The sequence below is a fragment of the Scleropages formosus genome, chromosome 24 (assembly GCF_900964775.1).
Source record: "Scleropages formosus chromosome 24, fSclFor1.1, whole genome shotgun sequence".
Classification (NCBI taxonomy): Eukaryota; Metazoa; Chordata; class Actinopteri; order Osteoglossiformes; family Osteoglossidae; genus Scleropages; species Scleropages formosus.
Window position 1 is genome coordinate 18,835,146 of NC_041829.1, and position 141,990 is coordinate 18,977,135.

At 42.5% G+C, this 141,990-nt stretch overlaps 6 protein-coding genes across 13 annotated transcripts in view; 3 read left to right on the forward strand and 3 right to left on the reverse strand.

The window, feature by feature from the left end:
• Positions 1 to 550: 550 nt before the first annotated feature.
• Positions 551 to 11,014, reverse strand: pde6c (phosphodiesterase 6C, cGMP-specific, cone, alpha prime). 2 transcript variants are annotated; one of them, XM_029248884.1, is made up of 22 exons: positions 10,547 to 11,014; positions 8,051 to 8,203; positions 7,295 to 7,384; positions 6,366 to 6,506; positions 6,137 to 6,211; positions 5,964 to 6,028; positions 5,635 to 5,701; positions 5,450 to 5,497; positions 5,148 to 5,297; positions 4,831 to 4,974; positions 4,669 to 4,734; positions 4,198 to 4,344; positions 3,843 to 3,950; positions 3,532 to 3,641; positions 3,330 to 3,417; positions 3,121 to 3,221; positions 2,500 to 2,607; positions 2,317 to 2,380; positions 2,133 to 2,207; positions 1,847 to 1,930; positions 952 to 1,105; positions 551 to 600 (listed from the first exon to the last, which is right to left on the reverse strand). In XM_029248884.1, the coding sequence occupies exons 1-22, from the start codon at positions 11,012 to 11,014 to the stop codon at positions 551 to 553; spliced, it is 2,556 nt and encodes an 851-aa protein (XP_029104717.1). The 2 variants fall into 2 exon arrangements, with proteins under 2 accessions (XP_029104717.1, XP_018616545.1); XM_018761029.2 differs by having other exon boundaries at positions 551 to 609.
• A 4,016-nt stretch (positions 11,015 to 15,030) lies between these two features.
• On the forward strand, positions 15,031 to 16,690 carry rbp4 (retinol binding protein 4, plasma). The gene is made up of 6 exons (XM_018760948.2): positions 15,031 to 15,131; positions 15,295 to 15,420; positions 15,519 to 15,655; positions 15,745 to 15,851; positions 15,986 to 16,198; positions 16,459 to 16,690. Exons 2-6 carry the CDS (start codon positions 15,319 to 15,321, stop codon positions 16,473 to 16,475), a joined length of 576 nt encoding a protein of 191 aa, XP_018616464.2. The 5' UTR covers positions 15,031 to 15,131; positions 15,295 to 15,318; the 3' UTR covers positions 16,476 to 16,690.
• Positions 16,691 to 17,576: 886 nt separating this feature from the next.
• On the reverse strand, positions 17,577 to 22,562 carry cep55l (centrosomal protein 55 like). The gene is made up of 9 exons (XM_018761028.2): positions 22,488 to 22,562; positions 21,753 to 21,974; positions 21,185 to 21,469; positions 20,278 to 20,343; positions 19,987 to 20,137; positions 19,258 to 19,550; positions 19,062 to 19,133; positions 18,641 to 18,766; positions 17,577 to 18,517 (listed from the first exon to the last, which is right to left on the reverse strand). The coding sequence occupies exons 2-9, from the start codon at positions 21,933 to 21,935 to the stop codon at positions 18,299 to 18,301; spliced, it is 1,395 nt and encodes a 464-aa protein (XP_018616544.1). The 5' UTR covers positions 21,936 to 21,974; positions 22,488 to 22,562; the 3' UTR covers positions 17,577 to 18,298.
• A 1,371-nt stretch (positions 22,563 to 23,933) lies between these two features.
• myofl (myoferlin like) lies at positions 23,934 to 56,318 on the forward strand. 3 transcript variants are annotated; one of them, XM_018761155.2, is made up of 55 exons: positions 23,935 to 24,221; positions 25,004 to 25,059; positions 25,429 to 25,520; positions 32,743 to 32,851; positions 34,472 to 34,562; positions 36,998 to 37,152; positions 37,295 to 37,423; positions 37,619 to 37,681; positions 37,954 to 38,004; positions 38,201 to 38,231; positions 38,322 to 38,437; positions 38,544 to 38,670; positions 38,853 to 38,956; positions 39,061 to 39,129; positions 39,269 to 39,312; positions 40,315 to 40,397; positions 40,718 to 40,756; positions 41,808 to 41,932; positions 42,232 to 42,345; positions 42,516 to 42,693; positions 42,904 to 43,028; positions 43,152 to 43,261; positions 43,339 to 43,531; positions 43,627 to 43,782; positions 43,883 to 44,014; positions 44,159 to 44,322; positions 44,714 to 44,828; positions 45,039 to 45,141; positions 45,237 to 45,376; positions 45,496 to 45,666; positions 46,644 to 46,731; positions 46,966 to 47,043; positions 47,253 to 47,434; positions 47,708 to 47,866; positions 48,002 to 48,103; positions 48,253 to 48,414; positions 48,805 to 48,970; positions 49,112 to 49,185; positions 49,565 to 49,594; positions 50,847 to 50,858; positions 50,951 to 51,049; positions 51,390 to 51,518; positions 52,579 to 52,734; positions 52,822 to 52,913; positions 52,991 to 53,161; positions 53,290 to 53,438; positions 53,530 to 53,669; positions 53,984 to 54,072; positions 54,169 to 54,264; positions 54,411 to 54,552; positions 54,688 to 54,787; positions 54,924 to 55,117; positions 55,349 to 55,458; positions 55,554 to 55,701; positions 55,914 to 56,318. In XM_018761155.2, the coding sequence occupies exons 1-55, from the start codon at positions 24,134 to 24,136 to the stop codon at positions 55,944 to 55,946; spliced, it is 6,174 nt and encodes a 2,057-aa protein (XP_018616671.1). In that variant the 5' UTR covers positions 23,935 to 24,133; the 3' UTR covers positions 55,947 to 56,318. The 3 variants fall into 3 exon arrangements, with proteins under 3 accessions (XP_018616672.1, XP_018616671.1, XP_018616674.1); XM_018761156.2 differs by lacking the exon at positions 49,565 to 49,594 and having other exon boundaries at positions 23,934 to 24,221; XM_018761158.2 differs by lacking the exon at positions 40,718 to 40,756.
• Positions 56,319 to 61,332: 5,014 nt separating this feature from the next.
• Positions 61,333 to 111,828, forward strand: parga (poly (ADP-ribose) glycohydrolase a). 5 transcript variants are annotated; one of them, XM_018761219.2, is made up of 20 exons: positions 61,333 to 61,465; positions 61,662 to 61,802; positions 62,015 to 62,175; positions 63,262 to 63,325; positions 64,538 to 65,101; positions 66,352 to 66,511; positions 68,159 to 68,281; positions 68,601 to 68,681; positions 69,252 to 69,326; positions 80,840 to 80,932; positions 82,554 to 82,708; positions 89,924 to 90,003; positions 90,144 to 90,204; positions 90,431 to 90,506; positions 94,266 to 94,413; positions 101,875 to 101,953; positions 103,618 to 103,726; positions 108,107 to 108,212; positions 110,181 to 110,309; positions 110,710 to 111,108. In XM_018761219.2, exons 2-20 carry the CDS (start codon positions 61,669 to 61,671, stop codon positions 110,883 to 110,885), a joined length of 2,574 nt encoding a protein of 857 aa, XP_018616735.2. In that variant the 5' UTR covers positions 61,333 to 61,465; positions 61,662 to 61,668; the 3' UTR covers positions 110,886 to 111,108. The 5 variants fall into 5 exon arrangements, with proteins under 5 accessions (XP_018616735.2, XP_018616736.2, XP_018616737.2 ...); XM_018761220.2 differs by having other exon boundaries at positions 61,333 to 61,802; positions 110,710 to 111,828; XM_018761221.2 differs by having other exon boundaries at positions 61,333 to 61,802; positions 62,015 to 62,163; positions 63,259 to 63,325.
• Positions 111,829 to 137,499: 25,671 nt separating this feature from the next.
• chata (choline O-acetyltransferase a) overlaps positions 137,500 to 141,990 on the reverse strand; it is an 11,905-nt gene continuing 7,414 nt past the window's right edge. Inside the window, exons 7-15 of the mRNA XM_018761020.1 lie at positions 141,564 to 141,741; positions 140,443 to 140,612; positions 140,232 to 140,332; positions 139,904 to 140,032; positions 139,327 to 139,449; positions 138,789 to 138,930; positions 138,458 to 138,520; positions 138,210 to 138,347; positions 137,500 to 138,091 (exon numbers count right to left, since the gene is read on the reverse strand). Coding sequence (XP_018616536.1) covers positions 137,831 to 138,091; positions 138,210 to 138,347; positions 138,458 to 138,520; positions 138,789 to 138,930; positions 139,327 to 139,449; positions 139,904 to 140,032; positions 140,232 to 140,332; positions 140,443 to 140,612; positions 141,564 to 141,741 — 1,305 coding nt within the window. The 3' untranslated portion in view covers positions 137,500 to 137,830. The remainder of the gene's footprint in view (positions 138,092 to 138,209; positions 138,348 to 138,457; positions 138,521 to 138,788; positions 138,931 to 139,326; positions 139,450 to 139,903; positions 140,033 to 140,231; positions 140,333 to 140,442; positions 140,613 to 141,563; positions 141,742 to 141,990) is intronic.

The following is a 141,990-nucleotide window of genomic DNA, read 5'->3' on the forward strand; positions in this document are numbered from 1 at the left end:
ATTAGAAATCCTTTAATGTTTCGAATACCGTAGAATAAACTTATCTATTGTCAAAAACTGCTGCTTGAGGTTTCAAGTACTGGCAGTTGTCCAAAGCGAGGGACTGTGAGCGTTGTCTTGTCAGGTGATGCCCGAGAGCCCAAAGCTAATAGCAAAGATTGTGGAAGACTCTTTTTTTAAAAAAAAAAAAAAAAAAAAAAAAAATCAGGCCTATTTACAGGACTGAATTGCTTTGTTTGCGGCAACAGAACTGTTTACGGGCCTAACTGGCTCTGTTTGGGTGGCAGAGCTGTTTACAGGACTAGTGGACTATTCCCAAAAGGTATTGCACCTGGTGCTGATGCTGCAGAGCCTCATGCCGTACTTGGGTCCTTTGGCAGTCCTCCCAGACCATCTCCCACAGCCTCGGGGGCCGTGAAGATTGAGAAAGGAGAAGAGGTCTGGTCCAGACAGTTTTGCCGCTCACCCTTCCTCATCTGGCCACCAGCTAGAAATGCGTCTCCCTGTATCGGGGGCGGGCAGGTGGGGGGTGGGGACCTCAGGCTGGGGCCTAGAATATGGTGCAAGTTTTGGACTTCCCTCCTTCCCCTCCTCCGTCACCTCCACCAGCTTCACACGGAGAGAAAAGAGGTGAGATCAGGGTGCGAGTCACCAAAATGACCATTTTACTCAGTTTTTAACTACATGATTGCACTTCATACAGTGAATTTGATGATGCAGCTTTGAGCCACACTGGTTTTCTCCATAGTTATGGTCTGTTTTTCGAATACACAGCCGATCTGGCGACACCGTATGACTTCTTCACGCACGGCTCAACCGGAAACAGCACGACGCTATGAGTGCATGAATCCATCAATGGAAAGGAAATACTCTTTTATTCATTCAAAATCTGTGACATTTTCATGCACTGGTACAGTAGCTATAAGGACCTCGGCAGTTGTTTATATTCACCTTTTTTGGCCTCCGCCTCTTCCAGCTTCTTCTTCTCCGCCTCAATTGCGTCCACTTTGGCCTGATAAATGTCAGCCAGTTCCTTCCAGTGCGTCCTGTTGTTGTTGAGGCCATCAAACATTGGCGTGATTTCTTTGTGGAACCGGGAGAACTCCTGTACAGCATCGACATGGAGACAATCGCACAGTGTCGCGTAAAACTTATCTGAAAAATATGTACAACCGTATGTCGCCTAAGGGGGTATGGTGGCGTAGCGGGATTAGCCCGTGCCCTCTCTCTGGTGGGTCTGGGGTTTAAGGCCCTCTTGGGGCGCCTTGCGATGGACTGCCATCCCGTCCTGGGTGCGTCCCCTCCCCCTCCAGCCTTGCGCCCTGTGTTGCCGGGTTAAACTCCAACTTGCCGCAACCCCCCTTGGGATAAATGGTTTCAGACTGTGTGTGTGCGTCACCTATGTTATTTTGACTGAATTTCAATTGGGGGACTGCTGGTAGCGCACTGGTTACAGCTGTTGCCCTTGGACCCAAAGGTCACAGGTTCAATCTCCAGCTATATACCCTTGAGCAAGGCACTTACCCTAAGTTGCTCCATTAACATTACCCAGCTGTATAAACGGGTAAATAATTGTAGGTGGACTGGACTAACACTGTAAGTCACTTTGGAGAAAGGCGTCAGCTAAATGAATAAATGTACGTGAAACAGGCCAATCTCTTTTCTTTCCGTGTGTGCCTGTTCTACAAAATCCATGTTATTGCCTTAGGTTCTCCTTAGTTATCAACAGTTTTTTTTTTTGGAAGTTGAACCATGTGTTCAGAGCTCTCTAAGAAGATTCATGCCCCGTTAAACGTAAAGACATGTCGAGGCAGCTCTGAATTGCTTTACCTTAGTGTGAACTTACCTTGTACACAAAGGAACACACAAAGTCAATGAATCCGCACTGCATTTTCGGGAGCTCATCTGCCTTGTTTCTGTCCATCATGGGCTACAGTTTGGTAAGAAGACATAGGAAAAGAATGAGAAGCGGCACGGGGAGAACTGCTCCTTTCTCAGCCTTCTGGGGATGTTCATCACCAACATAGAGAATAAATAAATGCAATTTAATATGTTCTGCGAAGAGGAGTCTGCAAGAAATGTGCTTTTTGAAAGCGTCCATGAAGTGCTTTGGTTTAAACCACGTGGCTTACAATGGGCTGCTGGTCCAGCACGGTCCTCTCCAGGTCACCTTGCTCCCAGAATTCAGCTGCCACCATGAGGGCCACCTAAAGAGGGACGTCAAGGCCGACCTCAGTTCCCAGGCATGAACCGGTAAAAATAAGGACGTTCAGTTCAGTCTTCACGGAAAGGACCGTAAAGGACCGCTGTACCTACTTTGCTCTGGACCTCCCATGGTTTTGTGATGGCAGAGAGATCACAACCGGTCATCATCATTGCCCTGTTTGGAAAAGGAGAACACAGAAGCTTGGAACGAAAACGAAGGAGATTTTGGTTCACACTTCTGCTATGCCTTCCGGACAATACCGTTTATTACAGCATGCGGATGTTCATACACACATAATAACTTCCTTCCTGACGGGGTTGCTCACGACGTAGTTGATGGCTTCTTGCTCCTCCGCCATCGGCTCTGTGGCATCAACAATCTTCTGGAACATCGTTCTCTTTCTGTTGGATGGAGGAACAGCCATGTCAGCGCTTGTGGTGCACAAAGCGTCCTACACAGTCCTGCCCCCAGCTGGTCCAAGTACAATGTCCAACGAACAGCAGACCGAGCTGCACATCTGAGTGAGTCGGGAGCAGCTTTTTAACTCTTGAACTGAGCTGCGGAAAAGGAACAAACCAGAACATCTACATTTATTCAGCAGACACTTTTCATCCAAAGCAACTTCCAATGAACTCTATGTAGTGTTGTCAGCCACACACATTATTCACTGCAGTGATTTACACTGCTAGATATACTACTTACACTGGGTCACTCATCCATACATCAGTGGAACACACACACACTCTGGGGAACAGCATGTCTTTAGACTGTGGGAGGAAACCAGAGCACCTGGAGGAAACATGCAAACTCCACACAGACTGAGCAGGAATTGAACCCACATCCTCTTGCACCACCCAGGCACTGTAAGACAGCAGCGCTACTGGCTGTGCCACCGTGTTGCCCATAGAACTCACTTGAAGTACAATGCCAAGTCCGTGGCAATGATACAGACGTCAAACAGGTGCTGCACCGTCTCAAACTGACGCTTCTGAAGGTTCTGAAAGATGTTGAGGCTCTGGAAGAAGACATTAAAATTTGTCAGCAGTTGGGGAAACGCTGAGGGCTCGTGATACATTTCTTTGGTGAATTACATTTCTACATAATTACAAGTAAGGCTGAGCACCTCGTCTGCCATGAGCGTCTTGCTGTACTCAAGGTGATGCCTCTCCATAATGGAAGATCCATGCAGTTTGGCCAGCGGTGATGCGCTCCTGTGAACGAAAGTAACGTGTCAGCCTACGCTTGGAGCGAAAGCAAAAGTTACCGTGATCTGTTAGCGTTTACGTGATGAAAGGCAGTTTTAATCGGCCAGGATGCTCACTTACTTTGTCTGGTATAGATTGTTGGTTCCCCTGTGATCGATGTCGTGGCAAAATGCAGCTGCTACCATAGCAAATGCATCCAGGTCAGAGTAATATTTCCTCAGTCGTCCGGTCTGCGGTAGGAGGGGAAAATCGCAGGAATATCCGTGAATCACCGCAGCACAACTCAAACGGTCCTTAAAGACCACTGTAGCCGTTCTGTCGTGTACGAAACTGCTGAATTCCTATTTTCGTCATGTGTTAAACCGCGGCAAATCGGCGATCGAGAAGAAGCCGTGCGTGAGGTGTCACGGGGCCGAAATCCAAGCCCTTACTTGTAACAGGCAGAACATGGTCTGGCCCACATTGAACCCGTGTCTCCAGTTGTGGTAGGTGATGTCGCGGTATCCTTTGCGCACAGTGTACATCCATCGAGTCAAAACCTGCAAAAGAAATGCATCCCGAGAGCGGATCCGTGAAACGCAGTTCGGACACGTTAGATGCACGCCTCGCGCAAGATGCAAAAGCCACGTCCTTCTGCAGAAGAGCGGCGAGTGAGAAGGTGAACCCATTTTCTGGACGTGAGGCCACTTGGTCCACACGTTCTCTCCAGTCACGCATTTGCTGGGATCTTTCGGGAGTTCCTGCCTAAAGAGCCTGGTGCTCACGGGAACGAACTTGACCGCTCACCTCTGCGGGGACTTTGAACTTCTCCACAACGTTGAGCTCGAAGAAGCACCGAATGCCGCATTTGATGAGGTCATGCTCAGTCACGGGGAAGTCGCTGAAGGAGAACTCCAGCAAGTCCACGTCTTTACACTCGGGAATAGTTGCTCTCTAAACGCACCGCAAGGCAAACGATTAAGACATTTAAGCATAGTAAGTCAGATGAGTCAGATCATACAAAGAAAAAAAAATACCAGCTACCCTATCTTTATGGGACCATGGTACACGGCCTGTCTGAGGCCATGTCCGTGGTAAAATACTAGTCGAGGTCCATTTTCCACCCCATTCGCATAACTAATAATAATACATTATAAGCTCTTTGTTGCGAGAATAACGGGACCGATGAGGTCCAGACCTCAGCCGTCACACTGAGATACACACATGCTGTAGATACAAACACACAGCTCTGCAGCGCCTTGCCAGGAGAAGCCATACCAAGAGCTTGTACATTTGCTTCTGATCGCAGTCCTCGGGCTCCATGTCAAACTTCTCTTTAGTGTTCTGCAAGAGAAAGCAGAGCGAACAAAGGTTTCATGCTTCACGAGCTCACTTGCGCTTCCAACGTCACCTCAGGAGTCCCGTAGAATCGAGTCCCACCAAAATGGACTGGAGCTCCTGCTTTGTGCACTTGGTCTGGTACATGAGCATCTCCTGGGCGATGTCCTTGCGGTGCTCCATGCGGTTCAGCTTGTCGTAGGTGTCGCAGTTCAAGACGGACCATCCCAAGAACTGCGTGAGCGCCTGGAAGATCCGACATTTGAATTGGGTAATTTTACTGGAGCAATTTAGGGTAAGTACCAGATTGGAATGCTCACAAAAATGTGAAACTACATGAGATGATGTAATTTTATGGTAAATTAAAATGAAGCAATTGGAAAAGTGCTCTCAGGTGAAGAAACCTCTCCTTGACTGACCTCCGTAATCTGTTCATCGTACTCATCGAATGGTTTTCCATCCTTTCTGTTGTAGAACGTGGCTATGCCCACAATTTCCTCCTTTTTGTTGACGATCGGAAGGGACAGGACATTCCTTATCTTCCAACCGGACTCATCCACAGCATCTTTCTGAAGGAAAAAAGCAAAAAAAAAAAAAAAAACTAAGCAGTGCAAGATGGTTTAGTTGAGAACTTGTCTTGATGGATTATGGGTGCTCGTCCAGCCACTTTTGAGTAGATAGACTGTAGATAGTTGGCTGAAGTTGTCCAAAACGCTCTTACCTGGAAAGTGAAGTACTCATCTGCAGGGGCATTCATCATGTTGCAGATCTGAAGGAGAACATCCACAGAACAGTAACTTATCCGTTTATCAGGAGAGCCAGTACCATTGATTAACAAGTGTGTCCCTTAAAATGAAGCGCGACGTCAATATTTCTGGAAAAATGGCTAATAAAGAAATTTCTCACAAATCCATTTTCTGAGACGTAGGTTGGAAGACCGCTGACTAGGGCCCAGTGATCCACAGGGGGGGTCCTTCAAATACAGAAAAAAAAAAGTGCAGTCGATGAAGTTGTGGAACGAGACACAGAAGAAGACGTGAAGGAAAGAGAGAAACGGACTTTGGATCTGCTACGTCAACGCGTTCGGTGAAAAGATACTGCACTGCAGAGCATGGAAAACACTGAGATGGTGCTAGGTCTTTTTTGTTTGGGGCTTGGTGTGTTCATGAAGGTTTGTTAGAAGGAACGATGGGATGGGAAAGACTGAACCATACCCGGGGATTCCGTATACTCACGGAATGACTTTAATTTCTTCCTTTCCTTCCAAAAGATAATCAATGATCTTGTAGAAGTTCACTTCCTGCGCAGGACAAAAGCAACAGGCAGAGCTTTACTTTTACCGTAGAAGAATTATTCGGGCGCCGAGCGAAATCTCACAGCACGAGCAGTAAGGTACATGGGCACATACTCTGCCGTCCGGCGTCTTTGGGCCCTTGTAAGGTTCAACTTCGCCAAGTTTGACGGGCCATTCGTCGTAGAATTCCTGGATAGACACAGCAAAGGTGAGTGATGGCGCTGGCGAAGGAGACTACCTGAGATCTTCACTTCTACCGGAAAAGATGGCTGCGCATCACCGACGTCTCGGAAGAAACATCGATCCAGGAATACGAATATACATTCTTGATCGCGATACAAACCTTTTCCTTGGTCATATCCAGGAGGCCAACAGAGTATCGTTCACACTGGAGGTACGTTCTCACGGTGTATAAAGCTTTGTGAAACTGTCGCTCGATGTCTGTCAGCTCTTCGAATACTTTGCTTGCCGACCACAGCAGCACCTGTAAGAAATACGTAAATTTATGCATAAATAAATTACGGATGTGCATGTCGGACCGTTGGAAAGGATCTGAAATGAACCGTTTCGGACATTCTGAATGATTTATATTCTCATAGAAACGACTCGTTTCGAAATAACCAGCTTTGACTTGACATTTATACATTTTCTGTACTGAATTTCAACATTTAAGTGATAGCTAACCTTTAAGAATATTGATTTCACAAAATCTAATCAATAAAACAGGTTCTTTTATTATTGTTACAATAACATGTACAGGTAGTCCCCGATTTATGATGGGGTTATGTTTCTCAAAACCCATCAAAAGTCAAAAATATCGTAAGTCGAAAATGCATTCGATACACCTGATACACGCCTCTACGCGACAGACTGGGGGATGCGGATCGCTGCCGCTGGCCAGCATCGCGAGAGGGTATCGCACCGCATACCGGTTGCCCGGGAAAAAAAAAATCAAAATTCAAAATTCGAAGTACGGTTTCTACGGAACGTCTATCGCCAGCTCACCATCGTAAAGTCGAAAAAATCGTAAATCGGGGACCACCTGTATTCGTTTAACAGACGCTTTTCTCCAAACAATATCAGCCGATATACATCACACAAGTAGCTGCATAAAACTTTATCAGAATATCGGAAATTCTCATCACCTTCCTAAGTTATATATGTATATGATTTTATTTATTTATTTTTTTAAACATCTACATTGTGTTGCACGAGTAATCTATTATTGTTTATATATGGTCCTAAAGCCGTCGAGGCTGCGGTGGGTCTCACCTGACTCCTTCGGGACTCGACGTTCCACATGTAGGCCGTGTAATGCTGGATCACGACAACCGATGCAAAATTTAAGTATTTTGTGAAGAGCTACAAAATGAAGGGAGATGTGCACAAAAAGCCCATTGAGATGCAGACAAACACAGCAAACACAACTGCATATGCGGCTCCGGCACGGCGCGAGGGCAGCTCCGAACACACATACGGGACCGGCGGTAGGCTGATTGAAGCGGTTCTCTCGGACGTTATTGCGGACTCGCTGGAGCGGCTGCCGTACGGGAAAGATTTCATCGTGGACCTTCCGAGATGCTCGTATTTCCCGTAGCTAGCACTTACGTCATAGATCTCTGCACTCCTGGCAGGGCGGGTACAGTCGCTGAGGCCACAGTTGCTTGGTTGGACACCTCAACTCCACTTTCAGGTGGAAATAAGGTGTAGATCAGACTTCTACACATCGGTGCTGTAGACTCTTGAGGACTGAACTCGCTCTTTCGTACATTTATTCATTTATCTGACCCTTTTCTCCAAAGTGACTTACGGTGTTAGTCTACCTACAGTTATTTACCCATTTGCACAGCAGGGTAATTTTACTGGAGCAATTTAGAGTAAGTACCTTGCTCAAGGGTACTACAGTTGGAGGTGGGATTCGAACCAGCAGCCCTAACCACTACACTGCAACCTACCCCGTTCTGGACCCAAAACAGTATATTTCTAAAGTTTTGGAAGTTTCGCTTCTTTCTCTCTTTCCCTCCTTACCTCCTCATCTTCTTTGGAGAACTGGTTTGCACCCACTTTGTTCAAAGCCATGATGACAGCGAGGGGGTCTTTATCACTCATGAGCGGGCACACCAGCATGTTCTTGGTCGTGTATCCCGTCTGCTTGTCCACGAAGTCGCTGAAGTGCGAGTTCTGAAAAGCAAGCAGGAGGGTCGTCGGCACGGCCCGTTTTCGAGACGCCGGCGACATAAATGCGGGGGGCGATGACGGTAAAGAAAAATTCTGCGGGCAGCAGTTTCATAGCAGCTTTTTCACAGAAATATTCAGAGATGGGAAACTAAACCAGGTAAATCGAAAGTAATTGAGAAGAAGATCCGGAAGGTTTTCCGATTAGGAATCGAAGAACCGTATCATAGGTCCTGCTAAAGCGACTGTCTGCATGTATATAAAGTAATTGTGATGACATTTTACATTTACATGTATTTATTTATCAGACACTTTTCTCCAAAGCGACTTCCAATGAACTCTATGTAGTGTTATCAGCCCACACACCTTATTCACCGCAGTGACTTACACTGCTAGATACACTACTTACACTGGGTCACTTATCCATACATCAGTGGAACACACACACACTCTGTCTCTCACTCACACACTATGGGGGAATCTGAACAGCATGTCTCTGGAGTGTGGGAGGAAACCAGAGCACCCCGAGAACATGCAAACTCCACACAGACTGAGTGGGAATTGAATTGTATTACAATTTGACTCATGCACATGGTGTTATGAAAGATTTTTATCATGTTGCCAGAAATGTTCACTCTGACGGAAACTCAGACTGTAGTTGTTTTGCTCCTGATGATGAACCAGTGGCTACATAAGATGCTCTACCTGAAATTTATAAACAAGATTCCATTATAAACAAGATCCCTGAGGAAAACACAAAACTAAATCATATATTCAGGATATATATTCATACTGCAGGAACAAAACATCCTGTTAATGCTAGAAAACGTACGGCAATACTTTCCTACAGTATAAACATAATTTTTTTTAAACATTTTTGAAAATATTTTGATGCAAGTTTCCTGCGCTGTCCTCAGAGGCACAAATCAGTATCTCACATATATTATTATTATTATTATTATTATTAACATTTTTTACCAGTTGAAAATAATGAAGAATGAATTATACCTTTCTTTAATTATATGCTCAGGATATTGGACACTCCTCAGTGACTCATTTTCCAAGTTCTGACAATGATAAAAGACTGAAATAACCGAGAACTGCCCATGTCAAATATTATAGTGGACTGGCCTGCATATAAAATGAGCAAATATGAACGATTGAAATAAGTGAAACATGACAGTAAAGGTACGTGAGAACTATGGCCGACACCACCGTGGAGAATAACGTGTGGATTTCAAAGCTCGTTCATTTTAATGGCTTACAGGTGAAGTCAAACAGGTACGTACAAGTACAGAGGTACCACAAGTTTTAGTGTAAATCAATATAATTACTGTATTGATTCTACAGCATACAGGTGTGTTTCTCCACTATGTTGTGTGTGTGTGTGGGGGTGAGGGTGGGGGTGGCGGGGGGCTGCTGGTCAAAAAGCACATTTTCTTTCTTTTAATATTAGGAAAATATTCTTTGACATTGTGCCGCAGTTGTGAAACATATTGACATGTTTATTTCCGGAATGTTACTATATATTGGTATCCCCAGCCAGCTGCTCTTTCACACTTAAGCCTCAGATTGTTACTGGCTCCACTTGCCTCTGCCGTCTGTCCTCGGCTTGACGGAAATTACGTGGAAATTTATTATTATTTTTGATTTCAGATTTACCTTCTTTACAGTATTTAAGTAACGGTTCACGTATTTTCCCTTTTTTCCTCCTTTTCTGTTTCGGTGTGCTCAATACAAGTGTTTCTCCATGAGTTCACTTTGACTTTTGTGCAAAACGCCACTTTTTAAGAACATTTGTTAAAATATTTTGACTCGCGTCTCTTGCGCCGTCCTCAGAGGCACAAATCAGCTTCATGTGACTCTTAATAATTTCATATTCGCATGCAAACATCATTTGCACAACGTCCTTTTCGGTACATTTGCTGCCAACATCTACCGCACCGTTTCGACGGATTTGAACATCTATGGCTGTAAGAAGAATTTCAAGGCGACTCATAACTTTCCAGCTGTCAGATCAATCTATAGAGAAATGATCATGATCAGCAAATGACTGGGTTAAACACGGAGGGGGTAAATATCTAAGCGTTTTACTGTGCTGGCAGCTAATACAGTATATTGTCACTTTGGTTCCATTTGGGTGATTACTCTGTTTTTAACTGCTTTTCGGCTGTCGGCCCCAGAAATTGATTCCGTGATGAAAACTGAAATGTCGAAATGTGGAAAAGTACCGGAAAGCCTGAACGCTGTCAGCAACGTGAACGTTAACGCGTCCGGACCTCCGTCAGCTGGCAGCGAGGTGACGGCGGGGGACGTGTTTGTGACCCTGACTTTGGGGACCAGACCCACCTGCTTGACGTCGGGGACGTTGTGCATCTTCTTGGACTGCGCCGTGAAGCCCACTATGCCGATCTCCAAGGGGAACACTATCTCGGCGTTCGGATTCACGAGGTTCTGCTCGAAGGTCGAGGTCGGCGTCACGTCGAAGAGCACCGTGGAAAGCTCCGGTATTCCGTTCCTCGACCTGCACACGAACATGCTGCACCTGTCCGCGCTCAGGACCAGGCAGATCCTCTGCAGGATCTTGTGCATCGACTTCTCCATGCACGTGGGCGTCTGCAGCTCTTTGACGATGTCGAATATGAGCTCGGCCTCCTGGATCAGGCTGAGGTCCTTGTACGAGGCAGGATCCTTGATTTCCAGGTTGCCGGAGAAGGCCGCCGTGAGCACCTCGGGCCGTAGCTTCCGTTCGAAGTACTCTTTGGCGAACTGCGGGTTGTTCTCCAGGTACTTCTCCACGCTCTCCTTGTCTGCCATGGCTGCTCGCTGTTCCCCCCCGTCGCTCACAAGCACATCACCCTAGAAGAGAGCGAAGGGAAGCGCAGTGCTCAGCGGTCCCCCGTGCCTCCGAGTGGCATCTCCTGGCAGCGCGCAGATCGCCGAGCTCCCCTCGTCTCCCGTAAGACGACAGAACGCAGTGGCTTAATGGCTAAGGGGATCCAAGAGGCGACCAATTAATCTGACGTCACGGCATTAGAAACCCTAAGCTTCCTTAACCTGTAAATCCCGGCGCTGATCGTTTTCGTTTGGACAATCCAATCAAAGGCAATGGCTGCCTAACTGCCCCATGCAAGGTTTTCGTGGGAACGGTGCGAAAATTTTCATCCTTCTCCCATTGATCATCACAAAGCATTAGTACCCTACCCTCGACGCCTTAACCGTTTTCGACGTACCTCACCCACCCGGCGCTCGGGCAGCTTACACGCATACGGCTTTCAAGCACATGTTGGTGTGTGACGGCGCAGATCGAGGCCCTGGAAAGATGTGGAGCCCCTCCCGTTCACATACCGCGTTGTTTTACATTTTCTCTATGAGACGCACATGTCATATTTGCAATATTAGAATTTTCAGGATTTTAACAAAGATTTAATCTAATTTTACATCCGCTCAGAATACAAATTATCGATTCCCGGTGGTGCGAGAGGACGTGGGTTCGATCGCCGCTCAGTCCGTGTGGAGTTTGCGTGTTCTTGGGGTGCTCTGGTTTCCTCCCACACTGCAAAGACATGCTGTTAAAGTTCCCCTATAGAGTGCGAGTTACAGAGAGTGTGTTCCACTGACGTATGGATGAGTGACCCAATGTAAGTAGTGTATCTAGCAGCGTAAGTCACCACGGTGAATAAGGTGTGTGGGCTGGTAACGCTACATAGAGTTCGTCGGAAGTCGCTTTGGAGAAAAGTGTCTGATCGCTAAATAAATGTTATTCCCTGGGATATAAGAATAAAGGGAGCAGAGGTGCTCTCTGCAGAAGTCATTTCGCACTTTTGACAAAGAGGATTTCTGAGAACTGCGGCCCAGAATAACATGTGCTATTATTGTCCCCGTTACACCGTCTGGAGACGAAAAGGACCCTAGATCTATTTTCACGGGCTGGATTACGCAGGTGACATTAGTTCTATCACCATTTAGACGTCAAACTTTTTTTTTTAAAAGGGACGAGGGACCAAACTAAGGGAAAGCGGAATGGGAAAAAGGCTCCGTTATTTGTTCCGAGGGCCTTAAATGCGGGATAAATGGGGATCGATGAGCCGGAGCTCCCGAACGGCGCAGTTATCCGTCGCTTGGGCCGGGACATCGAGCGCCGCTGCGGGGAAAGTGATTCGCGATTCAAGGTTGCGCCCGGTGTTTGTTTTCACTGCGCTAACAGAAGCATGAATGTTCGCTGAACAGGGTTTATAGGTCACTTTTATCTGGGGAATCTTCCCGTGTACATAATGCTGGTGTGTACACAGCAATTACATAACTGAAAACCTGCAGCGTCACCAGTCCGCGGAACATTATTGTGGCGTCAGTCATCAGTGGACACAAATGTATCGTAACTAATAGGATATTTAGAGCTAAATAATAATAATAATTATTATGACAATATGGGGGGGGTGCGGTGGCGCAGTGGGTTGGACCACAGTCCTTCTCTCCTGTGGGTCTGGGGTTCGAGTCCCGCTTGGGGTGCCTTGCGACGGACTGGTGTCCTGTCTGGGGTGTGTCCCCTCCCCCTCCGGCCTTACGCCCTGTGTTGCTGGGTTAGGCTCTGGTTCCCTGTGACCCTGTATGGGACAAGCGGTTCAGAAAATGTGTGTGTGTGTGTGTATTATGACAATAGCTTTTTTAAATCTGAGCAATTTTAAGCAAATAAGATATAAACCCAGATGGGTGAGTGAAGATATCAGAGATGCAGTCAGCTTGCCCCGGACTGTGTGTGTGTGTGTGTACAGGGCACAGTGAGAAAGAGGAAAGGTTAAATGACAAAGACAACACTCTGTCCCGACTGATACAGAAGAGACGCCGAGAGGGTTGCGGTCGTTCTGTGGAAGTTTGGGAGGAGGTCAACGTGACTCCTGGCCTCGGGCTCGGCCCACCAAGCCGGAAGCCCTAAATAAAGGGAGGGATGAACCCGCCGTCCGCTTTCTTTTTTTTGAGCTCCTCGTCAAATGTTTCCGAGTCCGAAATGCCACAGGTCGCGTCTGTGTGTTTGGCGAGGATCCCCGAAGCGCGACATCACTAATCGCTGCTGACAGCGATCGCTCCGGCATTAGGATCGCTTCCCCCGTGTCCCGCGGACCACCTGTGCCAGGTCATGTGGTCGGTACAGCTGATCCTGTGCGAGCCCCGCCCAAAGGAGCCGAGCCACTCGACACAAAGGCGTCCCCGAGGAACGCGCCCCCGGGGGTCAAGTGACCCCCTCCGGCCGAAGCCTCGGCGCCTCGGCGCTTTAGCGTCTTGCAAGATTCCCACGCAATATCACTTCTGCTGAATTTATAGAGTCTTTGCTTGTGGGATTAACACTTAACAGGTGACACGTGAATCCCGGGAGATCTTAATTAACTTTTAACCTTATTGGCCGTGACACGAATGTGAAAACAGAGTATATTCTGTGCGGAACGCGGTGAGGTCACAGTGCCGCTCTCATTCCCGCTCCACTTCAAATAGCTTTTGAAGAACTTCCGCTCTGAGAAAAGTTCACTTACGCGTATTCCAACGCAGCAGTCGGAACGAAGGTCAGTTTGCAGCTTTTTTTTCCTCGGTCCTTAAACAGACCTATTGCTCGACTTGGTGGCAGCCATCACCTCACCGTCACCTCACGTCAAGAAACCACGTTCCTTCACCGATGAGGCTTCCAAAGGTGTACGAACCCACACGCATTGCCCCGAAGACTTAAATAAACGGGTGGCGCAGCAGGTAGCGCCGGCGCCTCAAGGCTCCCGGGATGTGGGTTCAGACATCAGTCCGTGTGGAGTTTGCTCGTCGTCTCTGCGCTCCGGTTTCCTCCCGCAGTTCAGAGACGCGTGTTTCAAACAAATCGGTGACTCTAAATTGACCACAGTACGTATGTGCGTGCGTGACTGCCCGGCCATAGGACTGGTGTCCCATCCGGGGTGTACCCTGCTTCACGCCCTCCGCTCCAGGTCTGCGTTGTCAGTCGCCAAAACCCTGCTTTGGCCAAGTCTTTATCGATTATTGAGTGATGGGCGGATGGGCAGATAAATGGATGGATGGAATGATAGATGGAGGATTGGAGAGAGCGATGAACGGGGGGATAGATGGATTGATGGCGGACGGATGGACTGACGAACGGAGGGACTGACGGATGGAGGGGTGGATTGCTGGATGGTTGATGGTGATCGGAAGGATGGGCGGCTGCATAGGTGGTCGAACGGAGAGATGGACGGATAGACTGACGGATGGATAACAACTCAGGCTTACGTTTACCAAATGAAAGCTTGCCCAGAATCCTCGCTCTAAGCGAGTCGCTCGGAGGAAAGAGAGGGGAGACCAAGAGGAAGCCGAGATGTGCGCCGAGCGAACGAAAGATCCAACGGATGGACGAGCGTCGACAAGCGGATGAGCGCCAAGAAGGCCCAGACTTGTTGACGAGGGGGACAAGTCTCTGCGTCGAGCCGATGCTTGCTGGGCCTCGTGTTTTCGTAGCCTCGATTCCGGCATTCCTTCCTTCTCGCTCTCCAAGGAAAACATGTCAAGGGCGGTGATTTAGGGGAGCGCTCCAGCGGCTGACGCCAAACAGATGTGCTTCTCGGCGCGCTCTTGAATAGTCAACCTCGAAAGGTCCGCGGAGGGGTCCGCAGGCAGGGTTCGACCCCGCCGAGCAGGCCGGCACGCGCACAAACACACACAAACACACACACACACACACACACACACACAGGACCCCGGTGTTACGAAACTGTTTGTTCGGCAGCTGGGGCAGCAGAGGTTACTCCAGGTGTGGTTACGAAACGCCGGCCCCCACCGAGACTCTATATAAAGTCGGACCCCTGGCAGCAGCTGCAGAGCTCAACGGCAAAACTCGGCCCGTCACCACGTTTTACCTTCTCCTTTACATTTATTCGTTTAGGAGACGCTTTTCTCCAGTCTTGAGGTAACTCGGCATTCTGCAGAAAGACCGGCGCTTTACGACGTAAAGCAGTTTTCACCTCGAGCTGAACTGCGTTCTTCTGGTCCGTTCCGGAATGAGCTGGAGGAACTAAGGTGAAACGGAGACGCTGTGAACAAACCGTGTTTTTTACACCTTGTTTTTCCAGATCCGGAGTCGAGGCCGCAGCAACATGTTCAGGGTTCTGGCAATCGTGTGCCTCGCGGCAGGCGCTCTGGCGCAGGACTGCTCCATCCAAAGCTTCCAAGTGATGCAAAACTTTGACAGACACAGGGTAAGTAAACACGCCTTCCCAGGAAAAGAGAGGTAAGAAGGAGGCGTTTGCGAAGGCACCTGAAGCGCGGTCCTCAATGTGTGTCGTGCACCTTTCAGTATGCCGGGACATGGTACGCGGTGGCCAAGAAGGACCCGGTTGGGCTCTTCTTGCTGGACAACATAATAGCTCAGTTCAATGTGGAAGCCGACGGTACGATGACGGCCACGGCCAAGGGCAGAGTGAAGCTCTTCAAGTAAGCGCGTCCGCCGATTCGACCGCTGCTCTCGTACCTCATCTCCGCACCGCGTTCACCCTAACGCTCGCGTCCTTTCTACGCCGCAGCAACTTCGAGCTTTGCGCCAACATGTTCGCCACCTTCGAGGAAACGGACAACCCCGCGAAGCTCAAGATGAAGTACTGGGGAGCCGCTTCCTACCTTGAGAACGGATGTAAGTAAAATGCTGCCGCTTGAGGGTTATTTCTCGTTCTACGCGCAGCACGTTGGTGACCAGCGAAGGCCGTAAAGGAGGACGTCAAGCATGAGCTGGTTGCTCAAAGTTTTGTTGGCATGTTCCTCTCGCAGATGACGACCACTGGGTCATTGACACCGACTATGACAACTACGCCATCCACTTCGCCTGCCGTGTGATGGACCTGGACGGCACCTGCCTGGACAGCTACTCCTTCATCTTCTCCCGGCACCCCGGTGGCCTCCGGCCCGAGGACCAGAAGATCGTCACGCAGAAGAAGCAGGAGCTCTGCTTGCTCGGCAAATACAGGCGTGTCAGCCACACAGGTGAGAGCTCCAAATCTGTCACAGGAAGTACCGTGTAGAGAAGCAGAAGATCACCATCATCATTTCAATTACTACATTTACACTATGTACGTTCTGAAATAAAGAAAACAAGAGCATCTATCTGGCAGTTCCAAAAATATAATTAGCAGTCCTGTCAAAAGTGGACACGTTCACGTTAATCATCTCGAATGTTTGTCCCTTGTTCCACTGGTATTATACTGTACAAAAGGTTCAAAAATCCTTTTCCTCTTCATTTACAGGATTCTGCGACAGCTGATTTGGAACAGATACCACAAATCGAATACTTTAACAATGTAAAGAAAACTCCAAGTGGGTTTCCACCAGCCTTATGATCCCTGGGACACGCGAGGCCCAATGTATTATATAATTCAAAACTAATAATGTATATCCTACTTCTCAAAGCCTTACTTATGAAGCATTTTGCCCCCCCCCCGCTCCAAGGAGGGGGGGAGAAAAAAAAAAAAAAAAAAAGGTATGGTGGGTCAGGAGCTTTTAACAAGCTATTTGTTAAATTTACAGGACAACACCATGTTGCAATTTTATTTTTGAATTACTTTGTAATTACTGTTATCTTATTTTTTCCCCCTTTTTCCTGTGTATCATTTTTGATTTCCCATTGAGATGATTCTTGTGCATTTGTATTATTTGTATATCCAAAACCTTTGGGTTTTTTCACTCTGCCAATAAAGGTGCACAATCACTGGTTGAGCTGCTTGTGTCGAGTTTGTTGAAGCTGATGGTTAAAGGAGCCAGAAAAGGCCTCACTGTTGCTCAACAAAGTAAGGTAGTTAGATTTTTTCATTGCGGGGCCACTTCAGGTTAAGTAAACAATGAACACACACACCAAAAAAACACTAATAAAAGGGCATGAATGCAAGAGCTTAGAGGAACTAGGGCTGCCACTTGTGATCTGGGCATCGGTGGGACCCGACCTAGACAGGGTGGACAGAGGGGAGCCTTGCAGTAAAGTTGCCAGCATGAATACAGACCCTTTAATTGACACCATATTAAACATCCTATTCCACACAGTGTGTATGAGACGCACAGCACAAAACAGTCAAATACAGTATGTAAACTGGGTTTGTTGAGAATTTCGCTCCGACAATAGACAGCTCCAGCACGTAAAGAAACTTGGCTTAAATATTTCTTAAAGAACAAACTGCCACAAGGGAATGTACCCCGTTTCATGGAAAAAGCACAGAGTAGCCAATGTTTTCTAATGCAGTTACCTTACATTAAACCCTGTTGGTCACCTTAATAATGGAGGGTGGCGAGAGGCAAGACTTCTGCAATCGTCACTCTCCTTCCTGCAGCAGGTATGTAAAGCCTTTGCCTTATATAATCTAATACGGGGATGTAGTCGGAGAGTCTAAATTGAGCTGCAGAGCTGGTTTGCAAAGCTGGGACTGCTGCAAGGTACAGGGACACCTTAGGCGGCCACTACACTTGAGGACACACTAGCAGAACACGGCGTCAGTGCTTGTCTGTGTATCAAGTTGAACAGAAGATGCAGGAACCGGAGTGCATGAAATAACACAAAAAATTAAAATCAAAAGACCCTGAAATCTGTTTGCCAATGAGAATATCTTTAATGGCTGACATCTGCACACAGATTTAATTCAGCTGAATGCAGGGAGTTTTATATCAAAGCATGTTATCCTCTGGTAAAATATAAATAAATGGCCCTAATGTTCTTCCACAAATTAAAAAAATATATAGCATTGATTAAAAAAGAAAAAACACAAACTCAAACACTTCCCACTTACAAAAAAAAAAAATTGATGGCTTTCACATGAAAAATATTTTAAAATGCCTGACATCACAAGGCTGTTGGTAAGATTTGCACTTACAATAAATAAATTATAAAAAGGGAAACAAAGCCAGATGTCGAAAGCCACAGGACACTACAGCTGTGCAAAACAGCAGAACAACAAACCTGTTGCTGAGAAAAACCTCAAACCCATTAAAGAGACAAGCAGAGGAAGTCAGTAGATAAAATCCTGGATTAAAAACCCCAAAACATAAAATGCCTCATATAAAAACCTGTAGACAAACACCCCCAGATTCCAGTGAGAGAGATTAAGTGAGACAGTAGTCGATGTGTGCAAGCAGCTCGCGGTGTTGGCTCGTCGGGTACTGCGCCCGACACCTCGGGCACTCGAGGAAGCTCTCATCTAGGAGGCCGGGGATCCTCGCGGGAGACCTGTGGGCCGCTGCCAGGTCCTCGATGGAGAGCTTCTCCATCCCCAGTCCGCTGTAGGGGTTTGGCTCCGAGGAGAACGGCTGTTGTTTCTGTGACTGAAACAGATCAGGGCAAAAGCAACATATCCATTCATATTTTGCCAAAACCTGAAAAGCACAAGCACTTTGAAATTAAATTTAATTAGTTGCTTGCACTTGGCTAATGGCCACGGTACTTACAACCGACTCCAATCTTGTTATCTGGTCCCTTGCTTTGCGAAGTTCCTTCAACACTTTGTGCAACTGTTGCTGCAAAGTCTGACGATCCAGCTTTTCGTTTTCAAAATCTCTGGCCGACATCTGGATCTAGAAACCAAACATGACTTTTTTTCTTTTTTTTAAATTTCAATATTACAATAAATTATAGGCCAGTGAGCACTTAAGCGTTCATCGTCATAAGATAGAAGCGAAATATGACTGCGACTTAAGCACTGCACTCATTAACGGGATATAAAACTCATGACACCAAGAGCTCAGCCCCTCCTCTCTGCATTCAGAGGAATTTAAGACCCCATTAGAAAAATAAATATCCACGTTTTACTTCATACTGACCCAATGCACACTTAAAGGGGTGAAGGAGAAACATTCTATGAAACGGTACCTGATGCTCCAACACCGCGATCCTTTTTTGCTCCTCGTGTTCATGGAGAAGAGACTTCTGAAGCATATTCACCTTCCAAAATAATATACTTGAATATCGTGCATCATACAACACAAAGTCATCCTCAAAGAGGAATGAACGAAAGGGAGAACAGTGCATATATATAAAGAACTTGTGCCAACGCTTCCTGTCATACCTGCATCAGCAGTTCAGCAGACCTCCTTTTCTCCTCGTCCAGCTGGGCCTTGAGCTGCTCCAGGTCCTCGCTCCTGCGGACCCCCTCCTTGGTCGAGCGATGGCTCCTCAGGCGCTCTGCCTGCAGCTGCTCGGCCACTTCCTCCGCCTCCCCACACTTGTCTTCGTATCTCTTCCTAAGCTCCGCCAGCTCCCCCTGCACTTGGGCCACCTGTTCCTTCTGGGCCTCCAAGTCCTTTCTTGCTGTCAGCAGAAGCTTGTCGTAGTACTGCTGCATCTGGGCGCACTTCTCTTCTGCAAAATTAGAGCAACATATGCAAGTGAAGCTTTAGGTGATGCATTTAGAACATTGGACCACTAATTCCTTAGAAGCCTTTTTAGAGTGGTAGTTTATTTCAGTGTATTTATATACATTAATACTAGAAAGGACTGAAGAAAAACTGATCAAGTTACATATTCATTCATCATCTGTAAAGTGCTCGTCCATGCAGGGTTGTGGATGTCTGAAGTCTATCCTGAAGAAGAGGGTGTGAAGCAGGGTACACCCTCCATGGGTGTACAAACAGAGTATTATATGACTCCAGTGTTGTTATGCGTTTTTCACGATACTCTACACTGAGACAGACATAGATGGCTAAAGAAATGGAAAAATAAACAGATCTAATTTAAGGGAGCTATAGCCAAGTCCCAGAATGCTGTTAAAACTCTCAGCAGGTCTCTTTTTTTGTACCTTCTGAATTGCCTTCTTTGTTCTGCTGCTGAAGAGCCTGGTTGGCTTGGTTTAGTTGCTGCTCAAGCTCAAAAGTTCTTGCCAGGACAGCCTTCACATAGGCCTCTCGCTGCTGGTCATAAACCAACCACTGCTGGTTCTTTTCCAAAGCCTTTCCATGACAAAGGAAGGAATGCAGGGTTTATTAAAAAAAAAGATTTATGAATGCTTCAGATATGTTGTTAATTGAAACACAGACACAGCTTTAAGATGTAAAAATTCACAATAAGTAGGAGGGAAAAAAAAACCTACATCTCGCAATTGTTCCTGTACAGCTGATGGGTTGCCAGAAACAGTCTGCCCATCTCTATTTGGACTCTGAAACATAAAATATGTAATTAGGATCAAGGAGAGAACTGTAAACAAATTCAGATTATTACTTCAGCTTGAAAAAAACCATGTTAGAGTTTTAACCTAAAAATAACCACGTATGGTGAGGTTCCTAAAATGATCCCTGATATGTTCAACACCAAAAACTCAAACATTAATCCATGAAGAGCTATAATAATTTTTTCCTCTCTGATTCAAATAAACTGACTCATAAAACATAACCTCAGAAGTTTGTGATAATAAGGCTGTGCACTGGAGACATAATTACATAACACCAGTGTGTGGGTATACTGGAAGTGTGTATGTATGCAAGAACGTCTGTCTTGCACTTGAAAAACCCAGGTTTGAATCCTGCCTCCTGCTGTTGTGCCCTTGAAGTAGGTAGTTACCGTAAACTGCTCCAGCAAAAAGTACGCAGAAGTATAAAAAGGTGAATCATTGTAAGGAGCTCAAAAACAAAGTTTGAAGATGTTTGCAGAAAAGCATCAGCAAAAAAAAAAGCATATGTAAGAATAAATTTGTATAATTAAAAACACACTTAAGCAATATTTCTTAGAACTATAAAGGAATATGGCTTCTTTCCTTGAAGGAAGAGACAACTTCAGAAGTAAAAAGTAAATCACAACACACCAAATGGAAATAATGACCCACAGAAACAGATCCTTCTCATTTGCTGCCATCTAACGAAAAATTTAATGTACTGCAACGGTGTCTGAGCAGCAATTCACTCTCTCTCTCTCACACACACACACACACACACACACACACACACACACACACACACACACACACACACACACACACACACACACACACACACTCCTTGTACCTGTGAATCTGGGTTCCCTTTCACACTCCTTTTCTCAAGGTCCTGGCACCGAGCAGAAACCTCAGCAAACTTATTTTTAACACTTCTCATCTCCTCCAAAAGGGTCTGAAGCTGTTTCTCTCGTTCCTGTGCTTCCAGGTTCTTCTGATCCAGTTGGGACTGTAGGGAGGCCACGATCCCACCACTCGCAGCGGTCATCTGCTGCCTGAGGGAGGACAACTCCTGGTCTTTGGCCGAGAGCTGCTGGGTGTTTTTCTCCTTCAGCGTCTCAAGTGAGACAATCCTCTGGGGGAAGGGAGAGCAAAAAAAAAAAAACCACACAGAAGTCATGTTCATACTAGGTTTACTAGGCCACATTCAGACATACAGGAACCTAGTATTTCAGGAACATATAAGCCTAAAATGCACTAGTGTTGAAATTAACAACTGTCAAAGTATAGAAACACTATCATTGACGAAAGACAGCTCTATTAATTAATTCAGCATTGACAAGTTAGTGTCCATTTAAAATGATCCCGAAAAAGAACACAAATTGCGAGTTTCAACAAACATTCCCACAAGCGTTTACCTCCAAAAGTTTGCTTTTCTCCGTATGCGTCAGTTTTCCCTGTCGATGAGACAGTTCATCCAGCTTCTTTCTCAGATGTGCATTTTCCTTTCGGAGTTTGTCCAGCTCCATGTCAGTTTTGGACACCCCTAGTTTCATCCCCATCTTACTGACGATGGATTCCTTCTGGGGCTTCGATGTCATTTCTGGAGTGTTTCCCGCAGCAGTTTGTCAAACAGATTTCTGTCAGTCAAAAAAGGTCAGCCCACAAGAAATAAAGACACTTTTTAAATCCAACTTTGAATATGATCATGGGCCAAAAACTGCAAGTCCTTTAGTTAAGCTAACACTACGACTCATAATTATAAAACTAAAAACCACAATATAATGTGTGTCTGTGTGGCATAATGCAATGTGACTGATTTCAGTAACTTACTGTTGTTGCAAAAATATTTTACCTTCATTCATTCATGTATATTAGGAGTAAGCAAACCTGTATTTCACATTTATATTTTAATTTATACCTTATATTAAATGTTTATTTATACAACGTAGGTGAAGAAGTTCAAGAAGTTAAGTTAGTAACTTCTGAACATTGATTGAATTGATAAAATTTATTTAGTTGACAATCAATTGCAGCTCAGTCAAACTGACTATTCAACTATTAAAGTCTTTCTAGAATTAGACTGTCATCAAATATACAGGGAGCTGTATATTGTTATATTTTTTTAAAAAAAAAAAAAAAATTAAACTCACCTCATACAGTGCTAATAATATTCTACACAAGCAGTGTAAAACACCAACAGCAAACGGCTCTTTCACACTTCCGGGTTCATCATAGTTTGAATATAGCGCCCCTTCCGTCACTTCCGCTGGCTTTTTCCGGAGACTTTGCTTTTCGTGTCGAGCATGCGCAGCAGTCCAAACGGGCTGTCCAATTGGACAAGAGCGACTTTTAAAACATGAAATTGTACTAAATTATTTCTTCTTATTGTCAAACTTTATTGCTAGCTATTGCTATTTAATTGCTAGCGTCATTACCGCAGAAATGCTTTACCACCAGACGTTTAAATATTCCGATCTGGAACTTCTGGCACGAGCGCCTCGCAGTGACGTCACTTTCATATACTATTACCAACTCGTACCTGTAGTTAGTTTCACTCGTTCGTATCAAGACAAGTAAACGTGAAACGTACTTTTAATTGACAGTGTTTCATCTCGTGTAAGCATATTATAGGCTAAATATATAGAAAGTGAACAGAAATGGAGTGAGTGGGCTGTGCCTGTTGTTGCGACGTAGCCCAAAATCCAGGACTCCAAAGTAGCAGGTAGTGGAAGTTACCACACTAGTTTTTTGAAGAAGTTTGTCTCAACTTGGAAGGCCGAATGCCGGGCCGGCACTAAGCCTTAGGCAGTGGAAAATTCAAAAACGTAACCCCCCCATCGTGCTCTTTAAGTTTTTAGGAGAAAATTCATACTGAATTTTTTTCTTAAATACTAAAAACTTAAAAGGCCCTGCACGGTGATGCTCACGTTTTTGAAATGTGTTTTTTTTTTTGTTTTTTGTTTTTTTCTCTCACAACACTACAAACAGTATCCTCTGAGATGCTACATTGCATTGTTGTAAAAGATGTCCTTATATGGAGTTGGCTGGACAACTGGTGCAACGCCCTCCATCACCACTATGGGGCAGCACAGCGCCTTCAGCGCGCAAACGTGCGTCTGTACGCTTTTCTCTAAAGCGACTTGCAGTGAACGCTATGCAGTGTTATCAGCGTTATTACACCTTATTCACCAGGGTGACTTACACTACTTACAATGAGTTACTCAACCATACATTTGGACTGTGGGAGGTAACCCACGCGGAGACAGGGAGAACATGCAAACTCCACGCAGACTGACAGAGTGAGTGAGTGAGGATCGAACCCACGTCCTCTCGCACTACCCAGGTGATGTAAGACAGCAGTGCTGCTCGCGCTCAGTAACCATATAAACTAACGTTTTATGGATTAATGGAAATGAAACATATATATTTAATTTTGTCAAGTGGGAGTCTAAAATGTTCTTCAACCTTTATAAACAATTATGACGTTCACTTTGTTTGTATATAAGCCCTTCAGGAGAAACACCGGTGCTGTAGTGCAGGTGCGGAGGAAGGCGGATCCCAGATGAGTGACCCCGCCCCTCCACGCCCCCAGCGCCCCGCCCCCTCTCGTGCTGTCCCGACATTGGCAGGAGAGCGCGGCCCCGCGGGGTTTATTCTCGGCCCCCACACAGAACTGCAGGCTGCCGGCGATGAAACCGAGTGGGGAACCCAAACGCTGAAAGTGTAGATCGAGGCGACCCTTTCTGCACTTTACACTCTTTTTTTTTTTTTTTTTTTTTCCCCCCTTCCCACCACAATGCTGCGCGTGCGCGTGGAGTCCGCGAAGGGGCTTCCGAAGAAGAAGATTGGAAGTCCGGACCCCATCACTTCAATCGTTTTTAAAGGTGAGCTCATCGTTACTTTTTCAAAAAATAAATAAAGCCAGTTCTGCACAAAATCTTTTGTGTTTATTGTTTCCAAATACTTTTCTTTAGTGGAAAATGATAATTGAAAGTTAAAAAAAAATGGATGTTTCTAACAAATCACTGTTCGGTGCTTCAGACAGTGCATAAACTCTTTCAATCAATCTTCTGCTGTACATACATTGTTTTAATAGATAATAATGTCAATATGTTTTAATTTGTAGCTTTTTCAAATCTATCTGTTTACGGTGTGTCAAAAACTGTTCTTTTCTGTTGATTTTTGTTGGTCTCTGCATGGTTTTAACTTGTTACTGAACTTTTAATGCTCATTTCTTACCCTAATAAGTAAGTAACTTCGAAAATGCTGAAAGTGACAGTATTTTTTTCACAAGTATTGCTGTGTATCTGGGATGTGTAATGCCGAACATTAGAGGACTTTTCTCATGTTTGCATGTAGGTGTGGGCTGTGGTTCGTTTACAGTTGTACTATGGGTGTGGGTTCAGGAAACAGGAATTCGCAACTTAGCCAGAATGTTTGGCATAGCACTGGAGTGTCATTAATCTTTCCTAAATTCATTTAATCATCCACAAATTGTTTAATCCTTAATTTCCTTCAATTCAGTGTAACATGTGTGGAGTTCACATGTTTCTCTCAAATAGGTAATAACAGAACACTCATTAATGATGGGCTGTATAAATGCATGAAAAGTCTGTTTGCTGGAGTATAAATGGATCCTTTTCCATAACTGCTGTTGTATTTCCAGATGAAAAGAAGAAAACTAAAGCGATCAACAATGAAGTAAATCCAGTGTGGAATGAAGTAAGTGTACTTTATGAAGAAGATACGAAGATGGCGTGTTACGTAATGACTTTCGATGGAATATTAAACTCTGTCAATAAGAGTAGCTTAATAATGTAAACTCGTATATGTGGAAAGGAGTCATAGCAGCTACATAAATACTGCTTGACTTTGTTTGTCAAAGGTGGAAAGACTCGCTTCCAGTGGCTCATTATTTTATTAGAGATCAAACGCTCACGCGATTTTCATTCGTGCTGCATTACTAAATATTTATCCAAGAAACATGCTTCATTTTCAGGATACAGTATCATACTCTTTTGTGAACCATTTATTTACTGAATGAAACTATTGCTGATGTACTGTATGTCCAAAAACTTCCTTTCTTTGCAGACCCTTGAGTTTGATCTGAAAGGCTCCCCACTGGATTCGTCCTCCACTATTGACGTGATTGTGAAGGACTATGAAACCATTGGAAAAGACAAGTATGTACTGTATCAGTATTTGTGCCTTGTATGTTCCTTGTGGTGGTGAATTATGACTTGGGAACAAGGTTAAAAGGATCCAGTTGTGCATTATACATACCTATGGGTATCAAATTTGTTTGGGTTGGTCCTTTCTGTGAGCAGATTTGTGAGATGGGCTGAGACATTTCGGTAAGATAAGGGCGGTGTGAGCTTCTCCACACTCCTCCAGTGCTGTGTCACGTCTGTGGAGGAGGACTACTGTGTCTCTCCATCATTTGCTTTTGAGTCAAACCAAAAAAGGAAACGCTGTACCCTCAGGGACCTTTAAACCTGAATTTTTGGAATCGCTGACCACTTTAACAGGGTGGTGTCTCTTATCACTGTGATTAAAAAATCACTTCCTTGTAGTACTTACTCTTTTTTTGCTGAGAAGTTATTCTTGCTTCTCTGATTTTTGTGCCAGCAACTCTGATTGTTGTTCAGAAGCTGTTGTTATAATGACCTGATACCATCAGTGCTGGAAAAGAAATTAAACTATTATTACTATGGTCATTACTTTGCTGCTTAAGCAGTTTTTATTCAAAGCAAATAATTGCACTCAAGAAGTTTGTGTCAAGGGTGTTGCAGGAGGAGAGATTTCCCTCTGGTTAGAAACTCAACATAAAAATCTTTTTTTCCACACCGGATGTGGATGTTGAGATAAATGTAGGAATAGTCAGTGCCCAGATACAGTGCTACTTGAAAGTATGTCTGTATCCCCTATAGGGATGGTTATCGTTTCTCTATAAAAACTTATAGAATTTAAATCTTAAAATGAATAAATGACTGTGATTTGCACCCCTGACTTTACTTAGCTACTCGATTTAACCAGTTCAACTTGGATCTCACTTAAATAACCATTTCGTGGTAAAACTAAGGGACACAGGGGCTGCACACACTTTCCAGCAACACAAATGTAGCACATGGTGATGGACCACCTTACAAAATGGGGTAACATTAATGGAATGTTGGCAAAAAATAGCTCATGCCTTAGATGTGCCTCCTCTAGGAAATGACTAAGGATACATTTTGGAGTCCTTTTCTGGAGCCCTACAGCAGGAACCCCCGTGCAAGTGTGAGCGATGCAGCCATGCGGTCGTCACGCCCTGCCGCTGTGTCGGAACATGCTTAGCTATCTGTCTACAGCCTTGTAACCTGAGTGTCTCCAGCATTCTTCATTTTTTCCAGAAAGCAACCAAAGGAAAATGGTCCGAAGTTAAATTATTACATTAACTTGCTCAAAATGTTCCTTTCTGTAAGCAAATCATAGCTACCGTATTCATGTTATGGGCAGCATTGTTGATATGAGTGTTTTGTAGCGTACGGCATTGTAATCCTTTTCTTTTATTCTACTTGTAACCCGACACTGAAAAATCTGCCAGTCTTCCGGATAAATACGAGTAAAATCCTTGTATGACTGCAAAACTGAATTGTTAGCACTGCTGTGTTTTTGTAAATTGTTGATACACGTAACAGCAAACACTATAATAAAAAGTCATACGTAGGAAGTTATACGTTTTTAGAGAAACGTCAGCTCGGCCCAGCTCATGTGGCGATCACTTTTTTGGGTTATTTATGGGTCTGAGCATTTTCCACATGATGAAAGGAAGACACACATATGGTTTCAATCTGGAAATTGTGACAGACCCAGGTTTTCCAAGGCTTCACAACTACCACAGCCCACGGCATTCTGGTTCCTTTTTTCCCCTTTTGGTTAAAACAAAGCAGTTGGGTATTTTTAGACATACTTGGGGAATATCACTTAAAATGCTTTTCACGGTGGAAATGAAACATTGCTATGTCCTGTACATTGTTGCAATGTACAATGGCAGCTTCTGAAATGCCCCGTCCCTTTGCGTCTCTCGGTAGACGGAGTGAGGGAGGCGGTCCGCAGCATCAACGAGTAATTCTTGGGCACTTTAACATTGGTGCGAATGGAGGGGGCCACTGACTCACACACTGCCCGAAATCTCTTGGTATTTCGTAACCTAGCAACAAAAAAAACTTCTGGTTTGCTTATGTTACCGCTGCTCACAGCAGCGCTAGAATTAACTTTTTCATTGATAATATCGCAATAAAAGGGAGGATTGTCATTCTAAATAATAGGATACATCTTATGGCGTATCAGAAGAATATCTTGTGTAATTATAAAGGGAAAAGGCGTAAAAGGGAAAAAAGGGTCTATCTGTAGTGATTATAGCAGTCAGTTGGAATTTAGGAATAGTTACATTAGATGTGTGTGAAAGTGCCATCAACAGTATCACTACAATTGCTGTTAAAAATGTGACAATGACCAGTGACTGTTATTTCCACAGCGGTGTGTCTCCCTAGAAAACATAGGTGAGACAAGTCCCTGTTGTAACTTGCTCGGCCAAACTATTTTGACAGAAGTGTCTTTACTGAAAAGACCAGTGTAACCTGCTGAGGGTGAAGCAGCTGGGTTGGAAACACACCCGTTTGCAGGGTTTCCCTGCTGCACATCTCTCTGTGGCTTCTCATTTTCCAGACACTTTTCTCCAAAGCAACTTATAATGTTAAACTATTTTAGTATTATTTACCTGTTCATACAGCTGGGTCATTTTACCGGAACGATTTAGGGTAAGTACCTTGCTCAAGGGTACTACAGCTGGAGGTGGGATTCAAACCGAGAGCCTTCGGATTCAAAGACAACAGCTCTAACCACTGAGCTGCCCCCTCATCTCTGTACTGGATGCCCATTGCTCCTCCTCCCGCTCAGCTTCCTCACTGAAAACAACTTTTTTTTTTATTTTTATTTTTAAAAATCTCAGTTCTGCTTTTCCTCCTGCTGCCTTTGCACCTGAAGGATCAACTTTTGAATCCAGCCTCCTGCTGCAGTACTTACCCTAAATTGCTCCAGTAAAATTACCCAGCTGTATAAATGAGTAAAGCATTCTATTTTATATAACTCAGCATTGTAAGTTGCTTTTGGGAAAAGCATCAGCTAAACAAATTGAAGTCCAGGAGTTGTACTTGATCTTGGATCTTTGGAGCTGTTTCTGAGCTATTGGTCTTAATTTTTAAAAATAAATAAAACTTTCTTCTTGGCAATTTTGATTTATATGTGATTGTTGCTATTAATCCTTATTTTAAGCACTCTAACTGCTTTTTGGCAGGACTCTATACAGAAATAAACTGGATGTACTTATTTGGAATAGCTCATGAGTGTGTGCATAGGATGTTATGATTTCTTGAAGTCAACTGAAGAAGAGGAAGTGACCATTTAGTGTATCACTGGATCACTGTGTTGACAAGTGTGATATGAAATGTGTTTATAAAAATAAAACTATAACCCATAGGAATGTTAAGCACAGGGACACATTACTGCAGAGATGGGGAACCTTATTTCTACTGAAAAGAGCATAAAAAACATCCCTGGTTTTTCACAGGGTGGCAATGAACACAGTTGTACTGCAGTGAAAACAGGAAAAAAGAAACAAAGCAGGAGCAGAGCCACTTGTGGGTGCGTGACTCATAAAATCCTTGCCCGGATCTTGCAGTCGAGTTTCTCAGGGACTTGTTCCTTGAGAAGACTCGCCTCCCAGTCGTCATAGTTGCCAGTTACTAGCTGTGAATGAGGGTTCAAAGCAAGAAGTAAAGTCCATAAAAAGTTCACCAGAGGGATTTTCCTCACGGTTTCTAGAGCATGAGTATGAGAGTATGTCCAAGCATTTATGTCTCTTGATGTTTACTGGGCCGCATTTCAGGCTGATGCTGTAATGTACACAGCGATGTCTACTTTATTATTGTATTCACATTTAGCTCATGCTTTTCTCCTGTTATGTTACAATTATTTACCCTTTATTTACTGGAACAATTTAGGGTTAGTACCTTATTTAAGGGTACTACAGCCAGAGGTAGGGATCGAGCCTGCAACCTTTAGATCCAAAAGGAGTAGCTCTAACCCCTATACTACTGGCTCTCTATTATTATTTATTTATTTATTTTTTTTTGGCCTTTCTGCAGGGAGGTACACAGCTGTGCATGCTGCATTTGCACACTAAAAAAACCACTGCATTGCACTGGTAACAATGGATGTACCAATATTACAGAGCTGCCTGGAAGTATGAGAAGACAGAGAAGTGCACGATGATTGTGACCTCTGCACAAATTTTGGGATCAAAATACTTTTATAATGTAAATGACATGCTCCGTGTCGCTTGCTTAGAATTGTATACATTTAACATTTGAGAAAGAAGCTGCAGTGGGTTGTTACGGTGTACAGCGTGTTCAGATATCGCTGTTTGGTTTTGTTCACGCAGAATGAGTTGCAGTGGTGTAGAGTTTCCCGTAGACCAGGAGTACGCTGGGCTATTCTGCCTAGAAGTTGTTAAACTTGTCTGATCCACCCACAGGTCCTCAGCGTGGCCTAGGCTCTTGGTACACGCTGGGAGTGCCATGCCTGGATTGGGCTTTACACTCTCCGAGTACAGCGAATACACACTGTGCGAATACGAAACCATACACAAAAAATGTGTCAAATTGAAATGTCTTGTCTTGGAAATAAGTTTCTCCCCTTTTATCAGCCACTACTCCGGCATTGTATTTGCTTGCTTGTGTATCTTAATATTTTTTTAAAAAAATGGTAGGAGGGTATCAGGATTTGTCTATCCTGTGTCTTATGCACCTACTTGAACCTCGCTGCAGCAGGTGGTGGGTAACAAACTAGATTTACCCGAGTCACATGTCTGCAGCTATGTCTCTTTCTCTTAATGTAATGCATAAATTGTACTTTTGCTGAGATGTACGTCGCCTTGGACAAAAGCGTCTGCTAAATGAATAAGTGTAAATGTAAATGCTCAGGCCATTCTGACCAACAAAGTGTTTTGAAGTGAAAAGCTCCCGTGAAACATGCTTGTAAGTACAGTTCTCAGTGGGTTATTCTACTTTCCAACATTAAAAATGAACCTGCTGCAGAAATGGGTCAAGTACTATAAACCACTTTGGGTAAAGACGTCTAATAACAATAATAATTATTAATAATTTGCTCCAGTTTTGGACTTATTAAAAAGTCCTATTGAACCTGTTTCGGAGGCTTTTTACTTTATGTTTTGAATATGTTTCCATGCAAACTTTGTATAGGGGTTGTGGTTGCGCCGACACAATAGCGTGTTTGTGTCAGTAACAACTCACTGTCTCATTTTCACTCCTGCTATCATAGTATCCCAAAAGCAGACATACATTGTCACAGTTCAATGGTAAAATTAGGCGACGCTGCTTTGACTATAGTCCTAGATACACATTGCTGGGCTGCACACTTTGACGTAAATGCTTTGTTTTCTATTCCCTCGTCTACATATTTAAATGTCTGAGAAATATATTGGGGGAAGTGGCTACGAGCTGCAAAGTATCTCATTACGGTGAGTCAGCCTGAAGGTGTGGTTCTTGGATCTCCGGCAGGTGTTTGCAATGGTGGAGGCAAGTTACGATATGCAGGTCCTTGGCCAGAACTTCATTGTCATCTCCGGTGTGCTGCTGCAGCCTAAAGTTGTTTAGAGTCCTTGACACCTTCTTTTTTTTCCGGGGAATATTTACTTCATCCCCCTCAGAGGGCCCACCTTAGTCCTCATTGTTAGCGGTTGTCTTCGCCCAGCTCTTGCTGCTTTGGTGCTCTAGTGCAAGCTATCTACCCTTGTACTAAAAATGACTCTGCTGTACGAATGGATAAATAAGAACCTTCACACTGGAAGATGCTTTAGAGAAAGAGTCACCCAATTAAAAGATAATGTACATGTTTGGGTTAAACTAAATCTTTGCTAGAATGTTGAGTAACATGCTCTAATGTCGTGGTACAGAGTCTGTGGTTCTGCTTGGCGCTGGGAGGGGTGTTTGCTCTGGGACCTGGTTTCCTGTGCCCCATGACTGCAGCCTTATCACAGTCTCTCTCCCTGTGCCTCGGATTCCCCGCCCTGCTCCTACTCTGCTTCTGCAGTCCTGCACCCATCACTGGGTGTAATTGCCGCCACGCTGGGGCGTTCCTTCTGCTGCCGGACTGGGTCGACATCCAAGCCGTGTTGGCTTCCTCGCTCTTTTGTCTGAGCCTTGTGTGTGGCGAAGGGAGTGGCTGCGCCGCTCTAGAAGGCAAGGGCACGGCAAACAGAGGCTCCGCTTCTCAGTGCTGTACACCGCGGTAACATCCCAGGAAAGAGTTAAAGCTCATACAAACAGCCCTGCGCCAGAAGCAGAAGGGATATTTAACAAGAGCAAAGAAAGGGGGATTTAAACAAGTCAGACTTGCTGTCCAGACAGTTGTACTTCACCTCTGAGAAGGGAGCATGCACTGTAAGGACAGGAGCAGTTACACCCTAAAACAAAGGATTGTACTTTAATTCCTACAGTGAGATGTGCTACTGTGTAAATGAGTATATTTCACAAACTCTTCTCAATTCTGTCGCTTTGAATGAATGTCACTTAAGGAATAATGTAAAAAAGGAAAAATACACTGGGTGAAGCCGTGGTCAAATAAAAAATTAAGTGTCAAGTGTACTTTGAAGGCAGGGGCGCGGCTCAGGTGTTGTCTTTATCGTACACTTGCCATGTAATTTTATTTACTGTGATGCAAAATGCAGTACAGTGTAATGATGCTGTAAGACAGTTATGTACCTTTCCTATGCCTTCCACATTGTACTTACTCATTCTAATGGTAGTTCATTGGTTGCACAACACTTTAGCAAGACTGTACATTCTCACTTGGACTTAGCAGTTGGGTAATAGGGCAAGTTTTCCATGAAATAAAACCACAGGTTTCTCCATGGTATATCCTCTTTTCTTTTGATGGATGCATCTTCTCTTGCGTCATAAGCATATGCACTCAACTGTTTGACTTGTCATCTTTATAGTCAATAAATGTGTCGCAATCACTTGCCTACCGATGCATTTTAATAAACACTTTTCAGAAATTTACAGCTGGGTAATTTACTGTAACAATGAGGGTTCAGTACTTCTCACAGGGGTACAAGTGCAGGTCTTTTAAAGGTGTACTGGCAGGAAGTGGAACGTCCACGTTTGAGCACTTCCACACGTCGTTGCTCATACTTATACTGACACTGTGTTTTCTCGGTATGCAATCTTTCGGAGTCAAATTTATGTAAACTGATAAAGGTATTTGAAATTCAAAAGAGGGGGGAAGAAAAGGACCGAAAGACATCCATGCAAGACCTAAGGTTACGTCTTTGTTTTGTAGGCCTATTGGATCAGCAAAGGTCTCGCTGAAAGATCTTGCAAGTGGACAAGTCAAGTCCTTCCCTTCAAGGAATTTACCTCTCCTCAATGAAAAAAATCAGGACATTGGAGTAAGTTCAGCCTCATTTCAGGGGTCTGTGATGCGTTTGTATGGAGACCTCCTCGCTGCGTCCACAGCAGAAATTAAACTTCTCCAAATTGCTTGTCATACATGTGGTCCTTCACTGCTGAGCCTTCTCTTTATTGCCAGAAATATTACTGTCCATACAGGACGTTAGTAATTTTACATTGCAGTCTTTTATCCCAGAAGAGCAGAAGTGCAATTCCTGGGTTAGTTCAACACAACCCCAATAAAAAAAGCGATATACACACACGCTTGCTGAAGCCGCTTGTCCCAAGCGGGGTCTCAGCGAACTGGAGCCTAACCTGGCAGCACAGGGTGCAAGGCTGGAGTGGGGGGGGGGACTCATCCAGGACGGGACGCCAGTCTGCTGCAAGGCACCCCAAGCAGGACTCGAACCAAAAGCAAAATAATATTTTGATATTTCTACATCTAGTTGGTAATACAGCAGGGAACAGATTTTTTAAACATCCTTTACTCAAAGTATATTTGTACATTTATTCATTTAGCTGACACTTTTCTCCAAAGAAACTTATAACGTTAAGGTTCCAATTCTTCACCCCTTTATACAGCTGGGTAAATTTTAGTGAAGCAATTTTGTTAGGGTTAGTACTTTCCTCAAGGGTACTACAGCCAGAGGTGGGGGTCAAACCTGCAACCTTTGGATCCAAAGGCAGTAGCTGTAACACTACACTACAAGCTGTAGCTAATAAATATTTATGTTTTTCCAGCATGTATCTAAAGAACTGATGCAAAGTACACACACCATAAGTATAAATACATAAAATAAATACTACATAAATACTTTGTGGATATTATAAGTATGTAATAAAACATACCCTAATCATTAGGTTCAGGAAGTTTGCAGTCGGGGGGGTTTAGACAGTACACCTCAATAAGTGGGATGAATCCATCACATAACTTACTGTTTGATTGACTACGACAATTAAGAGGCGAGGTAAATCAAACACCAGCATATACCATGGTCTTCGCACCTTAGCATTAACTCTCACACACACACCCTGTCTGAAACCACTTGTTCCAGCAAACCAGAGCCCAACCTGGCAACACAGGGCTGGAGGGGGGAGGGGACACACCCAGGGCAGGATGCCAGTCCATTGCAAGGCACCCAAAATGGGACCCGAACCCCAGATCCACCAGACAGTGGACACAGGCCAAACCCGCTGCACCACCATACCCCCGTTTAGTGTTAACTTTATTACATTATTCATTGGGGGGGGGTTACATTTTCAGGCTCAGCATAAACAATGTGCAACACTACAGAAAAATAGTACTTTAGTACAAGGTTGTTACATTTACTCATTTAACTGGTTTTTCCCAAGGAAATTACACTGTTCAACTACTTACAGTTATTTACCCATTTATATAGCAGGGTAATTTTATTGGTACAATTGGGGGTAAGTACCTTGCACACAGGTACTACAGCTGGAGGTGAGAGTTGAACCTATAACCTTTGAGGGCCAGTGATAGCAGGTCTGACTGCCACAGTTACAGCTTTTGTAGACTGTGGGAGGAGGAGAGGATGTGTAGAAGACTTGAATGCCTTAATTGATTAATTGAGAATAATTGGGAATATGTGTCTCTCCAGGCCACAATCAATCTGGTCATTGACTATGAACCACCAGCAAACTCTTCACCAAACTACAGTGATCAACAAGACGGTGACACTGCAGCCACTGGTAGGGGATGCTCCTCATTTGGTTGGGGTTTTCAGTCTGTCATTTCACGTGAAACCGTTTCTAGAAAGAGAGATGTCGCAACAAATTGCTTTATAAAAAAACCAGAAGTACGGTGGATAAGGAGGTAGAAATACAATGGAAGGGTATACACTCTACCGTGGCTTGATGCACAAGTAAAGCTACACATGACTGATGGTGCTCATGAGCCATGTGATGATTAATATGAATTTATCAAAGTCGACTTTTATTGTCATTCCCACAATATGTTCAGGACATACATAGGAGTGAAATAGTGTGTGGTAGGAAAAAGGAATATTGTCACACAAACAGATAACTCAGTCAATCACTCGAGTTGCAGAAGACTTCATTTATTCATGCTCGCACGGGTGAGCCTTCTGGGGAAGTTCACACCAAGGCAGGGAAGCAGGCAGATGTTTATGCACACAGGGGTGCTGCTGTTACGTTCACCCCAAGCTTGTCTTATAGGCGTAGACACAAAAAACATTCTTCATCACAACATACCAGTTACGTTCAGTCACGTACGTCGGTCCTCATTTCAGACACTCTAACCCTATTTTAAGCACACGTGCCCTTAACCGAAAACCGTTGCGATCTCACCCTTAGGGCGTTCTCGTACAAGCACATGCTTCCTTCTCTTATAGGAACAGACTTCATACACACAACGGTTCAAACCGTGTACAAAGTTCACATGATTACTGCACAACAACTTCATGTATTACAGAATAGAATAAGTAAACAAAATTTCATTCCACACGTGTTTCTCCTGAACCCCGGTATGAACACAGAGGACAATATATACTACTACTGTGACAGTGCTAGTAATACCACTACACTGTATTAATACTATATGTACAGTTACTATTTCTACTGCAGTGGCTGCAATACTAATAGTACAATGCTAGTAACATTAGAGCTGGTGTTTTAGTAATAATGTTAATACATTTACATGTATTTATTTATCAGACACTTTTCTCCAAAGCGACTTCCAATGAACTCTATGTAGTGTTATCAGCCCACGCACCGTATTCACCGTGATGACAAGCACCACTAGATACGCTACTTACACTGGGTCACTCATCCATACATCAGTGGAACACACACACTCTCTCTGTCACTCACACACTATGATGGAACCTAAACAGCATGTCTTTGGACTGTGGGAGGAAACCCTCACAGACACAGGGAGAACATGCAAACTGCACACAGACTGAGCGGGGATTGAATCCATATCCTCTTGCACCACCCAGGTGCTGTGAGACAGCAGCGCTACTCACTGTACCACCGTGCTGCCCTATAATGTTATATCTGTTATATTTTTTTTCACGTTTCACAAATAAGTTGAAGTTTATCATCAAATGTCAGTGTTTGAAAACTGAGATGTATAAAAAGCAGCACTAATATGGAAAATGTTGGTGTTTCAGCAGAGTGGGCATAATTCCCATCCCTGATAACACTGTCATCGTTAATATTGCTTTCCTTTGTGGGTATGCAGTTAGAATAATGATATCCGCATGCTGCTCCCTTAACACTTCATAGCTATCAAACTACCGCGGTATGAGGGGTATGGGCAGCCTGTGATGTGAATGTACACAGGAAACCTGGAAGCAGCGTTCCTGTAAAGAACCAGGGTATGAAGGTAGTCTTTGATGTGACTGTGGTCATAACGGGAGCTGCATCTTGCACTTTAGCTCTCAGTTTTGGGAGCAGTAAGGAAAAAGAAGCTGGGGCTTCCAAAAGAGCTCATTGAAATAAAGACCAGGGAGGTGACTTTATCCATGTTTACTTCCACTGACACCATCGCACTTGTGTCCTCCTGTCCTCTTGATGAGCACAGGGCACAAAAATGCAGTTGTGCGCGACAGAGGGGTGGAAATACTGATGGTTTTCGACTAAAGATCTAGGGACCTTCCGGAAGCCTCTTGTGACTGGATTCTAGGGAACACGACTGTGTTTTTCCAGCAGTGCTGTTGGCCTGGGAATGTGGATATATGGTAAATGATTATGGATATGTAAATACTTCTAACCTTTCGAAAGGAAACAGTTTTTGCAAGGATGTATTTTCATTTGAATCTACAACATGGTAAGACGAAGGATTTTATTTGGGTAAAATAAATTCTTCAGTAATTGCAGTAGAGTTTTATGAATAGGAGAAAAAACAGTACGATGTCATTTGAGATATGATTTTTGTACTCAGATAGCACCTCTGATAATCGTATCATAGTGCGGTATCGACAAAAATGTTGTTTGGCTCAAATTATATGTGTATATATACGTATAATTTAAAGATTACACGCATATATATATAATATTTTTTTTTAATTTATGGAGACCTTTTCTGTCTTACAATGCCGGTGAGTGCAACTCAGCTGTTAGTAAAGGCGAATGAACTTTGTGGGCGGGACCTGTTGTTCCAGGAGGGGATGGAGGTGATGAGGGGGATGAAACCATGCCTGATGGAGGCCATGGGGGGTCCCCTGGGGCAGGTGAAGCTGGGGCCTCGAACCAGAGGATGATGCGCAAGAACAGAAAAAGGCAACGGCCTTTAGCGAACAAACCTCAGGATTTTCAGGTGACTTCTAATTCTGGACTTGGCGCTGATTGCTGAACTCACCTGTGGTCTGGACTGTGAAACGAGCGGCCGTACTGCAGCTGGAAGTCGGTTAGCGCACGCTGACTCCCGAACACCTCCGTACCTCTTTGCAATCGTCTAGATCCGTGTCCGAATTATCGAGGCCCGTCAGCTGCCGGGGAACAACATCAAGCCGGTTGTGAAGGTGAACGTCTGTGGACAGACACACAGGACGAGGATCAAGAGAGGAAATAATCCTTTCTATGATGAGGTAAAGCGAATATTTACACAGTTTGACTAAATTCTTCTTCTTCTTTTATTAAAACTCATCTAACTTTTGTTTTTAACTATAAAAGCTTTGCAGTCATTTCCATTATGGTGTGACGAGTGCAGTTCCTTTGCTCCAGTGTTCCCTCTTCATTATTCCACAGCTCATTGAAGTTCTGCTGACCTTTCTTTAAAACAGATTTTCTTTTACAACGTCCACATGCTGCCATCAGAGCTCTTTGATGAACACATCAGCATTCGGGTAAGCGGATGTGTTTCCGTGTGCTGCACACGCTGTGACGGATTAACGTGCAAAAAAAGCATAATGTGAAACGCAGCAAATCGTAACGCAAAACGTGTCTGAAATCGTTCGCCACAAATGTATTTTGCCTGGGTTCCGAACTCATTTCTTGTAACCTGGGCGCTGAATCCTGGGTTCGTTTTGGTGCATGTTGGGACAAAGACGCTGCCCGTCGATGTGTGCCATCGCCTACTTTAGCGCTTACATCACCACTCAATTCTCCCACTGTACAGGTGTATGACTCCTTCTCGCTGCGAGCCGACAGCCTCATGGGGGAGTTCAAGGTAGTTCATCCTTTTCTAATTCAACTCCCCGTCATTCGCAACTTGGTACAGCTGAAGTGGTAGCTCATAATAGACACACAACCCTATACTACAAAAGTCTAACCAGGCTGGATTTCCCAGGTTTTTAGCCAAATATTTTGTACATTCCAATGGTTTTTTTTCTCTCTCCCCTTTGCTTTTGCCTTGCTCCTTGTAGCTGGATGTCGGCTACATCTACGATGAACCAGGTGAGTCAGCTCACAGTACCACACTTTCGTGATGTACTGTTGTGCCCCGACTTCACCTGACTAGTCTATTCCACGTGTGTACCCTGCAAGCTCATGCCATCATGCGGAAATGGCTGCTCCTGAATGACCCCGATGACGCCAGCATGGGTGCGAAAGGATACCTCAAAGTCAGCCTGTTTATTGTGGGAACAGGAGACGAACCTCCGGTAATGTCTCCGTAGTGGGCCGCTACGTCTGATATGTCTTGCGTCCAAAAACTCGGAAGAGTTTCAACTCATTAATCAATCATTTATTGGCTGTCTTTCTTGGTAGGTGGAGAACAGGGAGCGCAGGGAAGACCAGGATGATATCGAAAGCAATTTGCTTTTGCCGGCTGGAGTGACATTGCGATGGGTCACTTTGACCTTGAAAGTGTTCCGGGCCGAGGACATTCCACAGAGTACGCTGCTTTCGTTCTTACCCTCAGCATTGCTGTCGATAACCATGCAGGCTTCGTCACAAAGAGCCTCTGTATTCACCGGCAGTATGGACTCGCATGAATCGGTTCTGGGATGTTGTGGAAATGATTAGCATTTTTATCTTGCTGCCGCTGGTGTAACCTGCATGTTTGTTTATTCTCAGTGGACGACGCCTTTTCCCAGACTGTCAAGGAAGTTTTTGGTGGGGAAGGTGACAGGAAAAATCTCGTAGATCCATTTATGGAAGTCCAGTTTGCAGGCAAAAAGGTATCCGGTTTCCTGAGATTTGTCTTTCATGTGCATCTCTTAGCAGTGTACTAGCGCCTTGTTAACTTCGTTATGTCCGAGTGTTGAAATGCTCTGTTTTTTAGCTGCGTACCAAAATAATTGAGAAAAATGCAAACCCGGAATGGAACCAGCTGCTCAACCTTCAAGTCAAGGTAAAGGGGGAGGGAATGTGGTACCAGATATTGTCTGTTTATTCCACTGTATTAATTGACTGACTAGGAATTTTATGGCTGGTGATGAAGAACACAGTCCTGACGTGGACAGCTTAATAGTTTTTCGTCCATTCTGCAGTTCCCATCTGTGTGCGAGCGGCTCAAACTCATAGTGTTCGATTGGTAAGTTTTTGAGACTCGTTTTTATTTTATTTATTTATTTAAAGAGACTTCCTGCATAATTCGTTGATTTCAAAGGCCTGTTTTCTTACAGTGTCCTCAGTGAGGAAAACTAAGTGTACTTATAAGCTGTCATAGCAAATGTTATGATAAATGAAAAAAGCTGACGAGCAAGAACGGGTTGGCATATTTCTGTGTAAATTAGGAAAAAATGAACTTTTTTTTGCACTTCTGAAAGGAAGCAAGAGCAGTTGCAGAATGGCATGTCGTAAAGTGATTGTGTTATTGTGCCCTTCAAGTCAACAGCACTGATTCGTTCTTGTGAAGAAAGGAGGGAGAGCTACGTAGAGCAATGCAGTGTGTTGTGCTCTGCACGTGTCCGGCCCTGTGTCGTGGTACGCTGCAGTTTTTAAGGGGGTCACTTATCTGTAACAGCTGGAAGCATAATGGTTAGAGCTTCTGCCTTTGGACCCAAAGGCTGCAGGTTTGATCCCCACCTCCAGCTGTAGTACCCTTGAGCATGGTATTTACCCTAAATTGCTCCTGTAAAGTTACCCTGCTGTAAAAATGGGTAAATAATTGTAAGTAGACTGACATTGTATAAATGTAAATGTGTCTTCAGGACTAATTAACGCAGTTCATCGTTCATCCTTTCAAGCTGGATGTTAAACTGTTGCTCATCCCTGCACCGGTGCAGCTGTTTGGCTGGTGCTTCCGTGGCGTCTTGGCCAAGTGACGCTCTGTGATTTGTGCAAGGGATCTGGTGCAGGCTGCGGTCAGGGTCTGGCCCCAGGCTGGGACATTCCTGAGCACGCGAGTCAGCCAGAGCTGACCCTGTGCTCACCAGGAGGACCCTGCAGACAGGGCCTCAGCCAACCTCCCACTTTAAGGGACTGCCGCGGAGCACGCCGAGGGGAAAGGTTATGTTCACTGTTGATAAATCTACCTCGAGTTCTCCTGCGTCTCAAGTCTCACGTGTCTGACTGTGTCGTGTTCTTTGTGAAGGGATCGGCTGACAAGGAACGACGTGGTTGGAACAACTTATTTAGACCTAACTAAAATAGCGTCCTCTGGTGGTGAGGTTGAAGGTGAGTGCCTCCCCCAACCCCCGCCCCAAGTTCTTAAATGGCATCTGAAAAAACTATTATGCTTACAAAGTGTCTTAAATGGCCAGTAATTCTTAAAAAACAGTGCAGAAATTCTGTGTAATTGTGGCTTTTTAAAAATTTTTTTTTGCTGCTGTCTTTTTTGCTCTTGTATAATCTCATATCAGTTATGCCCAAAAGGCAAAATTAAAATGCAAGCCAGTTTCTATAGCACAGTGTATACATCACTAAATTTACATATTGCATACGAATCAGGGTTCTCACTGCCTTACGTATTTATGTTGTCTCTTTCTTTTGAATAGACTTTCAGTCAGCTCATGGGGCTTCTCCAGCACTTGAAGGTTCTTAAGTGGTTGATTATCTTACTGTGAACATTATCCAGTGTTGATATCCACACACAGTTAAACTACAAACTCAACCTGTTGTGACCACATCATCTTGGGTTCCACTACTCAGTTCCTGTTCCTGATCCAAATAAAGTTAATGAAAGTACCAAAAGTCCCAGTGGAAGACATGCTTTGGGCCTTCAGTCCTCATTAGCAGGCTTTAATTAAACCTTGGAGTGATTTCAGCACTGGATAAATATGCAGGGTTTGCAGGAGCTCGCAGCCCTGTTCACTCATTTGCATAGCCATTTGGGTCCAGTAGCATTGTAGTTCCTTTAAACGAAATGCCTACAGGTACATGTAAGTCTTTCATATAAAAAAAAAGAATAAATTACCAGATTTGAAATTGGAATTATTTTTAAGAAATGCAAAGGAGGCAAATAAACTCTATATAAGGACTCAGTGCCTTGACATTCAAATGGTTAAAGCAAACACATCTGCATGTCTCCTGAAAATAACCTTTTCTAACCCTTAACCTTTTCCCTTTGCTCGCCGACATATTTTAGGCATGTGAATAACTCTCTAAAAATGAAGGAATGCACGTGCAACCGATACACATTTCCTTAACAGAAGACTGCTTTTGTGTCTTGTTTGTTGTGTCAACCCAGCTCTGTAGTCTGTAGTTTAGTGACCCATTGTTCAAAACTTTTTTTTGTGTGTGTGTGTGCGCGAGAGAGAGAGAGAGAGAGACTGCTGGCATTGATGTGCTCAAGCAAACTGAGATTCCCTTGTAAGGAGGAGAAAAAATGAACTTTTTTTCCCCTCTGTACAGTAGGTTAGTGGACATAATTAGATTTGATAACCTGCTATAACGTAGAATCTGTACTCATGTGCTTGTAACTAACCTCGTCTAGATGCCCTTAGATTAAACTAACTTTAAAGCGTAGACCTGTCAAGAAGTGATCTCTCTCATGGACTCCAAAGATCAAAATGGTATTGCTGTGTTCATTACTTATTGATTACTCTTGCTGTCACACAAGTACAACATTTGTTATGGGTTTTTTAGGTAAAACTGGGGAGTCAGAGGTGGGATTTCTACCTGCCTTTGGTCCTTGCTACATTAACTTGTATGGGAGCCCCAGAGAATTCACAGGTCTTCCAGACCCATACGATGATCTCAATTATGGAAAGGTATGTGTATGTAAATCTGTACATTTTTTGTGATCCTAAGTGCAGCATCGTAAATACTTTAGTTTTCTGTACTGATTGCAATGTGTACCCTGCATTATCTTTAATGCACCCTCATTAAAAATAAATCTTGTGTGTTGAAAAACAGTGGTAAATACAGCTTAACTAGCATTGCACAGTTGCGCATAATTTTGGTAAGATATAATATCTCAGCTGTGAAATGGAATCGACTTACTCCTGATCTTTTGTATATGACCTAGAGAGGAATTTGATTAAAATGCTTAAGTCTGACATTTTTGTAGGGAGAAGGTGTTGCCTACAGAGGAAGAGTTCTGGTTGAACTGTCAACTAAACTTGATGAGAAGGTGGACAAGAATGTGGACAATATTCCAAATGATGACATTTTGGTGGCTCAGGTACATTAAGGAGATGCTTGCTCACCTGTGAATGCACTTCACAGCCATTCTTTGTGCTTTGCTCAAATGCCTCCGTGAAGCTAAATATGTATTTTCTCTCTATTTCCAATGGAATGTATCTCTCATCAGTATGTGACTGTTCTTCTGCTGGGCTTCTTTACGGTACACAGAAGTACCAGCGGCGGAGGAAGTACTGCTTGTGTGCAGTGTTCCACAGCGCCACCATGCTGCAGGAGACTGGAGAGCCCATGCAGTTTGAGGTCAGCATTGGCAACTATGGCAACAAGTTGGACACGACCTGCAAACCGCTGGCATCCACCACCCAGTACAGTTGTGCTGTGTTTGACGGTGAGAGCTGGTACTGTTTCAGCATGATAGAATCCTCCACTCATCTGAGCCACATTCCAGGCTATTCTCATTTTAAGGTCCTTTTACAGATATAAAGTAAGACTTTGATGAAGTAAGAAGTAGAATACAACTCCAGGGAATACAGTTGCTTATTTATTGTACATTCTGTTCAGCTTATATATAACTTTTTTTTTTCTCCTTGTTTTATAGGTAATCAATACTACTACCTTCCCTGGGCCAACACAAAGCCAGTTGTCGTTCTGACATCTTTTTGGGAGGACATAAGTCATCGTTTAGGTGCCGTGAACATCCTTCTATATATTGTCGAGCGACTGGTAAGAGAACATGTTGGTGAGAACTGTTCTGTATTGAAAGGAGCTTTGAACTTGTTTAAGGTTGAAAATAGTTATTCAACTTCAAGTAGTTCTTTTACAGCATGTTTTGCTTTGTGCCTTCAGCAATCTAACATCACTTCCTTGAAGACCGCCATGCTGGCGAAGGTCCCAGAAACTCGCCTGGCCGAGATTTGGCTCAAATTGATCAACCAAATCATTGAAGACCTCAGCAGGTACGATAAAGTTGTAATATTCACTGAGGTACAACAAAGTTATGGTGAAAAGCTCAGTCCTTTTCTGCTCGCGCCAGCTTGAAGATGCCGGACCTGGAAGGGATGCAGAACCTGACACTGCTAGATATTCAGATCAAGAAACTGCGCGATAGCACGATCGTGGCCATTCGGGAGGCGGCTAGGTACATGTTGGAGAACGCAACCGATGTCAAGACCACTCTGTCGGACATTGAGGACTGGCTGGAAAGGCTAAATCAGCTGGCTGAGGAGGTCCGAGGCAGACTTTTAACTGAAATTAACATGTGTGCAAGTCTAGAAACAGAAACGGACTAGAAGATAACTGACCTTTTCATCTGTGCCGGCAGCCCCAGAACAGCATGCCAGATGTGATCGTCTGGATGCTCAGAGGAGAGAAGAGGGTGGCTTATGCAAGAATCCCAGCCAACAAGGTGCTGTACTCCACGTACTCCGAACAAGCCTGTGGGCAGTTCTGCGGCAAGACCCAGACCATCTTGATGCAGGTATTGTGCAGTTCAGGTCTTGAGACGCACTGGCTTTTCTTCTGCTGGAAACATCTGCAGGAGCTCAGTGGAAATAACTTGCAGTGATGTCTTTCTGCAGTACCCAATGGACAAGAATCAAGGGCTGAAAGTTCCAGTTCAAATCCGAGTCAATATGTGGTTGGGTCTTTCTGCACATGAAAAGAAGTTCAACAGCTTTGCAGAGGGGACGTTCAGTGTTTTCGCGGAAATGGTAATTGTAACAGCACAATATACAGCGTATGAGTCAGAAAATATCTGATGCACAAATGATTTGGAATGTTATTTATTCCTGTATTAGAGGAACTGACAGTACGGTATAAAGGGATAACCCCCTCCCCCCCCGTTCCTTGAACAGTATGAAAACCAAGCACAAGTGTTTGGGAAGTGGGGCACCACTGGACTGGTAGGGCGGCATAAGTTCTCCGATGTGACTGGGAAGCTGAAGCTGAAACAGGAATACTTCCTTCCCCCTAGTGGATGGGAGTGGGACAAAGAGTGGTTTGTGGATCCAGAGAAGGGGTGAGCATTTTATTTCAAGGTTTAATCCAGTAACGACACTTGTTTTTGAAGCACAACTTTTAATGTTTTGGGGCACCCAGTGAGAAAGTTCAGAAATTCTGAAGTTTTCCTTGCCATTGCTTGCTTAGTATGTGCCACCTAGCAGTCCACTCCCTAGGCACAATAGGAGGAAGTGGAGCACATTTGGCATTCTGCCTGATAGCGCCAGCTGCTGGTGTGCTTGTTTACGTTCGTTGCCGTTTAATTAGTCCACCGTCCGCAATGCGCTCCAAACACTACAATGTGTTTGGCCTCAGTCTGGCAGGAGTGGTGGTGTGTTTCCCGCCCTGCCGTCTGGAAGTGGAAGGGGGGGTCGTTGGGTCACATGCTGCCATGTCTCTGCCCGAGCCAGACTGCTGACTGAGGCTGATGCGGGGCATTTCGAGTTCACAGACGAGGTCTACCAGAACGAGACCCGCTTCCCTGGAGGGGAATGGAAGCCTGCTGCAGAGCCGTACACGGACGTGGTGAGCGGAGCGTACCTGGTGACCATAATCCATGCAAGATGGGCCAATTATCTTAGTGTATCAGACTGCTAATAAACTCAGTGATATCTGAAAAAGTGAAGTATTAAAAAGTGAGTGTGTTTTCAGAATTCAGGAAAGTCTTGGCCGCTTTGATCGCGGATGAGGAAGTGCCGAAAGCTGAATGGCAACGTTCTGGGTCATGTTTTACAGAATGGAGAGAAAGCCCCAAGTCTTGCTGAGATTGAGTGCCCCCGTGGCTGGAAATGGCAGGATGATTGGACTGTCGACATAAATAGGGCTGTGGATGAGAAAGGTGCTCAGTTATTTATACGTTCACATCATGATTCAAAATGTAGTTTTTTTTTTTCTCTCTGAATCATTCTTGAAGATTTTATTAATGCTCTGTAGGCTGGGAGTACGGGGTCACCATTCCACCAAACGACAAGCCCTGTTCCTGGGTATCGGCAGAGAAGATGTACCACGTTCACCGCCGGAAGAGAATGATCCGGCCGCGTAAGAAGGTTGCAGATGCTGGAGCAGCAGCAGAGGTGGGGAGAAGTTCCTACTTTGATGTGATTTTAAAGCTAGATTTTTGTGTAAAAGGTGCTCCGATGAAGTACGCAGCTGGTGTCTTTTCTTGTTTGCCCACTTGTCCATTTCTTTACAGAAGAGAGACCAAGGTGACCCGGAGGGCTGGGAGTACTCTTCTCTGATAGGGTGGAAGTTTCACCGAAAGGAGCGCTCCTCCGACACGTTCCGCCGCAGACGCTGGAGGAGGAGGATGGCCCCTGCAGACCGCCTTGGAGCATCTGCCATCTTTAAACTGGAAGGGGCAGTGGTGAGCAATTCACGGCAGCTCAGTCCCTTAAATATTTGTCTTTTGAGGAAATGCAGTCATGTCCATGTACAAGCAATAATATTTTAATGGATTTTGTTGCTGACTTTAATTTGACTTTTGGCGGTGTTTGAGCATAAAGGTCTCAACAGGTAACATATACCATGCTGCTTGAAAGTATGTGAAGCCCTTATGCGCTTTAGTTTTACCACGAAACGGTTCTTTAATGAGATTCGGTGTTTCTCATGTGACGTAATAGGTGTGTAATGACCAATTCCATATGTTGCTTTAGAGGAAATCGTGTGTGTAGTAGAAACACACAAGTAGTGCAGCTGTGAAAATAAGTGAAGCCCAAGTTGAACTGGTTACACCGAGTAGGTAGAGTCAGGGGTGGAAATCAAAGTCATTTATTCATTTTATACATTTAATATTTTATACAAGAATAATGACCATCCCTGTAGGATTCACAAACTTTCAAGCAGCACTGTAACACAAAGGGCGTGTAATACATTGCAGTTAAGGACATTGACATGGATTCCAAAAGTGGGCAGTTAGTTACAGGGAAGAGTGAAGCGTTCGGTCTGAATCTCACCAGTAAAAAAAAAAAAAAAAAAAAAAAAAAAATCTAGCTCTGTAAATGTATGAAACTTATTCACTTGGGACTTAGTCAGAGAAGCAGGTTCTCCGAGATGGGGTGACAGCAGACCCATTTGTCCTGGGCCTCACCTCACCAAGGGGTCTCACCTCAGCCAAGGGTCCATTACTGAATAATGTATAAACTAGTCAAGCCAAAGTAGCAAAAGTTAAATAAATTTATACCGTCATGCATTCTACACGAATGACATGACGTTCTTAACATTCATGTATTTACTCCTCTTCCTGAACAATGAATGGGCTTCACAATGTGAACTGGCCCATCTGAGCTCTGAGGTCCTGCACAGAACCACAAGCTGACAACAGTATATATTTCTGCTTTTCAGGGAATCGATGAAGACGCCAAAGACTCCAAAACAGATGCTTCGAAGATGTTTGGGGCGAACACTCCCACTGTTTCTTGCTCCTTCGACAGTGAGTTTCTGCTCTCTGCTGATTGTAGTTCTAGTGTTTCCGTAATAAAGAGGTCATGCCGCTCACCGGCACTGGCCTGCAGGGGCTTCTCTGTATTCCAGACACTTCCAGCCATTTCTGTAGCGCTGTACACACAAAAGGCAGGGCAGATTGTGCCGTTAAGATTTTTGTACAAATATGTCACGTCTGGCTTTCGGAATGGGCTTTCGGAATGACGAGATGTTGTCTTTCCAGGATCCTACATGTACCATCTTAGGGTTTACATTTACCAGGCCAGAAGCCTTCTTGCTATGGACAAAGACAGTTTTTCAGGTAAAACCATTTGCATTTAAAAATGTTTATTTACCTGTCTGTAATGTGGTGAATTGCATTTTGTTTTAGTAAAATGTTTATAGTTTTTCTGGTGGGTGTAACGATAAGTATGGAACGTATAAGAAAATATAATGGTTATTTAGATTGATCTGAATCCTGTCTATAGTCCATTTACTGCTGGAAATAACTGTTTCCATCACTCCTGACAGATCCATATGCCCATGTGTCCTTCTTGCACATGAGCAAAACTACAGAGATCATCAAATCCACTTTGAACCCAACGTGGGATCAGACCCTCATCTTCCAAAACTTAGAGATCTATGGGGAACCACAGGCTCTTGCTCATAACCCGCCCAGCATCATCCTGGAGTTCTTTGACAGTGACCAAGTGGTAGGTCCTTCTAAGTTCAGCATGAGATCAGTCAGAGTGACAGGGGTCTGCATGAGACTCACAACGATCTCCAGAAAGAGAGCAGAGCTGCACTCTAGGGCTCGGAAGTAATTTGAATTCAGGCTGGAAACAATTGCTTGGCCATAAATAGAAACAACTGATCTACACTAGGAAGTGCTTCTAGGATGATGATGATGATGATGATTTGACTCCTGTGCTGTAGTTTCTGGATGTGTAGCATAAGTGAGGGACCTTTCCATGCCTGTGCTCTAGGGTAAAGATGAGTCGTTGGGTCGCAGCATGTTCCTTCCCATGGTGAAGCTGAACCCCAGTACCGCGGTTTCCCCCAAACTGCTCTGGTATCCCATCACCAAGAAGGGCAAGGATGCAGGGGAGGTGCTCCTGGCTGCAGAGATCATTCTGAAGGACAAGGCAAGTCATGGTCCCCAGTGTCCGTCATGGGCTCGGACATCAGGTTGTTTTTCATCAGGTAAAATGTGGGGTGGGGGAGGCACTTGAAGGTAAGCTAACAACTGCCTGCGTTTTCCATTTTTTTCTAAACTGTAGGGAAGTGAGACGGAGCTTCCCATTATCCCTCCCAAAAGGGGTGAGAACCTTTATATGGTTCCACAGGGGATCCGGCCTGTGGTGCAGCTCACAGCCATTGAGGTAAAGCATGTATTCCTTGCTGCTGTCAGGGAGTATGTAGAGCAGATTGCACCTGAAGAATTCACATCATGTGTTCCACATCAGTAGGTAAACAAGATGATGTGGCCGATGCAAAATTGCCCCCCCCCCCCGTTCTTTTTGTGGCCCAGATACTGGCCTGGGGTTTACGCAACATGAAGACCTACCAGCTGACGCCGGTCAATTCGCCCAGCCTGGTGGTGGAGTGTGGAGGGGAGATCGTCCAGTCGGCCGTCATCAGGAACATAAAGAAGAACCCCAATTTCCCGGGATCTGTCCTCTTTCTAAAAGTGGTAGGGAACCTGTCAGCACAAAAAGTACAAAAATCACTTTTTTGCAAACATTACGTTGTTCACCTAAAAACTGTGTAGATTTAAATGTCTTGCGGTTTTACTGAAGATCTAAGGAAATTTTTGCCATTCTAGGTTCCTTAATCCTGGATGCTAACATTAGCTTGCAAGCTGTTTGCAGTTCAGTGTGATTCCCAAGTTATTGTAATACTCCTGAAGAAATCCATTTCTGGTATATTTCCAGCTGTCTGGAACGTTGCTGTATGAATAATTACATGTTGTATACGAAGATAAAGTAAGAAGCTTTAGAAGAGTTTTCTCTTCTGCTAAATGTAGTGGTTTGGGAGGAGTGTCACCTGGTTTTAAAAGCACGTTGTGTACAATGTTCCTCAGCTACTTCCCAAGGAGGAGATGTACACGCCTCCCATCGTGCTCAAAGTGATCGACCACAGGCCCTTCGGGAGGAAGCCAGTCGTGGGACAGTGCACCATTGACTCTTTGGAAGAGTACCGCTGTGATCCCTATATGACCCAGGCTGATGTGGCCATGACCTCAAAAGGTACTGGACTGCAACCTCGTGGTGAAACTGAACAGTCCATTCGGATCCTAAACTGCAGCTGATATGCATAAATATTTATTTCAGGACCAATGCCTTATTTTAAATTGAAATAGAGGTAAAGTTATTTTTATTTATTTAAAGTGGCTTTGATGGCTGCTGCTCCTCCGCACACCATCATCGATATGGAAGACAGGAGGTCGCTGCTTGAAGCCCAGGTACTCGACTAATTTCTAAGACCTTGACAAAGTCATTATGCTCTAATGCTGCATGTCAGATTTGTGTTTAAGTTTTGAAAAAGTGTTTAATTGTAGTGCTGTCAATGATGAATGTGGCACTGGCCTGCTTTTGTTAACGTGAAGGAAATGTGTTGCGTAAAGCGCTGGAGCCCCTGGGGAGAGCTCTTTCCCATCCTGGTGAAGGTAGCCCTTTTCACAGTGAACATTTTGACTTGCAGTTTGCATACAGTATGTCTGCGGCTATCGGCAAAATGGTCTCCCCAGCTGCCCAACTTGTATGTATTGTCGAGAGTCAGAAGTGTGCTCCAGGTCTCTCTGTTGATCAGGCTTTTGTTTCTCCCTTTTTTCTCTTCTTAAGACGGATCATGGGCTTAAACGTGCTACAGGAGTAAGTATGCTGTTCAAAGTCAAATCCAATTTAAAAGAAAAAAAAAAACCTTAATACATTTAATCCTTATATTTTGCTAACCCTGATTTGACCAAAGAGAACATGAGGGTTTCAAACGGACTTCCTGTTAGATCTGGTGTTGGGCAGGACTTGATTGGAATCTATTCATGTTAAGGTGTTGTTTCTTTTCAGTTGTCATCACTGTAATCCACACTCATCCCTTCAACTCTGGTGCATGTCCAAAACGATCGTAGTGTGGTATATTTTGTAGTAGGATTATGATCATAAGTTAACTTGTATTTCTGGGCCGTAAAGTTATTTGTGACAAAAGCTTAAAGAATGTGTGTCTGCTGGAGTTGAAGAACACACACTCATGAAGTGGTGTAGACTGGTGTGGGCACTGGGATATGCTGGGTTTGAATTAAAAATCCATAGTCCATTTGAAGCCCTTAATAAACTCTCATGTTGACAGAAAATGACTAAATAATGACTTGGACTTCATACAAAACCTGTCAGCTGCCGTGCTTTTGTTGTATTACTGAAATTATGTGCACAAGTCAAAAAGTAAACACGTTTACCTGTAATACAGAAAGTCAGCAAACCGCTTTTCTAGTTTAGTTAAACACTTTTCTTGCTATGCTCCACACTGTTATAATGGAGCTGAAAATACTTGAATAAAATGCAAAATCTGTGAGACATCCTGTATTACTGAGCACGCGTTTGGCCGCTGCAATAGGTGGAGCTTTCAGTGACTTTACCTCCTATATCTCTGTACAATGAAGTCTACCAAATTTGACACAAACAAATGATACCGGGGAAACCTATGCTGTACTTTACTACTTCTTAGCATCCTGGAATCATTCTTTTTATTTTTCTCCCATGGCTGCAACAGAATCTCACTTGGATGTAGCGGAGTGTAAAGAAATGATGAATAAATATAATAAAAAAATAAAGAAGCGATGATAAATATGATCTGGAATAGAAATGGTTCACGATCACACACACTGTACCAATAGGAGGCACAGTATGCAATAATTGCTTTTTTTTTGTGACTGCCTGATTTTTGAATCTGCAGCTTCAATGGGGTAAATCACTGGCCATATTTGTAATTAATGCTCCCTTAGTAAATATTTTCCCACAATTGATGGTGCTCTTTCCATATCGGTTTCCTTGAGTTGTAATTTTGCTTTGGTCGCTAATTAAGTTTCGTTTTCTATTTTCATCCACCCAATATTTGGATTTCCATTAACAGACAGCTGAAAAGGTGAGAATCATCTTGACAGCATATCTTGTATTTATTGTTTAATGATGACATTGGCCTGAGACTGTGGAGATAAATTTCCCCTTCAATTGTAGGAGAAAGATACTATTGACTGGTGGAGTAAATTCCACGCTTCCCTTGGGGAACATGAGAAGTGTGGCCCATATCTGAAGAAGGGTTATGATACCCTCAAGGTGAGTTTTCATAACATGGTATGATGCACATGTTGATGTTTAAACTGCTGAGATACTTGTCAGGGGTATGTGTGAAATAAAAAAAAATCTGAGCTTGGCAGAAGATGCAAATGCACGGCTCCAGTAAAATTACACAAGAATTTCTTATAAATTACAGGTTGTTCACAAACCATCACTAACTGTTTTAAACTACAGTTAAGATACATATTTAAATAGTTCCACAAATAAAAAATCTAGAGCTCTCTTTGTGCAAAAATCACATGTTCTGACTATGGCACAGGTCAATTACATTGACAGGTGGTAACTGCAAGGTTTACTGCAAGGCTTACTATCTTTTCAGATCTACGAGTGTGAACTTGAGAATATGCCCGAGTTCCAGGGACTCACTGACTTCTGTAACACATTCAAACTGCAAAGAGGCAAGAATGAAGATGATGATGACGATCCAGCAGTAGTTGGGGAGTTCAAGGTGTGACACTCATTTTTAACTGAGGCAACACATCCAGTAGTGCCATAGGTTGGCGAATCCCAGTGTATGCGTTTTGTTTATTTATTTGTTTGTTTCTTTGTTTGTTTGTTTATGTGGGGTTCGGTGGCGCAGCGGGCTTGACCGGGTCCTGCTCTCCGGTGGGTCTGGGGTTCGAGTCCTGCTTGCGGTGTCTTGTGGCAGACTGGCATCCTGTCCTGGGTGTGTCCCCTCCCCCTTCAGCCTTGCACCCTGTATTGCTGGGTTAGGCTCCGGTTCATCGCAACCCTGTCTGGGACAAGCAGCTTCAGATGGTGTGTGTGTGTGTGTGTGTGTGTGTGTGTGTGTGTGTGTGTTTATTTATTTATTTATTGTATGAAAAAAGTTGTAATCCCAAACAACACAATAACAATTGTGCAGGACAGGACAAGAAGTGTAACAGTTGTGCAGTATTATTCCGGCCAGTGCGTTGTGTGATGACTTCTGTTTCTGTCTTTGTTCATTTGGAAAACACTGCGTTTCATTCATCTATTTGTTCATCTACGTATACCTTCTTCCCCCCCTCTTTCATACATCTTTGTGTATTTGCCGTTTGTGGGGCGGCACGGTGGCACAGCGAGTAGCGCTGCTGTCTCACAGTGCCTGGGTGGTGAGAGAGGACATGGGTTCGATCCCCACTCAGTCTGTGTGTAGTTTGCATGTTCTTGGGGTGCTCTGGTTTCCTCCCACACTCCAAAGTAATGCTGTTCAGGTTCCCCATAGTGTGTGTGTTCCACTGATGTATGGATGAGTGACCCATTGTAAGTAGCGTATCTAGCAGTGAATAAGGTGTGTGGGCTGATAACACTACATAGAGTTCATTGGAAGTTGCTTTGGAGAAAATCGTCTGCTAAATAAATAAATGTAATATGTCGTTTTCCTTGAAGGGTAGAGCTGCTATGATGCAAAACAAATTTCGGTGAAACTGTGTTGTATAAGCAAGACAAATATCAGGCCTTTGACTAATTAACTGAGCTATGGAGATGTATGTAAATATACATATATTCCCCTGTGATGTTCGCAGGGCTCATTCAGAGTCTACCCCCTGTCGGACGACCCCAACGTTCCTGCACCTCCAAGGCAGTTCCGAGAACTTCCTGACAGTGGGCCGCAGGAGTGCGTAGTGAGGATCTACATCATCCGAGGACTGGACCTGCAGCCCAAGGACAACAATGGCCTGGTGAGTGGGTTCGGTGAGGAACTTTGGTAAAGCTCAGCCCTAAGTGCAATCATGTGTTCAGGTATTAAAGCTTTTCTCCTTTAACAGTGTGACCCTTACATTAAAATCTCCCTGGGAAAGAAGACCATCGAAGACCGCGATCACTACTGTCCCAATACCCTGAACCCAGTGTTTGGAAGGTGATGAGACTGGTTGCGCCGGCTGAAATTCTATGAAAGCAAGAAATCTCTTTTAACTCTCCTTTTGTTGTCTTTAGAATGTTTGAGCTCTCCTGCTTCCTGCCCCAAGACAAAGATCTCAAAATTTCCATCTACGATTATGATTTGCTGAGTCGTGACGAAAAGGTCGGGGAGACGATGATTGACCTGGAAAACAGATTTCTATCCCGCTTTGGTTCCTACTGTGGAGTACCGCAGACGTACTGTGTGTACGTATTACTTCTGTTGTTTCACATTCACAGCCTCTTGAGTACCAAGGTACAAAGTCTCAACGTTTGCATCAGCTTTGTTTTAAGAAATCTTGGCAATTTGTGACACCCACTTTGCCCTCAAATAGTTCTGGGGTAAATCAGTGGCGAGACCAGCACAAACCATCCCAGATCCTGCACAGCGTAGCCCGTCTGAAAGGCCTTTCTCCGCCAGTCATCGCAGACAATGGAACCACTCTGTCGTTCAGTGGACGGGAGTACAGCCTTTCTGAATTTGGTAAGTTCAACTCAAGTGTTGCTGAATGCTGCACACTGCAGGCCAGGGTTTCAGGTCTCACACATGATTGAAATCATGTTTGCTGGTACAGAGGCTAACCAGGAGATCCATGAGCACATGGGCCCGCCCAACGAGAGGATCGCACTGCATGTTCTCAGAACGCAGGGCATGGTGCCAGAGCATGTTGAGACCAGGACTCTGTACAGCACCTTCCAACCCACGCTCTCTCAGGTTTGGACTTGTATCTCCGTTCTCAACCACACACTCATACGGGTATTGTTCTGCTGTTTCTGAGTATACACACACATCATCTGAAACTGCTTGTCCCATACGGGGTCGCGGGGCACCAGAGCCTAACCTGGCAACTAAGGGTGAAGGGCTGGAGGGGGCGGGGACACACCCAGGATGGGACGCCAGTCCGTCACAAGGCACTCCCAATGGGACTTGAACCCCAGACCCACCGGAGCGCAGGATCCGGTCCAACCCACTGCACCACCGCGCCCTCCTGTTTCTGAGTACCATTTATTTCTTTTTTCTTTGCGTAGGGGAAGGTACAAATGTGGGTTGACGTATTCCCCAAGAGTCTCGGCCTTCCTGGACCTCCATTTGATATCTCGCCACGCAAAGCAAAGAAGTGAGAAGCTATTTGAGCTGTCTTGGCTTTGAAATCTTCCACGTGATGAAAGATGGTTTGTTTTTCTGAAATGCATTTCCCTATTCCCAAAAACAGGCACTACTTGCGTGTTGTTATTTGGAACACTACAGATGTCACATTGGATGAAACCAGCGTCACAGGGGAGCGCATGAGTGATATCTACGTCAAAGGGTAACACGTTTAGTGATTTTACCAGGGGCGTTAACTGGGATTTTACTGGGGACGTTAACTTGATCAAACATTTCCACTTTTCTGGTACTTCATTTTCATGTTGACATCAATACTGATACTCACACGGTCAGTCTCTCAATTAACAGCTGGATGACAGGCATGGAGGAGGACAAGCAGAAGACTGATGTCCATTACAGGTCCCTGGATGGAGATGGCAATTTCAATTGGAGATTTGTCTTTGGGTTTGACTACCTGCCTGCTGAGCAACTGTGCCTTGTTTCCAAAAAAGTAGGTTGGGGACCGAACGTTGTGAAGCACTAGCTTCCATTTTTGTCAGTTTAATTTGATACTAAAACACTGTATCTGTAATAAAAGCATAAAACACACGTATGTGTTTTTTCATGTACATTTTTCCCCATTCAGGAGCACTTTTGGAGTCTTGACAAAACAGAGTTCAGGATCCCGCCCAAGTTGATCATCCAAATATGGGACAATGACAAATTCTCGTTGGATGACTATTTGGGTAAGACACGAGTTTTGTATTTCTTAGGGTTTTGATCTTTTGTTTATGATGAAATTTCCATTATGTTAGGAAATTTCCCAAGTTGCAGAATGTCTATACTAAGAATGTGGTTCATGGACTGTTTTCTCTAAAATAGGCAATGTAGAACTGGACCTGTTGGACCTGATCCCACCAGCCAAAACGTCGGAGAAGTGCCGCTTAGAGATGCTGGAGAACAAGAGGGGTGGCTTTCCTCACAAAAACAAGGAAGCCACCTCTCTGTTCTCCCAGAAGTCCGTCAAGGGCTGGTGGCCGTGCGTCATTGAGCAGGATGGGAAAAAAGTGCTTGCTGTGAGTGACTTTTCAGTTTCATACTGACTCACTCTTACTCTGCCTGATCAATGAGCTCTGTTTCAGATGTACGTTATTTAATTGCATAGTACATCATGGTATGAATGATATGCGTCCGAATTCTTTTGGTCACAAAAGTTATTCCTCCCATCCACAAAAATGCTAGCGCAATTTAAAGTGTATAAATCCCTTATGTGACATCTAAATTGTCTCTCTTTGTGCCATTCACAGGGGAAGGTAGAAATGACCCTGGAAGTAGTGAATGAGACTGAGTGTGACGAGAAACCTGCTGGGAAAGGCAGGGATGAACCCAACATGAACCCAAAGCTGGACCCTCCAAAGTACATGTCAATGATACTACCAATAGTTGTGTTTTTTAGCCGGCAGAATGTCATGCTAAATCATCTTAATTTCCTTTCTCTCAATGCTGCAACAGGCGCCCAGAAACATCTTTCTTCTGGTTCACAAATCCATGCAAGACCATGAAATTCATTGTGTGGCGCAGATTCAAGTGGATCTTCATTGGCCTCATCATTCTCATACTCGTGCTGCTCTTTTTTGGCATCCTCCTGTACTCGATACCGGTAAGAGGCTCTTCTTGCAGTAACATAAACTGGTCTGAAATCTTCACTTTTTGGCAATCTATGGAGTGCAATTTATAAAATTTACTGAATCAAATGATGCCGCTGACTGAATTGATGAGTTTTTTTGTGATAAGCTCAAAATATCAGGAAATCTCAGGTATAATACTCCGGGTACTAACTGGATGATTTTTATTTTCTCTCTTCCACCCCAGAACTATATTTCAATGAAAATTGTGAAACCGTGAATTACGCTGACAGAGGAGTGACACAGACTCTGGATTCTACAGTGGAGACTGGAACACACATTTTATACTTTTTTAAAAAAGCATTTTCTCAGTGTAGACAAAACTTATACACATCTGTATTCAGAATCTTTTGGCCGTATTAGGTTATAACAATGGATTTTTTAAAAAAAAAAATATGCACAGAAGGTTAGCCATTAAAGATTTAATGACGGAAAAACTGCAGCACACTGTAATATCAAACTGTTTGCACAGTACAGTAGATTAACTATTTTGCATCTATCATTCAAATGTATTTTTGTGTCTATGGTGTTTTAAACAATGTTATCTACATTCCATGGTTTAAATGGGGAAGAAAGGGATGACATGTCTTAAAATGTTTATGTATTTACCAAAGGTTAAATAAAATACTACTTTAAAGAAAGACTGAGTGGTTTCTGACTTCATTGAAAAGATTTATGTAGTGAGCACCACCGAAGCTACTGTTTCAACATTAATCTTTATTTAATGCATGAGAAAATGCCATACCTGTGCTTTACATTGGCTTGTCCTGCCAAACACGGGAAGACCTGAACTATGATGCTGTCACATTTGAACTTCTCAGTTGAAAAATGCACACTCGACCATAAAAAGACTGCTTTTCACCAGCTGTCTTGGAGCTGACATGCAGCACTATACGGATGGGCAATCTGCAGCATAAACAAGCCCTGCAATTGTTTGTTCAAATGCTTTACAAGACAAATTCATTTTCAGTGAATTTTATTTCCAATACTAGTGCACCAAAGCCCGGCTGGCCCTCTTCCAGTGTCGTGCTGGCTGTTATAAAATTGCATGAGGCCTGTCACCCAAAATGTCTAATATTAATGCTTCACATCTCAGTCAATTTACCTTTATTACACTGTACAATATTTCAGTGTAACCAGTATGCTGATGAGCCACATTTATACCTCTTAAGTATGAGTAAATCATATCAGTCTTTTTACTATTTTGCACTTGCAGGGTTCCAGAATAATCTGGCCATATATTATTTACTTAAATAATAAAATGAGGATCAAATTTATAACGCTTTTCTGCTAAAAAACCAAGACTTGAAAGATACCTTGTTTTGGAGAAAAACGGTAAAATTCCAACATTTCTGTGTCTGTGGTAAGCAGCTCAAAGTCAATGTACAACACTTTAGTAATTACATCTTTAACATTTTTTTTATTTAATAAATAGCACTTCATTGCTAACCTGTGTAAATTAGTTGAAGTCTGTAAATAAAAGTTTTTATTAAATAAGATTCTCATTTTACATTTACATTCTTGGCGGACACTTTTCTCCAAAACAACTTCCAGTGAACTCTATGCAGCATTACCAGCCCACACTACTTATTCACCATGGTGACTTACACTGCTAGATACACTACTTACACTGGGTCACTCATCCATACATCAGTGGAACACACTTGCTGTGTCACTCACACACTATGGGTGAACCTGAACAGCATGTCTTTGGAGTGTGGGAGGAAACCAGAGCACCCAAGAACACACAAACTGAAACTCCACACAAGCTAAGCAGGGATTGAACCCACATCTTCTCGCACCACCCAGGCACTGTGACAGAGCGGCGCTACTTGCTGTGCCACCCATATATTATATATATTATATGTATACATTTACTCCTCCGTGAACCGCCACCTTATCGTGGTGGAGGGGTTTGAGTGCCTGAATGAGTCCAGGAGCTATGTTGTCTGGGGCTACATGCCCCTGGTAGGGTCTCCCATGGCAGACAGGTCCTGGATGACAGACGAGACAAAGCGCGGTTCAAAAACCCCTTATGACAAAAAAAATCAAGGCGTCCGTTTACCCCGCCCGGTATGGGGTCACCGGGGCCCCACCCTGGAGCCAGGCCTGGGGGGGGGGCTCGCATGCGAGCGCCTGGTGGCCAGGTCTATGCCCACGGGGCCTGGCCGGGCTCAGCCCGAAGCCACAACGTGGAGCCGCTCTTCGGTGGGCTCACCACCTGCCGGAGAAACCATAAGGGGCCGGTGCGTTGTGATTTGGGCGGTGGTCGGGGCCGAGTGCCCGGCCGACCCAAACCTCGGGCGCCAACTCTGGTTTTTGGGACTTGGAATGTCACCTCACTGGCGGGGAAGGAGCCTGAGCTGGTGCGGGAAGTTGAGAGATACCGTCTAGATATAGTCGGGCTCACTTCCACTCACAGCTTGGGTTCTGGAACCACTCTACTCGATCGAGGGTGGACTCTCCACTATTCTGGCGTTGCCCAAGGTGAGAGGCGGCGGGCTGGTGTGGGCTTATTAATAGCCCCCCAGTTCAGCCGCCATGTGTTGGAGTCTACCCCGGTGAATGAGAGGGTCATCTCCCTACGCCTTCGGGTCAGGGAACGGTCTCTCACTGTCGTTTGTGCTTATGCGCCTAGCGGCAGTGTAGAGTACCCGGCCCTTTTAGAGTCCCTGGGGGGCGTGCTGGAAAGCGCTCCCACTGGGGACTCTGTCGTTCTACTGGGGGACTTTAACGCCCACGTGGGCAGCGACAGTGATACCTGGAGGGGCGTGATTGGGAGGAACGGCCTCCCTGATCTGAACCCGAGCGGTGAGTTGTTATTGGATTTCTGTGCTAGTCGCGGTTTATCCATAACGAACACCATGTTCATGCATAAGGGTGTCCACCAGTGCACTTGGCACCAGGACACCCTAGGTCGGAGGTCGATGATCGACTTTGTAGTCGTTTCTTCTGACCTTCGGCCATATGTCTTGGACACTCGGGTGAAGAGAGGGGCTGAGCTGTCAACTGATCACCACCTGGTGGTGAGTTGGATTCGATGGCGGGGGAAAAAGCTGGACAGACCTGGCAGGCCCAAACGCATAGTGAGGGTCTGTTGGGAACGTTTGGCGGAGGCCCCTGTCAGAGAGGTCTTCAACTCCCACCTCCGACAGAGCTTCAACCAGGTCCCGAGGGAGGTGGGGGACATTGAGTCTGAATGGACTATGTTCCGCTCCTCCATTGTCGGTGCGGCTGTTTGGAGCTGCGGCCATAAGGTCTCCGGTGCCTGTCGCGGCGGCAATCCCCGAACACGGTGGTGGACACCGGAAGTAAGGGATGCCGTCAAGCTGAAGAAGGAGTTCTATCGGGCCTGGCTGGCTCATGGGACTCCTGAAGCAGCTGACGGGTACCGACGGGCCAAACGGAGCGCGGCTCTGGCAGTCGCCGCGGCAAAAACTCGGGCTTGGGAGGAGTTCGGTGAGGCCATGGAGGAAGACTTTCGGTCGGCCTCAAAGAGATTCTGGCAAACCGTCCGGCGACTCAGAGGGGGGAAGCGGTGTTCCACGAACACTGTTTACAGTGGAAGTGGTGCGCTGCTGACCTCAGCTGAGGATGTTCTCGGGCGGTGGAAGGAGTACTTTGAGGATCTCCTCAATCCCTCCGACACGCCTTCCGTAGAGGAAGCTGAGGCTGGGGACTCGGAGGGGGACTCGTCCATTACCCTGGCTGAAGTTGCTGAGGTAGTCAAAAAACTCCTCGGTGGCAAGGCTCCGGGGGTGGATGAGATCCGCCCCGAGTTTCTCAAGTCTCTGGATGTTGTGGGGCTGTCTTGGCTGACACGCCTCTGCAGCATCGCGTGGAGTTCGGGGACGGTGCCTCTGGACTGGCAGACCGGGGTGGTGGTCCCTCTTTTTAAGAAGGGGGACCGGAGATTGTGTTCCAACTACAGGGGGATCACACTCCTTAGCCTCCCTGGGAAAGTCTATGCCAGGGTACTGGAAAGGAGAATCCGACCGATAGTCGAACCTCGGATTCAGGAGGAGCAATGCGGTTTTCGCCCTGGCCGTGGAACACTGGACCAGCTCTATACCCTCACTAGGGTGTTGGAGGGTTCGTGGGAGTTTGCCCAACCAGTCCATATGTGTTTTGTGGACCTGGAGAAGGCATTCGACCGTGTCCCTCGTGGCATCCTGTGGGGGGTGCTTCGGGATTATGGGGTTCGGGGCTCGTTGCTACGGGCTGTTCGTTCCCTGTATGACCGGAGCAGGAGCTTGGTTCGCATTGCCGGCAGTAAGTCAGACCTGTTCCCGGTGCATGTTGGACTCCGCCAGGGCTGCCCTTTGTCACCGATTCTGTTCATTATTTTTATGGACAGAATTTCTAGGCGCAGTCAGGGAACGGAGGGTGTCTGTTTTGGTGGCCGCGAGATCTCGTCTCTGCTTTTTGCGGACGATGTGGTCCTGTTGGCTTCATCAAGTCAAGACTTGCAGCGTGCACTGGGGAGGTTTGCAGCCGAGTGCGAAGCGGCGGGGATGAGAATCAGCACCTCCAAATCCGAGGCCATGGTTCTCAGTCGGAAAAAGGTGGATTGCTCCCTCCGGGTTAGGGGGGAGTTGCTCCCTCAAGTGGAGGAGTTTAAGTATCTTGGGGTCTTGTTCACGAGTGAGGGAAAAATGGAGCGGCAGGTCGACAGACGGATCGGTGCGGCGTCTGCAGTAATGCGGTCATTGTACCGGTCTGTTGTGGTGAAGAGGGAGCTGAGTCGTAAGGCGAAGCTCTCAATTTACCGGTCGATCTACGTTCCTACCCTCACCTATGGTCATGAACTCTGGATCATGACCGAAAGAATGAGATCGCGGATACAAGCGGCAGAAATGAGTTTCCTCCGCAGAGTGGCTGGGCGCACCCTTAGGGCTAGGGTGAGGAGCTCAGTCACCCGGGAGGAGCTCGGAGTAGAGCCGCTGCTCCTCCGCATCGAGAGGAGCCAGTTGAGGTGGCTCGGGCATCTGTTCCGGATGCCTCCTGGACGCCTCCCTGGGGAGGTGCTCCGGGCTTGTCCCACTGGGAGGAGGCCTCGGGGCAGACCCAGGACACGTTGGAGAGACTATGTCTCCCGGCTGGCCTGGGAACGCCTTGGGGTTCCCCCAGAGGAACTGGAGGAGGTGTGCGGGGAGAGGGAGGTCTGGAGTACTCTGCTCGGACTGCTGCCCCCGCGACCCGGCCCCGGATAAAAGCGGAGGAAGATGGATGGATGGATGGATGTATACATTTAAATCCCATCAGCAACACTCACACACTGTACCATAGTACATATGGAAGATTCTCAGCAAGTACAACATGAATGTCAAGAGAAGCGTAAATGCTGTCAAATGTACTGCTTTTGTCTTTGCAGTCGATAAAGCCAGCCGTTTTGGTAACTACGACTAACCCTAAACACCCCAATTACTGCAAACCAATAAAAAAAAAACCCATCAATGACTCGGAAGGCAACGTTATGTCGAAAATATCTGAACGACAGCAAACTCCTTTTCGGCACCGTTGCTAGGAGACAGCACTTTCAGCCTGCCTCGTTTTGGAAAAGAGCGTTCCGATTGGCTTAAATCCCGGTTGCCGTCAATCGCTTTCGTACAACCCCGGAAAATCTCGGCCAAGTGTAAATTTGTGCTGTGACAAAGCAGGAGCTGAAGTGTAGAACGGAATATAATGGCGTTTCTTTTTAGTTTAAGGCAGTGAATTGCCCGTGTAGCGACCCACAGGGTATGACTGTGTCACAATATTGTCGTTACATTCCTTCCTTGTCAGTGTTGGGGACCTTGTAGACAGCGGTGTTCTGCCACTTCCTGGCTACGTTGCTAACTAGCTAGCGTAGCGGGCTAGTCTGGTGGGAGCTGCTGCTGTTTCTGTGTCCACCATCCATGGATGTTGTGTTGCCACAAGTGCTTTAATTCACTAGGTAGCGCATGGCTGCTGAAGCTCTATTGAGGCACATTGTGAAGCTGAGAAAACGAGGCGCCTGCTGCTGTGTGAAGCTTCTCGCCACCACCACGTACCGTCGTCGTCGTCCAGACGTCCCTCTTCTCGCAAAATTTTTGTTGTAAGTATCTTCAGTAACAACTTGTCGTCATTCAGTGTCCCTTTTTTGCCTCTGGCTACATTTGAAATCTGTCTTTGCTTCAGTTTTTTAGGCCGCTGACTGAACGTAAGGTGTTTTTCTCTGAGCGGCTGTCAGTGCGCGTGCGCAGCATTACTGTGTAAAACACTGTTTTAGTGGAGTGATCATTGACATGTACCCCCTTGCCCCCACAGCATGACTTCACTTTTCGAGTACGATCAGGTGAAAGGGTTGAGACCCGAAGAGCCCCGTCAGCCTGTCAGACTAAGTGCGGAGACAGGGGAGAGCAGCACCTCCGGGCGTCTGGGGCCATTGCCTGTCAAAGTAGGGGAGGCATCACAACGTGAGACAACAAGTTTGTTCATCCCACAGGTCTCGCTCTCTGCTATCTGTCACCTGCCAGAGCTCTGTCTCTCGATTTGTCCCGCTTGCAGGGGACTGTCAGTCTGCCACGTTCGCCTCTGTCTTACAGCTGTCACGTTCCGCCTCTGCTCATTTACATCTATTTACTGATCAGATGCTTTTCTCCAAAGTGACTTCCAGTGAGCTCTATGAGCCCCCACAACTTATTCACTGCGGTGACTTACACCGCTAGATACATTACTTACACTGGGTCACTCATCCAGACATCAGTGGAACACACACACACTCTCTCTGTGACTCACACTATGGGTGAACCTGAACAGCATGTCTTTGGACTGTGGGAGGAAACCCCTGCAGACACGGGGAGAACATGCAAACTCCACACAAACTAAGCGGGGATTGAACCCACGTCCTCTCGCACCACCCAGGCGCTGTGAGACGGCAGCGCTACTTGCTGTGTCACCGTACCGCCCGCAGAGACAAATTCTCCGCAAGTGTGGACAGTTGAATCTGAAATCTTTATGTCTACTCGATTTTCATTTACTCATTCAGCAATTTGCAACTCTACTCATTTATACACCTGGGTAATTTTACAGGAGTAATTTTAGGGTAAGTGCCTTGCTCATGGGTACTACAGATGGATGTAGGATTCAAATCTGTGACCTCTGGGTCCAATGGTAGTAGCTCTAACCACTACGCTGCCAGCTACCAGTGTACTCTTTCACATGACTCTTCTCTGAGAAAGCAGCTTTATTTCTGTCTGTACAATCACATCAGACTTTTAAATCAGTTACTTGCTGCATTTACTGCACTTGTCACTGTTTGTTGTAGCTTCTTACTTGATTAATGTGCATCGAGCTGAAAGTAACAAACTAGGTTTTCTTAAGAATCACATGTCTGCAGTTATGTCTTTCTCTTAATGCAATGCACAAATTGCATTTTCGCAGAGATGTACGTCGCTTTGGAGAAAAGTGTCTGCTAAATGAATAAATGTAAATGGTGATACTAAATAGATAACTGTATATTAACCTTTGTGCTGAAGTTGTGCTGAAATGTGTGCATTTGTTGTTTTAAGCAGAAATTAAAAGGAAGATCCCCCATGCTTGTGCTGTGAAGATGGAGGAAGTGGCGATGGACACAAAGTAATTTGCATTTGTATTGTTTCTATGTGTTTATACAGTAGAGAAGAAGTTATTGTCTGGGTGAGCTTTGGTGAAGTGTTTCACTTTTACACTGGGTCCCCTACTCACGCACTTTGGAGCTATGAACCTTTTGCCTTTTTACGATGTATTTAGTCCCCTTTTCCTCACGAAGAGGGCTGGCACACCAGTGTGAATTGTTTCATGCCTTACGCTGATAGATGCGACTACTCGGCACCACCTTACATTTTTCTAAAGAGTAGAGAAGCAAACAGCTGGTGAACAAGCTGTAGGCAGTCTTATTGTCGTTTCTGCGTCTACCAGTTTTGAGCAGTGAAGTGCCAGCTCTCTGCCATCCTCCGCCTTGATGTAGTACCTCTGACTGAGAGTTTCAAAGTAAATAGTGTACAACTTACATTGTTTTTAAGGTTCTTATTATGAATTTATTTCCTTTGATTATACTAGTAGTGAATTTTATGTGATGTGTACGGTTAAAAAGAGAAAGGATCCCAGAGCTGCAGATGAGCACAAACATTCTGGTCTCACTCTCGACAGTTCTTTATTGTGCTTTCTTATTTGCAATGTACTGCAAGTGCCTCTAGAGAGGACTTGAAGGCCTGGCTACTTGAGTTACTCACCAGGAGGAGGAACTGGGAGAGGGAGATACTGCTACATCACCATTCTACTTTTTTAATTTAAATCTGAAAAGCCCTGCTGTTGCCTCCCTCCGCACAGTTTTCTCCAGGTCGTTGATAATTATGTTACTTCATTCATTTAGCTGATGCTTTTCTTCACAGCAACGTAGCATCGAGAGTAAACAAAATGGAATTTGACCGTACAGTCACTCGATTTTCAAAGCACAGTTGTGAGAGAATAATTAAGTTGTGGTAATAGAATTCAATATCACTTTTTGCCGGTGTACATTACACCGGTAGTTGCATATATAATTGATAAGCCTCTTGGCCACTCCGTGTTACATTCAGCTTTTAAACTTTTCACGTAACAAACCTTGGCTCCAGTTTTGTTTGTAAGTAGGGGGCCAGCTGTAGTATGTGTAGAATACTACCTGCTATTTGAGTTCATTGTTCTTATTAATCTATAAAACCTATTAAATGTACCTCTTTTCCTTTTAAATATCTGTTTTTCTTTAAATGATTTGAAGAACTGAAATCTGCACTGCTCGTAGTTTTGCCTAACAAAAATATTGTTTGACAGCACAAAACATGAAGAGCATATGATAATATGCACGGGGAGTTTGGATACGTCCGATTCTCCCGTTTTGGAGAATGCGGAGTCCGAGGTTTCGAGTAGTCCGGCTGTAACTCCACCTATCAAAACAAAGTTGGCCAGTAAGAGAAGTTTCGTAGATGAGCAGAAGCCCAGGAAGCTGAGCCTTGAGGACTTTCAGGAGAAGTCCACAGAGGCGTCTCAGGCAAGCTCCGGTGAAGGGCACGAAGCAGTGCAGGATGTGGAAATGGAGTGTCCCGAGAGCCCCACCTGCCCCCCGCTGTCCTCAAACACTGCTGAAGACCAGGAAACCATGGATTCGCAGCCCTCGTCCAATACCAGAGCTGGCGGTCACGAACCCCTTCCGAAAATCAGCAAAGATGTCCAGGGTTCTGACGGGAAGCCGGTGGCTGGAACCGAAGTCAAGGACCCTGTTGATCCTGGAAAGCAAGAATCTGCAGGCCCTTCCTCAGCCGCACCCAGGGGACCTGCCAAGCGGGATACCAAAATCACAGATTTCTTCTCAAGAGCTCATCCGCAGCCACCTGCAAGGTATGACATTGCCTTTGTGAAATGGTTTATAAGCTGCTTAATTACAAAATAATCAGGCAGTAGGCAGTGTTGTGGTTGAACAAATGTCATTTTACTTGAACTAGGTGTTTTAAAAAAAAAAAAAAAAAAAAAAAGAGAGATTGCGATGGTTATAACGACCATGATATGTATTTTATATTTATTCATTCGGGTGACACGATATACAACTTCAAGTATGCAAACATGCAATGAAAGCTTCAGGTAAAGCACACATTTCTAGTGTGTCATTTACCAATGAACATTCCAGTTCCTCTCATCTGGTTTTGAAGTTTTAATTTCCCTATTGGAAATATTGTTAGATGTATGTTTTCATTGGTACTGCAGTAAAAGCACTTTGGAATTGGTAGAAAAAATAGGGACAACAAGTACTATAGTGATAGGAGCTGCTGCCTTGCTTTTGAATTCCACCTTCTGCTGTCGTGCCCTTCATGAAGATATTTACTGTAAACTGCTCCAGTAAAAATTAGCCAGCTGTATAATCAGATAATCGATAGTTGCTTTGGAATAAAGCGTCAGCTGGGTAAATATGGCTAAATGTAATGTAGCGTTTTTGTCAACCCATTATTTAAAGGTGTTGCCTTGGGGGGGCAGGGATATTGTCCAATTTCATTTTCCACAGTATTTTCTAAAATGCATGTCCACTTTTGGTGCAAAAGCATTGCTTTCTTGTGTTAGTGGTGCTAATACCCAATTGACCTGAACTTTAGTGAAAGTGAAAATCTGCATGGACACAGAAACCCAACAGTAGGGACTGGGCTTGCTTGACCTTATGGTGCAAATATTTCTTTATGAGCTCAGTCCACATTAGAACTGGCTGGAGAGGTCAAAAACTGTACTCACTGGACTGAAAATGTAAAACAATAAGATGACTGAAGCAATTGCATATGTGGATGTGAGTATTGCAGTTGCCGTTATAACAAATGTTTGCACTATTGGTCGTTAGTTATTAACCAAATATTGTTCTTCGGACTGCAGTAAAAGCATTATGGCTGAGATTCCAAGTCTTACTGAAACTGGATTGTTTTATGTCACTACACACCTATAACATACATGGTGATTGTAAAATGATGAAGCCATGTTAGTGCTGTGTTTTCCTGCTGCCATAAGATCTGACATTGGATGGAACAACTTGGATTCAGTTTTCCATCCTTGATGACAAAGGAAGAGAAACCCTACGTGACACTTTTCCCTTCTTGTTTTTGTATGTGCAGTACGCCAGCTGCAGCTCAGGAGCGAGATGGGAGGAAGGGCTCTGTCCATACAAGCGCCAAATGGCTCGGGACCCCCTTGGAGGAGCTGAAGAGAATGCCGCAGTGCAGCCCACCGCTATCACACCTAAGGGCGACAGACAACCACACTGTCATGATAAGGGTTAGGCTTGTCACTGAGCATGTCCTTTTTTTGGTGGCTTTCTGCTATACCTCTGCGTTACCTGCATATGTTACACATTGCATTTCTGGTAAGAACGGAGTTACTACACATATACACAGTAGCCTTCTGTGTCAAAGAGGCATAGGAACCCTAAACTGGCCCATCGGTGGGTCACAGAATCCCCTTCCTTTTTGGCTGTGGGTGGTATGTTTCCAAGGGCAACACAGTGACTAGGTAAAGGATTTTTTAAAAAATTAAATCCCAGAAGAGAGTTTGTGTGTGTGTGTGTGTGTGTGAGAGAGAGAGACATCCTTTAATGTTAGAGCTCAGGTTCCAAACACAAATGGGACTGGAACTCTATTCATAGCTTAAATGTAATGTATGTAAATTGACTGGAAGTTCAACTGCTACGTCACAATTAAAGCTTAATACAGACATCCCAAAATTTATTCATGGGTTAGGATCTGTTAATACGAAACTGATAAAGCTAGAATGAATTAATTTGCCATAAGATTTTCTTTCTTTATTCCGTTGTCATCAACCGCTTATTCACTGTCGGTGTCAGTCTTCCTGTGGCGTGGAAACACTGGGTGTGAGACGGTACTCTGGTCAGTCAGGGACATTCAAGATAATAAAAAATAAAGAAAGAAATGAATGAACTAAGTTCAAATATAATTAATTTTAAAAATGAGTGAATAAAATGTCTTCTCCATTATGCTCCAAGACAGTGCTGCATGTCTAAGTCTCAGCCATAGCTAAATAAAAATGTCATGGATCCTGTGCAGCTCCATCTACAAACAGCAGCGCAGTCTGTCTTTTCCTCAGTGTGTTGTGCTGCTGACTAGTGTAGGCAAGGGGGGACTCTCGTTCTTTTAGTTACACAACAGAAATTTTAGAAAATGCAAAGGTGAAGAAAATGCAGCCAACAATGAAGAAATCGTTAAATGTTCATACTTTTTAAAACTCGTGAAACAAGTACAAGTAGCAGTCTTGGTGGGGTCAGTAAAACAAAGCACTATTTCAGTTATTTTATGTGTTTGCATTTATATAAAAAGGCCCATTTCAAGTTGAACACACACACATGCATTTTCTGAGCCGCTTGTCCCATACGGGGTCGCGGGGAACCGGAGCCTAACCCGGCAACTCGGGGTGTAAGGCCAGAGGGGGAGGGGACACACCCAGGACGGGACGCCAGTCCGTCGCAAGGCACCCCAAGCGGGACTCGAACCCCAGACCCACTGGAGAGCAGGACCCGGTCCAACCCACTGCACTACCACACCCCCTCAAGTTGAACATTGGACACTTAATATTGGATACTTTGCTGTGTTTCAAATTTGCCATTACGTAAATAATGCATCATTTAGATCAGGGAAGAAATTAACTATGTTTAAAAAAAAAAAAAAAACTATACACCACAGACTGTTTATTATTTAAAATCTAAAGAAAATTATCACTGAAGTTACGGCAGTCTTTTCACCAGGTGAAGTGCAGCATTGTTTCACGCAGTGTAATTAACTGTGGGATATGAAACATTTGGCTGCCTTCGGTGAAATAGTTACGTACTGCTGTGGTAATAAAGAAGGTATTTTCGTACAAGTCGGTGTAACTGCTGTGTGGTGATGCTCCTCTTTGTGCATTGGCTGATAGACGGACCTACTGAGAGAGGGAGAAGTTCTTGTTCCGTACCCCACCCGGTTTAAGGACACGTGGGATGAGGCGAACGTGAAGATGCCCTGTTCCGAGAAGAACCTTTTCCCGCTAGAGAACGAGGTAAGAGCACGTCCGATCCGTCACCCACAGTAGCTCTGCGCTAATGAGCCGCGGTGCCCAAAGGCTGGCCCACATTACTGGATCATCTTCCTCCTGAAATTAGCACAGTGGATCACGCACATACTCATGTCAGTTGAATGCAGCCCATACTTTTCCATAATTCTGAAAATGTTTGCTGTTAACAAATCTGGGGAGCTGTGGGAGCTCTTTCTGACCAGGATCATTGAGAACTGAATAAACACTGGCGTGGGCTTGTGGCTGCTTGTTTGCATCCGTGTGCCTAGTGTGTCTCCACGTTGGTTTTTTTTTTCTTTTCCAGGACGGAGGTGGGGTGCAGAGTCGATGGGAATTAATTCAAAAAGCTTTGAAGACTGAGTTTAAAAGTGCTTATGATATAAAGGTGAGAATTTAATGTGTACTCATTATAGTCATGTAAAATCCTTATTATATGTGTCAGTATGTGTGTGTTCCAAAAAGCCTCCAAAAAATTATTTCTACATCATCTGTTGTAGGTGTCATTAGAATATTATGAAATCTTGATCAGTTTAATGCTAAATTTATATTCCCTTAATTTAGAATGTGAGCTTCTCAACTTCCCCCGCGTTTTGCCGTGAGCCCTTTCTAAGTCTCAACATGTGCATAAACCAAGCAGACAGTGCTGTGTTGCTGTCTAAGCATATTTTTTCAGCTCCTCTGTTGCATTTGTCCTTTAATTCTCCCACATCAAACTGTCTTTGCAGAGAACTGTAGAACACACTCCCTCTCAAGCGTTATTGCCAGAGCAACCACAAGGTGGCGCCACTGTCCAAAACACACAGTTGAAACCCTGAAAGGGCTTTGTGCTTCATGTACAATGTCTAAAATACTTTTGCAATTAGAGTAATTAGCACTGTTTCTGTATTTTTGCCTCTTTATGCCAAGCCATTAGTGAAACATACTCAGTTAAAACCTGAAAAATGTTGCATTTCAGGGGGCGATATTAAAATACAACATGGCACATACGAAGAGATGGGACTTCAGCGCACTCAACGCCTTTTGCAATAAGGTAGGTCGTAAAGCTCACAGAAGATTTGCATAGAAATTTGAGTGAGTTTCGACCTTTCGGCGTGTGCCTCGTGTACAGATGTGAACTGTGTTGTGGAGCTCGGACTTCTGCTTTTTGTGTGTCAGTAGTAGGTATCCTAGGTACCGCGGTACACTTGCTACCACAGAAACATCTAACGTGACACTACAAAATGTCTTTCATAACTGTTTTCATCAGCAAAGCTTTCATTCATTGGATAAGTGTTTTGTTTTATGTTTTCCTCTTAAGTTGTTCCTGCTTAATGAAAATAGTGTTTTTGCTTACCGGTCATAGATTTGAAGTAATCTTAATGATAGTTCAGTCTTGGATTCTTTCTTGCTACGTGTCGTACTGCATGTGACTGCACTGGCAGTTGTACATAAGAAGGTGAAATTGTATGCCCCTTTAGATAAAAGCATTAGTCAAGCACTGAAATAATGAATAAAAACACTAGCTGTGCAGCTGAGAAATAACTTGTTTGGGGGGGTGAGTGTTTGAATCTTCGTAGACGCTATGGCACCATGAGAACAGTTTACTTCGCTCTGTGCTCTTGCTGTCTTTGCCTGGCTAATTAAGGTTTATTTATCTGGGCCATATGCACAAGCGGTCTCGCCAGTGTGCGCCAACCCTTGTGGAGTTTGTGTTCTCCTATTAAGCGATCCAATTAAGGCAGACACGCTAAAGCATGAAATCAACAGCTGCTGCGATGGGACCAGCGAGTGGGTGGGATCAATCTGCCCAAGCACCAGTGGTTGCAGGTATGGCATTTTGAAAGGCTCTGGTAGGTCATTTCCACTGACAAGTCAGCAACTTAAACGGCACATCTCCGTTCCCCGGGGGTTGCTGTCGTAAAGCGTTCACCGTCGTTCGTTCTTCATTTGGAGTCATCCAATTAGGGTCTGCGGTTCATCAAACCTCCGTTTTAGCGTGACATGGCTTTTTAATGACTTTATGGGTGTATCATCATATAAGAGTATTAAAAGATAAGGATGTATTTTTTTTTTCCAGCTGTGAATACTTCACTTGCTCAGTGTCCCGGTAACGCAGGCTAAGCTGTTGCTATGGTGCATGATCGCAACTCTTAGAATGCAATGGACTGACTGGATGGGCTCTTCACAAGCAACAATTTTTACCTTTTACTTGCTTTTGCAGGTTCGGCCATGGTTGCATTTACATATATTCATTCAGAAGATGCTTTTCTCTGAAGCAGGGTATAACTTGAGGTAAATAAAAGGGCTTTCAATGACAGATGGGGCCCTTTAGAGGCAAACACACAATTGTGAAATATGGTTATACTTCTCTATTTTTGATGGCACCCATTACACCAGTAGTAACTGCCTATAGAACAGGGAACACAAAGATGACTGGGGCACATGGTGTGATGCTAGTTTGTGCAAATTTATGTGCCAATCAGGAGGAGAAGTGGGTCCAGAAATGATGTTTTGAAACCATTTCTCGAATGCAGGAAGTGATTGAGCATTTCTGAGAGGACAGGAGGAGTTCATTCCACCACGGTGGGGCCAAGATTGAGGATTGATGGGCTTTGCAAGCTTTTAGAGAGGGATCAGGCCCTGGTCCTTTGACGCAGACAGCCTCGCGAAGCTGGTGGAGAGGGGCGAGGAGTCATGGGACTGTTTGACATTCATTTGCAGTGATCTATGAAACGCAAAATATTTTTCTAGTATTGATAAACATGTGAAGGGCTCTTGTCGTCAAGCAAAGTCTTGGGCCAAGTGTGTCGTGAGAGTGTGTGATGAAGCGTGGGCCGAGTGCCGCTGCCCTTCTTAGCTGTTATTTCTCCGTTACCGTTTCGCCGGGATCACCCCACCTATTCAGGGGGTCGCTGGGGGCGTCCACTTCTCATCACACTCCAGCACAGCTCCTCACCTCGTGTTCAAGGTGCAAATCAAACTGGCAAAGAGGAAGTGTTTCTGCCACATCCCAAAGCCTTCGCAGCATCTCTGTCTCAGTCTCTGTTTACAGGCAGCCTGAAATATTGGACATATTAGTGAAGCTGACCTTCTCAGATTGCTAAAATGATCTGCATTTTATGCCCAGTCAATACTAGAAAGAAAATGTCATGTAAAGCAATTATGTGATTGTTCAGAATGTCACATATGGTAGCCTGTAATAAAGACCTCGTTAAACAAAATACTTTTAATGCTTTTTTGAGTTCCCTGTGAAGAATTACTGTGATGTAAACAGGCTGAAATGTACATGAAGCTCAAGAAATTGTGTGAAAACTCTTCACCTTGTGTTCCTCTCCGTATTCTTAATACAACTCAACTTCTGTGTTTTAGTGTCCAACCTTGAGAATTTGTGTAAACTCTAATTCTGTGGCACCCTCGAGATTTCACTGAACAAAGTTATACTTTAATATTCATAACTCCTGTTTCATTTTTGTTTATGTTCCTGAGTTTCACTGGTCTTCAAATCCTGCAACTATCAGCTAAGAATTTTAAAAATGATTTCTATAGATTGTTTCAATTGTCGCTTTCTCTAAAGCAGCTTAACTTGTTCAGCTACTTCAAGCGATTTACTTGTGTGTGTAATAGGGTAACGTGTACTGTATCAATTCAGGGTAAGAAACTTGCTCAGTGGGAGCAGGGATTTCAACCAAGGTCCTTGAACCCAGAGCATGGCGGAGGCTCTCGCCACCACACTGCACGCTGCCCCTAAGTAAGGTGTTAAACTGAGTTGCATCAGTGTTTTGCAAAAATTGAGTTGTTGACGAATGGCTCTTACGTAAAAGCACAACGGTTGATGGATGTTTTCACTGTTTAGTAGATGAACTCGAGCTCTTGGGATTCAGCCTGAGTTATGTCACCGATAAGGAGCCCCGTCCACTTCCCAGATCTTTTAGTCACGCTCTGCTGCAGATTGTGCCTCTGAATTCCTTCGCACTCCTTAAAATAATTTCAGTGCTGAGTCAGATTATTCTGGATCAATAGCTTTTCATAGTTTTACAGCTCCATCTAATTAAATTAAAGGGATCCATTAAATCTATATGGGTGCTAATCATAGCCACGTAGCGCAGGCGGCCAGCTGTAACGCGGCATGCGGAGTCACGCCTCCCCCTCTTGCTGTGCTTCTTGGGGGGTCGGCTGTTCCCCGCAGCTGCCCTCACCCTTCCCTGTCCCAGTCAAGGTTGTCACACGTTGCTTTTACCGTTCACGGTGTACATTATTGACTTACCTGTCTATGGTGTAGAGTCCAGAGAACAGAGAAGAGTTAGAAATTTAGGCTATCAGGATGTCACTTGAATTTGTTTGTTGTTTCTTAAGGTAACAAATGATTAACAGGTGGGATAGTGGTGACAGAAGTTGCCTTGTCCTTGATGGAGGCAGGTTTGGATCTCTGCTTCTGCCATTGGGCAACACGGTGGTCCATTAACCACTACTGTTCTCGCTGTGCCACTGGACACGGGTTTGAGACCTTAGACAAAAGGTGTTGGCTAAACACTTAAGTCAAGTCACTCTACATCCCTTTGGGTGAAATTGTCTGCTAAATTAATGCAGGAAAATGTAATGATATTGCTCAACAGTATTACACTTACAGCTGTGTGGTCATACCATGTTTTTTGTCAATGCTTTCTTGGCGGTTCAGTGATCTGCTTTTTTGCTTTCGAGCAACAGGGGGCGCTACTAACTCAACTCAGAGCTGCACAGTTATTACTGATTGCCTTGATTTTGGACATTTTTTTCTGGCGATATAAATTATTCAGCAGATACTCATTGGACCTTAAATACTGTTTGGTAAGTCTATCAGTAATGATCAATAAGTTCATGCTATTGATGAATAGAATTACATTTTTTTCTATATTTGTCACCACCTCTGGCAAAATAGAACCTGGCATATTAATATGAAAAATCCGAGCATAGCAATTAAAATGATAAATATCAATGTTTTTGGTAACTTATTATTTTATCGTTCTCTAAAAAATGCATTAACATTTCAGCCATATTTGGACATCTTTCTTGGCAACTTGTTGGCAGTATGAAATGTAGTACTTGTAGTGTCGTATATAATGATAGGTTTATTATTATAGGGATTGCCTGTCATCAGAATTATTAATTTGAGGCACTGGGTAGAAATTTACCACAGAATGAGTTTGCTTGTGGAGCAAAGCAAGTTTAAAAAATTTTTAAAAAAGTCTGACTCGATAGTTTATTTAACATTTTCTGTTGCCCTTGTTAGGGGTGCGGTGGCGCAGTGGGTTGGACCACAGTCCTGCTCTCCGGTGGGTCTGGGGTTCGAGTCCCGCTTGGGGTGCCTTGCGACAGACTGGCGTCCCGTCCTGGGTGTGTCCCCTCCTCCTCTGGCCTTACGCCCTTGTGTTACCGGGTAGGCTCCGGTTCCCCGCGACCCCGTATGGGACAAGCGCTTCTGAAAATGTGTGTGTGTGTGTGTTGCCCTTGTGTGCAGTCAGCATATCTAGAGATGTCCATAGACATAGTGCCGCACGTTAGTTCAACACTTGTTACGTAAAAACTTTTAATTCACATGGGTCGTCCATGTTGGAAGCTTTTAGCGTGGTGTTGTTTTCAGTCACGTGGCATTGCAGTATTTGACTGGTCACCACTGGAACCTTCCTCTTGTCACTGACCTTTAAACAGAAGAGGTCAGTGTGATAAAGGTCATGTTTTATGCATTTCTGCAGGTACTGTTTTAGATTTCGTACCATCCTTGGAAAGGATGGTGTAATAGCAGAAATAATCGAAGCAGGAGGGGAGATGCTTTGGAAAGCTCTTGCGGAGAGAGTCAACCGTGAAAGAGTGCAAATACCAGCGAGTTGGAGGGAGTTGAATACCATTCTGTTGCACAAGAAGGGCGATCGCGGCAACCTGATGACCTATCAGCCCATGTGCCTCTTGTCTCACGTCTACAAACTTTTCTCCAAGGTGATAACAAACAGGCTGTGCAGAGACCTGGACGAACACCAACCAAGAGAGCTGGCAGGCTTTCGAAGCTCCTAAAGATGGGCCACATCTTCACCCTTAGTGAACTCCTGAACCATTTGAATGTGTACAAACTGCCCGTGTGTCTGGTCATTGTCGATTACGAGGAGGCGTTTGACAGCATCGAGCTCAACGCAATCCTACAAGCCTTAGCAGAACCGGGCATCAGTGACTACTGCAGGAGGCGAATGCGGGATGCGCAACGGGTATGACTCTACTTGATACCCCAGTCTGCGGTTGTGTGCAAAAAGGAGTAAAACAGGGCGATGCCATCTCTCCCAAGCTGTTCACTGCCTGCCTTGAGATGGTAATCGGCAGGATGAGGCTCCGGGATGGCTTCGAGATCAGTGGAGAACAACTAAATCATGTATATAGCGGACTGTATCGTGCAGCTATAATTTCAATATCAGCGCAGATAAATTCAGCGTAATTGTGCATGGCAATATTTTTATTGCCTTTAAAGCGTGCTGTCCTATTATATATAAAACTTATTTCCACAGCTCATATTTCTGTGGCAGTTCTTAGTGCTACTTGCTAGATGAGTAGAGCTATGGCAGGTTTTCTGCACATACTTATTTTGAAAGTGGTAGAAGTTTTCCTCTTGACACCAGACCTCAAACGGGTGTCTTTAGCTATATTCACTGATACTCCTCACAGTGAAGGCAGAGAGCTGCACTCTGGCTATTATCTTTAATTTGACTGGAAATTAACTTTCCGTGGAGACCTTGAGATCATTATGAATATGGCACTGGCATGTGGTGTTCGGCACAATTTGGACGTGATAAGTACCTTTATCCTTATTTAAAAGATCCTGTTTCTTATCATAGCGGCCAATTATGGATTGTTGGCACCTTAAATTTATGCCTTAACAGTTGAACAAGTACATATTGAGATACGTTGTTATGGACAGGTACGTTATTTGGTTTATGAGGCCTGTAACATATGGAAAATGGCATTACTGTTGTTGCAGTACTGGCTCCAGAGCCCTCTACTTGGTGATTTAAAAACAAAAAACAAATACCATAGCCTTTGTGTGTTCCATCTCTGTTTATTAAATCTGTCTTTTTGGCAGCCCTGCTATTGTTAATTTAATAGTGCTCTAGAAATGAAATTGTCCACAAGGTGATTTTTTTTTTTTCCCCCCCCTTCCTTTTCTCTCTCCCCCCGTCTCCCCCTTCTCCTTATGGTTTGAGATCACCGAAGACATTGTTAATCCTGAATGGTTTGCGGAAAACAAAACGTCATCAGCAGCGGAAGGCTTTAACGCGATTGTGATGCATATGTGCAAATACACTCCATCAACACATGGGCCTAGAAAGGCATTGTTTTGTGCTCATTAAGATGTATAAAGATCTATTTCTATGCTCACATGTGCCTGTGATTTTTCGTTAGCTTTAACTAAGTTTGCACTGTAGTAAATGAATCTCGAATAGCTATTAATTATTAGCTGCTGGTGAACAACTAGCTATATTGGGACATGTGGGGAGACATAGGTGTCCATGACAGAAGAAAATCAAGTTTACCCTTAAGGTCTAGGAAAAATAGGTCTGTACCTTTGAAATGCCAGCCCATTCTCGTTAAACTCTGAAGTTAATTAGATTTCATCTGCATTGTTCCGACGCCAAAATAATTGTCAAGAGGTGAAAAGCCTCAAAGGCAGCATGGAGCTTTGATTGACAGCAGAGGTGTAACGGTTATAAGAAAGGAAATACAAATTAGGCCTTGTCTTGTAAACTCCCTCGGTAGTTCTCGGAAATGAACTTGTCAGCTCGTACTTTCTGAAAAATGCCACATCTTCCAGAAATACAGAAAAGCGTCTGTTTTATAAGTAGCTGCTTAATTTATACTACATGCGTGTGTGTTTTTGTGATGTGCGGGTTCCTCATTTTCACTTGTTTTTATGAGCATCATTTAAATGTTGTGGCTTAATCTTTTTAATTGTGATACCGGTAGAAGACGTACTTTCCATCAGGTGACCACATTTAGGTGGTCACACGTAGAGTAAATAGAGGCTCGACACCACACTGGAGCATTGAATCGGGAGAGATCAGAGGTAAATAAAAAGGGACTTGTTTGAGAAACTTCACAGTTGTTAAAGGAATGTGCAGTGCCGTTGAAGAGTGCAAGTCCCCTTACTGAAAACGAGTTCCGTTCACGAGAGATTCGGGCATCGAGTTTGATCGGGAAATGATCTGACACGTCATCCCAGCTCCCATGCAGCTTTTCCCAGAGGTGTAGCACAGTTTTGTGTTGCCTACTCACACTTTACACCGCTACGGTACTGTATCCCTACACAGTTTCAGAGTAGCCCATGCTGTCACTTGTGTAATAAAGGGCTGTCCAGTCCCAGAATATACACATTAGTAATATAAAATATATATTTTTAAATATTGTTAAAATTTGTTCCAGATTTTGAAAGAAAAGATCTTAATTGAGGATCAAGCACGTTCTCCAATTCTGCACTTGAGGTTTACATTATATTTACATTTACACTTATTTATTTAGCAGACGCTTTTCTCCAAAGCGACGAACATCTCAGAGAAATACAATTTGTGCATTACATTAGAAGAAAGAGAAACAAAGTTGTAGATATGCGATTGTTAACTTAGTATGTTTCTTTGAACTTTATGCACCGATGTTCATCGCATGAGTAGGTCCATAAAACTCAGAACAGATGAATCCTGATCACCTCCCTACAATTTTTTTTATTTTTTTATTTTTTTTTTTTTATTAAAGGTATACAGACATTTACGTACAATACAGGAATAGCGGCTGTGTAAAGGCTTGTCTGAGCATGATCATAAAGTTAGGGTGTAAATGTTCATGCACCATACATGAACTTGAGAGATGATGGGCAAAGTGAATCCGAAAAAGGTGAGTTTTCGGACCCTTCTTAAATGTGGACAGTTTCAGCAGTTCTGAATCAGAGGGGAAGGCCATTTCACCACAACTGAGAACCTCTGTGCTTTAATTTTCGTGCACGGGACCACCAAGCGGGCAGAAGTAGACGAGCGATGCGGTCTGATTGGGGTGTAGTGGATGATCAAGTCCCGTAGGTATCTGGGAGCAGTTCTATTGGTCCAGTTGTAGGCAATAGCCAGGGTCTTAAATTTGATCCGGGCAGCTATAGGGAGCCAGTGCAGAGAAACGAGTAGAGGAGATGCATGGGAACGGTTCGGCAGGTCAAACACAACTCGTGCAGCAGCGTTCTTAGCAGCTGCAGAGGTTTGATGGCAGCAGCGGGAGGGATTTATCGTCTGTCTCGCTCGTATACCGAATTTGAGTTGTCTTGACATGATCCGTTAATTTTGTCACTGCGATGCATAGTTCAAGGGTGTGTTCTTCGAAAGTAGGAGGTGTGGGTGTTGAAAATGAGTGAATTGAACACCGGTAGCTATTGAATGAAAAAGCTAGGATTGTTTTTGCTGTCTTGTCAAAATGCAGCAGTATTATGCAAATGGCCTTCCTTGGTTGGCCTTCGCTGGGTGTCGTGGTGCCTGCCCATCGCAAAGGGGGGAGACTGGGAGTTTTTTCAGCGTTTGATCTCATGCTGGTTTAAAGGGCAGCGCTTCACGCCTCTTGATAGAGACATTCGGAGACGGGCCGACCTGCGATGCGAGCGGCTGTCAGGGAGCGTGAGGGAGCAGCGATGGGGCTGACAGACAAGTGCTGTCATTAAATATTCATTTGAAAGACACGCTTAATGAATAGTATAAAACCCAGCGACAGACGGGATCAGCCCGTTTTTCGTATTTATGCATATGAGGCCGGAAGCGTTGCCTTTTTATGCGCTGGCTTTTGGCGGGGGCTGACCAGACTCTTTATTATCGGGGCTGGGGGCGGAATGAAAATCGGAAAAACGGCGCTAAATCTAAACTTTGCCCAAATGGGGGCTGCCTCTTTTGGTTGATTACTTTGTCAGTCCGGCATGATGTATGGACCTGTTCCGAGTCATACGCCGAGTGTTAGTTTGGTTGATTCGATGTGCTGTCGGAGTTTGATTTAGGAACGGCGGGCGCGCTGCCTCAGCTATATCCCATCTGGCTTGTCAGCCTCTTCCATTCATTATGCCCAAAGGAACAGTTTATGATGTCATGCAGGTCATTACTTATGACAGTGTTTAGTCAAGCCTCCTTTGCAGTGATACAAATGTTTGGTGCTAAATTGCCAGTCAAGGCTCCTTGGCCAGGAACACGCCATCCCGTAGTCCACATTTGTTCATTTGCATCTCTTCCAGGAATCCATTTAATCAGCCAACATGCCCAGCAACCTTGATGAAATTGCCCAGTGATTGATCATCCCGACATTTTGCAGCCGATACGGTTATAAATAAGTACATAGTAAATATCTGCGACGCTAAAATAACGGCACGTTCATCTTGCACGTGGGCCGTTGGCGGGACGGGTATATGCATTTGGGGCCTTTATTATGTGAATAGTGTGGAAGGGTGTTACTTTGGAAAATGGTTTCCTTTCTTTGATTCTTTTCTTCTAGCCACGTCTCTCATATTGCTAGATTCTATATCTTGATTTACGGTCGGGAGTTTTTCTCGATATGTTCTTTTGTTGCTGCGGGGAAAAGTTTCGTGCTCTCGTTTATCTCGTTGGAACACTTTTTTGGGAGATGTGTCAGCTGGCACAAAGACTCTTCTCATTGTCAGAAAGATGTCTTATTTCTTTTTGGTTAAGCGAAAAATTCCTAAATTGGCTTGTTCCAGGTGTCTTTCTTTTTAGTATTTCTCCCCTCATGGGTACGTGCCCAGAAACCAGACTGACCACTAATCAGAGTGCTTCCTTCACACACACACACACACACACACACACACACACACACACACAAACATTTTACATTTGAGATTTTAATGAGATTCTTCCATTTATCCTGACATGCTTCAGTTCTCCAGTCAAAGCCGTTCTCTGTTGCACTTTTGAGACGCGTCGCAGTTGAGGGGGGGAAAAGTGACAGTCACCTAAATAAAAATCTAATTGGATGCTCTTGTCAGCTCCACCCTTTCCCGACTCATTAGCGCTTCATTCCGCACGCTGACAATTAGAGCAGCGATCCAGCCGTGGTCTGGACGGAGCTTCAAAAACCACACAAAGAAACAAATCAACAAATACACTTTTTGTCAGTGCTTCGCTCCCCTAGATGGATTCACCAGTTCTGTGTCGAGACCCCTGGCAGGATCATCTCTCGTCGTCATCGCCACATCTGGACGATGTTTTAAAATGTATAGTGTGTGCTGTTGTAAAATGGCCAAATTGTGTTCTGAGTAATAAATACACAAATGGATCCGTGTCCCTAAAGAATCTGGAGTTTTGTTTTGACAGTACAGATCAAAGGGAAAATGTCAATGTTCCTTTTCAGTAAATAGTTATTTCTCTGAAAATGGTTCCAATGACATTAATTTCATGCCATGATCACTTTATTAATGCAAATAATTTGAAATTAATGTCTGATCATTGGAAGCATTAGTTTCATTTCTTGTCTTGTTTCTGTTGAATTATTGCACAGTATATTACCTTGAAACTGAAGATCTTGTAATTAGAGAAATACAGGTTTCATTATATTAGCAATGTACATTAATTATTAATTGTATACTGTTTAAGTTTTGGTTTAAACATTAACGAAGTGCAGTATTGTTATGAGGCAGGTTTCGGAAGCCGCACCTTGGGCTGGTGCACCGTGTCAATTTGCAAGTGATGCTGTTGGTCTCCCGTTGTTCCCCAGACAACTTAGCACCCATTCCCGGGTCACAGTCAGTGCCCCAGAACAGAGTCCTGTCTGACAGGCCGACACCAGGGTTCAACTGCCTCTCTTAACAGCATTTGATGTCTTCTCTTCTAAAGACTCTGGTGTCTCCACCGTGCACTTTAACCACCTCCTTCACACTAGTTTTTGCTCTTCTGAATCATTTTTCAGTTTAGTTTCCTTTGGAGTTATCACTATAATATATATATATATATATATATATATATATATATATATATATATATATATATATATATTTACGTTTTTTTTTTTTTTTTTTTTTTTTTTTTTTTTTTACTTTTAACTGCATTAAACAGCAGTTGAATATCTAACATTGTGTGTTTGCTCAGGGTGCTTGGGGTACATCTCCGGTGTGTGTGTCTGTCTGTCTGTTCACTGGCCTTTTGCTTACAGTGGTGGTATGTGATATATGTGCTAATTGGGTTTAATTGAATGCAGTTCAAGTGCTTTCATTTTAAAATATTCTGGAATAAACTGGTTTATTTGGATATATATCAGTTTGTGCACTTCACTTGAAATGAATGCTGAAAAACAATTTGGGGTCGTATAGCGTATCGCTGAACGTTTCTCTCTAAAAGCTTTTCCCAAATTACTGTGCGTTAGAGCATGTCTTCTGTGCCATCACACAGAGGCGATATCTGCTAACTAGCAGCTGCCTACTTGCCACATGGACCGTGGTAACATAACAGCTGAGCTTGGTCAACAGCAAACTGCTCCAAATCGTTTTCTTTTCTTTTTTTTTTTTTCCTCCTTTCTCTTTATAAGGCCCTGGAGCCTGAGGACGTCCAGCATCTGTTTGGATCCGTCTTGCCCAAGATGGCAGAACTGGCCCTCAAAGTGGACAAGCTCTGCACCAAGGTGAGCCCAGCCAAGCGGTACTCTTGGGAAGGATTTAAAAAAGGACAAGATTAAAATAAATAAATAAATAAAAAACACGTTTTGCGAGTGCAGCCAAGCGAGAGGTCAGCAGGGTCGAGGCTGACGTTTTCTAAGGGTTCATGGCCTTCCAGGCGTTCCCACACAAAGGGTGGCAGATAATGAAGGACAGAGCACATCTGTGGCAGGAAGCAGGCTCATTAGGAGCGACGGCGATTTTCAGCTGAGCTGCAAGTCATCCGTCAGTTTGTTTACACCCCTTTGGATTTTCCTTGCCTTCCCTGTAGGTGTGTGCGAAGGCTTTGGTCAGCTGTTCACACAGTTGTTCATTACGAAATGCAGGTTCTTACGCTGTTAAATGTATAAATCCGTTCCTTGGGCACATGACAAGTATTTCTTATTAACCACATGTCGACTTTTGTGATATAGAATGGCTGTTGTTGGCTAAATACACCATTGAGTTCTTGTGCGGACAAATGCCTCTGCGTTTGTGATTTATAATGGCAGTCGGTGATGGCTGTGTGTACTTGTGGGTGGAAGGGAGCGCAGGTGAGCATCTGCTCTCACTGGGAAGATGGAAATGGACAGTTTCTAATGAATGCCGACGTACCTTTTTGTCAAGTGACATTGCCCGCGAGAGGAATAAGGGCACATGAACGTCACTTTGACTGTGTGCGAATGGGACCCTGAGCATTTCAATATTGTTTTAATGGACCTCATCTCTGATGTGGCACTTCAAGCCTGACCAGCCTTCTTACACTTGTGAGATGTACTGAGGACCGGGAGGATAAGAGGATTTTTTGGCCCTCTGAATTGGCCCAACCAGTGAAATGAAAAGTGAGGCTTGAGCAGCTCCAGGAAGATCAATGGATGTGCCAGCGTTCATGTGCAGGGTGTATGGGAATGTATTTCCAGTTGAGAAGGGCTGCTGTGGAGATGAATGACGTGCTACATCCAAATGTGTGTGTGTGTGTGTGTGTGTGTTTGTACACCTGCTCTAGGAGCTTGTCAAACTGTAAAGCAGTGCACTGATTATAAATGTATGTGTGTAATATAGAGTCTGTTTTAATGCCTTAATCTACCCCAAATTCAGAAATGTCCTACTTTTCCGAAATCACGTTTATTCTTATACATATTTTCTTTATTTGCATCCCATTAACAGACATGTTTAGGGAAAGGTCATGTTCCATTTCCGTTCATTTGAAGACCTCTCTTACATTACTCTGTTACTGTACACATTATATTTGACCAGAACAGAAAAATCCATTTGCGCATAACAGTTCTTTCATTGGAAAATACGTGTTGCAATTTAACACATTCAGATTCGAGACGAAGAGTATTTGTGTCGTTTGCAGCATCATTTGTGAGCTCCTCTATAATTATTTTCCATACATTTGTTTGCATTTCCAGTCCATATTGGCTAAATCAAGGTCTTGTGCTGCAGTGAAGATATAAATTGCCTTTGCTAATGGTTCTGGCTGACTTAAGGAGGGACCTAAATTAGTCCTAGTAATTTACTAAATGGAATTTAGCTTCCTCGTTTGGCAAATTGCTAAACTAATTATCTCCGTCTTCCCCTTTTCTTTACCCTTTGCCTTTCCAGCCGATACCTCTACTTAAGCAGAAGATGAATCACTCCATCACAATGTCACAGGAACAAATCGCCTGTCTGCTCGCCAACGCTTTCTTCTGTACGTTCCCCCGACGCAACTCCAGGAAGCAGGAGTACGCAAACTATCCTGACATCCACTTGTTCAGGTACCGGTTGCCTCCCTGAAGTTAAATTTTCTGACATTTGAGGGTCGATGTTTGCTGGGACGGTCGTTGAGGAACATCGTGTTTGACGTAGAGGGATGGTTTGCCACAGGGCAGTGGGATGCATTCCGGAGCGTTTTGCTGCTCAGTTCTCTGCGAGTGACTTCACTGTTTTGGTAACACACACAACTTATATACAGAATGGCCCTTTTCCCTCTGTTCCACACGCATTAGTTTTTGCTCTGTATCATGAGGATTTCTCCATCTGCACCGTGTCCTGCGGTATCGACACGCTGTTCCGGGAGCCTTTGATGCCCAGAGATTGCAGCGTATTTAGTCTTGCGGCTCCTCATCCCCACTCCACAATCTTCAGCCATTAAGTTTGTTTGTTTGTTTGTTCATTCATCCACCCATCCATCCGTGCCAGAATTTTGCACAAATGCATGATGACACGTTGTCCCTGGACAGTCTTCTGGGGGAATGTTGAATAAACTGTGTTTATTTTGTCTCCGGACAAAAATGGGATATAAACTCGGTTCCACAGCTCACTAGACAGTAATAATCAGTGTGTGTTGTTTGACAGGTGTGGCTGATAACTACGGAAATGAGGTGATTACAGGAAATGATGTTGTACTTCCAAAAGGGGGCAGTACTGTGTCAAAGAAAAAAATGTCTTCTGTACTAACTTTCTTGATTAAAATCAAGATGTTGCAAAATATTCTCATACATATTCCAAATGTCAAGTTTTTTTTTTTTTTGTGTGCATCATATGTAAAAATTTTTGTGATGGGGGGAAAAATGCTGGACAAAGCAATGCTTGCAGAATTGATTGAAGGACAAACACCAGGGCTGTCAGGTGAAATTTACAACTCTTACAGTTTACGTTTGAAGCTGATATGAAATTTCCAGATAATGGAAATCCATACGGTACCAGTTAGACGCTTGAGTATGCTTGGTGAAAGACATATTTGTAAAGGTTTGAGCGGAAAGTTCCTCTCGCAATCCCCTCTGTCCTGTGAATTCTTTAGGGAGTTGCTCTCAATGGACATTTCATCAAGCGCTTGGCATTTTGCACCTTCAGTCATAGTCACACATCTCACGTTACTGCACTCTCCTCTTCGCTTTGTGTGCTCCATGCTCAGGGTACGCATTATAGGTCGCTGGCAGTGTGGTAAACACGTGAGCTCTGTAACCACGTACAGCTTGCTGTTGCGAAAAGGTATGGTACAGACCTGGGATGCTGTGGTAGATGGCGATTCCAGCCCATGGTTCACCCATAGTGTGTGAGTGACAGAGAGAGTGTGTGTGTGTGTGTGTGTGTGTGTGTGTGTGTGTGTGTGTGTGTGTGTTCCACCGATGTATGGATGAGTGACCCAGGGTAAGCAGTGTATCTAGCAGTGTAAGTCACCGCGGTGAATAAGGTGTGTGGGCTGATAACACTACATAGAGGTCATTGGAAGTTGCTTTGAAGACAAGCATCTGATAAATCGATAAATGTAAATGTCTTGATTCCTCAGAACAGCGACATCCGTTTTGAGGATGTTGCAAGCCGGGACCTCCTTTCTGGTGAAAACTTAGCTTGATCAAGATCGTAAAGACAGAGCATGGTTCCTCTTTTCACAATGTGGAGTTATGTTCATCACGTCTTATTTTCGCTGCCTTATTCCTGTGTTAAGCCTTTGAAGATGTTATGGACCTGCTGTTGACCTTTTCTGGCCAACACTTTTCCATAAATTCCAGGCACTACAGTTAAGATTTTGAACTAGGGCTGCAGATATTGATTATTTCAATTTTTGAGTATGCTACCATTTATCTGGATGATTAATCAAGTAATTGGATTAGAAAAATATATTTACATTTTATTAGGCAGCAAGAGGAAAATATAAAGAAGCCAAAATAAAAATTGGAAATCTCTTAAAATGGACAATTACTTTTTAGACTCTTATAGTTTACTGTTTGAAGCTGATATGAAATTTCCAGATAATGGAAATCCAAACGGTACCAGTTAAACACTTGAGTATGCTTGGTGAAAGACGTTTTTTGTAAAGGTTTGAGCAGAAAGTTCCTCTCGCAATCTCCTCTGTCCTATGAATTCTTTAGGCAGCCACTTGTGCAATATGCACCGGTCAGAATGGCGATGTTTTACAAACTGACAGCGCATCACGAATTACGTGTCTGCATCTGCAGCTCTTCATCTCACATATCGCCCCAACTCTTTTGCAGCATTTTCCGGCAGTTTGAGACATTTGTGTGTTATTTTGCTTTTACTCTGATATCCATTTTGTCTCTTGTTGGTCAAGTGTACTGGAACTGTATGTTACAAGTACTTGGCAAATGATACCATTTCAGTAGAGCTTGTTTGTTGATACGCAGAAAAATAAAGCTTCAGGTTTGAAGAAGGATCAGAGTCCCCCACCTGAGGAATTTCTCTTGGTCTGGACAACCAGCAACAGCTAAACTAAAATTGCCAGATCATGGCGAGCAGCGCTGCTGCCTCATAGTGCCTGGGTGGTGTGAGAGAACATGTGTTTGATGTCCGTTCCGTCTGTGTGGGGTTTACTACTTCTCCCCATGTCTGTATGGGTTTCTTCAGAGTGCTCTGGTTCCCTCCCATAGTCTAAGCACATGCAGTTCGGGTGAATTGAGAACACTTATTTGTGCTTAATGTATGAATGCATGTGTGTACCTGCGATGGACTGGCATCCTGTCTAGGGTGTACCCCCCCCCCCCCCCGCAGCCTTATGATCATCATTTCTGGAATGGACTCCGGATCGCTGTTTCAAATGTTAAATAAATTATACAAGAATTAATCACTTTGAATTTGTATAGCAATGTTATATAAGTTTGAAATGATCAGAAGTCGCACTCAGTACCAAAATCAAATTAGGGGCCTAGGTGCCGACACCTCCGTTACACGCAAAATTAGAAAGAAAACAGGAAAGTGGACACAAGCTTGGCAACATCAGATTTTTTTTTGTGGTGTTGCTCCAGTTAAAAACTATTTTCTATAAGCTTGCGTGTGCCCTCCCATTTTCTTCCTAATTTTTTTTTATTTACTATACAATTCCAAGTACTGGAATCCAGATATTGGCAGGCCAGGGGCACTCACTTTGACCAGAGTAAATTCTGTTGCCTTTAATAGCGCTTGAAAAGAATTCATTTCTTTATGATGAATTTTTATGGATTCTGAGGATGTAAATGTTTTCTATTTTCTTTTTGTAGAAATTTATATGTCCTCAATCATGAATGCATAGTAAAACGTGTTTCTTTTTTGATATATGAAAGACTTTGTCCCATAAATTAATAATGAATGGAGATTATCTCCTTATATATTTTGTCCTGCCTTCATTTTTCTTAGTTGTTTGTGTAGGTAATGTGGTTTATGTAGGTAATAAGTATTGTGATCGCCCCCCCCCAACCTTCGGTGGGTGAGAACTGTTTTGATTAGCTAAATATTAATTTAGCAGTTTTTCAAAATGAGACTACATATTTCTTTCAACCAAGCTGAAGTGAGGAGAGCAGTTGCTCTCAATGGACATTTCATGAAGTGCTCGGCATTTTCCACCTTCAGTCATAGTGACACATCTCACGTTACTGCCCTCTCCTCTTCGCTTTGTGTGCTCCATGCTCAGGGTACGCATTATAGGTCGCTGGCAGTGTGGTAAACACGTGAGCTCTGTAACCACGTACAGCTTGCTGTTGCGAAAAGGTACGGTACAGACCTGGGATACTGTGGTAGATGGCGATTCCAGCCCATGGTTCACCCATAGTGTGTGAGTGACAGAGAGAGTGTGTGTGTGTTCCACCGATGTATGGATGAGTGACCCAGGGTAAGTAGTGTATCTAACAGTGTAAGTCACTGTGGTGAATAAGGTGTGTGGGCTGATAACACTACATAGAGTTCGTTGGAAATTGCTTTGGAGAAAAGTGTCTGATAAATCGATAAATGTAAATGTCCTGATTCCTCAGAACAGCGACATCCGTTTTGAGGATGTTGCAAGCCGGGACCTCCTTTCTGGTGAAAACTTAGCTTGATCAAGATCGTAAAGACAGAGCATGGTTCCTCTTTTCACAATGTGGAGTTATGTTCATCACGTCTTATTTTCGCTGCCTTATTCCTGTGTTAAGCCTTTGAAGATGTTATGGACCTGCTGTTGACCTTTTCTGGCCAACACTTTTCCATAAATTCCAGGCACTACAGTTAAGATTTTGAACTAGGGCTGCAGATATTGATTATTTCAGTTATTGAGTATGCTACCATTTATCTGGATGATTAATCAAGTAATTGGATTAGAAAAATATATTTACATTTTATTAGGCAGCAAGAGGAAAATATAAAGAAGCCAAAATAAAAATCGGAAATCTCCTAAAATGAACAATTACTTTTTCCATTTTATACAGATCAGCATTTTTATTGTTTAGGGAGCATGAAACAAAATATAAAGTGCAAGCGAAACTGTTTAGCCATTAAGGGTCATATAATTTACATTTAGTCTCAGAGAAAACATGTGTACTGTATATTTCAAATTACTTTCCAAGAAGCAATCAAACTAGGCATCGGTAAGCTACTGTAAATAAATCAGTGATGCTTGGCATATTTTACCATTCCAAGTTCAGCTTGGAGTAGGATGTAGTGCACCAACGTTCAGAACTACAAATTGTAACTTAAGAACAGTGTAAGCCTTACAGAAACATTCACATTTATTCATTTAGCTGATGCTTTTTTCCAAAGTGCCTTGCAGTGTTAGGTGCATAAGTGTAAGTAGCTTATTTATGAACAATAAAGTATGCTTTCTTGGAAGGTTTTTTGACATTCAAAAGAGGTAAGAACAAGTGCTTGGGAAGGTTAGAACAATAACTAAATAGAATATACACACACAGACAAGTTACTGCCGTTTACTGGACTGGAGTGTGGAGCAGCAGTATTGTGAGTGTAGACCTCTCACACAAAAAAAAAAATCCTCTATCTCTGTCCATATCTCCTTAAGTGTCAACTTTTGGTGCAATGGGAATATATAATGTAACGGTATATAATATTGATTGAACAAGTTCTTACGGTAGAAAATTTGAGTCAAGGGTTTTAATGAATTGTTTGCCGAAGAATGGTTTCAGCCCCATTTTGAAGCAATTAGAATCTGTCACCAAGCTCTTCATGTTGTGCCCTCATAGCATTCCTAAAAAACACACTTGTCAGGAGGAGAGAGCATTACGTTGATATCTCATCCCTGTCCAGTGGTCTTTCACTGCAACAAGATTTGCCAAACAGCCCCGTTTGAAGTGCACGTTATCCGTGTCCGGCTTGTGTCTGTTCAAATGTGGTTGTGGTCATACCGCTGAGAATTTAAGATGCCCCACTGTGGGTAGTTTGTGGTTTTGTGCAGGGCACCCTCCACACCACATTATGGTATTACTGTAACACAATACCTTATCAGAGTAATTCCTTTAAGGAAGCAGTCTTGCATTGATAAACAACGGCTGTGTCCCTTGCACATCGCGGTCAGCATCAGTGTGTGATTATCTAAATGGAATAAGGGATGGGATTAGCATTGATTCACGTTGGGGGCCTCGTCCGAGAGGAGGTCCAAGCCCAACCTGCAGACGGCTGCAGTTGTTGCCCCCTAACATCAGCGTTTACTCCTCCTTCCTGACCATGGACAGGGTGGCAGTGAGTCTGTTCCTTGCACTTTACAGATTAAAGTGAAAGCAGCAGCAGCTGATGTGCGGCCCGACTTGCTCGATGGAGTCTAATTGAGTGAGCGAGACTCCAGTTGACTTTATCAGTTTTCATTCTCAAAGTTTCCCAGGTTTTCTTTTTTTTTTTTTTCTCTCCTCTTCTTCTTCCCCTTTTCTGGCTAAGTGCTTTCTTGGGTACAACTCTCAATTTGCCTCTAGTCAAGCAATAAATGATGATAAAGTTGGGTCTTCCATTTTCAAAAGTACATACTGTATTGACTGTACTCTGGAATCACGTGTCTGCATCCAAATCGCTCCTTCTTCTGACGTAAGGTCTCTGAGGTATACGTCACTTTGGAGAAAAGCGTCTCCTAAAGGAGTAAATGTCAGTGTCATTCTGCATAGTCATGTCTTGCTTTGCTAGAATTACAATCGCCAGTTTTCACAATTTACTATTGCCCTTCTGTACTTTTTAGTCTTAAAACTTATTATCAATGTTTGTCTTGCAAAACTAGAATGCAAAACTTTTTTTATTTTTAGTCGTACAGGAATTGCCTTTGGTTATCTGGCGGCTGTAGAACAGAATGACCTGCAAGTTGTTTGAATATCCCTGGAAACCAAAAAGTGGTTTTTGTGCTATTGGGATCCCTAGAGATGTGTTGCTGTTGTGTGATTATGATGCATGTCCTCCCAGAAGGCACGGAAAGATTGCAGTCACCCTAATGGCCTGTCTTATGTGAAAGACAGGTTGCCCACTGGGGTACAAGATGCACAGTAGCTGCTGCTGGTTAGGAATCCATTTAATAAACAACTTTTTCTTTTATTTATTTATCTATTTATTTTTTTATTTCCCCTTCCTTCACCCTAAAGGGCTTTATGTTAAGAATAATAGTACAACTGAAAAGTAAGGAGGGAAGTTAAGTGAAGCTCCTTGATTTATCGGGAGGATAGCGATGGCCTACATGCTGCTAGCTATATAAATCCCGCCTTTCTTGAGTCAGGGACCCAGAAGTGACCATCCCAAGTACTCAAGCCTTCAATGGACCCTTGGGGGTCGTAGAAATGTGCCTCCAGGGGAGGAGCCCTGCTGTCCTCTCCTCCACCTCTTTGTGTGCAAAGTGGCTGTACAAGACAGCCTTGGGCATCTCCTTTGTCCCTCTGAAGCAGGGCTTTTACATAAGAGCATGGCGAGCGAGGAGGTGGCCCGGCGTTGGCTCGGAGGAACTAATCGGAGTAAAAGCCTCGGCGATCTCGCGCATCAAGAGCCGAAGCAGGGAAACAGGATTCCTCTGCAGTGTCAAACATGCAGGGTGGCTGCAAGGACGTTTGAAAATATAAGAAAGCTTTTAGTTATAAAGATATGTGCGCAAGTTGGCGGGGGAGGGGGGGTCCATAAGAAACAGATAAAATGAATAATGCTTTACATTCGTTATTGATCTTTTGCTGCAGATGCAGTGCACCCGCTTGACAAATAGTATGGATTCATGATGGAGTAATTTCTGATTAGTGTGTGGAAAAACGAACCTCCTCTTTTAATCCATTCAGGTTGTTTGAAGGGTCTTCCCCAAAGAAGATAGAGAAACTGAAAACGCTGTTTTGCTATTTTAGAAGAGTTACTGAGAAACGTAAGTGAAATTTCATGGTATTTTGATGGGTCTAATTCTTGTTTTGCTATAAATGACCACTTGGGCTCAATTATTTATTTGTGTGCATTTTTTTTTTATTGCATTATACATAACTTAAAAAAAAAAATTTTATTCATCAGAGCCCACTGGGCTGGTGACATTCACAAGGCAGAGTCTGACAAGATTTCCGGAATGGGAAAGGTAAATCAAGTCATGGCAGCCTGCAATTTTCTGTATGATTTATTGTCTCGTTTTTCAGAACCATAACCTTTCATAACTGGATTTTGACTATATTACTTTGGTGTGCATTTACACTCTTATATCCTATAGAATCTGAATCTTCTTTCTACAGCTGTGTTAACTCTGATGGTCACATGTTCCTAAAATACATCTGCTAATGCTGTATATGTTAATTTTCTTGTCTCAGCTCTGCAAAGCAACTGACAAAACTCCATATTACGTGTGAGGGCACCATCGAGGACCAGGGTTATGGCATGCTTCAGGTGAGAACGTCACCCCAGCTCTAATGTGTATTGCCTGAATACACAGAATGTTGTGAACAAACTTCTTAATTTTTGGTCTTTTCAGCAGAACGTTACACCATTGCTCAGACTCGATCTGACAATAGTTTTTTCCTGCTCTGGTGCACAGGACTGTTTTTGTGTCCCACAAAGTCAGTATACCTTGTCCCTTCTTTAGTCCTTTTATGAATGGTGTGCGGTACCTGTTAAATGAATTCAAAAATTTGGGTTCCATTGGCGACAGGGTGTATCAGGACTGGGGGTCAGTCCCAGGGGGAGGTCCCTGTGTGGGGCCACAAGCTCTCCGACTGTCAGGGTCGCCCCTTCTCCCTTTCACCCCTGTTTGCCTCCCGCTGCCGCAGGCCTGACAGCTGACGGGTACACATGACCGGCTCTGGGTGCCCCGAGGGCCAGCGGGCCGCCACTGGATTGATGGGCTTTCTGGTGTGGCGGGGCGGGGGGCTTGACAGCCTGTCAGCGGGCTTGAGACGCTTCCCTCCCGCCCCGCAGCCAAGCGCCTAGTTCAGCGAGATTGGCTGGCAAACTGCCACTCCCTGCCACATTTTCACACTTTGTGCAAATCTTCAGGCCAGTGAGCCATTTCTGACAGCCTGCAAAACAGCGCAGCGAGGGATCAACATGGCTGTGTATTTGTTCAGTAAAACCTTTTCTGCATTACTTACATTTACATTTTTTCATTTTGCAGACGCTTTTCTGCAAAGCGACGTACATCTCAGAGAAATACAATTTGTGCATTAGATTTATTTTTGGAACATTTGTGAAACTAGTAAGAAATGGCTTCAGTTTGACTTTGCACAAGAATTGCTTTCCCTGACTCATCATATAGTCAACTCATGACTTGTCCAGTCAAGGGTCATGGTTGCCCTGAGCCTATCCTGCAATTACAGGGCATGAGGCAGTGTGCACCCTGGGCTAGATGGCCGTCCATCACAGGGCAATCGCACACATTCATTCACGTACAGTTACACACAGTAAGGACGTTTTAGTCACCAGTACGCTTGAAACACATGGTAGGAAACGCTGTGGGAGCAAATGGAAGAAGCAGGAGGAAACCCAGACAAACATGGAGAACATGCAGACTCCACAGAGGCTGAGCTGCATTTGAATGCATAGTGCATTTTCTGAGATGGAACTTGGAGTAAACCATGTACAGGCATCCCCCGATTTTCAAAACTGTCTTTATCCAAAGTTTCTGCATCATGACTCTTGGCTTTTGACACCCAATTTTTGATTTAAGCAACAAAAAAATCAGTGGAACGAAATAAATCCACAGCCTGTCCAAATGTTTAAAAGTTCTGCGAGTGAAGCGGAAGTACAGTAATATACTGTTGTCCACTAGATATAAGGGAAACGCACATTTCTGGAACATACTGCCTCAAAACATACCCATTACTTAACTCACTAAGTGTTTGATAATCATGAAGTTAATCACATGCCTGCGTTAGAAATGTGTGTTGCATTTTGAGAAATGTAGTGAATTCCACTGGAGTGTCTGTCAGCCAGATTTATTATTTACTTTTATCCATTTAGCTAATGCTTTTATCCAAAAAACGATTTAGAATATTAAGCTACTTACAACTATTTACCCATTTATACAGCTGAGTAATTTTACAAGAGTAATTTATGTACTTTGCAAAAGTAAAGTACTTTGCTAAAGGCACTACAACAGTGGGTGAGACTTGAACTGGCAACCTTGAGATCCGAAGGCAGCAGCTCCAACCATTATGCCAGCAGTGCCCTTTAAGTGTGTGTTGGTGTCAGCAGCAGCTGAAGGTTTGTGTGAGGTGGACAAAAAAAGGTGTCAATTGCCCTTTAATGGACTCATGGCAGAGACAGCAGAGGAAAGTTAAAGTGGTTAAAATGGTTTTTCGGATATTATTGAGCATTTTGGCAACAGCGCACAGTTGGAAGCGGGACACCAAAAGTAACAATGTAATTCACTTTTGTATTGTTTTCTGAGATGTGCATGGTTTATGGAGAAAAGCACCTGGTAGGTGAATTAATGTAAAAGTAAAAACAAGAAAAAGAATTTGTTTTTTTTTAAACATACTGCCTAGAAACATACCCATTAATGACCTTATTAAGTGTTTGATAACCACGACGTGTTCTGCTTGTAGCACACCTGATCGCCCGACTAGTTGGGTACAGACGTTCCTCCACGTCAGGTGTTGCTGCAGACAATAGCAACCTGTTCCTCAAAGCTCATGGATCTTGAGCTCCAGGTGTTCCTCCATCTGACAAGTGTTTATAAATGCACCTGCCTACAAAGACCATCACAGTAGCACGCTGAGTCAGTCTCATATTCATCTTTTGATTCCAAACTGTAAAATCGACTCCATATATCGATCAAACAAATTCATACTGTCTTATACCCATGACTATCACAAAGCAAGGGTGTATGGTTTGCTGAGCGCTCTGAGACATCTTGTTCACTAATTGGCTTTACCAATGCTTTAAATAACGAATGTCATATAATATCACCAACTTTCTGCGGGAAACTGGCAGAAGGTCATAATGCACTGAAACAATTGTCAGTGAGTCTCTTGATTTTTAGCTTCAGTCAGTTTTATGTTAACCGTACCATTGTGGGCAGAAAAGTCAGCATGCCAAGGTGGAACACTTTTGATGTGCACCAGCTCACCAACTTCCAGGATGCATTGCCTGCTGGGACACACAAACCCACACTACCAGCTCTGTACGTTTTGGCTGCCCTTCTCTGGAAGCAGGTATTGGTTGAAATTGGTGCATCTTAATGGTTATAAACCCGTTGTTGCCTTTGTGATGTGCAACTTGGACTCTGCTCCCATGGTGTGGGTCTCTGCCGCGGTGCGTGGGGTTGGCCGTCCCCTTAGCCGTGCGCCATAGGAGCTCTGCTTTAATTGGCTAATGCTGCTGTTGTGCCGGTGCCATATGCCACGAAGGGGAACACTTTACAGTACGTTGCAAATTAGTGTGTTCTCTGCTTATTCCATTCTATGAGTCATCTTGGTCTAATGCAGAGGTATTTTCTTTGACCTGAACCATGGTTTTTAGTGTTTTTTTTTTTTTTTTTTTTTTTTTTTTTTTTTAAAGGAAACCCAAAGTCATAGATTAAGATCACTTTGTTTTGCTGTGTGCACTTTTAAGAGTTTGAAGTATTGTCCTTATATTTTACAAGCTTCTGATGGCTTCACTTAATGTCACTTTTCCAAGAGGTTTCTCTTCTATGGATGTATTTTCTCATTCTCAGATTAAATTGTCTAATACCCTAGTATGCAGCACATTTTCCAGTTGCAGTGTGTAGCAAAAAATGTGTACCAAATATAACTTTTAAAAGAGGCAGTCGTACCAAACAACTATTTTTAAGCTACTGCACTGTCTTTAGTGTTGTAACGTTAATTACACTAGTTTACACAAGCTTGTTACAAAAATCGAGGTCGATGAAACCAATGGAAGGTCACCATTTCCAGACTATTTTCGATGTGTGGTTTGAATTGACAAATCTGTGATTTCTTCTGGAACTTTGATGATGGCAAAATGCAGACCTTAGGGTTCGAACTGAAGTAAACAATCTGACTTAAAAGCAGTGTCTAGTATCTATCACTGCATACAATATCTGAATTACAAAGTTCAGATGTGTCCGCCAAACTACTGAAAATGAGTTAATGTCCACCGACTACATTGTGTTTGTGTGCAGTGGATCAGTTCTTTGAGCAGAGTGAAATGTGTGTTGACCCACAGGTGGACTTCGCTAACAGGATGGTGGGTGGAGGGGTTACAGGCAACGGTCTGGTCCAGGAGGAAATCCGCTTCATGATCAACCCTGAGCTCATTGTGGCACGACTCTTCACTGAGGCCATGGACAACAACGAGTGCCTGGTCGTCACAGGTCAGAGGCCAGATGTGCTTCTCTCTCTTTGCCTACTTGTTCTAGTGCAGAACTTGGAACTCATCACACCGGTGTTTTACTTTGAGAGCTAAGCTTCGTGAAAGTTTTATTAATCGCTTTTTTTCTTGCTGATCTCCTGTGTCTTCGAGGTCCCGATTAACTGATTAAGGGACCTTGATGAAACAAAAGTGTTTGCCAATATTTTCTTCAGTCAAGTTTCAAGCACCTTTTTTGTGATACAACAAATGTGGTAGAGTTTTCCCCCCGTGGATGTTCACAGCAGGATGTTAAATGACAGACTCTTCAGTGCGATACCGTCAGAATCCCCCCCCAGCTTGTAATCACCGTCAGTGTGGCGGCTGTACCCTTCCCCCCCCCCACTTGCCTCCTGATGTTTCCCTTAGATTTTTACTGTTAGCTTTTTATTTTTTATTCTGTTGTTTGATTGCCCTGGACACACTGTATTTACTGATTGTGCCCTTGCACAGCACAAGAATATTGACTAACCGTATATGCACCCTTGGAACCATTTGGGTCACAAATCATGGTAATACTTTTTAAATTCTAAGTGTTTTTGGGTGGACTGTAAGTGAACTGCAAGAATCTTTATCAAAAAGTTTTACCTGCTGGATGAATTTTACTACGCGCAGTTGAGAATTTGCCTGACATTCCTCCTAGAAGAAGCAGGCACTGTAAGTGCAATTTTTTTAAACTACTTTATTCTTGTTACTTTTCGTGTTTCTTTGCATTAATGTTTGTGTACACCTGTACTGCTGTACACCTATATATATTATACACACACACACACACTATACTGAGCAGCTTACAGTAGCTGTTTTACTCTTGATTTTCAGCGTAAACTAATTAAATCCCCGTCTCCGCTTGGCCTGTCAGAGTAATCAGCCCTGAACGCTATCCTCAGCAGGTTATTCAACCTGCCAGGAGATGTGTATCTGCACTATTTTCAAAAACATTGCAATGCAGGCCTGTTTTTTAACATCTGTTAGGATAAAACATTATTGGTACATGCAAAGTGAATTTTAAAAAACAAATTAAAAATGATAGATGTTGTGGCTCAGCAGATTACGAATGCAGTACTTGCAGTGTGGTCATCTAATGATGGTTTGTGTTGTCTCTCTATATTCTTAGTCATTACAGCTAGGTTTTTTCTTTTTTCTTTTTTTTCTTTTTTTTCTTTTTTAAACATGTGGTGCTTTAAATCAACTTTTGAGTGTTTATTTGGTTGGGTGTGTACACAATGTATCCAAGCACTTTTGTTTTACTTGGAGTAGGGCTTGGTTGAGCTAGGGGGGGAAACGTTCTGGTTTTCTACTCCTTTTTGATTTTGAAACTGGATTGCATGGTTTTGGGATCAGCTGGACGGAAACAAATCTGTGCCTTTGCCCCCCGTGAACTCTGCTTCTGTAGTTTGGTAGTGCCGCTATGCTTATGTCATGGAACTTGGTTTTTTTTTTTTTTTTTTTTTTTTGCTGCATCACTGCTTTTAATCCTTGCTCCTTGCCTTCTCTTCTCGGTCAAGAACATGCCAAAGCCGTGCTGATTCACATAGACCCGCTCCGTTATCCCTCATTTCACCCTGACAGAATTGCCTCATTTTTCACTGACCACCTCTCAGTGCTTATTTACCTTCCTGGCCCTTTAAATAACATGGCATGTCTCTGTGGATTCAGCATGGTGAGGAACCCCCCCTCTCCCCCACTCTTCCTCTGACAGCTGTGCTCCCTGTAGATTTCCTCCCCATGGTCATCAGCGTCGGCTGAGGGAGTGTGTCGGTGCTCTTCTGCAGGGCCGCAGCGTCCCATTCACATCTGTTCTTTTTTCCTTTCCAGTTGCTCTCCCAGCGACTTGTTTCTGGCCCAGCTTCTTTGGTTTTGGGGTTCGTTCAACCAGCCCAATTCAGATGCGCGCCCAATTCAGATGCGCACCCAAGTCGCACGTGAGAGTCGAATTTGAAAATGCCCTGCAAATCGTGTATTGAGAGACGAAGAAATTACTACGATGGGTAATTTGACAGCGGCTCTCGAAGCACAGCGAGATCCATGCGTTGCTCCTGCTTCCTCTGCCGTTTAAACAATTTGCTTGTGGTTTTGACGAATTCTCTGCGCCTTTGCACTTCACTAAGAGAAAAGGGAGACGTCCTCTCTCAGTCCCAGAGCCCTTGATAAGATTATGTCCTGCTGCATTTAATAACTCGAGCGAATTGAAAAGCTGCATGCGAGCGCAAGCGAGCCTGTATTGTGCCCAAAGATCAACTTAATGCATTTCAGCCCAAGGCTCCATCTTAAATTGGCAAAACTCAATTGTAGCCGAAATAACATTCGCTCACATGAAAGAGGATTTTTCACATCGAAATGTTCGTATTATTTATCACTTGTATATATGTAATAACATTGTTACATTCAGGATCATGATAAATGTGTTATTCTCAGCCTTTAGCTCAGAATGTCTCTGCAAAAGCTTTTTATTAGGGGTTGAATCTGTAGGGATGCAGGCCAGCATGATTTCCAGTTATTTCATGAGAGCATCTTTAGGCCAGAGAGGAATAGCTAAATCAGTTCAATTACAGTAATGATTACTTGGGTCAAGTGCTAAAGTGTAAACGTTGAGGAAAAACCTGCTGATAATACATCCCTCTAGGACCATTATTGAGGATCTCTGGTTTACAGAGTGGAGGTTTTCTTTTTTCTTTTTTTGGCGCATCTTCTCTTACATTTGCTATTTTTAAATTAACGCAGGGAAGTTATTAGACAAGAAATATTACATTAAAGTCGGTGCTGGAAGAAGAACAGTGTTAAGGAACGTTAGTTGGAAAAGCCTTACGTTAATACAATAACAAATGGGACACAAAAACAGGAGGCAAGTAAGTTGGTCTCTTAACTGGCCCATATAAATATGACATTTGACATTTCATGTACAATAAACAGTTATGCTAAATTTTACTTGCATGGCACTTTTACAAAAACGAATGAATTATATGGCTCTTGCTGCCCCACGGAAACTGTATGAATGGAACATCGTGGTGATGCCTCTTATTTCACTGGTGACCAAAGAGAGGTGCAGCGTAACAAACATCTTCATACCGTTTCGAAAACAAGAAAGAGTACAATGAACCACAGAAGAGGGTGAGGTGTCTCCTGCTTAGTGCTTGAGCAGAATGGCCGCCACACTGGGGCGAGGTTGCAGAACAGGACAGGCGGGACAGGGAGGGCCCTAGACGCAGCTGCCCACGCTGGCACCTGGGCTGAAAGCTGTCTTCCATCAGCCCTGCGCTGGAACCCGGCCCTCCCACACGTGGCCCTACAAATGGCCTTGCAGAGCTTAGCGATCACAGCACCACCCTCTTTGCCACCATCAGTCATATGGTACGGCTGTGGGTGTAACAGTTCAGCACATCTGTGTTTGTGTCTTCTTCATTACGACTTTCTGGTGGCTCAGTGCATTTCCTTGTACATTTATTCAGCTAGGTGACGCTTTCCTTCAAATTAATGTGCACCGTTAACATGAACAACTAGTTACCAGTTTGTACAGCAAATTTTTTTTTTTTTTTTTTTTCCCTGGAACAATTAGGGTAAGTACCTTCCTCAAGGGTACTACAGCAGTGGCTGAGATTTGAAGCGGCGACCTTCAGATTCGAAGGCAGCAGCTTCAGCCGCTACGCTATCAGCCGACCCTCTGTATTCAGTGTGTTTTTACAAAACCTTTTTGGAGGCATGTTTGTTAGAGTGTGGACAAGCACTGGTCATCAAATTTCACAGCTACGGTGACTTCTCGTTGGTCCAAAGTCACCCTCAAGAAGGATACAGCAAGGACGCGCTGAGCTTGGCCACTACCCCTGTAATCAATATTCCGACCCGTTCATCAGAGAACCTCTTGGCTGACTCACCTACAGCTCTTACTCTTCCTTTCTTTCAATCCTGCATCCCCAAGCACCACTTAACTTTATTACGGTCACAAATAATTAATTTCCACAGAAAGACCTGCCCAAGACCTGTTCCTCTAATGGAGAGAGCCATTCCATCATCTTTATTAAAATAACAGATTTTTTTTTTGGTTGTCTCCATTTTTAGCCAAGTCTCCATCGTATCATTGCGGTGCTGTAAATTACATTCCCCAGTGATGCATCTTGACATGGGGCCTAATGGAGCTTACTGCCCCAGTGAAATTTGCAAAAGTGGCCAGGCTTAATTGAATTTCTCTTGATTGCTCCATGTCTGGCTGCCATCAGGGCAGTCATAAATATAAATTGGATCAAGGGGAGGGCAGATGATTCACCAATGGTGATCCTGACCCAGGAAGTTGACGCAAATGCCAAGAGTAGTTGCTAGTCACGACCACTTATTCTATCGATACACTGTAAGCCATGTTCTTTGCCTCTTTTGTAGTATTTGCTAAATGTTTGTATCTGATATGCATCACCTTATTTCAGTAGCATGATTATGGATTAGTAAGTATGAAATAACAAGCATTATTGTGTTCCTAAAATAGTGAATGGATGTTGAAATGAATTCTTATTAAATTTTTTATTTGTGTTTAAACAGGAATTCAAAAACACACACACACACACACATTTTCAGAACCGCTTGTCCCTTACGGGGTCACGGGGAACCAGAGCCTACCTGGCAACACAGGGCGTAAGGCCAGAGGGGGAAGGGGACACACCCAGGACGGGACGCCAGTCCGCCGCAAGGCACCCCAAGCGGGACTTGAACCCCAGACCCACTGGAGAACAGGACTGCGGTCCAACCCACTGCGCCACCGCACCCCCCGAATTCAAAAACAACTGGGGGAAAAAAAATTAGTGAAAAATATTAATCATATTCAAGCAAGTATTGTTCGCAGATGAAACTACTTTTATTTCTTGGAGCAAATAAGACCTCCAGTGTGTTTGTGAATGTGTTTTTTTTTTTTTTTTTTTATTTGCACATTTAAGAAAACAGTTTCATATCATGCAGTTGTTGAAAATCTGTGTATCTAAATGTTTCACCAACTTTTACTTAAATATTTATAGTGGCCCAAGTAACTTAAAAGCATGCCCAAAATTAATCTCCTTCATTCTTGAGCTATTCTTTATTCCTTCATTTTTTTTTTTTTCTTTTACATTATTACAGGTAGCTATAATAGCTCAGATTTTTAATTTGCCGGGTAGGCTCCGGTTCCCCGTGACCCCGTATGGGATGAGCGGTTCTGAAAATGTGTGTGTGTGTGTAACTACTATGGCTTACTTGGAGCCTTTTAGCTGTCAAAACAATCAGCTATATTAAATGCAACATTAAAAGCAGGGGTTGGCAGCCTGGGTCCTTGAGTACTGCTATCTCTGCTGGTTTATCGGAGCTCTTTGTTGCCCGACCTGCACGATAAATGATTGAAAACGTGTCCTGATTCAAGTCATCTCAAATCGAACATGTTCTTATCCATTGCATTTCCTGTGTATTAAAATGTAATTACTGTTAATGAATACCTACCCTAACCTTAAAGATAAAGTATTTTTTCTAGCTTCTTTTCTCCTTAAAGTGAATAGTGCTCTTATTTTTCATTTATTCAGCCTGTTCTCAGCTTTTAAAATGTTGAGCCCATGACTGATAATTCTATTCTAAATACAACAGGAAACTGTTCCTCTCTTTTTAAAGAAGAGTGAGCAAGTAAGGGAGCATTATTTCCACTAATGCACATCGAGCTGACCCCACAGCAGTGATGTAACCTACCCCTGCCTCCATTTGTTTTTTAGGGGACCATTTGCCACAGCTTCTGCATCTCTCTGTCGCTTTGTGTGTGTGCCGTTTGCGTTTGTGTATTTATTGTAAGTAGTAACCTTTGGATATGTTGCGGTCAAATACCGTCTAGTGGTGCCACTGGCTTTTTGTGCCATGCAAGTAATCACTCTCAAAATAATGTGTGTCCTATTATTTTATTTCATATTCCCACTCCATTTTTTTTTCCATCTCTGATTTTATTCTTTGCTGAGGAGGCTTTTATGAAGCATGCTTCAAAAACAGCCCCCTGAGAGGCCTGCCATTTATCCACCATCCCATCCTCACCAGTATCATTGTCTCAAAGACATAATTCAGGCTCACCGAGGAATAATTCATAGTGTTTACTCACCAAAGCCCAATACCTCTGGATCGTCAAAAGCATGGCTTTTTTTTTTTTTTCCGGACCTGTCAATAAACACAAGGCTTTTATATAGACACGATCTGTCTGCGTTGTGGTTTGCAGTTTGGTAAATGCATTAGATGGCCCGAAGGTGAAAGATTTTTTTCATTTAAAGTGGTTTTTTTTAATGCCAAAAATATTGAATGGATCATTTAGGTTGGTGCAGTAGTTTAAATTTCATGCACCAAAAGTATAAAAATTTTGTCTTAGGTTCCGCTTAATGGAAAGTAGTACAGTGGGAACGCGTTAACCTTTCGTTATCAGTAACTGAATGGGTAGAGCAGTTTAAAACCCAAGGTCAACGATTGTCATTATATGTTGGCGTGGGTGGAGTGTTCCCGCTTACATTTATTCATTTGGCAAATGCTTTTTTTCCCCCCCAAAGCAACATATAAAGCAGTGAACAAAACCATGTTTCACAGTACACCAGGACCTTTAGATACAGGCTTACGATTGGTTTGTGTGATGATACCGTTTTTGCCGGAGCCACATAATACAGAGAAGAGGAAATACGAAGACGATTGAAACCAATGGTGCAATGTAAATTTGTGTAGCTGCTTCAGGTGGGCCGTAAGTGTGACACTACCCGTGCTTCTCAAAAGCCAGCTTGGTTTCCGTGTTTCGTTATTTGATGTGCAGTGTGTTCGGATGCACAGCAGCATGTTTCCGAGGAGAAGCTGTAAGAGCGGCGAACGTACGGTTCCGCCGCTGATCCGGTAGCTGCTTCGTTTAGCACAGTGGAGGTGGTGCAGGTACTAATGAGCTGTAATGAATGGGAAGTTAATCTGCAGCCTTATTGTCGGAATGTACTCCTCTCCCTCGAGTGTTGGTCCTTCTACAGGCTTACCGTTGGCTGCGCTCGTGCCTTTCCTGGGGGTGTAATAACTTGACCTTCCTCTGTAGGGTGACAGCTGTTGTGGTAGCCTTTCTTCACATTGAATGATTACAAAGAGAGCAGTTATTAGAAATCTCAGCTAGGTTGTGAGTTAAATGGATTTTTTTTGTCATTTTTTCTGTACCCTATTACTTTTGTTGGCACCGTCTGTTATTACCTCAATATTTTTCCATAGGAAATCAGCCGTTTGCAGGGCGCAGGAAACTAAAACTGAACATTTGAGTCTGCCGTATGTCATAGAACACGTCTGTTTTAGTGTGAAATTTCGTTTGTATGATGTTACCATGTTCTGACACTGAAATGTGTCCACTGCTAAGAATCTGTGTATGTGTATATTTAGTCAGCTCAGTATCAGAGTAAATATGTACATGCTCTGTTTGTACCTTCTATTACAGGCACAGAGCAGTACAGCAAATACACGGGATATGCAGAGAGCTACAGATGGGCTGGAAACCACAAGGATGAGATACCAAGGTGCGCATTTGTGTTCTGACCACACAGTGTGTTCAATGAGAAAAATGCAACTGTTTTATTTTGCTTTTGTATACCTTTACTTTTGCGTATTTTCATGTATGTTTTCTCCATGCTACTGAGTCAAAAAGTTCCAACACAGGTCAGTTAATAATAATTGTTCTTATTATAATTATTATTCATCTGCACTGATGCTTTTCTCCAACGTGACATATGGTTTCAAACTACAATTATTTGCCTGTTTGCACAGCAGGGTAATTTTTACTGAATCAGTTCATTGCTCACGGGTTCTGCAGCAGGAGGTGGGATACAAACTGTAGTCCTTTGAGTCCTTAAAGAAATAAACCCGTGACTATTAAGTCAGTTATTTAAATTGCTTTCTGGGAACAGAGCTGAGGACACAGTCAAGGTGCGTGCGAACGTTGTGTTTTATTAGTATCGTACAGAATCCATGACAGTTGAGCGAAAACATGCTGAACTAGAGATGGGGAAGGTCTCCGAAGAGGCTTCTCTGTGACGGGGACATACTCCGGTTTCATTCACGGGGCCGTGCACCCTCTTACTGCTGGGGAACGTTTTAATAAACACTGATGAGCAAGTGGTGATTCTCTGTCCTCCCTTCATATTGTCTGGTCACACACGGCCACGAGCGCCACAATCGTATAAACAGCTTTCGTGACACGAATACACTTACGCCATTGTAAATAGTCTTGACCTCATGATCTACCATTAAACATCTGTAAGTAATGCTACACACCGCCTCTGACAGCATAGTGTCCTCATGCTTTGAGTGACTTGTACAGTGATCTTGAACTTTATGTCATAAACACTCATGAGCCAAATAATGTGTCTCTCATTCCAGTATGGTGTTTATGGTGTGTGACGCCATGTTCTTGCAAGGTACACTGGACCACCCCAACCCTGCACTGGACAGGCAGTTATCAGTAATGAAAGAATATACCATTAAGATGACAAGCTGAAAATAAATCTTTGTTACAAATATAAAATATTGTCTTTGTTTTTGTTCCATAAGAAATAATGTTAATTTGATCACTCATAACAGGAATTTGCCCAGTAGTCACCGAAGGAATGAACTCTTAAGCATTTTTTTGACGCAACACAGTTTTAATGCTTTTTGACTTTTCATCATTATCTGGTTTTGTAAATCTCTGAGATACCCACGCAAACACTGATAAACTGTATGTATGCACAAGAAATGTGTACTATATGCGCTGAATATTGTACAGAACAGTAGCTGCAGCCAAGTATGAAGAAATAATCCTTTTATTCATCCCCTGTCTCTCTTTTAACTATGAGTGCGATAGAGTTCAAGAGCGCGGAGGACGTTACGATGCGTAACACAATCCGCTCGGACAGTTGAGTCACTAAATGGCAATCATTTGAAGGCTGGAGATACCTCGCACACCCCCTGCATCCAGGCGGAAAATCTGTGTTTTACCTCCCAAAGTCTGGCCTTTGTGTCTCCAAAATCAGCATCCTTCAAGAAAAATAGAAAAAAAAGGAGTGGCGCTGGGTTTTGTTTTGAGTTGACCGGACAGTTTTGTTTCCAGGCTTCTCTTTCATCAAGCTTCACACTAAATGAAATGAAATCAAAGAGCGTAATTAAACCATTTCAGGTTAAGAGTGTTGTTTTTGTTTATTTCCAGAGATGATTGGCAGAGAAAATGCACCGAGATTGTGGCTATAGATGCACTGAAATTCAAGAACTTCCTCGATCAGTTCCAGCCAGAGAAAATAAACAGAGAACTGAACAAGGTACGTGAGCAGTTTTTCTTGAGCGCATTTTTACTCTGTCTGTTGTCTGCAGGCGCACCCCTACTGTTACACCTTAGTTTTTAATTCAGTGGCAGCCATTCATACAAAGCCTTCCCTGAAAAGTGGACATTTTAAAGCGTCGCTCTGAAATATTGTGCAATATGTCTTTAAAGTACTATAAAGATGAATGTTTCATGAGTCAACTTAGTGGGGGGAAAAAAATGAAAAAAATAAACTGGTGCTGCAGAAACCACACCATGAAGTGGTAATGCAAGTAAAACAGATACTTTTGGTTATGGACCAGCTTGTAAAGCTGGAGTTGGAAACAGACTTTTGAGTCCAGGCACAGGCACAGGTGTGGAAAAGGGGAAAAACATGACATTTGCTCAGATGACTTCACTGTTCTGACTGTTGGCTCTAATACAAACAAATGGAGCATTTCCAGTGATCAGAAAACTGCTATGAAATCCAGCAGCATTTCCAGTTTACCAGAATATCTGAACTCGGTCCACATCTCCGTTCCACTTCATGCCCAGAATTTGAGTTCTTCATTTCATCTTAATAAAAATGATAGGAAAAAAGGTTGGTTTGATGCGTCCGTTCAATCAGACTTCAAAATAATTCAGAAATGTGATGTTTCTGTAGGTCTGTAGAATCAAATGGGTGTAAATGTGTGTACCCTTCTCGGTTTTTATGACAGGCTGGATATTAAGTGCTTCCAGTGCATTTTCCCCTTAACTTCCTTTTTTACTACGCAACTGTTTTATGAGGCTGAATAGAGAGCAGTAGCGTAAAAAAAAAAAAACAGACAATTTTCATTTCCCTGATTTAAAAATCCTTTTTTCCCCACAATGTTTGCTGCTAGTGGGTACAGGTGTAGGAGTTGCTGTACCTGGTTGTAGAGCATGGGTCACCAACTGGGCAACACGATTTCAGAAGTGGCGGTGACTGTGTCTGAGATGATGTGTCGAACACAGCCACTTACTAACATTCACGTTTATTCATCTATCTTTTTTCCAAAGCAGCTAACAGTGAACACAGTGTAGTTGTATTTAGCTCACACCTTTCCACAAAAGGTGTCTTGCACTGCATGATATACTGTGTAAAATGAGTCAGTCATTTATACACCACTGAAACACAATCTCTCTCTCTCTCTCTCTCACACACACACACCCACCCACACACATGCACATACCCTATTGGCAGTTTAGAATCATAATTGCACTTGAAAGCTTGTCTTTGGACTGTGGGAAGAAACCAGAGCACCTGGAGGAATCCCACGCAAACATGGGGAGAATGTGCAAACTACTTAAAGCCTAGCCCAAAATAACGAATACTGAACTTGAATTACCATGGACTAGTGAATTTTAGCACATTGAAAACATGAAAAAGCGAGACATGAAATAAAAATTCTCCATGCTTTGTCCCGCAAAGAAGTTTATTCTTAGGCAGATGGATGTTACTTCAGTTTTCTCTTAATTTTGGCTAAGATCGTTTGGCTACGACAAAAATAAAAAGTAGTGAATAATTTAAAATTTAAACTGGATGGAATTGCATAATAGTTACATCATGACTACCATGAATACCATACCAAGTGTTATTCATGATGTAACAATTTGGCAATTAAAAACCAGGAATTACTGTAATTGTTTCACACTCTGCAGAGAGAGAGAGAGAGAGAGAGAGAGAGAAATATCTTGGTTTGTGGACACAAATATTACCCTTTTGTATTATTTATTAGAGTGCAAGGGATGAACAAGATGATGTAGTGTTCTTTGATGTTTTCCTTTGATCTTCCCCAGATAGTCTTCTTAATTGTAATATAGCAAAATACCTCATGCCTCAAATATTTTATGCAAAATTCAAAATTTACATAGGCACTGAGCAAAAAATTGTGCTTCATCCATATTTTTATTATTTCCAATATATGACCACTGTCATATAACAAGCTCATAAATTCTGTTGAAATTAATATAATTTTACAATTTTTAAAAAATTTCTTAACTTTCTTGTCAAGTATTCATAGAACCACAAATGTTTTTTTTTTTGTATGATTATTGTACATTGGTTATATTGGATGCAGCAATAACAACTATGGTTGAAGAGTTATATAGCACTTTCTAAGAAGCGTCTTCATTTGTACCCTTTACTGAAAATGTTGAGCTCTATTAACATTTGTATATATGTACAGTACTCTGTAAAAGTCTTAGGCACTTCAATGTTCCACAAAAATTTGTTTTACATAGATGGTCATTTAATGTCTTCTGCATTAGTGTCAATGGGGAAAGAGCATATTTTAGATTTCCGAGCATTACTTTTGCTTAAAGTTATAGTGATACAGTAAGGATTTTGTATGTCATTAAAGAAAGTACACACACACACACACACACACAGTCTGAAACCGTTTATCCCAAGCTGGGTCGCAGCGAACTGGAGCCTAACACAGCAACACAAGGGAAAAGGCTGGAGGGGGAGGGGACACACCCAGGACAGGGCGCCAGTCCATTGCAAGGCACCCCAAGCAGGACTCGAACCCCAGACCCACCAGAGAGCAGGACAGACCCAGCCAAACCCGCCGTGCGTGTGCGTGTACGTACCCCACTCGGGACAAACGGTTGTTGACGATGAATGGTTACTAAGCTTTGTAGGAAGTTTACTAATTATGAGCATTATTTTTGGAAGCGTTCTCACTTTACAGCTCCCCCCGTGCCTAAAACTTTTGCGCAGTACTGTATATTTATATATATTTGCATTGCATTTGACATTTACGGAGGAAAACAGCTTATAATTTGCTTTCTGGGAAAAAAAAAAATCAGTTTTTAAATGGTTTTGGTTACTCATTTTTAACCATTAAAGAGCATCATGTTGTATGCATGATGTAGTGTAGCACTCTTATAAATCCGTACATCTAAGGATGTGATTAATGTATTTATTAAACCAACTGTACACAATTGCTCTGAAATATGGAGTGTAACTCGTGTGTAGAAAAGACATACATGTGTAGTGCTGGTCCCTCACAGCTCATGGGCTGTGGATTTGAATCTTTGTTGAGTTTGCATGTTCTCCTGGGATTTCCACCCACAGTCCAAAGATGTGTTACAGGTGAACTGGTGAGGTGACTCTAAATTACCCATAGTATTTGTATGTGAGCTTATGTGTTACATTGCTCTACTATATGAATGGGTAAATGTTTATGTGGAGTTTATTGTAGTGTTTGCCTTGGACAGAGGCATTGACTAAATATGAGCCCATGTTTAACCCAATGTGGGAAATGTGTTCTTTGCTACTAGTAGACATACCGTTATTTGTCCAATACAGCTATGGTTTCGTAAGTATCTGGTGCATCAAGAGGCGGTGTCGGTGGGTTTATTTTGTTTTTCGATGAAAATTCACATTAGAAAATCAAGACGTTACTGTTGTCAGGTCTCATGTCAAGAACGGTGAAAAAGACGACGGCACTGAAGGAGATTGACAGAGCTGAGAAAAATGCTCCACAGACAGAGATCAATCCTGCCAGGAGGATTGTTGAGTTTACTGTCAAAACTGCCCTTTCAAAACAGGAATTTACAGCAAGAAGGGCCAGGACACATTCTTATTATTCACATGATTCCTGAGGAGAAAATTAATTTCCTGCAGGCTTTTTGTTTTTCTTTAATAGCGAAACAGATTCCCAGCTCAGGAGGATGTTTGTAATAATTTAGCTTTAAAGTGTATATTAAAGTACCAAACACAATGACCTCAGTGTCTTAACTATTTTTATTATTGTATTGCAGTTTCTGCAGTGCTCTTTTGCTATATGTTAACATTGACTTAGCTGTCATGTGTTTGTTGAAATGGGATTCGAAATATTTATTGCACTGAAACCCTTACAATGATGTGTAAACACCTGTTCATCTGATCTTCAAATCTAGAAGAAAAACTAATTTGAGATGTAAGAACCCCGATTCCTGCCTTGACACAAATGAGACGTGGTATTTTCTTCGAAATTGGACATATTTCTTGCTTTCTTGAATACATCTTTGCCTGTGGTGGTGATTTTAAATTAAGGTCCTCAATTCCTGGTGCAAAGGTGACATTTTGACTGCTCTAAGAATTGTGTCCCTTTAGTTCTTAACACACTTGCATATCTTACCCCCTTTTACACAGCAGCTCTTTATAGAGCTGGGTATTTTTCCAGATGCAATTTAACTTGTCAAAGGTGTAACGGTCAGATCCCTCCTGGGCTATGAACTGTTTAGCCATAAACCAAGTTCTATAAATGCGTGCTCTTTATGCAGTGGAGGCCAATGTATTTTCGTTGAGTACGCTACCTCAGTCCTCTCAGTTTTACCTTCCACCTTAGGTCACTGCTGTTGCTTTTCCCCTTGCTTTTCTCCCCAGGCCTACTGTGGCTTCGTGCGTCCCGGCGTCAGGAGCGACAATCTCCCCGCTGTGGCCACGGGCAACTGGGGCTGCGGTGTGTTTCTGGGAGATTCCAGATTAAAAGGTATGCAGCAAATATGGGCTCATATGTTCATACTGCTACAATCGGAGGCACTGGTGCACTTTTACATTCCCTTTGGATACTTCCTCTGTTCTTGAACGGAGAGATTCCTTCCAAATTTGCCTTTCTTATTTCTTACAGTGCTTATGCTACATGAGAGATCTTTGTTGTAAATGATTTTTCAAAGGTCTCTCAAATGTCTGGTGACCATTTCTTTGTCAAGATACTTTAAATAGCTGCTCCATAGGGGTTTATTACCTGCACATATTCTGGGGATGTTGTGTTACAACATACACCACTGTTGAGATTATTTTACCTGCACATATACTTGCCTAACTCACAATGTCATTAATGTACAAAGTTAGATGTTCCCAATATAGACTGAATTTTCATTGTTAAGATTTTGTTACTAAAGCGTCTGTATGGTAGTAATGGAGTTTCATTAGTCTTACCTTGAATTCTCTCATTTACTTAAAGCCTATTTGTCTGGGCCCTTGTTATTGATCAACTGACAAACCTTTATATTTTCCATTAAAAGTGAAATTGATTGCTTGGCCTGGTCCATCAATCCATTGCAGGGCTCTGACAGTGCCCTGCATCACTTTCGATTGGCAGGGGCTCCGACAATCTCGAGGAGTGCGCTGTTCCTCTGCCCAGAGCGTTTCTTGCTTGTCTGCCTGTGATGTGTGCCCTGCATTCGGGCATATCTAGAAGCTTTGTTTGCCGCCAAACTGCGTTGCTTAAGGGCAAATCACAGAAGCACCCACCTTTCATTCATTTTCATAACTCTGTGTCCTCATGATGGATTGAGAATACGCTTGTTTTCCTTCGCACTGTGCTGCTGCTGGGATAGCTTGCGTGGGAAGGTACATCTGAAAATGAAACCCCTGAAACATATGACCACTTGTGTACATTTCCCCCCCCCTCACTTTTGCTTGTTAACGCTAGTCATTAATCAGCAGACCTATTTCTAGTCTTGTTAAATATTAAAAATCTCTGCAGCCACACTTTTGCGTTCCACTAAGATTAAGGTTGCCAGACCTACTGTTCTATTATTTACCTTTTAAATACAAGTCAAACAACTATGTCTTTCATATTTTAACAAGAATTGCAAGTGCTAGGAACAACGAACATAAGGTCTAAATGAATCCTTTAATAAAAGATATTGATGACAAATGAAGGGTCATTGACAAGCATGGTGCATTTTACTCTTATGCTTTATTCAGTGCAAACATTTACTTTTATTAATTTAGAAGACGCTTTTCTCCAAAGCGACGTACATCTCAGAGAAAACACTATGTTTAGACTTATGTCAGAAATGTATCATTTGTGCAGAACAGAGAACCTCTGAGATTGTCATTTGGATTCAAAGCAATGATTCAGCTGCAAAGCAAAGCCTTTCCTGTTTGTCACATGTGTGGCAGATCAGAGGCTGGAAAGGTCTTCTGTAAGTCAGTGGGGACCCATACAGCACGAGTGTCTTCACAGGCAAAGGTCACTGATCACATAAAATCAAAACATAGCACAACAGTCCAGTTGATGCTCAATGGTTTCATTTTTGGAAAAATTTTTTTATTTTTTTTTGCTCTAAGTAAATATTTACAATTATACCCATACCACGTTCATCTTTGCATTTCTTTTTTCCTTGACACACCAAAGACTTTCTCTTAGACATGATAGCTTGTTTTCTTTTGTGTGGGTTTAATTTACAATTTATTCACTTATGAATCATGGTCAACAGTAACGATGAACAACAGCTAAGCTCAAAGGGTTTATTACTACTCGATTATTCAATCGACGGTTTACCGTATTAGTTTCGCACAGCAAAAGGTTGGAAAACGCTGCTGTAGATCATGTGGACTGTTCCTTAACTGCTGGGATGCTTATGTCTAGACAGCTGTGGAATTACTATGCTTGACAACATCAGCCACAGTGCTTTTACTAATGCCCCCTGGACTTCTATTTCCTTAGCTCTTCTGCAGATTCTGGTGGCTGCCGAAGTGGGACGAGACGTGGCCTATTTCACCTTTGGAGACGCTGACCTCATGAGAGATGTTCACAAGATGCATTCCTTTCTCACAGAGAGGAATGTCACCGTTGGTAAGACTTTCTCTGAAATCTCCATAGGTCAGACAAGCCTGTATTTGCATATTTATGGAAAGTTCCAGAGTTTATGTATTTTTGAGGTATTACAACTTTTAAAGCAAATGTTATGCAAATATTATTTCTGAAGCTTTTGTCTAAACTGTTAAATTGGTTCTCTTTAAAAAAAAATAAATGGAATAACAGCTTTAACCACTTCCCTTTTGTGTCTGGGCCACACAGGCAATTTTTCACTATAATTTGCTGATAATTACTGAAAAACGTATGAAGTTTCTTTCAGCCCTCACGTTTACAAACGTGACACTTTGAAGAAAACAGCTCTGCTGCGGTGGCGTCTGATTTATGAGTTCATCTGGACGCAACACCTCTCCTAAGCCATTTTTGTGTCCCTCCGCAGGGACGGTGTATCGACTGTTGATGCAGTACTACAGCACCGTGTGCGAGCCCTGCAGCAGCTCGCGGCCTGACGTCAGCCTGTATGCTTTCATCTACGATTGCGTCTGCTCCTCTGCTGCATCCCTCGACAGCGATAGCGCTGCTGCCAGACCAGATGTCCCAGCGGACTTCCGTTAATGTCACATAGCCACAAGACTTGCCCCCTCACTGTATATCATGCTTTTGCTATTTTTGCTATTTTGCTATTAGACTATTGCCTTTTCTTTTAAATTTATTTTTATATGATGCTGAAACGTTCAATTACACCATATGCCTTTTTTCGTTTGATGAAAATCATTTTTGGGTCACAGAACAACTTGTAGAAGAACAGATGTGCTAAACAGTAGTAAGATGCCTGTACCAACTTGTCTCGACATTTGAGAATTTACTGTCTTACTGGAATGCTGTAAATGCCCGTTATTGATTTAAAACAAAAAGGGGGGGGGTGCCTCTTTTTTTTTTTTTTTTTTTTTAAGGAGTTTAAGGGTTGCTGCATCTGCTGTTTGTTTTCTACGTTTCATTTTCACTTTCCCTAATTCAGCTGTTACCAGGAGAATAATATGTAGACAGATGTAATATGCATGGAAAGAATCTTGAATCACACTAAGCTGTCCCCTTAAGGATTTTGTAATGTCCCAAAGTGTTAGAAATATGCATTGATTTAGTTTTCCACTACTGTGGACGACCGGGGGATGTTTGTTAATGTTTAGTGTCTTTTTATTTCATTCACCATCATTGATGTTTTCCGCAAGTCTCCTTTCTCCAGATTCTGGTGGTGTGATTTCATTGGATTTCTGAAACATTCAAGAGTGCAGTAGGGGGGTAAACAGAGTTATCGGTTTAATTCATCACCCTGGTTTTGCTTAAATCCACAAGTGAACAAATAGCTTTGTAATGACATTGCAAAGAAATGGGCGTAATACAAACGATTCACTGCAGATTGTTTCCCTGTATGTTAGTTTTGTTTTGAATTTACCTTGTTTATCTTTTGTCTGTTTTGCAATAATTACAGGGAAAATTGTTGATATTTAATATTTCGTTTTTTATATATTATACCCCGTATCATATAATTTAATAAATAAAATCCTCCTGTTGGGAAAATCTGCTCATCTCATTTATTCTCGTGTTGATGGGTTTAATATGTCAATAGGAAGATAAATTTGTCATTTTTGCAGTTTCCAGAGATCCTACAGTTTCCCATTTTTGAAAAATTATACCTCTTACACTTTGGCAATTAATGTGGAATAAAAGTAAGAGTTCTTGCAGAGCAGAGATGATACGGTTAAGTGAATCGCTTTGCAGCTTTTCCTTTTATCATTTAAGAACTATTATCTTGCCCTTTCACTCCTAGTTTAATAAGGTCACTTTTATATAAGGTCACCTTTATATAAACTGTACATGAAGCCTCATTAAGTACAGTCAGAGAAGATCTCTACTTGCCGGGCTAGATGTTCCCTCCTCGCCGAGTCCCTTCACCTCGCAACGTTCTCTAGGTGGCACATTTCTGCATTGTCCGATGGGATCGAAGACTCTCCCAACTGTTGGACCTGTCTTGACCGGAATCTACTGAGATTTCTTGCGTGGCAGGCCGAAAATGTCTACTAATACAGCAACCCCATAACCATTACAAATCGGCACGGTGGTGTTTTTCAGTCAGGAGTTCTGGACTGAAGACCGTTCCTTGCTGTATATTTTGAAATACTCGCCACATTCAACCAGTCTGTCTAAATTAAGTGTGTGTTTGGTTTGGACAGAGTGAAAGCTCAGCAGGGGCAATTAAACCTGAAACCTGAAGCTATTTGAGATCAAGCAACGTGCTTTTTTTCTTCGAAACTGCAGAATCACCAACATGGGGTAGGAGTTGGGGGTAAGGCTAGGACAGCTGCCCTATATCATATGTCATGACACACACTACACAGCGCACTAAGGCCCATTCTGGGCTCTTTCCCCCTCAGCCAACTACTTATTATCGGTATGAAAATTGAAAACTGACGAAAATATATGCATAATTAAACTTAAGATATCAATTTTCGTGCTTTATTTCAGTGCTTTAGGTACATTATTTAATAAAATGTGGGCAGAGAGAAGACGGAATAGCTGAACACATCACATGATGATCAGTCAGTGTCTAGGAGACTGAACCTGATGCCTTAGTTTGCCAAACTTTGCCTTTTTTTTTACTTCTATATTATATTTATAACTAAATAAACTATATCCGCAAAGCTGAGTTTTGTGGTTGAACCAGAGTGGGGAAAATAAATTGCGCATTCAATTTTTGAAACAACTCAAATCAAAACTGTGAAATTGTTTATTAACAATTCAGCAGACTAGTAAGTTCCTGAAGTTTTTGGAGCACATTTGAGAAGAATATCAAATTATATTTATTGCCACTTCTTCTGAACACGACTGTTTTTCACAGCTTTATAAAAAAAATATTTGTTTTAAGCCTGAACAGACTGAGACCAGTTTGCCACACGGTACAGTGGGTCTTCTGCGTTCCACACAAACTGACTGCAGCAGCACAGGTTGGGCCTTTTTTTCCTGCTCATTGTCTGTAATATGAAATATGAAAATTCGAGAAGCCTGAAGGTAGATTAAGACTACTCTATTTGTATTACCTTTTGTATTACTTTTTTTTTCTCCTCTACCTTCCCCATGCGCAGCCTTTGTGTTAGCCATCATAAATTTAGTGCATCTGTCTGATCTTCACATTTATGATTGTGATTAATTCAAGATCTAGCCGACTCCTTTCTCTAAAGTGAGTTATAATGTTAAGATACTGCATACAAATAATAAAGTTAAGTACCATGCTCAAGGGTACTGCACAGGAATGCAAACCCGGATTCTTGAAATCCAACGTATCAGCTCTAACCACAATGCTACTTGCATATAACTTCATCTGCAATAATAATGCAACTTTTTTTACCAGGGTTGAAAGTGGACAAGCTTGATTGTTTGTGTCATTTCACTGGAGGAGAAATTTTGCATGAGAATGATATTAATGGAGAGAAATCATAGTTTGTCTACTTACTGTTAATTACAGAGACATTGTTCACATAATTGACCACCCAAGGTGGTTTTATGGATTAAAGAAATGTAATCACTCACTTAAAACTGAAAACAGCCATTCCTGTAGATTCACACCTACTTGGAGGATCTCAGCTGTCTCTTTATAGCCCACTGTTTTCAAAAGGATTTGATAGCAACCCTCTCAAGTGATGCACTCGGAGCAAAGGGGAAGCCCACAGGATAGTTCTCTATGCAGCCGCCCCCATGCATGTCTGTGACCTTTTTATAACCATCTGTCACAAAACTTACCTATTCATCATATCCTGTTAAATCCTAGGTCCCTAAAATGTAGCCGATTAAACACCACATTCTCTTTAAAAACGACTAGATTGTTTTTTTTGCATGGAGTAAGTTTTGTGATGGGTGATGCAAAAATAGAATTTTTTGACAATATTTCATAGATTTAAAACATTGGCAGTAAAAATATCTTATGGAAATGCTTTAACTATGTCAATCCAAATTTCTAAAACACTAATTTTCATGGTTTTCACTGATGAAATATAGAGGCTTAAATTTTCAATATTTATGATACTGTATTTTTAAATTAATCTTAAAAATTATTTGAAGGCTGTGATGGACTGGCATCCCATGCAGGGTGAACCCCGCTGATGTTACACCCAGTGATTCTGGGATAGACTCTGGACTGCTGAGACCTTGACGAGGACAAGTACTTAATGAAAGTGAGTGAGGCAGAGTGAATTCTTTAAGGGTGTATTTTTTTCACTTTCTGCTTTGAGTTTACTGAGGGCTATTTTACTTCCAGTTTTATTTACATCTTGAGTGTTGACCATGGCAGGTGGGGTGTCACTGAACAGGAATCATTTGGGGATTGGCTTCATTCAGAGCAAAGGTATGTGATGGCACAGTGTATTCCCGTATGTGATAAAACATAAAAAACTCTAGGTTTACAGCTTCTTAAGACCTCCTCTAAATTCTCTTTTACATGTGTATGTGTGACTGAATGAGTGTAGATGATTGCCCTGCAGTAGAGAGGTGTCTCGTCCAAGGTGTACCATAGCTTACAGCCAGTGCTTTCAAGATAGGATCCTGACAACAGTGACTTTGCACTGTTCGGGTGGTTAGTGTTAATGGATTGAAGGACTTTCCTTTGTCAGTATAGCATGTAAAAATATTTATTTACACTGAGGATGATGTACATGGGTAAAGGTGACATAGTAATGTACTAATTACTGTACATGAAGGTGAAAACATGTACAGTGTCTTACAGTGGTGTGTCATGAACAAATTCGTAGTACAGTTATAGTGAGAATACTGGTAGAAAATTTTTCCTTAGTTAACAGAAATGTAATAAAAACTTCTTTAATCCATACAGAAGTATTTTTTTCTCAGAACTTTGATGTTCTTACATCAGCTTGTAAAAAGATAGAAACACATGCCTTGAGCTAACTTTATCTTCTAAGTGACTAGGTTGTGCAGCATGTAGAAGACCACGTTTTCAAAAACTTTGTCTAATATAGTGTCCAGTGGCAATTCAGAGGAGGAATTTGAACGCTAGGAAGATCTGAAGCAGAGTTTGTTTTCAAAAATTAGTGAAAAACATCTTCTGGTCTAGCTAGGTTGCACACTGTTATGATTGTACTATAAAACAAAAAAAAAAAAATCATGACATTCACCAGAACTGCTGTATCTCTTTACTGTATTTGGCATTACTTGGACACCGGCATTCATGGTGCAGAAGCACTTAGGAGGATTGTTACTAATGTCTGCTGCCACTACTGCTATCTTAGCTTTACCAAACGTTGATTTTGGATTAATGGGATTATTACAAACACCTGTTCTCACTGCAGATTCAGAACAAAAGGTCTTGGGAATTCAAATGGCTGGCTATCATTTTACAATTGACAAAAATTTGTGTAGTCGGAAAGCAGTTTCTAGAATTGCCAGGTGGTCATCCAGAAACCCCCTCCCAGATCAGTAAGTGATCTGCAGTTGGTCTGACAGTACAAAGAATGAGAAAAACCAGGCCTCAGTCTGGTAAATTTCAGGATAGGTGTGCCAGTGCCAATAGGGGGTGCGGTGGCGCAGTGGGTTGGACCACAGTCCTGCTGTCCGGTGGGTCTGGGGTTCGAGTCCCGCTTGGGGTACCTTGCGACGGACTGGCGTCCCGTCCTGGGTGTGTCCCCTCCCCCTCCGGCCTTACGCCCTGTGTTGCCGGGTAGGCTCCGGTTCCCCGTGACCCCGTATGGGACAAGCGGTTCTGAAAATGTGTGTGTGTGTGTGTGTGTGTGCCAGTGCCTAAATGACTTGTAGGGGAGAACATGGTTACCGCACACATTGACAGTTCAATCCATTATGGCCAGCAACATGGCAAATAAATGGACCACTGGACATGCAGCAGCATAGAAAGGGGACTTGGAGTATGTTAACTGAAAGTAACGCACCTTAAGTCTACATCTGAGTGCACTAACTGGAAGGGAAAAATTCTGAAAAATATTGGCTAGTAGACTGTTCCACAGTTTAGAGGCCCTGAAACATAAAGTGTGTATCACCAACAGTATACGTTTTATTCTAGCAATAACAATGCCAGCGTCCTTTGATGAAATAGACATTCTTGTTTTTGCCTACTAATGACTGCTCATAAAAATCTAGTGTCCAAATCATTCATACGTTTGTAACTGAGCAGTAAGGTTTTAAAGTCTGCTACGAATTAAGTCATGTTTCTGTGAGAGATCTGGTTTTTACTATCATTATTAACCCAAACTTTTTGTATTTTAAAGTCTGAATGCAGGGCATCTAAAACACAATGGGATTTTTGAAAAGTCTTCAGATAGCCTTCAAAGATACAGAATTACTCAAATTATTGGTGTCAGTATAAAATGTTGATTTTATTTCCTGGTTATTATCATAGTTTTCTCATGCACACATAATGTATCAAGAAGACTTTGTTCAAAGTGTGTCTTAAGGAATTGTTCTACATTTAAGAACAATCAAAACTTGTGTATGCCCATACCATCAATAGCAAATGTTCTCATAAAACAGTCATTGCCTTATTTATAATGAATTTGTTTTGTCTAAGTTGGTTTTGGTAAGGTTACAAAGAGTTCTGTGAATAAAACATTGATAAAAAGCAAATAAAAAATATGCAACGCATTGGAAATTGTCTAAGAGCAAATTTCCAAGCAGAGTATGTAAGTGAATTGCATTGGGGACCCAGCTGAGCCAAGGCTGAACAAAATTTTTCTTCTAAAATGTGATGGTTCAAATAGGTTTAGAAAAATATTTGTTAACATACTGTATAGTCATGGTAATGGTCATGTCATTTGCAAGCTTTCACAGTCATATTTACATTTCCATTTATTCATTTAGCAGACACTTTTCTCCAAAGCGACGTACGTCTCATGGAAAATACAATTTCTGCATTACCATATACAGTATATAAAGACATGAACATTTACATGTTTGCTAAACAAATTTTTGAAGATTGGTGGTCATTGGCATGAATATGTTTGGGAATAAGTTTTGGAAGGTTGGGTCTAAAACATGGTTGTAGCTAGCCTAGGTGTTAAGGACACAGATGTTGTGGGTGTTATTATGAGGACACGAAATGTGCATTTCACCGTAGTGCAGATGAATTGTGAGTCTGTTTCCCATGATGACACACGTGTTTATTAAAGAAACTTGTTTTCTGTAGAGAACTGTTTAGTCAGTCTTAAATGTTCAGCAGGAATTAGATATGTTTACATGCACTTCTTAAAAATAAAATTTGCTTTTGAAAAATGAGTTTATGCATTTTTTTAAGAAAAACTGCAACTTTATTAGGTTGCCAGTTTTCAAAATGAAAACATCAAAGAGATTATTCAAATAAAACAGGTGGTGGCATTCCCTTCACCCATTAATTAATAAGCAAAAGTTTCCAGGGGATTTATTAAATTCTGTCTTTTCTTGGCAGTCCTTTCCTCATGTTTAGCTCTTGTTGCTGTCCCGTAGGGGCTGTGGTTACAGTTTGTTGACTTCCCTTGGGTGTTTTGTCTTCTCAGACAGAAGTTGTTATTCACTTATTGGTCACTAAACCCAAGGATTCCATGGCCTTTTGGCTTCGTGAAATTTTTATTGTGTCTGAACTTTTTTTCTGAAACTTTGACTAGATTGTGAACTATGTGAATAATGGGAAAGGTTTTAAAAAGTACCTCGCTTTATATATGGATTAAACCTAACTTGAATAATGCCTATAAATAATAACAATGACATTATTCTGATATTGTACAGGATCTCTGCTTTTATCTATTCATCTTTAGCTGACACCTTTGTCTAAGGCACCTTAAAAAGCTAGATGAACTACACTAAACTACTTACAAATATGTACCCCCCATAATACAGAGCACTGTAACACATCGCTTCACGCTAAAGGCAATTTGGACTCATCAGTTCACTTGTCTTTGGACTGTGGGAGGGAACCAGTGCAAACCCTGGCACACACACACACACACACACACACACACACATTTGCAGAACCGCTCGTCCCATACGGGGTTGCGGGGAACCGGAGCCTACCCGGTGACACAGGGCGTAAGGCCGGAGGGGGAGGGGACATACCCAGGACGGGACGCCAGTCCATCGCAAGGCACCCCAAGCGGGACTCGAACCCCAGACCCACCGGAAAGCAGGACTGTGGTCCAACCCACTCAAACCCTGGCAGAACATGCAAACTCAACACAGACTGAGTTGGACTTGAAAACATGTTTAAACCAACAGTCGAGGAACTCCGAGACACCAGCATTACCTGCTTCACCAGTACATAAAGCTAAAGCTTTACATTCTGTGTCTATTCTTTGTTGAGATTGCATATTCCAGTACATTTACTATTAAAGGTGACCACTATATAACCTGTAGTGTTTCTCCCTTGTCTTCTGCAGACAGAGATCTCCTGCTCACTAGATGATTAATCTTCTCCACTTCGGGCTATCTTGTTTCTGGTAGGCAGTGAATTTGCTGACTTTGTTTCCAGAACTAAAGGCAGTTCCTTAGTCGTTTGCACACTGCAAGGGAGAGAGAAGCTCATTCATTGCAGGATTTGAAATTAAGTTCTCATCTGACTTTTTAACCTAAGCTGCCTGGAGTACTCAGTTCGCAGCACTAAGAGTCATTTGTACATTAACTGCATTTAACACCAATTGTATGTGAAAATGACTCAGTTTTATTTTAGGTTACAATGCAGTCAAAATAGGGGGGCGCGGTGGCACAGTGGGTTGGACCGGGTCCTGCTCTCTGGTGGGTCTGGGGTTCGAGTCCTGCTTGGGGTGCCTTGCGGCAGACTGGCGTCCCGTCCTGAGTGTGTCCCCTCCCCCTCCGGCCTTACGCCCTGTGTTGCCGGGTAGGCTCCGGTTCCCCGCGACCCCGTATGGGACAAGCGGTTCAGAAACTGTGTGTGTGTGTGCAGTCAAAATATACGCTATGTCAGGTGGAATTTATTTGAATATTTTGGAAATGATCAGGACATGAACCTGACTATGTTATGTTATCTGCTTGTTGTATCAGCTTTCATTTGACAGGTGAATGAGGAACAGAATATATTTCTAAGTGTAATATGAAATCCTCTGTATGTTTTCTTTTTTACTGCTTCCTTCTAAAACCAGCTTTTAAATGTTAACTGGCTGTAGGCATTTTTTCTAGTCCTGGTAAATTGAAATTGATGCTTCTTGAAAATGTGCTGTATACAGCTGTCTCTCCTGCCTAGTTGTTGACAACAGACAGTTTTGTAGAGCTTTCAGATAAACAGGAATGCTTTCCTCATGCTTGTGCCATAGTAAAGATCTGATTTGAACAGATTGATTTCAGCTAGCAGACTTCATCTTCAAGCAATCTGTTCCTTCATTCTACTGTGCATCCGACCATTTGAATACAGCTGAGGTCCAATGGACATCTTTAAGATTTGAAAGCCAGAAATGAAAACGAACAAGAATCGTTCATGTCCTCTCTCATTATGTTTCATAGCTGTGGTCACAGTTTTGTTAAGAACAATTAATTTTTTTCCCTACAATATTAAACAAACACGATCTGTAAAAAAAATTGAATCCAGAGGCTTTGACAAAGCAATCTTTTTTTTAATCCTCAGTCTACAGACCTGAAGTATAACATGAACAGACCATGGTGAAAGGGCCCTATATGACAGGGCTCTTTCTGCCCCAGGTAAACCCTCTGGTCTGTGGTATCAGATGCCACATCAAAGGCATAAACAGAGAGATTGATATCGTCAGAGATGTTGTGAAATATTAAATATCTCCCCAGTACCCACCAAATAGTCCCCCTCCTCCTGAGAGTCAGGTACAGCAGCCGCTATGTCTGGGGGGAGCTGTCGACAGCTAAAGCAAAGTAGGGCTTGAGGTTAGGCCTCTAATGAGGGAGACGTAAACAGGAAGGTAAGCTCTAGCACTGGGGCTAGAGAGGAGGAAGCGTCAGCACATTGAAGTTAAACCCATTCTTTGACAGAGTATAAGAATAGCTTTATGTGCAGATTTAGTGTTCCTTCCATGAGGAGCTCAGGAGTAACTAATTGTACGTACCTGTGCCTACTGCCTAGGAAGTATAGTTTGGGTTTGTTATACCATACTGGACAATAGCCTTTGGGGGTCCAGTTAACACATGGACCGTAATAGTGCTGTTCCAATTTTTATTAATCCCATTATTTTATTTTTTGTAACAGAAAGCATTCTTAAATTCAATAAAAAAACATTGTCATCATTCCAGTTCTTCCAGTGCTTGTTGTCATCATTTGACTTGCACCTTTGGTAACCTTGCAAAGTATACAAGCTGTGCTACTTGGCAGTATTTTTTTGTTTGTTCATAGCAAAAACGATCACCTAATTTTAAAATGCATTATGTATTTGACAATTTTCTCATCACTAGGAAAAAGTTCTGTTTTTATTACAGTAATGCTTCAATTTTATCAACAGAAAGTGCAATACTTCAGGTACTAATTCTGTAAAATTTAAATGTATTATTCTTTTTACAGTGCTTGTCAGGACCATAGGATTTTTGCTGAATTAGTTAAGTCTCCTGTTCACAATGCTGTTTCTGCAAACGTCTCAAAACCTAATGTGCAGAGTATGCCTAAAATTTATGCAGATATTTTTTTCATTTATGGCCCTTAGTGATTCAATTAGTCAGTATTTGCACTTGTCTCCTCTGTCTCTTTAGTGTGGGTTTTGCCAGTAGAATTTTATCTGGAATACTGAAATACTGTGTATAGTCTGTCCGGTACAGCCATAAATAATTATCCTGGTTTTCATGGTATTTCTATGAAAGTATTTGCCCTTTTGCGAATGCACTCTTACAAAGCTGTTTTTAACTGTTTTCACTCAGCTCCTTATGCTGTAAATTATTCTGCAGTTATTCATGATACTTTTTTATTGTATATGAATACTGCTGTAAATTTGCCTCTAATGGTTCATAGCAAAACAGGGCTATTTGTATTATCTCATTATATGTCCATCTTGGCTCTCTGGTATTCTTCGACAGTTATATTAATACATTCATAGGAGCAAATCCTGATCTGGCCATAAAACCACTGGAGATTTTAACTGTTCATTTATCCAATATATGTGTGTAATGATACATCTTCCAGTCCTTAGCTGTTTTGAACCTGAACCAAGGGAGGGCAGTGTTTTTTTTTACTTGTAATTGCACACTTGTTGCGACAGTCTTACCAAGCAGCACCCAGCACCATCTGTTCCACAGTCCAACCAAGAGCAATCGTCATTTCGCAAAGGGAAAAATATATTCTTTTCTTTGGCACTGATTTCAAAGTACCTCAGACAGATGTTCCCTTCAAATTTCAAAGGAGTCATTTTACAGGGTCTAGGCCCTTGATCATTTCACTGGATAAGCTGAAGTCTTCACACATCTGTCAGGAAGAAAAAAAAACACCATTCAAGAGGAGAAAATGTTCTGCAGAAGTTTGGTGGAAGTTTGACAATCCATACCTGGGCATTTCTGTTAACTAACTCCATAATTAGCGTATCATAATTTTTTTTGGGAAAATGAACAGTACAGGGGGGGCGCGGTAGCGCAGTGGGTTGGACCGGGTCCTGCTCTCCAGTGGGTCTGGGGTTCGAGTCCCACTTGGGGTGCCTTGCGACGGACCGGCGTCCCGTCCTGGGTGTGTCTCCGGCCTTACGCCCTGTGTTACCGGGTAGGCTCCGGTTCCCCGCGACCCCGTATGGGACAAGCGGTTCGGAAAATGGAAATGGAATGAACAGTACAGTTGGTGATGGGTGCAAGAGATTATATGTACTGTATATGCTTTCAGTTTAATAAGACAGTTTCAGTTTCTGTGACACAGGCTACTGAATCAAGGATCTCAAACATTTTTGTCAAGCTGTAAGAGAGGCCCTTTCGATGACTACAAACAGAAAGTTTATTCTCAGAATTTCAGGTACTTGCGGGGATGGATGTTGCTAAGTGCTAGCTTGCCAGTTTATTGTCAGTGTTTGGTGGGCTTCCTGCCAGGGTCCCCCTTCATCAGAGACAGCATCGCTGCAGCGATTAGAGGTGAGGAGGCCTCTGAACAGCCATGTGCGGCAACTAGTCAAGGGGAAGCCGTGGAAGGCTGAATAGCTGTCATGGTGCTGCTAGCAAAGAGGGGCCTTGAGGCCCTTCGCATTTAGCTTGTTATAGAGCTGTCACCACTGGCACGGAAATGTACTGGTGCCATGACCGTAGCTTTTTTCATACACTTGCAAGACGGAGCACTCACTTGTTCAGTTGTAGTCCTCCTATCCTCTGCTTTTTCACTACCCTACCGTTCAACTAGAATTGAGGATTCTTTCTTTCACTGATGTGTTCTGAACTCCTGAAAATGTTTTCTGTCACATATTTCAAAGTGAAAATGACACACTGAGAAGGTGTCATGTAAAGAATGCAATGTTATCGATGCCAATATAATGTCAATATAATGTAATCTTTGAAGAGCTCTTCAGCTCTGTTGTCAAATATGTCAGAAGGTGTTCTGGGATAGATGTGTATAGATCATTTGCTTCAGGCGAGAATAGGTTCACTACCACAGCAACCAAGTAAAAAAGGATAACAGGAAAGCATGTTTTTGGAGATATAACTAAACACTGAGTCGATTTGGTGATTTGTAGCTAAAATTGGCTTGCCTCAGGGCCTTGCAGTAAATGTAAATTGGATCTTCTCCCTTGAAAGCCTGCCGGGCACCCTGAGATTTTTCCTCTTAATCAAAACATTTATGAGACAAGTTAAAATGATCTCCCAACCCTAAGGATTTCTGGACTTATAATTGAGATATGTAACAATACTTTAACCTTGAAGGAGTTCTTTATGTCTTAGTTATTTTTTTATGTAATTCATGGGCTTGGACATTTGTAGTGCAAAGAAGGTCTTCCTACACACTAGGTAGAAGTACCATCTGGAAGCAGACTTACATTCACATTTTACATTTTGCTTACTGTTTTTGTTTCTGTTTCATAGGCTGAATGCGTCTGTAAGTGACATATGGAATCTTCATGTGTTTATGCTCTAGGCCTTTTATTTATAGGAAACAGCCTGAAGTAATGTACATTAACTCCAGTGAAATAACCAAATGTTAGGTGGTGACATCACTACAAAACACATTTGAAGATGCTCACTTGGCTGACAAGCTACGTCTTACTTGTCATGTAAAAAAATCAATGAGTTATTTTTCGAAGGCGGGGGGGCGGGGGAGGCAGTGGGTTTGGCAGGGTATCCTGCTTGGGATGCCTTGCGATGGACTGGTGTCCAGTCCTGGGAGTGTCCCCTCCCCCTCCAGCTTTGCGCCCTGTGCTGCTGGGTTAGGCTTCAGCTTGCCATGACCCTGCTCGGGACAAGTAGTTTCAGCCTCTGTGTGTGTGTGTGTGTGTGTGTGTGTGTGTGTGTGTGTGTATGTATTTTTGAAGTACAAGGCTCCTGCTCAGGAACAATGACAATTCATGTTAGAGAAACTGTGTGCTCTTATCTGTGAAGTATTATGATCAGTTTATTTAAATAAATATTTGGGTTATTTCATCTGAATTTTCCTTTTTGATTTCACTGGCTTTTATTTTTGATTTAAGGCTGAAATGATTCACACTTCTGTTGTTTTATTGTACCGAATCATTGGAAGTTTTTTGCTGCCTGTAAATTATAATTGATTTTTGTGCCAAGATTTAAACATTTCCGGGGTGGAAAGTGGTCCCTGTAGAACAGCTTTATGTTAGAGGGCATAGCGGAAGAGTTTGGAGTGTCTCTTTGTTGGACCAAACTCTCACAATATATTGGTGTGAGGAATTAACATTTTCTCACCTTTACCCACTATAGTGTCATCCTCTCCACACATTTCAAGCAATGGGTTTAAAGAATACCAGTCTGAATCACGGACTCTTGTTTTGCTGAACAAACTTTAAAATGATTGCTGAAATGAAATTTATGTATCAATGCTTCACTCATAGGAATCAAGCCACTTTCACTCAAATAATTACGGGGAAAACACACACTATTGATTTTTTATAGGGGATCATTAATCATAGCCCCACGTTTTTTAATGCCAGCAGAGAGTTTTCACGATGCAGGAAGTTGTAATTAAATCATAATTAATGTGTAGTGTAATGAATGTGTTTTATTTTATAACTTTCATTGTTGCAAAATACATTATCAAGTTACTGCGTAATAGAGTTGTGGTGTTACATGTGTAGAACAATGATGCCTGGCAACCTGAGCTATATGCTGACTTGATTCTTGACCTCTCCAATACACTCTCTCCAACCTTCACACCTATTTCAGAAAGATATAGCTTAATGTGCTCCAAATAAATGTCATGCTTGATCATATTATATTTAGTGCTAAATTACTGGTAGGCATGAGGGCACATGAAGTTTTCTGGCCCTTTACAGCTGCTGAACTGCTTGGTGTGTATGGCTTCAGATCCAACTCTGTTTGCATCTTCTCTCTCTGTTTGCACCCTGCAGATCTGGTGAAAGGTAGTGGTAAACCTCTTCTGTTCCCTCTCTTACCTCTACTGTGCGATGGTGAGATGTATGAACCATTGTTAAAGCAGTCTGGCCTGTTTCACCTAATTGTATGTAACTAATCCAGTCATCCAGCAGCTTCAAGTTCAGTAGTACATGAGCATCATGGCATTGGTACAATGGAAGAAGTGTCTCCTTCATTGTACTCTCATCTCCTGTCACTTTGGACCATTAAACAACAAAATCATGCTTCATTTTCTCCTTCATCCTTTACACAGTGAACTTTTGAAAATCTTACATGTTTGATTATCGGAGGTGTTGGTTCTCAGATGCCTTCAGTAGAACAATGTCTTACTACAGGAGGAGCCTATCAAAATCAGGGATTGTGCTGTTCTCATAACATCTTCATAATGTGTTTTGGCACCTGACATCTATATATTTCTTCTAAGACCAGTGTGACATGTCAGGTGTGAAGAGTGACCATGATTGGGGCATTGATGGATGGACTTCCAGCAGTTTTCACTTTGGCAGTAGAATGCTGACCCAACTATAAAGGAAAAAATCTTAATGAAACAGAGAAACACAAACTCATTGCTGTCTCTTCACTTGTAACCATCACAACTCCTACACCTTCTTCAGCTCTCTGGGTTTCTCTCTTTGTATTGAGTTTAAGAGCTGTCGGTAGGATAAGGGGATGCAGTGGTGCAGCAGGCTTGGCTGGCAGGTCTGGAGGTCGAGTCCTGCTTGGGGTGCCTTGCGTCAGGCTGGCATCCTGTCCTGGGTGTGTCCCCTCCCCCTCCAGCCTTGTGCCCTGTGTTGCTGGGTTAGGCTCCAGATTGCCGTGACCCTGCTTGGGACAAGTAGTTTCAGCCTCTGTGTGTGTGTGTGTGTGTGTGTGTGTGTGTGTGTGTGTGTGTGTGTGAGCTGTCATTGGCACTCGGTGCTTGTTTTCCAACAAGGCACACAGGTGTCGGTGTCATTCCGCACGGAGTTTGCATGTGGACATCATCTCTGTGCTGCGCATGGAAACTAATTTTTTCTCTTCTCACCATCCTCCACAAAATGATTTCAAGTTCTCTGTGAAACTTTTTCAGTTTAAAAAAAAGATTTAATTTTATATATTTTCCTTGTTTGAAATCCAGTAAATTTCAACAAATATCAACATTTGCAAGTTAAAATGAATGTTAGACCAAAAAATTAGACAATACCTACAGTCTTCTCAAGGCATCTACATTTATGTGGTTTTAGCTGAAGTGGTGACTCTAAACTGCTCATAGTGTTAGCATGTATGAGTGAATGAGTGTGTGTGTCATTACCCTGCGATGGATTGCCCTGCAATTGCCCTTCTCCACGGTGTCAAAGTCAGGGTGTAATTACCTTACACCCTGTACTTCCCCGGGGAAGGCTCCGAACCTCCGTGACCCTGCACTAGACAACAGTTACTGTTTATCAATGAATAAATGTAGTCTTCTTTAGCCAAGTAGCACTGGCATTTTGACATTGTAATTAACCTGATTTATTGTAATTGAAATAGTAGTGTTTAACAGACAAGTAAACTTTTCAAACTGACACTGTTTTGACTGCAGGAGGAGCAGAAGTTGTCATTTCACTGATGAAGAGATGCTTCATTTACATGACAAGACTCCGTACCCTGAATTTGACAGTCCTCTCTTGAAGATGGGTCATAAATCAGACTTGACAGCCTTCTTGAGCAAGCATTATCTGTGGAGATATAAGAAAATCAAAATCACTCATTTTAATTTTCTCAAAAAATGACAGTAACAAAACAGTATCAATGTGCAAAATCTTGGTTTGTACTAAACCGTCTTGTTGTTTCTGTTTACAGAAATTGCAATTCTTTACAGTACTTTAAAGGCTCTAGCAGACACTTGCCTTTTCATCTGCATTTGGGCAGAAAAGACACAGGAGTCTAGAAAATGGAAGCAGTAGGTTCCTGAAGTTCCTTTCCTTTCACAGTTAACAGCGTGATTTAAAGGAGCCATTGTACTGTGATGAAGTGATGCTGGAGGGTCACTCCATCACCGTAGTGATCACTGTAGTGCAGTGATCAGGTGCTGACCATGGAATGGCTAATCACTTCAACAATGTCACCTTAAGCCAAAATATATAGGATGTTTCTCTTCTTCTTTGTCTTCCTCTGCTGCTTTTGAGGATTTTCTCATTCTTCTAAAAGTCTGTGAAAAAGGCTTGCAGGAAAACAGATCCTTTCCCTCAAAAGAGTGCTTTAGACAACTTGACTGTATAGCACAAGCATCGTGCTCTGAGCATCAATGCTGCTGACAGTATATCATGGAATGGCCCATTGATTTTTATCTTCGCCTCTTAGTTCATATTTTCCTCTCTGCTTGCTGCCGTATTTGTTGCTCTCTGCAGAACTCAGCCCCCTGATGAACCATCCCCAGAAAATAATAGTTTTTGATTATCAGCTGCCATGTGTCCTACTCCCCACTTTAAGGTGTTATTTTGTTGCCAGTTTCTCTCCTGCCAGCAGGGGGAGCACACTTACTTTTGGAGAATGTTCATAGCTCAGTCCCAAAAACTAATGCACTTTCATAGAAGGAATGGAGTGTCACAGTATGGTGAGCTGATACATCTCCTGGTATTGACAGAAACTGTAAAATGCCGTGACAGTAAAAACCATAGCCGCTGTCAGTGTAACTAGTGGAGGATGCCACGAACTGCAGATTGAACAGCATGTGTGCTGCTCCTTGCTGATGTCCAGCTTCTCTGTGTTACAGACTTGTCTCATTATAAAGTGAAGCCAAGCAGAGTTGATAGTAGCCATCAATGTCGAGAGAGAAGACCCATGAGCAGCTCAGAGATCTAAGACTAAGGAGAGGGAACTTCAGGTGGGAATTACCTGTGTATTGTCATCATGTATTACTGTTAGCCTGGTAATGGTCTTCTCTTCTCTAAGATATATTTGCATAGTATACACAGCGGCTCCTAATGGCATAATTTTACTTGAGGCCATATGATAATACAAGTTTTTTTTTTTTCAGTTCAGCGGCGTTCTGAAAAACCCTGACCAAACATCCCATGACTCTGGAATTCTCATGTTAGGTCCTCATTAATTCTGTGTCTAATGCTGAAAGATACCATTTAGTCTTACCATCTCTTCATACCACATTAAGAAGTGTAAAATATTACCATAATTTTGCAGCATTTCCACAAATCAGCTGCTCTAAAATAATTAAGAAAAGTCACAAACATAGCCGCATTTCTATTACCCAGTCTGATGGCATATCATCAAGGAAAAAAAGCTGAACAGCTATGACAGCTGCAGAGTTTTTGGTTGAATATTCCATAGAGAGGAAACATTTAAGAAAGAAAGAAAGAAAGAAAGAAAGAAAGAAAGAGAAAAAGAAAGAAAGAAAGAAAGAAAGAAAAAGAAAGAAGTTTTGTTTTTAGCATTTACTTTTTATTCATTGAGTGACTTCAAGCTGTTTTGTTTGTGTTTGGTAATAAGAACCTTTCAGTCGCAGAAGACAAAAACCCATAAGTTTGCGTTAGTTTCCACATTCGTAATTTGATGTTTTAAAAAACGATTCAGTACAGGCTCACTGTCTTACTAGCAAAGTTCCTGGGATTTAACATATTGGTGTGCCACCGTCTGGCGGTCTTGCTCGTTGCTTACGAAGTTAATGGATTGTAGTAATTGGCTCAGTCGTCTGTGAGTGCTGCTGTGCTCCTCTGTGGTTTTCTGGACTGATTGATGGGACCTCTGACAGCCGTAATGCTGAAGAGCTGCTGTTTATCCCTGGCCCTGGCGTCTCGTGTGCTGCGCTCCTGCGGGACACCTTGAAAAATACAGAACGTCACCTGTAATTATCCACACATAATTCAGCAAATTCAGGTTTATTGTCTTTTAATTGCAACTTCATTATTTTGCTCTCATTGTCACGCCTTATCTCAACATAGAAAGGAACTACAGATCACTGTTTGCCTAAATGGAGATCTGACACTGTTGGCAGCTTGTGACTGGAACGGCAAATTCTATGAGGTGTGCAGCACCTGTGTAATTTTGTTTTGTGGGTGGCATAACTTCTCTGGATTGCCGATATCCTCTGAACCACTTCATTTTAATGAGCTCCTTTCATTTATACTTCAGCTCCCTTCTGTCAACATGGATGTATTTTTATTTGATACTGATGCAAATGCCTCTTTGACCTAGCACTGAGAGGGTAGAGCAAGTGCACTAGGCATCATTACTGTGATGTTTAAAGGATTTTAAATGATTGTGTCATTGCGCCTCTTTGGATGGTTGAGCCACCTTGCCAGTTACAGTTAAGTCTCGACTCTCAATTCATGCTTGCTCAGGGAGCCTGGCTTTCTCTGTGAAAGAGTTGTGATCAGATATGACCGGAGAGGGAGAGGGTCCTCTTCAGTTTGCTCCCTGACAGGCTGTGGTGGGTTCTCAAGTAGTAGATGTTCTCTGATCTTCGTCACCACATACGCTTTTCTTCTCTTTGCCCCTACATATTGTTCTTCTCAGAATGCTGGGATTTTGAGAATGAAATTGCCTATCTAAGCCTGGTCACTACTGTCCAACAGTCAGCAGTTGTGCAGTCCAACCATTCAGACATTCAGCACCTACAGAAGACTTTCTGCCCTGCTCTGCTGATGAGTAATTTACCACTGTGGTTGTTCATCCTTTTCATGTTCAAGGTGCTGATACAGGGATCCCTTGCTTTACGAAATTAATCCATTCCAGAAAACAGCGCGGATATCGAAATTTCGGATACTGAAAGCCTATTTCTCATTATATTAATTGGGAAAAATAATAATAATGCATTCCCAGCCCATTTCAAAGTGCCAAACTAATTTTTTTCAAATATCACTAAAACATTCTAAAATATCTTATATAACTGTCAATCCATGATTTCAGCGCAACGTAGTAGGCTTACATTTGCATTTACCTTTCTTTATTTAGCAAATGCTTTTCTCCAAAGTGACATACATCTCAGAAAACAATACAGAAGTGCCTTACATCTGTTACCTTTGCTGTCCAGCTTACAGACTCTACGTGGAAATCCCATAGCAGTTTTAAGTCTGCTGAAAACTCCAGGGCCAAAGTTACGCTCTTGGGTAATTCCCACTTTTCTTTTTATTTGATCAGTCCTCTACAAGATCAGCAAGAAAACATGCAGGGGTCCACATGTTGCATTTGTTGAGAACAATTTTCTAAAACTGTGCACTGCTGCTAAAGTGCTCATATTTAGCCGAAAAACCAATAGCGTAAAGAGACTGCATAAATCCAGAGATGCCTGTACTGAATTCTGTTTGTACTCTTATCCTTGGCAAAACCCAAATGCAAATCATCTTTTCTGTGTAAGCATGTTTTAAGTGTTTTAAGTGTATTTATCTTGCTGACCTCTTCAAAAAAGGTGGACAAAAAAAGTGGACAAACCACTTTATGCATGGATATGCGTACCACAGAATTCACAAAATGGTTAATCTCTGCATATAAGCTTAATGAGCCCTTTTACTGGTAAGATTTACATTTACATTTATGTTTAGATTTATTAATGTAGTTGATGTTTTTTTCTACAAAATAATTGCTTTGTTCGATTAATTTAGGTTGTTAAGCTATCTATAGAAATATGAAGAAGGTAAATGCAAACTAAAATAAAATACATTGAAACTTTTTAGACAGTTTGTGCTGCTCACTAATTTGCATAACACCGTTACAGTGGATATATTACTGCTCATTAATTTAAGCAAAAAAATTGTTCATCACTGTGTCATTGTTTCATGCTATTTATTTAGGGTTATAAACTGAGGTTTAAAAACATATATCTAAAAGTTTTTCCTCCTGTTTATGTGGCAGAACATGTCTGACCTGTTTTTTTCCCCCACGGTAAACTAATGAAAAATATAATCTTGCACAAATGTGAATATGAAGTCTACTGTACAGAAGCAAAATGTCTTTGTGTCAGGTTTAGTTTAGTTTGAAGATTATTTATTTGCATCTCTTCAAAGGTGCTGTATAATTTGAGCGGTTGGCATTATAAAACTATAAAAACACTAGAACACAAAATTCTCAGTTGCTTTAAGACTTTAGAACCCAGGATAATTTTGGTATAATAACAACCTTTAATTAATGGTCTCTTTTCTTAGTGTAAAGGTATAACACAATTCCATGTTTTCCCACACTCTCAGTCTAGGACATTGTATCTGGCAATTTCACATTTAGCATAAAAATTACACAATGTCTGTGACACCTTTGCAACGGTTAAGGTCATTTGTGCTTTTTTATACTGTCATCGTATGAAGTTCAGATTATACAGTGATTATTTTACAGTGCTTATTAAATTTGATATGGCTGTTGAGTTTTTCCTTACAGCATTCAGCACGTTGGTACTGCTTGGACAACCAGTTTCCTCACCACGGCTTTAATGCATTATCAACACAAAAACTGTAAGAGTCCGTACCTCTCATACACTTTCTTTAAGATACAGTGGAGACAGTGGATCTGTAGTGGTACCAAAATTACAGCAAGTAAGAAATATCAATTAATTCAATATTGGATAGCATTTCACATGGCAATGATGATCTTAGAATGCTCTTTTTCACAATAATGTCTTTGAGAGCCCTCCTCCGCTTGACCAGATTACATCCTTTAGATGTTAGATGCTGACTTTATTGTATCCACATACTGTGTCTTTCAGATGACCTTGCCAAACACCACATTCACAACATATATCTGGGTGTGCAGCAACTCCTGACGGCTCGGTCTTTTAAGCAATAATTGAGAGATATTCTTTGCAGAGTTTTCAGTTAGCAAAGATTAACAAAAGGTTGTTCTCTGGGCTGTGCAGTAATGCAAAATACAGTCTCAAATTCTCCTGAAACAGTCCGCTGCAGGGCACCCCAAGCAGGACTCAAACCCCAGACCCGTCAGAGAGCAAGACCCGGCCAAACCTGCTGTGCCACCGCACCCCCCCACCCACTTATAAACAGCATATAAATATTTTCTATATTTATTAAATCCTAAATAGTAAACTCCCTGAATGCTTTGACATCTGGTAGCTTTGGGAGAGTTATGACTTGCAGCCAGCTGCTCAGCACCTCCCTATTACATCCATGTGTTAAGGGCACAGATTGTGTTACTGTATAGAAAATGTGCTGAGAGCAAAAGCGAGTGGAGAAAATTCAGTGAACCTGCTATTGGTGTCCATGTACCTAAATTTTGTTGTTCAAGATATATTCTTGATTTGGTCCTGTGAAAACTGGAACAGTGTTAATGAAGTCATCTTATAGCCACAAGTTTATTTTATAACTTTTTCATCTGATTCGCAGAGGCACATTGCATTCTTTATTCTTATTCCTTTGCTTGAGGTGAAGTTTGGGATATTTGTAAGCAGTGAAATATGAATAGTTGTTAAAATTTGGAAAATGAAAAATGTAATAGTGACCATTCATTTAGTTGAGCATTTGTATTATTTGGTGTTTTGGACTCCATTGGAAATAGGATTACAATTAAAAACAGGCATTGTGTTAGAAGGTCAGTCAGTTGTTGTATTGGAAAAGAAATGTAATCATCCAGCTAAAAGTGATGTGTCAAAAGTCTTTGACTTCATTTTTTTTTACAGGGCACAAGAGCAGAGAGAGATGAGGTCAGGTGTATCATTTTGTGGACAAAAGGTATTAAGTGACATCTATTAGAAGTGGCAATAACTGGAATTACTTCCACAAAATAACTTCATAACTGTGACTGTTGCTGTGTTGCCAGTACAAATTAGAATAACATTTCTGCAGTCGGTTTTCCAGTGCAAATGAAACAAATCCTCAAATATCTGGTGTCTTGATCCAGTGTTTATGAAGTACTTACAGCAGTGATTTCAGGAGCAATGATGTAGTTAAATGAACCTCCCTCTAGTACTGTATATAATCCATCTTAAAGGTATGCAATTGTCTAATTTCTTTTTAGCGGTGAAAAATAACAGGTAATACAACAGTTAAGTCAAGGGCATATTGCCTGACTTAGGTTGCCGATTCAAGTTCTGCTGTCAAAACTTTGAGCAGTTGGAATGAAATGGGTAAAACTATAACTTCAGTTTCATAGTTGCAGCATCCTTCCACTAATTTTGCTCACATTTCTAGTGATTATTTGAATATCAGCTACATGCTAAATATACAGGTTTTTTGTTCTTTGCACAAAGATACCTGTAAGTTAATATAACTTGGAAGTTTTCCCAATTATACACCAACTGCTTCCCTCAGGAACATCTGCTATGTAAATGTCAAAGAGGTTAGTATAAGAAGTCTTTTGTGAAGAAAACAGACACCCTTAGTCTATTTTAATTGAAAGGTTTTAAGACTGGCAGTTCAGAACAGACAGTGGTATTTTCTATGAATTTCTTGAAATGTCATGGTTTAAATATCAAGAGTTGGCTGGCGGTGAAACCGTTTCTAATAATCCATTGTGAAAGGAAATGTCAGGATAGGCTAAATCAAAGAAATCGTGTAATCAAACTGCAACCTAAGCATATATTACATTTCATATCATAGTAATACCATTTTACTTGCGCATTTATCAGTGCACTACATTTTATTTGCTGTAGCATGTTTTTTCTGATGCATGAAACAATGGAGAAATATTAATTTAAATAAATAAATAAAATTTTACCCTGCAATATGAAGGTAATGTGTTCCTGAAAAACTTTTCATATATGGTGAATTCCCATAACTGGAAGATGTATTGCCTTTGGTAGATTACTAATTGGTAAACATTTTTATTCATTCCTGAGCCCAAAACTTTTCCCACAGTAACTTCAGCAGTTAGTAATTACAACAGAACATGACAAGACAGTTTCCCTTCCATAATTACTCTGTAATTCGGTTGGTTATCTACTTGCACTCCTTCAGCTCTTTCATAGCTATTATGTATTATGTTATGTTGATCTGCTGTATTGATTGACAAATGATTGTTAAGGAGTTTAGTGTAGTGTAGTTAACATTGTAGGTGCTGAATGTTAAGTAGATACAGATGACCATATTGTGTCTTGTTCTGCTTTTAAAAAGATAACTGTAATGACAAAGAGTAGAATACCGTCTATTGTTTAATGCTGTTCTACTAGTGTTAATGCACTCGAACTGATTGGGCAGATACATGGAATCTTTTGGTCTCCTGCTTTATTGAATACGTATCGTTTTTGCGGTATCTTACCAGTCTTAGTGTGTGGGTGTATTTTTAAGATGGAGAGGAAATTATTATGCTGTGGATACTATTAAGGATGATTTGTAACACAATAAGCTTAGAGAGAGACGGTACAGTCAACAAGACAGAGTCTTTGGTGCTGTAATGGAATTAGTGCCACTTTGAAGAAGCAGTGTAATAAATGATATGCTGGCTACAGCAGATTGATAAACTAATTCAAATGACGAGGCACTTGGAAAGATTCTTAATATGTTCCACTGACCAAAGCTAATACAATTCTTCGTGCTGAAGATTTCATGCAGTTTCATGGGACTACAAAATGTTGCTGTATCTTCAACCAAGTAGCCTCAGAGCACAGTCTCATTCCATCTGTCATTTCTAATGATGGATGTAGAAATTCCCATCGTTTTAAGGAAGCCAATGTTTCCTGCTCAAAGGGAAGGTAAAATGACAGCACAGTTTTGAGTATCTCAAATAGACAGTAGTTCTGTGACAATTAAAATGGAAAACAGTTAAAATGCAGAAAATAATTAGAAATAATGAAATTTTGTAAAATATTATTATATCAGAATTAATTTAACAGGCATTTTCCCCAGTCATCAAACTTTAATGCATTTGTGTGAAATGCTGACACAGTAGTCACAGTATTAGTTTCCCACATGTTTCATATGACTGAAAAGCTCTGATCCTTTTGTTTCAGATTTTTTCCAATATATTGACTTGTGTAATAAAGACAGACTCAGATCCTGGCACTGCAGATACACCCAGTACCTGTATGTGTACCTGTGTCTGTGTTTGTATATGTGTGTAAGTGTGTTGGAATAGTAAGAATCAGAGTGGGAGTATTACGAGAAATAAATATGTGAAAGGTGTTCTTTCTGTGGTCATGTACTCTTGTAACATTGTACTTCTCGATTAAATAAATTTGCTATTGATTTTTTCATAGTTCATTCATAATAGACCCTGTACAACAAAAACCTGGTATGACGGCTTGTGAAAATATTAACGTTTTTCATACCCAACTGGCTTGTTTTTAGGAAGACAGTTTTTTTCCTTTAGATATTTTACTTCCGCAACATGTGGAAAATACCTGTAAATCCTGCATATAAATACCCGCTAGCATCTGCATTCCATGTGTACTTTTTTCCATCAACCCACCACAACCCCACCTGCAACTCTCTTTTTCTCCATTAGTATCAGATTGCAGCAAAGATGGGAGAGCGCACACAACCTTACCAAAAGAGTTTTATTTTTCATAACGGGATGGATGTATTTTGGTGGGATGCCTTCATCAGCGTAGGTGTATGTTGTGCAAGTAATGATGATTGTGCAATTCTGAAATCAAACAGGAAATTACATCATTCTTAATGGACCAACAACACCAAATGGTAATCATAAAATGGTTCAAGTGGCACAAAGATGGAAAGGAACATGCCAAAAATATTACTTTAAATTGCTAACATACAAAAAAGTGTCTGTCGATGCTGAATAGAAAAAAGAAAACGTGAAAGACAATAGATTTTGAAATGAAAGTGAAAATAGTGCTGTGAAATAGGAGAAAAATATATTCAAGCCCTGTTATTTAATGTAACATTCATGGATTTTAATTGTTTATATATCGTCATGGTTCTTATAATAATAGGGAGATTTTTGACAACGTTGACTAACAGGGCTGTCGAAAAGGAAGCCCATTGTGTGCCAGGGACCACCTGTGCAAATGTTGTATTTGAAAGAAAAGAATGCATTTAACAATGTTAATGGTTAAATCACTCTCGTAATTGTTTCGTGATCGGCAGCGTGCTCAAAGCAGTACAGTCAGTTGTATTTTAACTGTTTATGTTTAATGTATTTTTGCTGAGATGTACGTCGCTTTGGAGAAAAGCGTCTCCTAAATGAATAAATGTCATTTAAAGCTTTGGAAGTGGTCATCATTGTAAATACACTTCAGGTTTCATTTTCGAGCAAAATCTCCGTCGTGTTACTGTAGCCATATCATGAAATGACCTTGTATACTTTATGACATCAATAACTTGATTCACTTATGATTTATCGGTCTGGCTAGACTGACAGACTGGGACAGCAAGCTCTGAAATTCCCCTGTGGATTTGGTGTTAATTGGTTATAACTTTTTTGCTGATTGATGGTTATAAATGATTATAGCATGAAGGATGTTTATAGACACAGTGCTTGATTATGGGATATCCTTTAATCATTAGTTAACGTAATAACAAAGCATTTTGTGGAATAGATGAGTCATTACTTTTCACTCAGTTTATTTTCATTTTAAGTTGTTAAATCCAGTCTTTCCTCATTTACATTCTTTGCCACACTGACTGAACATGAGAAAAGTCCTCTGCTTTATTTCCAGATACAGGAATATATGTACTTTACAACACGATATTTCAATATACATTTCACATTTATTACAATATGAGAGATTTTATACACATATTTCTCCATATACTATATATCTAATTGAAAATACATCTTTTAACTCTATATGGTATCTACTGTACAAAAATAAATAGTAATGTGTTTTGTCTAAAGATCACAGTTGAATACTTTTTTCTGCAATATTCAGAAATATGCTGAAAGTAAAGAATGGTGATTAAACATGAACTACTGACAGTTCATGCTAGAAAAGAGTTAATAACTTGGATATTAATAAATCAACAGAAATAAATGCAACAAAAATCTCTGAACTGAAACATTTCAGTATTACTCTCAAGGTGAAATTGTTTGTGTCCAAAGCTCACAATTAAAAACCTACATTTTTCGCAAGATTAACATTGAAAAAGGAAATTAAATATTCTATCATAAATATTTGGCACTGCAGAAGTGTGTTTGTATATAAAGTAAAATAATTTCAATGTATTTTAAATCTCAGAAACAGGTTGGCTTCGGTAAACAGTAATACATGATCTCACATAGTGTTTGTGTGCATTTTTGTGTGCATGTTGACAGTTACTAATACCGTCAGTTTTGTTATAAAAACAAATGTATGTGCGACTATTTTTAACTTGCTACATTCCACATTCAATGAGCTTGGCCTTACTTCTAAGACTTTTTCACTGCAACAACATACTGTACATTTATCTGCCATGAAACCGATGTTACATGAAATAGCTGATAAAACGATCATAAAACATTAGCTATTGCACACCAGATGTATATTTCCCTTTTGACATTTTTGTATTGCATAGATTTAATATAATACACAGGACACACAGGACAGTCCAGTTAATTTCTTAACAGAGCCACTCTTGTACATTAAAATATGCTACATGATCTATTACAAGGTAGACACTGTAACGTTAATACGTTAACATGTAACTGATTCAGATCTTTTCTTAGTTCTACTATTGCCACAGGTGTTACATATAAACATTTATTTTTCACTGACAAAGTGTAACAGATACATTTAGTCCACAGAAAGATAAAGTGAATGAAACAGCAGTCAGTGAGGTATTACTTAATTTTTCATTGATGTACACACAACACAGATTTTCCTTACTGTCCTACACTTTACATTCTTTTTAAATATATAAACCTTCAGGAACATATTTACAGTAACATGAAACACAAAAGTGCACATTTCTTTTGTACGTGACCCAGGAATTCTTTTTATTTTGCTCTTCATCAGGAGATCTTTCTTATCGTTGCCTTATTATCGATTAAGTAAGGACCGAGTCCTGATGCCTGCTTTGAAATTAAGAGGTATGGGTCGTAAGTTCTCTCATATATAATCTCCAAACTGTCTGCAGTTATGTCTTCAGAAATAAAAGCACCACGGCACACAAAAAAATCACTAAAATGCAACACGTACTTTAGTGTTCTGTACAAAACATTGGACGGGATATGAGAACACCGCTTTCATACCCCGCTATGGCTTACTTCCGTTTTACTGGCCCGACCGCAGACTTCTTCTGTTCTGCGGGCTTTACTGCTGCGTTCCACTTACAGCACAAATCTCTCATTTCCACCAGGCTCTCTTCCAGGGCATTCACAAACATAGCTGAGCAGGTCTCCGTGCTCTCCCGGAAGCTGGACACGCAGAAGATTACGTGGTCAGCCTGTGGGTTGTAGCATGCACCATAACCGTTGGGAACCACAGGGCCGTAGCAGCAGAACATGTCCACTGTGGTGGGTACCTGGTCAGAGAGTAGGATGTCGCAGAGTATGGGGGGTGCGAGAGCCACTTCAGATTGACAATGACAAAGCTCCTCGCTGCTGACATGACAGACGTAAAGAGACGACAGGTCAGCTTACCTGACTGGTAGAAAGAATGAACCGGTTGCTAATTCTGTATGTTTCATCCACGAATATATCCGGTTTTTCCAGTTTTAATTCTCGAGCTAGCTCTCGCAGGCCAAGTAGATGATTGTCTATAGCTTGTCCAGTAATGGCCTAAAAAAGTCAGTTGAATTTTGAGACTTGAAGAAGAGTTGTTTCTAATCAGTTTTAATTGACTGGCCAGTTATGTAAATAATAATGATATCGTTAGACGTGATACTTACTAATATGGTGTAATTAGTTTGGGCATCAACTGCCTCCCAGAGTTTTTTCATCTTTTCGGCATCCTATTAAAAGGAATCCAACCAAAATAGATTTTATAATAGACAAAATACTGCATACGATACAAAGTATATGCACATATACGTAATAGGTAAAATACCTGCCCCACCTTCCACATGAGCGAAAGATCTGAGTGGGGGAAGAATGCAGGCTGGTGGGGGGGAGGGATTGAGCTCGCGTCACTGCTTCTCATTTTCCACGTTTGTTACATTGTAATGAATCAGACTAGGGGAGATATACAGTAATTGCGAGTAAATAAGAAAAATGACATACGGGGACAGAGATCTTCCCATCCGTCATTGATTTCACGAAGGCCAGGGCCTCTGCTGTGGCGGAGCGGATGTTGTCCACTCGGCCTTCTCGGAAACGACGGATAGAAGCGCTCTCGTATGTAGACGCCAGTCTCCCATGGCATCTGAATGCGCAGATACATGGACAGAATGCATTCTTTCTGTTTAATGCTTAAAACGTCGAGAATTTGCTCATTTGCAGAAAGGATGAAGCGCGAAGTAAACATATTAGATGAAATATACTGGTACGATTCATAAACAGTCGCTTCAAAGAGAATATGAACTCTGACTCTTATCTCTATGCTTCCCTAATATTTAATACCAGTATCATTGTACATGTCGTTCTGAAACGCCGTGAAGGTTTATATATTAAGAATAACAGAAAAATGTTGACATTGATGTAATTATAATAACTCATTTTAAGACTCCTTTTTCAAGGAATTGTTTAGCAGTTTATGTCAAATATAATTAATTTAGAGATGTTTTCAAAGATTTTTTTGATGGCAGTGTCTGAATCCTACCTGTAAAACGCAAACTGCAGAGCGACTTGTATGAAAGCATCTGGGCTCATTTTCTGCGATTTAATGAAGTCCTTTCCATAAGTTTTAAACTTAAAAACATCCATGTCAAGGTTTCCGACCAGCCTGAAGGGTGCAAAAATGAGAGGTTTAGAATGCGAAAACAAATTCCGTCGGCATTTACGTAACTGTTATTGCTTCCACCGAATCTGCCTAAATCGGACACTGTAATAAGAGTAATTTAATCCTAATTAATAATTTAATTAATTATCCAGTTAATTATGATGCAGCAATGAGTGCCTAACAGTTTCAAAAGTTGTTACAGCATTTTATAAAGTCAAGCAACACTTTATATCTTGCCAGTAAAAGCTCATTTGTCTGAAAAGCTAATTTGTTAGAATCAAGTGTTTGTCGATTGTCTGACTAATGAGTGACAGTATTCTATTAAGCAGCGTTAACCAAGGTAGCGTAATGGCTAATTAACTGGACGTGCTACGCAAGCGAGGGACGTAATTGACACCATTGATTTGTATGGGTGTGGGGATATAGGTCGCTGCAGGATCGTAAGAGTTCGATTTGCCTTTGCAGTTTTTCGGCTGAGGACATCAGGAGCGTCTGGATCTCCGGCGAGCATTTCCAATGTAGTCTCCGGGGGGCTGGAAGCTCCGTGACGCTGGCAGCTCTCACCAGCTTTGAGGGGCTCCCTATCCTGCGGAGAACACACGACAGGATCAGCACCCCTTGCTGTGACCGTGTCACACCCATACCAGTTTGTTGCAGCTTAGGCGAGAGTTATTGATAACATCTTATTTTGCGCAGTTGCACACTCTGTGAGCAGCATGCTTTCTATTGCTTTCAGGTTCTTCTAGTTCTGTTTTTATTGGGAACATGGAAGATTTTAGACGTACATGCGTTTGAGTAGGAACTCCGTGCACTGCACAAGAACGATTCCTTCAAAAGGAGAGTGCTCACATACCACGCCGCAGACCCCGTCCACCCCTACGACAAACTGAAAGAGTCAGAATGACTTAAGGGGGAATCTTTCGGTTCACTTCCGTTCACTGCATGTATGCTGTGGCATGCAGGGATGCTGACGCGTGTCCGTTTTGTGTCCGGTACCTGCATAGGCTTGTCGTACCAGCGGTTCCCCCCGTTGCTCTCACGACCTCCTCCGTGGAGCATCTGTAAGGCGCGGTTGGTGTCTGTGAGCTCGACCCCGCTGGCATCATCCAAACATACTAGGCATATACAGCGCTCTATCATGTCCAGAGAGTCTCTGTTGGTGGAATCTAAGGAGGACAGGGACTAAGCTGAGCTCTGTTTACACGCATTGTTTCACCTGTAATTCCATTTGTCAGCGCCAGTCAAGTGGACTGAAAACTTGGCAAGGAGGCATGGGCAGCAGTTAATACTTGTTTGTCCTTCCCCCCTTTTTTGTGATTGGGTTTTTTTTGTCGTTTTCCTCTCCTTAGCTGCCAGCTGGCTTACTTGTGCAAAATCCCAGGCGTTATTGCTCTCGGTTATTTTCTTGCATTTGTCTGTTGTTTAGCGCTGTGTCGCTCTGCCGACGGTTGAATTGAACTGAAAAATTACCAATTTTTAATAAATTTAAGAAGATTGTATGAGTGTACTTGACTTATGTACATTTACATGTATTTATTTATCAGACACTTTTCTCCAAAGCAACTTCCAATGAACTCTGTGTAGTGTTATCAGCCCACACACCTTATTCACCGCGGTGACTTACACTGCTAGATACACTACTTACACTGGGTCACTCATCTATACGTCAGTGGAACACATTTTCAGATGAACCTGAACAGCATGTCTTTGGACTGTGGGAGGAAACCAGAGCACCCAGAGGAAACCCACTCAGACACAGGAAGAACAATCAAACTCCACACAGACCGAGCGGAGATCGAACCCACGTCCACTCGCCCCACCCAGGCGCTGTGAGACAGCAGCGCTACTCGCTGTGTCACCGTGCTGCTGTAACAAAATATACAAAAGTACTTACAGATGTTACCATTTTTTAATTATATTTTGCCCATTTTACAGCTGTCCATTTTATTGTACGTTTCACTTTAAGTTCAGGCATTTCAATAACACTCCACTAGATGTGCATATTTTAGTGGATGTCTTTGTCTGTAGTACAGCACTTCATAGATAAAATAAAGTTCCTAGCCGTTATCGCGAGGAAAAAACATTGTGCTGTGTTGTACAGTTTGTCAACATCTAACCTTTGATTAGCAGGGCCCTGGCTTCGGCCCACTCTGTTCTCCCATCCGATGTAAGCAGGCCAATGCTGGGGAGGTGCTCATCTAAGTTCTCCGCCATTTTTGCTATTTTTTCCAGCTGAGCCAGGAGGTCACTCTCATTGAGCCGGCGGAAGTTTATCAGCACATCCAGCATGAAGAACTAAGACAGGGAGGCAATAAACACCAGTATGAAGACTCAAAATAGAAGATAACCTGCAGAGAAACGGGCACATGGCACGATATTGCACAATCTGGTAAAGGTACAAGAAACAGTTTATGAAAAAAAAATGTTATATCAGGAGTGCTGTTTCAAATAAGCATAAGTCTGTTTGTCTAAGTAACTGTTTATATTAAAATTGGTTGTTCTGCTCTGTCCGTATAAACATGACGTTGGTTTATTGCAAATGTA

Bases quoted from the DNA above. Each gene is read 5' to 3' on its own strand.
- rbp4 (XM_018760948.2), top strand. From the start codon at position 15,319: ATGTTCAGGGTTCTGGCAATCGTGTGCCTCGCGGCAGGCGCTCTGGCG. The intron at 15,421-15,518 runs GTAAGTAAACAC...TGCACCTTTCAG, and splicing joins AAAACTTTGACAGACACAGG to TATGCCGGGACATGGTACGC. The intron at 15,852-15,985 runs GTAAGTAAAATG...TTCCTCTCGCAG, and splicing joins TTCCTACCTTGAGAACGGAT to ATGACGACCACTGGGTCATT.
- pde6c (XM_018761029.2), bottom strand. From the start codon at position 11,014: ATGGCAGACAAGGAGAGCGTGGAGAAGTACCTGGAGAACAACCCGCAG. The intron at 7,385-8,050 runs GTAAGGAGGGAA...TTCATTTTGTAG, and splicing joins TCTCCAAAGAAGATGAGGAG to CTCTTCACAAAATACTTAAA. The intron at 6,029-6,136 runs GTATGTGCCCAT...TGTCCTGCGCAG, and splicing joins CAAAGACGCCGGACGGCAGA to GAAGTGAACTTCTACAAGAT.
- parga (XM_018761220.2), top strand. From the start codon at position 61,669: ATGGCTGCTGAAGCTCTATTGAGGCACATTGTGAAGCTGAGAAAACGA. The intron at 82,709-89,923 runs GTACCGGTTGCC...TAATCCATTCAG, and splicing joins CCTGACATCCACTTGTTCAG to GTTGTTTGAAGGGTCTTCCC. The intron at 90,507-94,265 runs GTGAGAACGTCA...GTTGACCCACAG, and splicing joins AGGGTTATGGCATGCTTCAG to GTGGACTTCGCTAACAGGAT.
- cep55l (XM_018761028.2), bottom strand. From the start codon at position 21,935: ATGACATCGAAGCCCCAGAAGGAATCCATCGTCAGTAAGATGGGGATG. The intron at 19,551-19,986 runs GTACAAAAAAAG...CTAATTTTGCAG, and splicing joins CAAAGAAGGCAATTCAGAAG to AAGAGAAGTGCGCCCAGATG. The intron at 18,767-19,061 runs GTACCGTTTCAT...TTTGGTTTCTAG, and splicing joins TCGCGGTGTTGGAGCATCAG to ATCCAGATGTCGGCCAGAGA.
- myofl (XM_018761155.2), top strand. From the start codon at position 24,134: ATGCTGCGCGTGCGCGTGGAGTCCGCGAAGGGGCTTCCGAAGAAGAAG. The intron at 25,060-25,428 runs GTAAGTGTACTT...CTTTCTTTGCAG, and splicing joins TAAATCCAGTGTGGAATGAA to ACCCTTGAGTTTGATCTGAA. The intron at 47,435-47,707 runs GTAGGTCCTTCT...CCTGTGCTCTAG, and splicing joins TCTTTGACAGTGACCAAGTG to GGTAAAGATGAGTCGTTGGG.